Genomic DNA, 121,896 nt, shown 5'->3' on the forward strand with positions numbered 1-121,896 from the left:
CCACCACCTGAGGCCAAGAGGAGGCAAAGAAGGATTATATCTAGAGTCTCATAAGGAGCATGGCTCTGCCAATACCTTGACTTAAGACCTCTGGTTTCTAGAACAGTGAGACAATTTCTGTTGCTTTAAGCCTCCTGGTTTGTGGTACTTTATTATGGCAACTGTAGGAGACTAACAGAGTTTGGCAACTTTTTGTGATGGCAAGCTTTCTTGCCTGCTCCTCTTCTTCACGATTGATGAGGAAGACCTTTTTAAGCCAACTGCTATCCAGTCTCACACATATTTTCTGACATACAATTTCATTTGGGAGGACCAACTCTTTAAGGCTTGTGTCATGTATCACCATCAGGATATGGCTCTAGGGATGTTTTTGCTTATTATTCTGTATAGCTTTTTCTTGTGGGCTTGGGGAGATTTTTCCTCTCACCAAGAAAGGCAACAGGCTTGTCACTGAACTCTTTTTCTGATTTGTGGGAAATGGAGGAAAGTTGACAGTTTAGGACAGAGACCCAAACAACCATATCTTTCTATCACCAACTTAAATTTCCTTAGGTGCTGAGATATTCATCTACTGGCTAAGCCTTGAGGTAAAAGTTGATTTCCAGAAAAGCTTGAAAACACCAGACTGGATGCATCTGCCATTGGGTTACCTCTTCATACTTGACCAAACATGGCCTTTTCTTCTCCTAACCATTAGTCTAGGAAAAGGGTAAATGGTGAGATTCCATTTCTTTTTTTGAGGAAATTTTATACCTGGAAAATATATACATATAATGTCTGGAATTCAAAATGTACTTAACAAATTCTTGTGGATCAACTGAAGAAATTATAGGACATAAAAAGAGAGAAAATCAAGAGACTAATATTTATTGAATACTCAGATTGAAAGCATGTGGATGCGCTGGGTCATACCATCCTGTAAGGAGGGTTTTATTTTTGTGATGTGGAAATCTGTCAAGTGCCCAATTCTGGACACCATTTATCTTAATGTTTAGGATGAAGGCATAGAAAACATTAGAGCAAAACTGTAAATAGATTGGGACATGGAAATAGAGGAAATAATATCACAAAAAATCAGGAAAAAATCTTGTTGGCTTTGTACTTTATTTTGGTTTTGAGAAAACATGACCTCCAATCATTCAGATGCCATTTATTTACCAAGAACAGACAGGAGGCTCTGATTCAAGATGGCAGTGTAGGAGAATCCTGAACTTACACTCTGCCATGGCCCACTGAAGCTAAATACAGAACAATTTCTTCTGAAAGAAATCCCCAAACCAGCTGAGCGACTCCTATACATTGGGCCAATAAGAAAAAGACCTACATCAAAATGGGCAGTAGAGCAGTAAATGGTTACATTAAAAAACAAGGAAAATCTCAACTAAACAATCTAACTTTTTACCTCAAGGAATTAGAAAAAGAACAAATGAAATTCAGGTTAGGATAAGAAAGGAAGTAACAAAGATCACAGTGGAAGTAAATGACATAGACTTAAAAGATGATGGGGAAAAATGAAACTAAGAGTCTTTTTAAGATTAAAAAAAAAAAAATGACAAGCCTTTACCTAGACTCCCGAAGAAAAATAGAGAAGACTCAAATAAATACAATCAGAAATTAAAGAGGAAATGTTACAACCAATACCACAAGAATACAAAGAATCATAAGAGACTGCTATGAACAATTATATGCCAACAAATTGGACAACCTAGAAGAAATGGATAAATTCTTGGAAACATACCACCTACCAAGACTGAATCATGAAGAAAGAAAAAAATCTGAACAGACCAATTATCAGTAAAGAAATTTAATTGGTTATCAAAAACCGCCAAACAAGCAAAAGTCCAGGACCAAATGGCTTCATTGCTGAATTCTACCAAGCATTTGAAGAAAAATTAATACCAAGCCTTGTCAATCTTTGCCAAAAAATGGAAGGGGAGGGAACACTTCCCAACTCATTTTATGAAGTCAGCATTACCCTGATTCCAAAACCGGACAAGGACACCACACACATACACACACACACACACACACACACACAAAAAGGACACCTGGGTGGCTCAGTGGGTTAAGCCTCTGCCTTTGGCTCAGGTCATGATCTCGGGGTCTTGGGATTGAGTCCCGCATCGGGCTCTCTGCTTGGCAGGGAGCCTGCTTCCTCCTCTCTCTCTCTCTCTCTGCCTGCCTCTCTGCCTACTTGTGATCTCTGTCAAATAAATTAACAAAATCTTAAAAAAAAAAAAAAGTGGCGACCAATATCCCTAATAAAGGTGCAAAAGTTTTCAACAAAATATTAGCAAACCAAATCCAACAGTACATTAAAAGGATGATACATCATAATCAGGTGGGATTTATTCCAAGGATACAAGGAAGGCTCAACATTCATAGATCAATGTGATATAGCACGTTAACAAAATTTAAGATAAGACTCATATGATCATCTCAATAAGTGCAGAAAAAGCATTTGACAAAATTCAACATCCACTTATAAGAAAAACTCTCCACAAAGTAGCTATAAAGGGAATATCTCTCAACATAATAAAGCCCATAAATGACAAGCCCACAGCCAACATCATACTCAGTGGGAAAAGATCAGTAACAAGACAAGGATGACCATTCTCACCATTTTTATTCAAAATAGTACTGGAAGTTTAAGCCCAAGCAATTAGGCAATAAAAAGAAATAAAAGGCATCAAGATAAGAAAGGAAGAAGTAAAACCATCTCCATTTGTAGATGACACAATATTTTATTTGGAAAATCCTAAATACTCCACCAAAGAACTGTTAGAACTAATAAACATACTCAATATAGTTGCAGGATACAAAAACCCACACACAAAATCTGTTGGATTTTTATACCCTAATAATGAACTATCAGAACAAGAAATTAAGAAAACAATTCCATTTACAATTGCATCCAACAGAACGCAATACCTAGGAATAAATTTAACCAAGGAGGTGAAAGGCCTGTAAATGAAAACTGAGACATTGATGAAAGAAATTAAAGAAAATTCAAATAAATGGAAAGGTATTTCTTGCTTCATGAATTGGAAGAATTAATATTGTTAAAATGTCCACATTACTCAAAGTGGTCTACAGATTCAATGTAATCCCTATCAAAATTCAAATGACATTTTTCACAGCCATAGGACAAACAATCCCGAAACAGGGAAAGCAATTTTGAGAAAGTAAAACAAAGCTGGAGGCATCATGCTTCTTTTTTTGTTTTTTTAAAGATTTTATTTATTTATTTGACAGAGATCACAAGTAGGCAGAGGAGCAGGCAGAGAGAGAGAGAGGAGGAAGCAGGCTCCCTGCTGACCAGAGAGCCCAATGTGGGGCTCGATCCCAGGACCCTGAGATCATGACCAGAGCTGAAGGCAGAGGCTTTAACCCACTGAGCCACCCAGGTGTCCCAACATTATGCTTCTTGATTTTAAACTGTATTATAAAGGCATAGTATTGGCATAAAAACAGACAGATCAGTGGAATAGACTAGAGACCCAGAAAGAAACCAATCATATAAGGTCAATTAATTTATTTAAAAAAAAGCTAAGAATATACAATGGGGAAAGGACAGTCTCTTTATAAAATGGTGATGTGAAAACTGGACAGCCACATGGAAAAGAATCAAACAAAACCACTGTCTTAAACCATACACAAAAATTAACTCAAAAGGGAATAAAACCTTGAATGTAAGACATGAAACCCAAAAAATCATGGAAGAAAACATAGGTTGAAAGCTCCTTGACATTGTTATTGGCAATGATTTTTTGGATTTGACACCAAAACCAAAGGCAATGAAAGCAACAGTAAACAAATGGGGCTACATCAAACCAAAAAAACAACCTACCAAATGGCATTAGATATTTGCAAATCACAAACCTGATATGGGGTTAATATACAAAATACATCAAGAACAGGGGTGCCTGGGTGGTTTAGTTGGTTAAGCCTCCAATTCTTAATTTCGGCTCAGGTCATGATCTCAGGGTCGTGAGATGGAGCCGTGCATCAGGCTCTGTGCTAAGCGGAGCATGCTTAAGATTCTCTCCCTCTCCCTCTCCCTCTGATCCCTGCACTTATGCATTCTCTGTCTAAAATATACATACATATATACATACATAAAAAGATGTTCAACATCACTATCAGGGAAAGGAAAATGCAAACCACAATGAGATATCATCTTAAACCCGTTAGAGTGGCTATTATCAAAAAGACAATAGACAGCAAATGTTGGTGAGGATGTGCAGAAAAGGGAATCTTTGTGTACCGTTGGTGGGAATGTAAATTGGTGCAGGCACTATGGAAAACAGTTTGGATGTTCCTCAAAAAACTAAAAATAGAGCTGTCATATGGCCCAGCAATTCCACTTCTGGGTATTCACCTGAAGGAAAGAAAACCACTAACTAGAAAAGATATCTGCAGCCCCATGTTCATTGCAGCATTATTTATAATAGCCAAGACATGGAAGTAACCTAAGTGTCCATCAGTGGATGAATGAATAAAGAAAATGTGGTATACATACACAATGGAATATTATTTATCCACAAAAGAGGAAATCTTGCCATTTGCGACAACATAGATGGACTTTGAGGGTGTTATGTTAAGTGAAATAAGTCAGACAGAAAGACAAATACCATCTGATCTCATTTATATGTGGGATATAAAAATAAAAACAAAAAACTGAATGACTGAATGTATAGATACAAAGTGTTCAGATTGGTGGCTACCACAGGCAGGAGAGGGTAGGCAGAATGGGTGAAATCGGTCAAAAGGTATCAACCTTAGTTATAAAATAATTAAGTCCTGGGAATGTAGCATACATCATGTTGACTACAGCCAGACATTATGGTCATCTTTTTGCAATATATACAAATATTGAGTCATTATGTTGTACATCTGAAACTAATGTTATATGTCAATTATATCTCAAAGAAGAAAATAAAAGAAAAGAAAAGAGGGAAGTAAGTGCTGCTGCATTTTAAGAATGGCAGAGAGCTGGGGGGGGTCATCACACTTGCTCAATCCTAAGAACGAGATGGAAAGGGACAGATGCTAGACTCAAGTGTAGAACGAGAAATGAGCTGGCGTGAAGTCTTGTGTACACTGAATGGAAGAAGGAAACATGAACATCCTCAAAGGAGGATGAAAAAACTCACCATTAGGGATTGTGACAGTATTTTTGGAATACAGGTATATTTCATCAAACATTTAGAGTACCAACTATTATATTACTTAGGAAGAAAAAAATTAGTGGCTTAAAACAACATACATGTATTACCTTTAGTATATGTAGTCTGGGAATCTGGGTGCAGCTTAGCTGAGTCCCCTGGTTCAGGGTCTCTGATAATGTTACAGTTATCTTCAGGTTCAACTTGGGGTTGGGGGGAGGAATCTGTTCCCAGGGTCACTCACATGGTTATTAGCAGGATGCAGCTGCTCAAGTGCTGTTGGACTGAGGGATTCAGTTCTTTGCTGGCTATTGGCTGGACATTTTTCTCAGTTCCTTGCTATGTGGGCAGCTCACAGCATGGCGGCTGGTTTTCCTTGGAGCAAGCAAGCAAGCGAGGAAGAGAGGTCAAGCAAGTGAGGAGCCAGAATCTTTCTTGAAAGCCCATTACTTTTGCCATATTCTATGTGTTTGAAGGAAGTCGAGCCCACACTGAAGGTCAGGGAAATACACGAGGGTATAAACACCAAGAAGCAGAATATCTGGAGCTATCTTTGAAGCTGCCTACCACATGGGTCATAACGAGGGGCTGATTTTATCAAAAGCAGAAATGCTTGGTAAAGGTTTGTATTCCAACATTAAGGAGAATGTACATGTTTCTAACTTATGTCGAGAGTTAATGCTAAAAGGATGTGGTGAAGGGGGCAGCAGATTAAAAAATGAAAACCAAGGACCAAGAGAAGAGTGAGAAACCTATTACACAAAGATGGTACATGCCCATAAACTGGAATTTCTACTCAAGTTTTAAAGTATTCTCAAAAGTCCCAGGAGATAGGACCAGACAAATGGAATAGTTCACATGATAATCCACTGTTTAAAGACCACAGACTTCCAAGACCTTTGACTGACCCCACTCACCGGGAAATACTTGCAAAGGAGAGGAAGTAATACTTAATATCTGAATGTGCCATTGCAAGAAACTTGAGACAACTGGCAGACTCCTTTATATTTAAAATGAGCAAACTAATAAAAAATGTTAAAAATAAAATGAGCAAATTATATTTCCAACAACTTTGATTCCCTTAAGGGAGGAGTCCAGAAAGAAAGAAAAATCACAGTGTTGAGGGAAGAGTGTTAGAATAGGCTCTCTCTTCCCTAATCTAGGCAGGCTGGGATCGGGTCCCTGCCCATCTCTCAGGCCTCCTCTCCCATCACTCACTACACCTGGCGAGTCTTGCTGCAGCCATATGGGCCTCCCTGTCTGTCAGCAAAACACCAGCTCCTCCCCAAATCTCATTTCATCCAGGTCCCTGCTCAAATGTCATTTTCCAAGAAGGAGCTTCCCTGAGTGCTATCTACAATAGCACAGAACTGCCGCATACCCTTACTTTGCTTTTATTTTCTTTTTACCAGTTACCCCTTTCTGAAAGTACATCATGCCACCATTCACTGACTTTTGATTTCAGCTCAGGTCATGATCTTGGGATCATGGGATGGAGCCCCTAGTGGGGCTCTGGGCTCAGCATGGGTCTGGTTGTCCTTCTCCCTCTGCTCTTCCCCCATGTGAGCTCTCTCTCTCTCTCTCTCAAATTAATAAATAAAATCTTAAAATTTTTTTTTTTTACATTATGCCCTTTTTCCTTTGTTTATTGCCTGACTCCTCCACGGAGATCTAAGTTCTGTGAATAAATAATATTTATTTATTTATTTGAGAGAGAGGAGGAGGGGAAGGGGCAGTCGGAGAAGCACACACCCCACTGAGCAAGGAGCCCAAGGCAGGGCACTATCCCAGGGTGCAGGACTGGATCCCAGGACCCTGGCACCCAAGCCACCTGGTGTCCCCGAATTCAAAGTCATAACTCACAGCTCTCGAGGACCTGATGAAGCCATTGACTTTTATCAATAACGTCTGTAGAGTGAACTGAAAGAAGAAAAAATGAAGCCCATAAAAAAACGTGTCAGGAGAAGAGCATAAGAGAACTAGGGAGAAAAACGTGAGGAACAGACAATGACTATTTGCTAGAAATGTGCTAATACAAATTCAGGCACAATGTGGAATATTTATATTTGTGAATACGTAACTAATTTTTTTTAAATGTCAAAACTCAAAGGAGCTAATATACATTAAGAAAATATTTAAGACCCTATATAAGCATATATAATATTTAAGACAGTATATAAATCTGCCCGCACAGCGGCTCTCTTCCCCTCCACAAGCGCGCGAGAACTTTTATGGGTTCTAACCCAGGGCACGGAGTTCACCCGCCCTCCTTTATGAAATGTATTCTTGTCGCTATTTGGTTGGCTGTTCCTCCCAGGCGCCCCTTTATCACTGGCCAAGCTCTCAGTCCATCACTCCCAGACTCAAGCACTCCATTGGTCCGCTGCCTCAGAGAGCGGTGGCTGGTTGCGCTCAGGCAGAAGGAGTTCCCCGGTGACGTCAAAGGCTCTCCCCGCCCACATTCCAAAGCCTGGGCAGAGACTTCCCTCTGCCCAGCCTTTCGGAGCGGGACGGGGAGGAAAGCCAGACTTCTGATTGGATAGGGCGGGCGAGGTGAGTATCCGATTGGTTGCTTCCCTAGAAAGAGGTGGAGTCATAGCTGGGTCCTGGAGCCGAACTGAGGAGCCCTGGGGAGCCTCAAAGTTTGTGTCTGGAGCAGTAGCGGAGAGTGGGCTTATTGCGAAGGGATTTTTTGGGGATGAGAGCTGCTCTCCTGCGTTCCTTTTGGATGCGCGCCCTGCTTTAACCCCTGCAGCCTTCAGCCGGATCCCTGGACAGCCTGTCTCCCCCGGCACTTCTCAGACTTCGAGGACCCCGGACGGGAGCCCTGAGCACTCCTCCCTCGGGCAGAGCAGAGAACGGTTTTTCCTAAGTGCATAAGCTTCACGCACACGCGCACCCACGCACACACGCCCCGCGGAGCCGGACCTTACCCTCCGAGGCGGCTCTGCCCGCTCCCCTGCTGCCCTCAGCATCCTCGGCCCAGCGTACCTCGGACCAGCATGGAGGTGCTGGAGAGCGGGGAGCAGAGCGTCCTGCAGTGGGACCGCAAGCTGAGCGAGCTGTCAGAGCCCGGGGAAACCGAGGCTCTAATGTACCCTACGGTGAGGACTCGCGGGGCGGGCACCGGGCAGCTGGCGAGGGGGAAACACTGTCAATAAGGGAACTGCTGGGGACAGGGACGTGGGAAGTCTTTGGGAAGAGGCCGGCATGCCCAGAGGAGATCTAGGGAGAGGTGTGGTTTTTCGATCCGAAGAGATAACTGCGGGCCCCCGGCCCTTTGCAAGTTTCGGTAACAGCAGTGACAGTTCGTATTCCTTTGGCAATTTATAGTCTTTTCCCGAGTCTTTTTCACATCGCAGTGTCATTTGCTCTTGCTGTCAGTACTGTAAAGCCGAAGGGGGTCGTGGTGGAGAATAATGCGCCACTGTCGAGCTTGCTACTGACTTGGTGGGAAGGTTTTTAAAAAGCTAAACCAAGTGGCATTTTCTTTCTTTCGCTGTCAGACTCTTTCTCTCTCTTTACTTTTTGTTTATATTTCAGGAAGTACACGTGTGTGTGCGTGTGTGTGCGTTTGGGAAAGCCCGTTTGATACAAGGAGAGAGACTGCTTTATTTGGGCTCTTTAACTGTACAGCCAAGCAGTCTGCTTCCTCTCTCTTCAGGGGAAAGATCAGCAGAGTATGGAAAATCTGAGGCAGCTGCATATTGCAGAAAAGCTTTGGAGAAGGTGGGACGGCTCACCAGTTCTTTGTTCAGTCTTATGCCTCAGGGACCCCTTTGGGGATTGAAGTGTCACAGGAATTCTGCCCATTTGTTTTAAAAGTTTCAATTTCAAATCATAGGTATTACATTTGCGAAATGAAATTGTTTCCAACAGCCGACAATGTTAATATGATTTTATGTGAGATCTGTTTGGTTTTTGTTTCTTAGAAATGCAGAAGTTTGTAATGAGGAGAGAGAGAGTGAGAGACAGAGAGAGAGATCACTAATGAGAAAACGAGAAGCTTGGCTGTTTCCCCTTCATGATTTTTCTAAGGGGGTCAGTGCCAGGATATTTGAAACTTTGGCAAAATGGCCTGTAGGCTCCACCTCCCTCCTTGGCCTTTGCCTCTGGTTGACGTTATTTTGGGAAAAGGGATGAGGGCCTCCCTGTGATTCCCACCAAGGCACTTGTGATGACTGAGAATGGCTTGTGCGGGGTGGAGAGGGAGTGGTAGTTCATGCTGGGGCAAAAGCCAGATGTGTACTGGGATCTGGGCTTTGCTCACTGAGGCTTTCCCTGAGGAGACCACGTGGGCTGCATTTGCATTGAGGGCCCAGATGTGCTTCCTGTTGTCAGCACAGAGCTTAGAGCACCTTGGTCCTCAAATGTCTTCTGGTGATTGGGTGCTCCAGGTGTTTCTGCTGACACGGGATTTGTGTTGGGGGGTGGCGGCTCTTCTCTTTTGTACTTAAACATACTGTGAATATGTCTCATCCAGCAGCTGTCATGCCATAGCTTTGGGCCTGTCTTTCAGCTGGTGGCATGAATTAGGCGCGCGCAGCCATACAGGTTTCCTTTCAGCCTGTGACTTGCACTTGTGTGATCATGAACTAGGATTTCAGATGCTGCTACCTGTGACTATGACCTTTAAGTCCAGACAGAACCGTTTGTACTGGCTCTAGTTAAGATCTTTCTGCACCGTTACATTCCTTTTGGTATTAAAAGCTCAGTTTTTCAGTGTTGTTGTGATGAAGCAGTGATGTGTGATTATGTTTCTTCTACTTTTTTTTTTTTTTTTTTTTAACGACTTTTATGTCTGCCACTTAGGGATGTGTCTGTCCTCTGGGCAGTTCACTCTTGTAAAATGCCACTCATCATTGCTACAAGTCATTGCCAACACACTGTGTATATGAATTAGTGTTGAAAGAGGTATTGGATTTAGTCGTACAGACGACTGGATTATATTCCCTCTAAACTAAGGGGAGTTTGCCAGAGATGTGAACATAGATAACTTTCCCATCTGTTTCTTGAACTCTGTTGAGTATCCAGTTGCAGAGCTGGTTATTATTGCTATTAGTCCAAAATGTGGAATAGTCTGACCTCCAGGTCTAAATAGGGATTTAGTTACTGCATGCATGGTCGCTCATGCTCTGTTTTAGCAAAACCTGTCACCTGCTTGATTTTAAAAACAGAGAAGGTTCAAGTTGCCTGAACCTGGGACATACCATCTCTGGCAACTTCTGTGAACCTCAGGAGCAGTGTTTTTCTCATTTGGTTAGTTGTGAAGAAGTCTTCTTGGTTCAGAAGGACAAAGGTTTGGGTGGTGCGGGGCGGGGGGTGGGGGCGGGATAGGATAGAAGTCTACAAAATAATGAAGTGTGTGGATAGAATGAATATGCATTTGCTCATTAGATCCTGGGTTATGAGAGCTTTGGGCTTCCTTTTGGAGCTTAAAAAATAGTTTCTATACAGATGACAATATATTATTTTAAATCAGCGAGTAGTACTTTTACGAACACTGTTGTTTCTGGAGCATGTACGGGCTAAACGTGGGTTTAGAAAAGATGGCAGATCTAAAGATGAGGAGTGTGTGGTGTCTCTTTTTTGGTTTGAAATACTTGTGAGAAACCTGGTTCCTTCCCCCAAGCCTACCTGGATGTTGGGCGTTTCTAACATGTATGTCGTGTTCCTCTAAGATTCTGTGCAAATTACATTTCTGGGAATTTGTTGTGGGGTTCTGTAATTTAAAGAGCAAAACAGGCTATGCATTTTATCTACTTGTATATACACCGTTCATATTCAGAAGGATGCTCGAGAAATGGATAATTGTTTCTGGCAAGGGGACCTGGGGATTGGAGGTCAAGAGAGGGAGCAGGGGTGAGGGAGTTATTTACAAGCTATCCCTTGTATGCTGTTCTGACTTTGACTCCTGAATGTATTAAAAAAATGTAAAATTAAAGCTTAAAGGTGTCATGTAACACTGGACTGGAGGTAATCTTAGCCTGAGTCTCTTTAGGGGAAGAAGAGAGGATCTGATGCTCCATTAAAACTCAACACTTCCCAAGTCAGTGGAGGCCTTGGGGGAAGAGAGGAGGAAGCAGCAGCTCTGGGTGGAAAGGGTCTCTAAGGATGGAGGGTTAACCGTGAATTTGGTTCTGGTAAACTTTATGACCATGGCAACTTTCTTATATCTCAGTTTAACAATCTGGAAAATAGGGATTTTTTTTTTCAATTTTTGCAATGGTTTTAATCTTTGTAAAAAACCTCTGCAATAGGAACTCTGAAGTCTTTGCAAAGATAATGACAGACGTTCTGCTTGTCTTCAGTGCTATTCGTACAAATCCAGGACCGTGTAAGGTTATTTGGTGGCCCCGCACTATAATTTTATATCTAGTTGGTGTTCAAAGTGAAATGACCGGTTCCAGACAGTGGGAGGTAGAGAGTTAAGGGGATGTTCGACCCGCCTGGTGTCTGGATGTAAAGGTCATCTGACTTCCACCTCTGTCACTGCGTGCTGGGATGGAGCTAGCTAATCTCACAAGCTGCTGGTTTTCTCTTCCTCCTGGCTGGCCCAGCGACTCATGTGGCTCCAGAGGGATACTGAGGCTTTTCGGTTGATGTTCACCTTGGAGACAATTCCTGTTGTTGGACCTGGCCAGGTTCTGAGGGGGAACCTGGGGTCCTCCTGGCTTGAGAAGATCATTACTTGTCACCTGATCTCCACAAACGGAAGGATGAGTGATGGGTTCTCATGGAAGAATTGCAAAGCAGATAGACTTTGTCTCCAAAACCCTCACTTCACCTTTCTTGACCTTTGTTTTCATGTTTTCCTCCCTTCTTGGACCCCAAGTACTGGCTGTAATGGTATTCTCTTTCTAACTCCCCCTCTTTAATTTTGCTCTCATGAAAAATCTGATGAGCTTACACTGAATATTTAATTATTAGTGAGGCTTAACGTATGACCCCCTAAATGGGCATTTAGATTTAATAGTAATTATATCAGCTCAAAAGGGTGGATCTCTAAATGGAGAATTTAAGGCAATCCCTAGGTTGTAGGGAAGGAATATTTGGGAAGTGGAGGGAGTGCTCACTGTTCTTCTATTCTAGATATGGGGCCCTTATTCATAAGGCAGCCAGTTACCTATGTTGCTAATTTATCTATGATCTAAAGGATTTTCAGTGGCTTGGTGAAATTTCTTTGACCCATTATATTTTTGTCTCTAAACTTGTTCTCATGGTGATAACACAGGTTGGGGGCAGGTAGACTCAGGCACAGCTCTGAAAGGTGAGAGGGCAGGACTGAGCTTTGTACTTGCCCTCTTTCTTGAAAGACCCCCAGGTAAACGTTCTGTGGAAGCAGGGTGGTCTGATGTGAAGTTGCTCTTGCAGGAAACGAGGCATTGCCTCTAGATTAATTATTGAATTAAATTATAATGTATGCAGCTATAAGTAAGTGAAACGGATTCAGACTGCTTGTACAATAAGTAAATTATGTCATGTCATAAGAGGCCTAGGGGTATAACTCCTTGTTTGGCTGATTTGGCAACTCCTCTGTTTTTGTTTTTGTTTTTTTTTTAAAGATTTTAGTTACTTATTTGACAGAGAATGAGAGAGCACAAGCAGGGGGAGCGGGAGAGGGAGAAGCAGACTCTCCGTGGAGCAGGGAGCCCGATGCAGGGCTCGATCCCAGGACCCTGGGAACATGACCTGAGCCAATTACAGATGCTTAACTGACTGAGCCACCGAGGTGCCCCTCAGCAACTCCTCTAAATGCCATCCGTCCATCTATGTGCAGATTTCATTTTTGGGTTGGATGCCATCAGAAAACAGCTCTTTCCTACATGAGTTTCCGGTGTTGGATTCAAAATGACCTCCAGAGGAAAAAGAGAGCTTGATTCTTCCTGTAACCCTTTTTAGGAAGGAAGAAACCTTTTGCAGAAGCCCACCAACTGATTTCTCTTTGAGCTTCATCAGCAAGGATTGGGTCACTTGACCATTTTAAAACCAAGGGCTGGAAAGGAATTTACACTGCTCAGATTAGTCAAGCCGGGGTTGAGGAGCTCTTGTCGGGTCAGCCGGCGCGATTGTCCTGATCATTAGAAAAATAGTCCAAGTTGGCAGTCCTTTGTTTAATGTGTTTGTTGGACCAGTGGCTGTTTCCCTCACAGAGATGGGCTAGCCGATGGAAAATGTTTTAAAATCCACAATAATTAGCCTTGGAAACAAAAGATCAAACCAAGTCCGGTGCCACTTGCAAAGCTCTGAGAGTATTATTTAGCTGTGCCAGTAACACCCAGTGAAGGAAGATTAGACAGAACTGACCTCTGAAATGCACACAAAGGCTAGCAGAGAGGGTGTGCTGCGGTGTCCCAACCCACTAACAAGGAAATGTAGAATTCACTCTACTATCTGACCTATCTGTATCAAGGTCAAATATTGGGGCCGGAGGTAACTAACTAAGCCTGCAATCACGCTTATCATGCAAGACAAGAATGACTTGTTTCGTTCGAGGTCCACACAACCTCAGATCAGCAGGTGGAAAGCTGAATGTCAGTTTTCTTTTTTTTTTTTTTTTAAAGATTTTATTTATTTATTTGACAGAGAGAGATCACAGTTAGGAAGAGAGGCAGGCAGAGAGAGAGAGGAGGAAGCAGGCTCCCTGCTGAGCAGAGAGCCCGATGTGGGACTCGATCCCAGGACCCTGAGATCATGACCTGAGCCGAAGGCAGCGGCTTAACCCACTGAGCCACCCAGGCGCCCCCTGAATGTCAGTTTTCAAAGAAGCTGTTTCTTTCCGTTGCTTGTGGCCATTCAAGTATAGATAAGCCCGTGTGTACCTGTTGGCACCTTGAGCGGCCTGCCTCAGACTGGCATAGCTCTGACCTGTCTGCTCTCTTAGGACAAATGGCCCTAGGCCGTGGTGGGGCATTTAGTAGGGTTTGGGGCCTACAGCTGTAGGACATCTGAACTGTCCAGTTGAGGAATTTTATGAAAGAGGGGAGTGTTCATGTTCCCTGTTGGTGCAGAGTCGGGATTGAAAGAAAATGACGCGACCCATGATCTTTGGGTCAACCTTGAACCTATCCCTCTTCCTCCCTGCTCACCACATGTTCTCCCTCTCTTTCAAATGAAGTTCTAAGTGACCTTGATTTTTCCTGTAATCAAATCCTATAGGCACAAAGGAGGCATTAGCCTGTTTTATCTACCAAGAATCTGAAGCCTAGAGGAGTAAAGATTTGCTCAGCTGAAAGACAGGCTCCTTGAGGAGCGGGGACATGACTTTGGCTTTTCTGTAGTCCCATGATGCTTAACCAAGTGCAGAATGCTCAGAGAAGCACAGTTATTGCTTGATGCCTAATTAAGTGGAGTGGAGTGAGGCAGCCTTGGAGAATGGATGAGCTTGGTAGCCTTGACCTCTTTGGTTAATATATTTTTTTAAACTCTGAAATCTCATAAATGCTTCTGGAAATCTGAAAATTTAGTGTGAAAGCGACATGGGTCAATATCTTTTCTTGTTTAGTTTATAAAGAACAAGGTGGAAATGTGGGTGATTGTTGAACAGCCCCAGTCTTCATGGGAATGCAGGCCAGCGTGTGGAAAGGGGTGGGCTTTGGGGTCAGGCAGATTCCGTGTCAAGGGTCACTGGTTCTCCAGTGACCTTGGGCAGGTGACCTCACATGTCACTGCCTGGCCCATAATAGGTACTCTTCCCCGCCCCAGCCCGAACCCCTGTCTCCACTAAGTTAACCGTCTTCTCTCTGAGGAGGAGGCGCCCTGACCTCAGGAGTCTGACATCACTCAGGAATCACGGGGGCCTGTTATTAGTCTCACACATCCTCATTTCCTGCCCTCCCCAGCTTCTACCTTCTGCTGTAAACACAGGTCTCTGCCTTGACCACATGTTTGCCAGATGCTGTTGCCCCTTCTTGCTCATTTTTTTTTTTTCTCTCTTGCTTAGTGCCAGGTTTTCTCAAACAAGTAGTCAGGACCTACTGCCTGCATTTCCATCCTTTCTACTTACCTCTGTACCCTGTCAGTTCTGGTTCCCTCTGTTGCTAGAAGGTCCTCTGACTTCTCTCTGACCCCTACATCCAGTCTTTTCTCTGTCCTTACCTACTAGGCCTCGTGGAAGTAATTTCACAGCATTGACTACAAGGTCATCTCATAACTCATTCTTGCTTTGGCTTCCATGATGGTCTGCTGGGCTCAGCTTTTCCCTCTTCCCTGGGCTTCCTTGTCACCAGTTAAATATGAGTTTGATACTTGGCCTTCTGTTCTTTCTGTATGGTCCCCTGGGCTCCTCTGTCACCTTCAATACAGCTGGTTCTCAGATCTTTGTATCTGGTATTTGTCTCTTGACAGAAAGTGGGAGCTCTTTGGTATAACCCAAGATTCTTCTGGGCTCTCATTTGCTCTGGTAGAGCTCTAACTGGGTAATCCTTGAATCTTCATGAAGCATCCCTCTAAGAAGAGCAGGGGACACTTTGAACCCCCTTTTCACTGCACCTCTTGTATCTCAGGGAATGTTTACTGGCTCAGCTCTCCTGCAGTGTAGACCCATGAGAAGCTCACTGGGTTGCTTCTAGAGTCAGCGTCACCCCTCAGATGCAAGCTGTGTTTTTCATGGGCTTGTGCTTATTCTTCGGATTTGAGAAACACTTTGTGCTGTTCCAGGGTGGTGTCTAATTTTTTCTAAGACTGTATGGAAGGTCAATCAAAAATCAGACATACCTTCTTAGAAGTACCATATATTCCTCAGTTGTGTACTGCTCTGTCAAGCTCCCTTGCAACTGCCTCATGCTGAACTGCCTGCATCCAAATTGCTCTGTTCGGGAGTAATTTATTGAGCTTCACCTGTGCTGGCGTTACTAAAGAGCTTTGAGGGTTTTTTAAAGAATCGAGATGGGAGACTCTGAGCCATCCACATTCCTATGCCTGGTTCTGGTTAGAAGTTTCAATGGCGGTTCTTGGAAGAGAGTTTGTTGTTGGAGCATAAGTCATTTTGTTGTGTGAACTCGTTGTGTTGCAAATTACATGACATTCGGGGTCTCCCTTTATCCAGCTGTAAAACACTGCATTTGTATCACATGGCCCCAAAGGTTGTTTTTTAACCCCATCGTTCTGTTCTGGGTATCATGCTCCTACTTTTGAAAGGCTCTCAGCTTTGAAAAATGATTTCAAACACCCAACAAGGAGATTTAGTTGGTTGCCTGTATCATTGGGTCAACCCAGTTGGCAGATGTCATGTTGTCTCCTTCCCAGCTTAAGATCTTGCTTCGGTAAAACCCAGACAAAATAAAGAATGGAAAAACAGAGAGGCACAGAGGTAGGAAACATTTTTTTAACATCAGAAAAAAAGTTCTCTTCAGACTTCTTGGCAAATAAGAGGAGTCTGGGGAAAAAAAAAATCCACAAACAGTTTCCTAGTTGTCTGAGTGGAAAATCCTGGTTTTTAACATTTCATATCTTGGAAATGTCTGAATAGTTTTTGTTTAAAGGGAAATTCCTTTTGGCTGAGAAGGAGCCTGCAGGATTCAAACTGATAGGGTGATGTTTTTAGAAAACTTGGAGGAAATAAGGATTTGTGATGAAAGTGCTTTCTCACTGGCCAGTTGCTTTAAACAGAAATTCAAATCCAAGGTTACCAATCATAGCATTGTAAAGGTTGAACTGTTTAACTCCTTCCTTCCCGTGGCTTCCTGCCCATGCATCCTGGGGAAATGTCTTTCATAGCCGGTTCTTCCTCCAATCTGAGACACTTAATGAACTGCTTTTCTAAACCTGCGTATGTTCTAGGCAGGAGGATATACATTCTTGACTTTGTGGCTTTCCTAGCTGAGTGGGAGGGAAGCTATATAAACAAGTCATTAAATACCTGGGGAACATTTTGCATTACAGCTGTATTCAAAGTATTTCTGGAGCACAGAGGAATCACAATTCCAAACGAGATAGAGGTTGGGAACACGCCACAGAGCAGGTGATATTTACAGTGGGTTCTGACGTAAAAATAGGAGTTCTCTAGACAGTGGGAACAGCAAGTACAAGGTAGGAATGTGCAAAATGTTTTGGTTGATTCTAGAAATCCCAAACAGTTCTGTATACCTTGAGAGTACTCTGTGGGGGAGTGTTGGGAGATATGACAAGATAATGAAAGGTCTGCATATCTTGTTAACCATTTGGATGTCCTTTCATTTAGGATTTTATTTTTTATTTATTTGACAGAGACAGACAGACAGACACAGAGAGAACACAAGCAGGGAGAGCAGCAGAGGGAAAGGGAGAAGCAGGCTCTGCTGAGTAGGGAGCCCGATGTAGGACTTGATTCTAGGACCCTGGAATCATGACTTGAGCAGAAGGCAGACACTTAACCTTAGCCACCCAGGTGCCCCATTTGGATGTTCTTTTGTGGGCAGTGGAATGGGAGGCTGTTAGGGATTTTAACAAGAGAGGCACAGGAGCAAAAATATGTTTTAGAAAGGAAACCCTGGTGGATTACGACAGATGGATTGGAGGGTAAAATTAATGGTGGCAAGATGATCTGTGACTGGGTTTTTCACCCACGAGGTTGTACAAGACACTGTGAGGGCCTAGAACCTGCCAGAGAGGAGCACATCCATCAGGCAAGAGCTAGGAGCTAGATTGGGAGACTTGGTGGCCTTGGGGGACATGGAACACCTCCTGTTTCTGAAGTGGCAGACTAAGTTGGCCGTGCTTCCAGTGACCTGAAAGGGGAAATTAGAGGAGGAATGAGTTTGGTGGGTAAAATCATGAGTTCACTTTCAGACACAGTGAGTCTGACGTGTTCATGGGACATCCAGGCACTCTACTTCAAAGGGATTTGGGAACTTGGGTTTGGAGTTTGGAGAAAGATCTGGTCTGGAGGTGTAGACTGGGGATGTTGCAAATCTGGAGGGGATCGGTGAAGCCCCTAGCCCACAGAAGCTGGTCCAGGGAGGTTAGGTGAGAGTGAAGTGTGAGGGAAGGCCAAGGACAGAGCCCTCGGGGCCCTAGACGTGTTGGCCAGGGAAGAGGAATCTGCAGGTGGGACTCAGAAAGAACCGGCAGGAAAATGTGGACAAAATCCAGGAAAATCCCATCACGGGATCCAAAAGAAGAGAGTGTTGCTACAGACTGGTTGAGATAATGAAGGCTGAGTGTGCATTTCACCTGGTTTCCAGGACGGTGTGCGTGTCGGCTCAGCACAGTACCTGGGTCTCCGGGCCACAGTGGCCTCCCTGTGGTCTGAGCTTGTGACACTCTCCTTGGCAGGCCTAGCTTCCAGGCAGGAGCAGAAGGCAGACAGACCAGAACTAGGAGTAAAGAGGCACGGTGGGTAAGAGAAACAACACTGCCTCTTTCTTCCCTTTGTTTTTGTGCAAACCTGACAGCAATCCTTAATATTGGCCTTGGAGACTGTCAGGGTACCCATGCCCTTTCATGAGGGTACGTCCTTCATTCTTCTCTCCAGGCTGAGTCCATCTGTCCCTGGACGACCTTCTGGTTGGCGACCAGGAGTCTGTGCATGTGGCCCTTTGTGCATGTGCCATTTCTGGCCTTGGGGTGTGCAGAAGGTTGGCCTCTGGCCTCCGACACCCGTATAAGTTTGTTGGGGTTTGCCAAATACCTGTAAAGTTTGAACATTTCCCTTTATTTCTTCTGACTCTTCGCACAAAGAAAGTACTAGGTAGACCCGTTGGTGGCCAAAGATGGATTTGATCACAGATACATCAACAATATTCAGTAGGGAAAAAAAAAAAGCTAATTGAATTGGCTCCATTTTTATATGATATAATAGGGGTAGGTGAGGACAAATGGTGCTGTCGTAAGAGTGGGAGCCTGAGGGTTTTCCAGTGGAAGGAACCATTAAAATAAATGACGCAGTTTCAAAGCAAATGGCCAGCTACAAGGAATCCCTGGGTTTTAGGACCTGCAAAGGGGACTCCCAGGGCACACCCTGCGGCCCTCCCCTGGCTGCTGGCCTGTCCCCTAAATGCTGGGGCCAGCTTCTCCTTCGGTCTCTGCTGACCTGCTAGGGGCCCCAGCCCTCCGCGGGAGAGGAGAAACAGGCATGGGAGGGGGAGCCCTGCAGCCAGGACCGAGGGCCAAAGGAAGAGGGGGTGGGAAGGAAGGAGAGTCCTGCTTCCCCTGCTGCCCAGAGAGGAAGCCGGCAGCAGAGCAGACACCTGGGAGGATACACGAAGTTTGGGAACCGCCCCGAAAATTCAGCTGCAGGGTGGGTTTGAGCGGTCTCTTGGCTGACCGGGAACTGGATGATTTTTTTAATCCACTATTTCAGTAACAAAATGTCTTATGCCCTGGAAGCACCTATGTGTACAAATTAAAAAAAAAAAAAAAAAAAAAAAAGATTTAATTTTTTAGACTGGCTTTAGGTTCATAGTAAAATTGAGCAGAATGTGCAGTGAATTCCCAAACACTTCTGGATTCATAAGCTGGGGTTACCTGTGGCAGCTTTGGATTTTAACTTTGTGGTTTTGGGGGGTTTTTTTGAATTTTTTTTTTTGAAAATGTGTTGGCTAGTTGAATTTAAATAAAAAAATTAAAATTAGTCACAGACAAGGTTCCTTTTGTAGTCCAGCAAGAGGCCACAATGACCCATGAGGGCCTTAAATGGATGTGTGTGTGTGTGTGTTTGTTTTATTTTAATAAAAACTTACTCCAAACAATTTAAGAGCAGACCTTTGGATTTTAGTAGAATACAATGAAAAAGTTAAAATGCGGTATTTCTCCCACCCCCAGCTTTCCATTTACAAACAGTGTAGGCACTGGACGCTGTTCCTTGAAAAGTAGGGTGGGGGAAATACCGTATTTTTTTTTGTAACCAGAGTGCCCAAAGCCCATCTCTGTAACTGTGACTTTTAACTTTCTACCCTGAGATGGTATTCATTTCTGAGGCCTGGCCAGGAGTTGTTTTTCTGGTTCTGCTCTGGATTTGCAAGTTTTCTTTCCAGGGCTCTTGGCAGCCCATGACCCCCCATTTGGAAGCAGCTGGAAGGCCTGGCGCTCTGGTCCGAGGAGGCAGAGAAGGGGGACTGGACCCAGGTGGGCACAAACCTGCTGCCCTTGGGCTCCAGGGCACCGTGTTCTAACTGAAGGCACCCACCCGCCCCAGCGGCCTTGAACGTGGGCACTTTCTTATGTGATGCGCACGGAAAGCAGAAAAAGAGCAGCCAGAAAACCATTTGGTGTTTCAGCTGTGTTTACATATTCGGAACATGAGGTGGGTCGAAACCTAGTGTTTCCTTCTGATTTAAATACACACTTAGAGGGGCGCCTGGGTGGCTCAGTGGTTTGGGCTGCTGCCTTCGGCTCGGGTCATGATCTCAGGGTCCTGGGATCGAGCCCCGCGTCGGGCTCCCTGCTCCGCAGGAAGCCTGCTTCCCTCTCTCTCTCTCTCTCTCTCTGCCTGCCTCTCTGCCTACTTGTGATCTCTGTCTGTCAAATAAATAAATAAAATCTTTAAAAATAAATAAATAAATAAATAAATACACACTTAGAGGAGAAAGCGAAGTGGAGGCTGGCCCAGCTGAGAGGTGGGATGGTTGAGGAAGGGGGCGGGATGAATGTACCGCTTGCTTGTTGCTACCCTCCCTCTTTCTGCTGTGGGACTCTGCAGGTCCCAGTGTCTGCTGATGGCTCCACCCCTGGGGACCAGGGGCTCGGTAGACAAGGCAGGGATTTGGAGTCAGCACGAGGTTCATAGCCCTGATCACCGGCAAGCAATCATTTATTCATTGCTTCCAAGCTTTGTTGGACAGGCACTTGTGGACAGTGATGTTTTCTGCGGGGGCACCGAAGCCGTAGGAGAAGTGCTCACGGCTCACGGCCCACGGGCTCTGTCGGCAGCAGCCTCTGCTTGGGGGCACTCCTTGGGCACACTGGTTAGGAAGCTACCAGAACAGGGCTGAGCATACACAGGTACTCCGTAACATATTTGCTGCTTGAGTGGAATCCATGACTCCCGGCTTTGTCTGGTTCAGGCGCTCCCTCCTCCGGGTACCCTTCTGAAGCTGGTTCACAAGGCCATGAGCAAGGATGATGACACGATATGAATAATGCGTCTGTGCCCGCGCCTGGCATGTGGCCACTGCTTAGGAGAAAGTAGTTCCCTGGGCTCCATTTTTTTTTTCTTCAGTAACTTCAGGTATGCGGAGGAAGAAAACCCTTGCGGAGCTCTATCTAAACTTCAGAGGAGAAAAAACGCCAAAGCAAAATAAAGCCTCTCTAATGTGATCTAATTGTATGTATGGATGTATTTGTTATTTATTTACTTTCTCCAGTTTTACTGAGACGCAGTTGACCTCTGACATTGTATTATAAGTTTAAGGCGGGCAACGTAATGATGTGATGTGTGTCTATAGTCAACGTGATCACCACTGTAAGTTTCATTGACATCTGTCACCTCACATCATTATAAATTCTTTTTCTTGAGATGAGAGCTTTTAAAATCTACTCTCTTAGTCACTTTCAAATATATAACACAGCGTTATTAACTGTAGTCATCATCTTGTACGTCACATCCCCAGAACCTTTGTCTTACAACTGTTTAAGTTTGTACCTTCAACCCTCTCCACCCTAGTGTGGCCCAATTGATAGGGACTGACATTTGGGGGGAAAAAAACCTTGACTTTTTTTTTTTTTTTTAATGTTCCTACCTGAATCTTTTTAAGCTGAAGGCCTGGTATTGATTTGCATGGACTAAATTCACACTTGGATTTTTCAGGCACCTGCTTCTGCAGAACTGAAATTGTTTGTGGAGGTTTCACAGGGGGTGGGTTGGTGGCAGGTGTTAATATTTTTCAGAACACGAGAGGGAAGGCAAAAGGGGTCTGGACCATCCGCTGGCCCCTCAGCATCCCCTGAAGCAACTATTTCTGAGTGGATATTAAGATCATTTGCAGTGTTTTTCTCGTACGATAACATTTCTGGGGCAAATTGTGAGATGCTGAGGATCGATCAGCATGAGAGTGGGAAGAGAACAGTGAGCCTGGGGGAGCAGCCCCATGTGGGCCAGCTGGAGAACGGGGGAGAAGGCTGAAGGGCTCCCTGCTTGTTCCCCCCCAAGCCCCCAAATGCTGTTGCTAAGCTGCAGCAACTGGCATAGAAACTGACTGCATATGGCCTTTGACTTCAAAGTATTGATATAAGGACAGTGGAGCCAGAGAACCCACACTGAGCCCACCTTCTTGGGAAGCAGGTTCCAAGTCAGTCTTCTCTGCCTGACTTTTTATCTGGACTAACCAGCATCCTATCCAATAGAGGTTCCATAGAGATGCTGGCATGGGAATGGACCCACTCCGGTAATACCTTGTTATTATTTTGGCAGTTGCAGTGGGACTTTGGGAGGGACCTGCTAGAAACCTGTGCCTTAGTCTCTACCCTTTCTGGATGTCATATGTCTTTATTTTAAACAACAACAATAGCAATAACAGCAATACCCCCAAATTTCTGGTAATGGGGCTGAATGCCAACGGGAGAAAATCCTTAGCTATAGAGGCCAACAAATTTGAATGAGTTACTGGATGGTTCTACTCCATGGAGCTGCGTTCCTGCAAAGCAGCTGGCTGCTTGGGCGACTGGTGAGCCCTCCATTGTTTTTTTTTTTTATGAGATGCAGCTGACTTTCATGACGAGTTTGTCCTTTGGGATTTGCCAACCAAAAGAAAAATATCCTGGTAGGTAGATTTATTTTTCCTCCTTGCCCTTTTGAGAAACGGTTACCTGTGCCAAATTTGCTTCTCAAAAAAAAAAAAAAAAAAAAAAAAGAACAAGACCCAGAGTTTCAGAGTTGGAACTGTATATGTCCCTTAGTTTCAGAATACACTAAGTTAGACATTAGTTTAGCTTTATGAACCAAGAAATCCTGAGCGAGGCTTTCCAGGACCAGTGCGGTGGGTGAACAGTGCCAGTGAGTCCCAGGGTTGTCTCACATTTTCATTCTGCCTTCTTTAGCAGGTAGACCTTTGTCCTCCTGGGCATTGCCTCATGACTACAAGATGACTGCGTCACCTCCAGCATTACATCAGCTTCCCTGGCAGGAAGAAAGTAGGATGGCAAAGCAGAAGGGGGTAGTACCTGTGTTAGAAAAGCCAAGGCTTGCTATGAGGTCCCAGCAGGGTTTCGCTGGCTATCCTTTGCTGTCACAGAGTGTCCAGGAACATGAGTGGTTTAGCCGGGCGCCTTGCTACTCTGAACAGCATGGGCATTCCTGGTGGTGAGGTGGTGAGGACAGGATGAATATTAAGTGGCCAAGCAGCAGAGTCTGCCTCACTACAAAATAATGCTTTCCCAAACTTCCAGGATCGTAGATCTCATAAAGACCTTCAGTATGGCTGAGCACAACCCCTTCATGTCCCAGATAAGGGAACTGCTTTATTTCCTTTCTACTTCTCCGCTCAATGTGCCCCCAAACCCCCAAGTGTGCTTTCTGGCACCCCTGGGCCGAGCGGCTCATCCCAGATGTATAAACTGTGCCCAGAATGTGAGTGGGCTGTGAAGTCCCTTTCACCAGGGAGGAGAGAGGCAGGGACACAGGCGGTTTGTATATGGGAATCAAAAGGTCTGATTATGCTTTCTCAGGAAAAGCAGCTGGCCAACAGAAATTACTGGGGGCCTCTGAGTACAGAACCTGGAATCTAGCCTCCTGGAATGATTACAAAAAAATAGAAGCTCAGCCTTGCCCTTGAGGAGCGAAGCCTAGCAAGGCCTCCAGAACAATCAGCTTGTGGAAGACCAAGCAGAGACACAGGCTAACAAGATAATCCGGGGCAGATGGAGTAGCCAGGCCCAGAAGGCGTTTGGAGGACCTGACTGTGAGCAGGGATGTGTAAAGGCCTGTTATTTGGTGGAGAGCAGTGGTATCTAAAAACAGTGGTTTGGGAGTAAGCAACATTGCCTGGCTGGGGCCATTGGCTAATGGCTGCGTGAAGCCCGGTGTGTTTTCTTTAGAAGAGCGGCCTGAAGGCGACCCTGTTTACGGGTTCTTCATAGAGAGAGGATGAAGTTAGCCAGATTAATTAGAACGTGTGTGAAAGTCCACCAGCTCTGTAGCCGCTTTCCCTTTGATTTTTTTTTTTTTCTTTCCGGTGTCTGCTTCCTCCCTTCCCCCATCTGCTGGGACTGCCTGGGATCCCTGACATTTCTTTTCTGCCCTGACTTCTCCTTTACCTGGAATGTGAGTGCGCTGGGAAGAAGCTCACTTCTTTGGGGGGCCTGGCCTGTCTCCTCAGTGCTAGAACTGTGGGAGGGCATTCACCATCCTTGCCTTGGGGTCATGTAGCTGAGGAGGTGAAAATGAGGGAACCAGTGTTTCGGGCTCTCCTGCCCCCTGGTAGAGCAGGTGGCCAGTGTCTGGCATTGAGAGTCTCTAGGTGTCTTAGCTTGAGCTGCTGCCACAATATATCTTAGAGTGGGTGACTGAAACAATGGACATTTATTTTTCACAGTTTGGAGGCTGGAAAGTCCAGGATCAAGGGATTAGCAAATCCTTCCTCTGGCTTTCTTGGCTTTCTTTACACTGTGTCCTCACCCGGTGGAGAGAGAGATCTGTGGTTTCTTTTCCAGAGAACATTAACCCATCATGGGGGTCCCACCCTTATGACCACTCCCAGATACAATCACATTAGAGCTTAGGACATCAGCATATGGTGGTCTGTACTCAGGGTGTCCACTGCCAGCATCCTGTGTGCATGGCTGAGAACCATTGCTGTGCTGCTGTCCATCCCCCAGAATGTTCCAGGGAAGCCCGGCTCCCACTTGCTGCTGTGCACTCATGAGACCCTGACCACGGACAGGTGAGCTTACCCACTAGGCACTAAAGACAGCTTCACTACAAGTAGCACTGTTTGTCCCTTAAACCTAACCCTTTGGTATTGTCTTCTGGGGGAACAAACCCCTCCCTCCACTGCCTAGGGTTTTTTTGGAGAATGCATAAAAAATGAGTGGTTTACATCATATGCCAAAAAAAGAAAAAAAAAAATCTTACTACAGACATTTTGTAGTATTCTCAAGATACTGACTCAAAGCGGGCAAAGGTTGAAGCTGTCTTTTCTGACCATAAATGGAGGGCTCTGGCCCACATACTCGTTCATGACACCCAGTGCTAACACTAGCTCCCCCTCCCTTGTTCTCCCGAACTTCTCATCCTCCTGCATCACAGATTCTTCTCTACATCCATTTTGAATTGTATTTGACCTGATATTGTAGGTTTCCTTTGAGCCATTGAAATCGTTTTTGAAACATGGTAAACATGAAGACATTTTAGGAGCAGAGACCTTCCTAGAATTTGGGTTTAGTGGAGGGCTGGCTCACTCCTGACCTGGGTGCCGTGGGGAGTGGAGGCATCTTCTTCTTTCCCCCCCGGGCCTCTTCCTCCTGTCCCCCATCTCTCTTGTCCCAGTCCCGTGTCCTTTGCTGTCCTTTTTTCTTTCTCTCCTCTAGGCCCTTCCTTTCTTCTCTGACTGTGCTCGGACTCTGCCGCTGTTTCTGGAGCTTTGCTCGGTCCTGGCAGCAAGTGGACCCGAACTCAGGGTTTAGAAGCTCGTCTTAGATTCTCCTGTCTCCTTGCAAGGACCTGTGGGCTCTGGAGGTGGTCCCAGCAGTCCTGTGCGTTGTGGAGGGTCTTTTGGGAAGCGGGGATTGGAAACTGCAGAGTTGACTTTCCACGTGTATGGGGAGGTTAGGGAGCCAGGAGGGGTTATATTGTGGAGTAACTGAGCCAGTGTATAAAGAGGAGTAGCCAAGAGAAGAGCTGGTCAGTCTTACACGTCACTGAGCAGTTGTTCCTGGGAACGGTGGAAAACTTCTGCCCTATTTTGCCTTTCTTTTCTCCTCCCCCCACAATCCCCCACCCCTCCCCGTTGAAATACTGAGAACCTCCAGGCTGTGGCTCTCCCAGTTCTGGAGCAAACATAAGTGAGCCAGTTACGTATTTTAGGAGCCTGCTCCCTCGTTTGGGAAATTTGAATCTAGGTTTTCTATTTACATGTGTCTATAATGCTAGGGGGAAGCCCTGGACACCAGCAACCCCTCCTTCCCATTTCTCTGGTTGTATTTCTCCAGGCTTCAGGGTGTGGCCCTCTAGGCTGAGACCTTAACTAGGCCTCTGGTCCCTTCTGTGGCTGACCCCACCCTGGAGTAGGCTTCAGGCCAGATGAATACTCTGGAACTACAAGCCTCCACCTTTGACCACCCCTCTGCCTAGAGCAATGGTTTTTGATCTTGGGTACATGTTATAATTACCTGACAGCTTAAAATATTGATGCGTGGGTCCCAGCCCAAGAGATTCAGATCTGATTGGTTCTGGGGTGAGGTTTGGGCGGCAGGAAATTTTAACAGCTTTCCTAGTGATTCCAAAATGAAATGAAGGTTGAGAACTTCTGGCTTAGAGCTTTGCTACTCAAAGTGTGGTGGGACCTTGTCACTGACCCATTATCTCAGCCCCTACTCTAGACTTTCTGGGTGATTAACTGAAGATCTGCAACTCCTCAGGTGATCCCTGCACCTTACAGTTTGAGAACCATTGGCAAGGTGTCCTGCTGCCCTTCCCGTGAGGCTGACTGGAGCCTAGCCCTGCCACACTGCACCAAGTGCTAATGCCAGGTCAAGCCAGACAGAGCCCAAGACTTGGCCCCCTGTGAGCCCCTTTGGAGTCAGTTTCACATCGGGGTGCATGAGTCTGGGCGGCAATCCTATTCTGAAATTAAGGTCCAGTGGGACTAGCTTCAGCCTGTGCTGTGGGATCTCTTGGCCTCTTGGCTTGACCTCCTGGCACTTTGCCTAGCCTCCCTGGCGGAGTTTGCCCGGCGCTAACCCTGGGGTGGAACTAGGAGAATAAAACTAAAAACTCAAGTTTCAAGATAATGAGTAAAACACGCTAGAGCTGGGGTGACTGGACCAGAGAGGATGGGTGCCCGGCAGCCAAGGCGTTCTTCCCCCGGCTGTCCTGTCCTGCGGTCGACACCTGCTCTTGAACCCCGCGGTTCTCCCTTTGCAGCTCACACTTGACCCTAGCCTTTCTCAAAAGAGTATTCGAGACCAATATTCCCAGTTCCTCTGATTGTGCGCCAAAGGTACAAGTATTCTGAATTTCCTTTTTCCCACAGTAGCTTCGGTTGCTACTTGTATCGTGACTCTTCTGTTTCACTGTACAACTTCTGCGTTCTCAAGAACCTCTGAGACGCCACCAGCATCTCTGCCCTCATTTTGCTGCTCTTTCTAGGCCCTCACAGACAACTGGTCAACCAAAGGCTCGTGTCTCTGAGATTGTCCTCCTTGTCTCCATTCCACGCGTCTTTCTTGAGCAGCACTCTGGGCCCAGTACTGCAAGGAGCTGGGACGTGGGGAAGCCCAAGACTAGTGGGGACCCAGCACTTACCTCAGCTGCATCACCCCTGCTCCCCTCCTCAGTCAGCCTCATTGGTATCATTCCTCATCGTTTGGTGGGAATAGCAGTGGATTGGGTCATTCAGCTTCCTGTTCCCCAATGTCAAGGCCTGACCAGGGTCCTACATTCATTCATTGCCTATTCTCTGCTATTGGAAAACAATGTAACCTGACTTACTAACCCTCCTCACACAGCATCCGGGCTGACCATTCACACGTTTCTGGACCATCAGCCTTCATGTTGACTTGAGCGCAGGGCTCAGGCAGATGGAGAATGAAGCTGTCAGGGAGTGAAACTAGTGTGGGGGGGTCACGGGGAGCAGGAAGTACCGCAGAGACTGGGAGAACGTGGGACCTGTTCGCTGAAAGCAGCAGCCACTCAGCCCCACCAGGCTGACAGACAAGAATTTAGACCCAGAGTTGGCAAGTACCTGACTTTAAAAGAAGCTAGAAATATAGACTTGTGCGTGAATCTCTTGCTTTTAAAAAACTGCTCCCCTTTGTTCTGCCAATAAATTAAAACAAGAAACATGAAGTAGGTATCTTTTTTTTTTTTTTTTAAGATCTCACTGTCTTTATTAAGTGATTCATGAATTGGGCAACATTCCATCTAGCAAATAAAGAGATCCTCCCAAAGTAGATGTCTTTATAGGCCATTCAGAGATAAATTGTGGACTCTCCCCAAATCCACAGAAATCTAACGAGTGCTCCAGGCACATTGACTGTGCTGAGATTGTCCAGATCAAGGCACGGCTCTCCAGCGTCCTGGCTTATCTGCATTTCATAAAAAGAGTACTGTTTCTGCACCCATCTGAAATGTTGCTGGAATTAGAACCAGAAATGGTATCAGGACATTTTATTTGCTGTGACCTGACTACTTTTCAAGCTCATCTTTTCCATTGCTCAGTCTGCTTTAAAAGAGATTATTCTATTTGACCTTGATTTCAGTTTTTCTGTAAAGTGCTTTTAGATTACAAAAATGTGGTTAGAAGTTAGATAATTATCTTCTGGGTTTGTGGAGCTCAATAGTCTCTGATTTAATTTTATTTATCTTGGACTCATTTGCTTCATTTGTAAAGTGAAGTGATAATACCCATTGACTTCACAGGGTTGGTATGAGGATTAAATGAGATTTTTTTTTTTTTTTTTAATGTGGAGTCACTTTAGAAAATGTTAAGTGTGCTCCCTGATTCTGGAGTATTAAGTTCACATTAAAAGGCACTGCAGGATACTGCTTCAACATTTCTTTCTTTCTTTTTTTTTTTTTTAAAGATTTTATTTATTTATTCGATAGAGAGAGAGAGAGAGCTCACAAGTAGTAGGCAGAGGCAGGCAGAGAGAGAGGGAAGCAGGCTCCCTGCTGAGCAGAGAGCCCGATGCGGGGCTCCATCGAAGGACCCTGAGATCATGACCTGAGCTGAAGGCAGAGGCTTTAGCCCACTGAGCCACCCAGGCGCCCCTGCTTCAGTATTTCTTAAACAAAACACGACAAGGTTTATTGGTGTTGTTGCATATGATTGATCTGTTTGTTGTCTTCAACATGAAGTTAATATCCAAGCTTTTCTGATATTGCTACTAATTATCTGGTTAGATACCCAGTGGGCTTATACCAAGGTTCTTCTCATAGTCACTACTTGTCATTCCTTTTTCTGAAGTCCTGTAGGTATTATTTGTCCCTATAGTTTTATCTTGAAGTTGTTGCATCGCTATCTCGTGTGTGTGCTCTGGGTCTCTGAGCAAAAAGGGAGATGGTGCTCCTACAGCAGCTGCTGCCACCATAGCATTCTCCTTCTGGGTTGTCTGGACTGAGAAACCTAGCCAGGGTTTATTGCTAATCCTCTTCTTCTTTTTGTTAGATTTCGAGTAGACCTGTAGCCCCTTTCTATGCAGCCTTCTGCTGTGGATAGGAGGCATCCTGTTGCCTCCTTGTAAGGAGGAGAAGGAAACTGGCAAGGTTGAAGGAAGGCAGCTGGGCAGAGGTGATATACCAGTGTATAAGCAAATTCAGGGAGTGTCTTTAGACCCAAATTCTCCCTGCACCGCCCCCCAACACCTTGCTGAGGCCTTGGTTCTGAGACAATAAAAGCAAATTGTTCCAACCCCCACCTTAGTATCTTTTGCCCTTTGTGTTTGTTGTGTGTGTTGGTGTGCGCATATAAGAAGGCTGAGCACTGCAAGCTGCATAGCTTCTGGAATTCTTTTGTCTCACTCCCACTGATCAGGGCTCATGGCAAGCAGATGCATTCTTGCCTATCCCTATGCCTACATATTTGAATTACCTGAGGAGATTTTTAAAAAATACCAATGCCTGAGCCCCACTTCAAGACTAACTGAGTCAAATATTTTGAAGGTAGAGCATTGGAGTTTTTTAAAATAGTTCTCAGATCAGATTTGTATTTATATAAAAGTCTGCAGTTTGTTACATAACACATAAAAAATAAAATGAGGTGATGCATGATAGATTGGGGGATAGATTTGTGATAAGACAAGAATAATAAAATGTTAATGGTCAAATCTAGGAGGTAGGCATATAGTGTTCATTATAGAATTGTTTCAACTTTGCTCTGATTGACATTTTTCAAATTAAAATGTTGGAGGAAAAAAAAAACACCTCCCACACTTCAGATGACTAATTTGAGGTCAGTGCCACCCAAGGCCTAATGTTTGAGATGGGCAGAGAGCGACTGCCTCTGCTCTGTGCAAAAGAGTATTGGGTCACTAGGTCTGAGCACAGGCCTGGTGGCTGACTGGCCATTGTAATTTTAGGAAAGTTTCCCCAGGAAAGCCCCAGAGAGAAAGTAGTTGAGAGAGCAAACTGCTGGCTGATAAAATTTCCATGTTGAACCCAAGGCCGATTAATTGAAATTCGGAGTGCCTTTAACTCACATATTAGCAGAGGGGGAAAAAAAAAAGAAAAGAAAAGAGATGTTTTTGAAAGATGCTGATTCTTTTGTAGGAACATCTGGTTCTTCCATGTGGGAGCCGAATCATCTTGGAGCTGAGAAGCCGTTGAGGGTCATCTGGTCGTGCCTCCCACTCTGTGTCTTTCTCAATGGCCTGAGCTGAATTGCATTTGATCTGTGCAGCTGGGAAGAGTGATTCCAAGGTCCCTTTTTTGAGGGTGAAATCACTTTTAATTCTAGCACATGGATATAGTTTAAAACAGCTTTCCTCCGAGAAAAATAAAAGCTGTTTTGTGTAAGGCTTGACTGCCTCTCTCTTTTCCTGCTATTTTGCAACTGGGTGTTGAGGCCCCAGGAGGAGAGCCGTGCCTCCAGGAGAGTGTGCTGCCCGGGTTTTACTTCCCACTGAGTCCTGGGTCCTGGTCCTCCCTGAAATGTGCAGAATGAAGTCTCTTTCTCACTTCCCTGCTCCCCAGACTTCGTGCTGCCTTTAAGGAGTAACAGAAGCAAAGGCCCTCTGTCCTGCCTGTGGGGTTGGGGAACAAACAACAAAGACCCTTTAAGGGACGGGAGATGGGGCAGGAGTCCTGCAGATGTGAGCATACAGTGTGTCAGCGGCCCCCCTGGGAGCGGCAGCCAGCGTGTTGCAGAGGCCAGAGTGTGGGACTCGTTTGTGGGTTCCCAAAAAGAAATACCGTGTCGATTATGAGTCCCTCTCAGCCCCCTTCCCAGAGCCTCTGGGGCTCACAGAGAACTCAGTCTGTTCTCCTGGACTTTTTGAAGCTTTGATAGGGATTAAACTCCTGCCCTGTCTGTCTACATAACCAATGGCCGGGTCGAGCCTCATCTGTAACTTCTCTTTCAATTTCTACACCTATAAAATACAGAGAAATATTAGTCTCCCAGCCCTCCTCAGTTTATAAAATATAAATATAAATATAAATATAAATACTTCTTAGTTTATAAAATACGTTATTCTCACTTATCTCCTTTGAGTTGGACAATCTTCTAAAAGGGTTTGCCTGTCTCAGGGCGTGATGCCTAAATGTCTCTTCTCACTCTGTAACCTTTGCTCGAGCAACTTCTGTTGCTTCAGTTACCATATCTACGTTATGATAGGCCTATAATCTAGATCTTGAGCCTGGATCTCTCTCGAAGACCTGATTGTCCGGTTGCCAGCTTACCTCTCCCCCGGGCTATCTCAAAGATTTCTCAGTGAAATATGTCACACACTGAACTTGAGATGCTTCTCTCCCCCAGGCCGTGCCTAAAACCTGTTGCCCATCTCAGGGATGGATAAGGCCCTCATCACTCAGGCAGGTTCCTCCAAGCCATCCTTGTCATCCTTTCCTGAAGCCCCTGTATTCAGTCTGTCACGCCGCCTCCTGCAGATATTTCCTCCTAAATGCCTTGACTCGGTCACTTCTTCCCATCTCCTTGGCTGCCTCATTAGGACAAAGCGGCCCCCATCTTTTACCAGGACCTGCTGCATAACTGATCAGCCATTCTGCTCACATCTGTTTTGTCTTCTCCTTCCCATTATCCCCAGGTCTAGGAGAAATATTTTCAAAATGCAGATCTGCCCAGATCACTGTCATTTCTTAAGCCACTCAATGGCTTTATATTGTTAACGATTTAAAAAAAAAAATCCTAATAAGGCCTGCATCTCCCTTGGGGCTTGACCTCTGTACAACTTTTCCCTGGCATTCTGTGCTCCAGCCCGAAGAATTCCATTCCCTTTTTTAAGTGTTTAACATCTTTTTCTTCCAGCAACAGGGCCTTTACGCATACTGTTCCCGCTGTCTGGAACACTCTTCCCCTCTCCCTTTGCCCAGTTAACTGCTGTTTATCTGTTAGACTGAGCTTGAGTCTTATGGAAACTCTCCCTGCTCTTGGTGATCTGGTTGCCTTTATTTCAGAGGGATTATAACATTTTTATATTTTCTATTCATTATTTTGATTGATGGACATCTTCTCATCCATTAGTGTAAGTTCCAATAGAGCAAGGATCTGTTTGCTTCTTATCACCACTATACCTCAGTACCCAACATGCAGAAATATTTGTTCAGTGGATGAATTCAATGGGGGAGATAGGAATAGTCTTTTTATTGACTTTTTCTTTTTTTAATACAAGAGGATTTTTTTTAAGATTGGTACTTGGCATTTTACTTTTCTTTCTAATTATTTCTATTTCTATTATTTCTTCACTTTTATTTCTAATTTTATAATATGGGTATTTCTGCCTCTCAACAGTTTCTTCCCTCTCATGTCTCATTCCTAGTGGATTCTACCTTTGCTGCGGCAGAGTCAATGATGGGCAATCAGTGGTCTGGAAATGCTCTTCAGAACCTACAATGTCAACTCATAAAATGTTTTTAGATTGCTAGTAATCTTGTGAAAACTTGCATGGTTAACTGGTGGAGAACTAAACTGTGAATATGGGTAAGAGAGTCATTAATTAGAAGCTCTATATGGATCATTACCTAATGGAAGTGGGTTTCTCAGAGGAGCATTTTGAGACTGAATTGGAAAGCCATGGCTGACTTGAGACCCCTCTTGCCATTGTCCCTTTTCACCTGCATGGCATTATGAAAAATAACCTGTCTCTTACAATGTCCCGGATATACCATACTGAGTCTCTGGGCATAATAATGGACCTGGTGCCGATGGGCCCTACGCTCCTACTTTCTTGGCCCTAAGCATCTCCTGTTACCTTTGGCTGCTTACTCCCTCTGAGGACCACAGTAGACTAACTTGGCTCTCATCGTGCATTCTTCTGGCTTCCAAGGGACACGTGGATCTCCACTGTGTTCAAAGAGAATGGGCACCTGTGGGTCACTGTCTAGAAAACTGTGTTCTCTGTTCCTCATTCTGGTACTAAGCTAATTTGGTAAAAGCTTATCAACTTTGAGCACACACTCACTGTGAGCTTGTGGATTCAGAGAACTCCCAGGATCTCTACCCCTGAGGACTCAAGTCTTTCACACAAGGCAAGAAATGGGAATAGGGCTCCCTGTGACGAAGTCCACTGTTAGCTACAGAATTTCAAATCATTTTAGGCTTTCATATAGGTTATTTCTTTAACTTTCTGTGTGTGTGTGTGTGTGTGTGTGTGTGGTCATGTATTCTCATACATAAATATTTTTGCAAAGACGCCAAAGCCTCTATCCCTGTGTTGGCAACTGGGGACACTCCCCAAAGCAAATAGGCGGATTTTGTTGCCAGAGTGTGAATGTGGGGACTTGCCAGTGTGAAAACACTCCCTGTATTGGTCGATGCACAATGTATTGATTGAATGTATTAAAGGGTACGGTGTTTAATTCCCTTAGATAACTGTAGGTTCATAATCAGAAATCTGCCCTTATTCATTGTTTTCCTTGTTTAAAATCAAGAATAACTGTTACTGTTATTACAAAAAGAATGTTACCCCATTACAGAAATGAAAAAAGAGACATCTCTCAAAAACTCATTATAACCCCCTAAAATGGCTGTAAATTTCTGTTGCATTAGCAGTCAGACATTTTCTATGAGTCTTTCTTTTATATAGCTATAATTAATATTCCTCATAACTTTTGTGTCATATTTTTTAACATCCAGTGATATTTTTCTTATTTTAATATTTACCTATTACTTCTTTTTTTTTTTAAAAATCCAGCATAATTAACAGAGTGTCATATTAATTTCAGGTGTACAATATAGTAATTCAGCAATTCTATCCATTACTCAGTGCTCATCATGATAAATGCAGTCTTAATCCCCTTCAGCTGTTTCACCCATAGTCGCACCCCCTCCCCTTGCTTCTGGTGACCACCCGTTTGTTTTCTTTATTTCTTACCTATTACTTTTTAATGCTTATGTCGTCTTCATTATGCGTCTCTCTTGTATTTCTTTTTTTTTTTTATTTGACAGATGGAGATGACAAGTAGGCAGAGAGGCAGGCAGAGAGAGAGGTGGAAGCAGGCTCCCTGCTGAGCAAAAGCCCAACGCGGGGCTCAATCATGACCTGGGCGGAAGGCAGAGGCTTAACCCACTGAGCCACCCAGGCGCCCCTCTCTTGTGTTTCTTAACTAATATTCCAGTGTTGGAATTTTGGTGTCACCCCTTCTTTTTTCTCTTTTAAAAAGATTTGCTTAATTTTTAATTAATAATATTAGAAAGGTGAAAAGAGCCGGAGTACACATTATAAACAGCCCATGGGTTTTTGTGACTCTCCAGGGAAGTCCATGATTAAGGTCAGAAGAACACGAGGTCAGGGGCTTTGCCGTGGGCAGGGAGGCCCCCGGTTTCTGAATGCACAGCAGAAGGCTTTATGTTCTGTGCGCTCCCACACGTCAGAGCCTTGTCCCCGAGGGAGCGGGTTCGGGGTGCTACAGTGTCTGCAGTTCCCCTTCATGTCCCGTGTAAAAACTTCTCTGTCTTCTAAAACTCTTTTTTTTTTTTTAAAGATATATAACTCAAATTCCAGGAATACATGGGCAACTGTGGGCCTCTTTGTAGATTTCATTGTTTTCTTTTAAATTTGGGTGTTTCCGTGGTGCTGCTAACTGAATCCGGGGACTCCATTCCTACTGATGTTGGAAGCATGTCCTAGTCTAGGCTTGTACAAAATAGGGATGTTCCGGAGTATCCCCCACTGAAGTACACAGTTTTAAAGTAAGCACAGATATAGGTCGATGTATACCGTATAACAGATCTTCTGTATGCTGGAGAAATCGCTCGAGGAGAAATCTGTTCTTAGAACAAGGCACATGCTGTTGGTTCCAGACATTCTTGCTGGAGGATACAAAAGTGGTGTTTAACGGCTGCTGGCCCCACGCCCACTCTCTAGCCCTGAGGAATGCACTCTGTCTGGGCCGCACTCCCAGCCATCAAGGGCAGTTACTGCGGGGAGGGGAGAAGCCAGCCCTCAGGGTCCCGGCCAGCGAGAGCTTTTCTGGCCAAAAGAAGAAATCGGTTTTGACTTTCAGCTTCCCACCAGCCTCTACTCTGCTCCATGAACGGCCCCGCTTAGCGGCAGGAGGCTCAGTTTTCTTTCTTACGGTTTGTTTCTTTGCTGCAAGTGCTTTACCCTGAACATCAAGTTCAAGGACATTTATAGGAAGCTTTGGTAGAGAGGTGTCATCCTGTTCTCACCTTTACAGCCTGATAGATGGATCCATTCCAGTATCTGCGGTTTTCGGCACATGCCATCTCTCCGAAATTGCTTCTCTCTGTTTTACATAGGAGGAAGAGAGAAAAAAAAAAATCTAAAACAAAATAGTTGGTCTAGCCTTCGGGATTCTATTTGGCAGTTTAAGTGGGGATAGTGTTTTTTTGGTCCTTTCTCATATCAATAATAATATGATGATGATGAATTATCTTTCATAATTATTATGAATTGTCTCATTTAAGTCTTTAACTCCTTGAGTTAGGTATTATATTTGGCCCCATTTTACAGGTGAGGAGACTGAGGTTTGAGGAGGTTAGGGAGCTTGTTCTGCTCACCCATGGTAGGTGGTGTCTCTCCACAGGCAGCCCACAGCCAGAGCTCCATGCCCCCCCCTAACCCCCACATCCCCCGTCAGTGGCAGGAACTTACTGGATCAATGGAAATGTCCTGAGGCTAATGGAAGTTTCTTTTCTCAGGTTGGGGCTAATTTGTATTTTTTTTTCCCTTAAACTTTTTATTTCGAAAAATTTTAGACCTGCGAAAAATTGTAAAAATAGTGCAGTGAAGACATATATCCTCCAACTAAATTTACTAGTTGTTAACGTTTTACCATATTAGCTTATTTCCGTATGTGTGTATGTGTGTTGTTTTATTGCTCACCCTTTAAAAGTGAGACGTGATGACATTTCATCTTTAAGTACTTTAGCAGATGTTCTTTGAAGAACAAAGGCGTGCTCTGGAACAGCTTCCTATCACTCAGAACAATTAAACATGGATGCCCTACTGTTTTCTCATATGTCTGTGTTCAGATTACCCCAGTTGTCCCCCAAATGTCTTTTAGAGCTGGTTTCCTTTCCTATCTAGGGTCTGATGAAAGATCAAACATTGCTTTTACGATTTGTAATTCTTGATATCAGGCACATTCTCCTCTCGGACTGGGAACAGTTTGCTTTGGCTGGACTGGGAAGACCAGGGATTGTGCTGCAGGTCCAGACTTTCCTGTCCCTCCTGACTAAGCAGCCTCATGAATGTCCTTATTTGACATGTGTTGTTTAACTGGGCAGCATGTGGTCGGCTTTCTTCTTTCTTCCTCCTCTCTCTTCAGTGCTTTTTTTTTTTTTTTTTTTTTTAATTCTCTCTTCTCCTTCCTTTGTCTTTTCCCGTCATCTCCTTTGTCCCTATGATATGGGGACACCCCATATGATATATACAAGACTTGTTCTTATGCATCCTGATGACTTTGTGCTTCAACTTGGAAATTGATGGTGAAGCAGGTGGGAGTTGCCAAACTAAATTCACTTATGGGTTGGGACAGAGATCAGGCAATGAGATTAAGGGGGTATATGGGAATGGGGGAGGGGTACTGACTTAGCTGTGGACCTTATTGGAGGAGGGTGGGATGGCTCCGTGTGAGGCTAAGAGGGTGGCTCGAAGGGTGGCCAGCTCTGGTCCAAGGAAGCATCAGCTGTGGGGAAAGGATGGGGTTCACCAAGATGGGGTGGAAATGGCACTAGGGCATAGTAGGAAGACGAGACTTTGAAATCAAGCAGGCAGGTTAAAATTGCAAGTCTTTACTGACTGGCTGTATGATTTTGATAAGATTATTTAATGTTGGTTTGTTTGGTTTTCGTTTTATGTTTTAAGGTATTAATTTATTTTTACTTGAGTGTAGTTATAAGAATTATTTAACTTTTTAAGTCTCCTGTTCTTGGGCGCCTGGGTGGCTCAGTGGGTTAAGCCGCTGCCTTCGGCTCAGGTCATGATCTCAGGGTCCTGGGATCGAGTCCCGCATCGGGCTCTCTGCTCAGCAGGGAGCCTGCTTCCTCCTCTCTCTCTCTGCCTGCCTCTATGCCTACTTGTGATCTCTCTCTGTCAAATAAATAAATAAAAATCTTTAAAAAAAAAAAAAAAAAAGTCTCCTGTTCTTCACCTCCAAATGGGAAGAGTAGTATCTACCTGCAGTGTTGTGTTGAGGCGTAACACATGTTAAAGCAAGAATCCTTCATTTCAATATAGTTGGTGATCAGCCAACAGTAGCCATTAGGAATTCACGTGGTATTGCACCCAAAGGATGGGGTACTACAGTGCAAGGAATCGCGGGTAGGTGAGGGCGGTCAGTGCGTGCAGGTGGCCAGTGTGAGGCTGAGCTGTCAGGGGAAGAAGGTTCTTTGGAGTGGAGTTCAGGCAGGCTTCCTGTTACTGGGAACTTGTAGGCAGCAAACACTGGTCAGAAGCCAAACTCCAGTTAGAAGCCATGGCGTTTGGGATCTAGAAGAGAATCCAAGTGCCAGAACCAAACTGTCCCATCAGGTTCAAGTGAATAGCAAGGGTGTCCTGCTGCAGAGTTAAGCAGAGAGCCTCTCTTGTCTGAGATTAGCATTGGGTCAGAACCAGGGGTAGGGAGTGGAGCCACTCTGGAGGCAAGCTGGGACTCAAACCAAGTCTGGCATTTATTCTGTTTTAGATCTGCTATTAGTGCGAGGACATTATTATATTAAAAAAGTATCCTTTCTGGACACTTGGCCTGAAGTTAGATTAATTGTCACTAGGTAGGCGATGACACCTTGATTATGAGTTCAGAGCCCCGAACCGCTGGGTTGACCTACATTCACTCCCCTTCTGACTTAGCTTGAGTTTCTGTAATGAAACACATAGACCGGATGGCTTAAACAACAGAAACTCGTTTCTCCCCATTGGATGGGGGGAGATGGGGAGGGTGGGGGGACAAAGAGAGAGGGAGTGGGGGAGAAGGAAAAGGATGGGGAGAGAGTGAGAAAGAAGGAGAGAGGGAGGGAGTAAGAAATCAAGAGGGAGGGAGGGAGGAAAAGAGAGGGAGATGGATGTGGGGGGAGGGGGGGGAGGGTGAGAGAGATCTAGTGCAGGGGAAGAGAGAGAGAGTGCAAGCAGGAAGGAAGCACCGGTGAGTGGTGCTCCCTGGTCTCTTCTTATCAGGGCCCTCATCTCATCAGGAGGATCAAACCCTCCTGATCTCTTAACCTAATCACTTGCCAAAGGCCCCACCTCCAGATAGATACCATCACGTTGATGGCCCGGGCTTCCGGGCTTCCGCAGGTGAATTTTAGGGGGATACAGATATTCAGTCCGTGACAGCCTCCTTCCATGCTCCCATTCCCGGATGCTTCAGAGTCTGTATGTAGGGAGAGGTGCCACCTGGAGAAGAGCTCGGCTCGCACGTAGCCTCGGGAAGCAGGACAACGCTGCTGAACCACAGTTCTTGCAGCTTGTCAATAAAACCGTTTTCAGGGGAGCTCTAGCTAACTCTCAGATTGCAAAGGTGCTTCCCTTTTGCCTCCAATTTTTCTTTTTATAACTTGCTGATTTTTATTCTTTTTTACTCCAGAGGCATGAAGCTGAGGCACAGTATGTTACCGCTGATTCTTTGTGAAATCTCCACGCTGAACTTCCTGTAGTTAGAAGTGAGACGCTCTCCCTCTTCTTTTGTTCCAAGCTTTCCCCTCTCTGTCTGAGCCAGGACTAGAATTAACATGTGCCTTTTAAATATTCACATTCAACACCAAGGACACACCCCTTCTCTCTCTTGAGCACTGAGTTATCAATGAATTTCCAGTTTTCTTTGTTGACTAAGTTTGCTTTTCTTTTTATCTGCTTTCTGAAAGAGCATCAGATTACAACCTATTAGGACTTTTTTTTTAAGTATTGAAAATATTTTAAGTATTGAAATAAGATAGATGATGAAAATAACACATTTTGCAAATTATAAGGTAATATACATTAGGATATTAATGTAAGAAGATGCAGCTAGCCCTGTGTTTTCACTTTCTGGAAGAATTTCATGGCTGTCCCTTTCTTGGGTCTGTGTCCTCTTTGGCTCCTTTGCCTTGGTTGGCTGGCTCCTCTCCCAGCCTCAGCTTCCAGAGTCCCCGATCCCATCAGTGAATGTCATGTGCCTTCCCTGGAGACCAGTGGTTCTCAACATCTGCTCCATGGACCGCAGCAGCGTCTGACAACTGGTTAGAAATGCATATTTCTTGGCGCCATCCCAGACCTACTGAATTAGAAACTCCAGCAGTGAGCCCCAGGCATCTGGGTCTTAATAGATCCTCCAGGTGATGGAGGGTCTTACCAGACCCTCCAGTGATACAAGTTTGCAGTGGACTGAATGAATATTCATGTCTGCCCAAATTTCATATGTGAAAGTTCTAACCCCCAATGTAATGGTATTTGGAGGTAGAGCCTTCCCGAGGTGAATAAGATCTAGCATCCATGTAGGGGCTCCTGGGTGGCACAGTGGGTTGAGCATCTGACCCTTGGTTTCTGCTCCTGTCATGAACTCAGGGTCATGAGGTTGACTGGGTGTCCAGCTCCGTGCTCTGCCTGGAGTCTGCTTGAGATTCTCTCTCCCTTTCCCTCTGCCCCTTCTGCTTCTCTCTAAAATGGATAAATAAATCTTGAAAAAAGATAGAGCACCCATATAAAAGAGACCCCAAAGAGATCTCTGGTCCCTTCTGCCATGTAAGAATGCAGTAAGAAGTTGCAGTCTGTGACCAATGGGGCTCTCACCACTCCATGAACCTGCCCGCACCTTGATCTTGGACTTCTCAGCCTCTGGAAAGTAAGTTTCTGTCATTGGTTAAGCCAGCCAGTCGGCCATATTCTGGTATAGTGACCTAGTATAGTGACCTGAAGGTATAACTGCAGAATTTCTGTCCGGGGCTAGGCAAGTAGAGTCAGTGGACCTATATCCCAATTGCTGATTTTGGCATAACTAATAGCATTTCAGTTTGCTCCTCCTCAGATACAGAATTGGACAGGGTTGGGGGAGTGAGACTTTAGAGGTCTCATCCTGGTCATTTCACTTGACCGTGGAAGAGAGCTTGAGGCCTGGGCTTAAATCTCTGCAGAGAGTGCATCGTTCAGGTGGGAACCCAGGGCTTCCTCTTCTGGGCTCCTTGCTTCTGACATGGGCCACACTCCTTCTCTAAAGACTGTTTAATCAACGCTTTCTGAGGACATGATTCTTCCTAAGGTGTTCCAAGAAAATATTTCAGAAGAACCACTCGAAGTGGCCTAGTCACCTGTGGGTTCTCCTAATATTTTAAAATTAATAATATTCTAATATTTCATGTGTGGACTCCAAAGTCTCAGAATCAAGTAGCTTTTGTCATTGATTCAGTTTAATTAATCTAGAAGAGAAACCCCAATTGCTTACACCAGCACAATTCCACAGATTTCAGTCTTTTATGGCTTTGGTTCTCCTGTCAAGATTATAAATGTATTTGTGTGCTGTGTGTGTATATACGACGTGTGTTGGGAGAGAGGGAAGAGTATGGAGCTGCTGCTTCTTCTTTTTCTTTTGAAGGTTTTTAATGTATCCATTTGAGAGAGATAGAGCAGGTGATAGCAAAGCTCGGGAGAAGGCCAGATGGAGAGGGAGAAGCAGCTCCCTGTACAGCAGGGAGCCCAACGTGGGGCTCAATCCCAGGACCCTGGGTTCATGACCAAAGCTGAAGGCGGATGCTTAACCAACTGAACCACCCAGGCACCCTTCATAGCTCCTATTTATAGGGAAACTGTGAGTTATCTCAAGAGAATGTGCTTGCTGGAGTCAGCCACAGCCTGAGCTGTTGTGGGGCACCGGGCACCGCAGTGTCCCCTGACCCACCTCTGGTTTTGGAGGCCATTGCTTTTCCAGTGTCTTCACAAAGACCATTCCCCTATCGCTCTTTTTTCCACTAGTGGATAATCTCTGAGGTGGAACTTGATTTTACTTACTCCTGGTTTGTGAGTCTCTGTCACTGGAAAGAAAGGGTAGCCTTGGAAGAAGGGAAAGCAGGTTGTCCAGATAATTCGGTGTCCAACTCCTTTGCGTATCAAGGTTATCCCCTCCTCCCCTCTACTGCAATGATCTGGTTTTTCTGGATGGTTTAGAATTCCTGTATTTGTTGAGTTGTAGCCCCAGGTGCTCCAGTGTTTGCGTGGAGTGGTGGGAAGAATAAACATCAGAGGAAAACATTCCCCTGTTGACAAACATTGATGGCTTTGGTTGTGACGAGTGCTTTGGGAGCCCAGGTAGACAGACTTGCTGGTAGGTTAAGTGAGGATTTCTTTAAGGTGGTAAATTTAAAGGGGATAACGGGATGTTTAGACTTTCTAGAGATCTGTTTCTGCTGAAAGCAGATTGTGTTAAGTTCTTCCTTGGTGTTGCTATCATTCCTCTATATTTATTTTTTCTTTTGTTCTTCAACAGATAAGCCACATGCAGCAAAAATAGGCTTAAAACAAAACCCTACCAAAACTAAGAGGGGAATGACCATTTCTATTTTAAGGTTTTTCAAAACAAATCTAGTAACACCTGAAGACAATTATCCCTGGATCAGAAATTTAGGGAGGAGGATTTCAAAGAATCTAGGGAAAAAATTTAGATAGGCTCTATGACAAGGAATCAACTGTAAATATAGTTGATGAGGGTGCCTGGGTGGCTCAGTGGGTTAAAGCCTCTGCCTTCAGCTCTCAGGTCATGATCCCAGGGTCCTGGGATCAAGCCTCACGTTGGGCTCTCTGCTCCCCGAGGAGCCTGCTTCCTCCTCTCTCTCTGCCTGCCTCGCTGCCTACTTGTGATCTCTGTCTGTCAAATAAATAAATAAAAATCTTAAAAAATATATATATAGTTGATGAAGTTGGAAGAAAGTTTAAATTCAACCTATAAAAAAACAGAAACAATAATGCAAAAGAATGTATCCAGAAGATAGAAGCGTTGGTGTCCATTGGAGGACAAATATAAAAGTTGCATGGACTTTTAAAAACCAGTGTTAAGGAGGCACCTGGATGGCTCAGTTGGTTGGGCGTCCAACTCTTGGTTTTGGCTCAAGTTGTGATCTCGGGGTCATGGGATGGGGCCGCACGTAGGGCTCTGTGCTCCATGTGGAGTCTGCTCGTCCCTCTCCCTCTGCTCTTCTCTCTCTCTCTCAAATAAGTAAATACAATCTTTAAAAAAAACAGTATAAGGATTTTAAAATGAAGCATATATTACAAGAAAACTAGAGAGGAGTGAGTACAGTATAGATTTTTGAAAAGGAAAATCTTGACACTAATGTCTGGGAAGCATCTCTAGCTGATTATGGAACAGAACCTCTGTGAAAAGGAAGAGAGCGGTGTTGGCCTTGCGGTAGGGTGGGGCGGCTAAGAGGTAGTCAAGAGAATGTAGATTCTAGCTTAATATCGAAGAGGAGAGGAGTCTTTGGTTATCTCTGTTCATCCTTCTTATTAGCAAATTAGAAGATGACATAGGCCGTGTGCTTCTCCAGGCTTTTGTTGGGGTAGGAGGTTCTGGCGTGGGAAGGGGAGGGAAAGTGGGGTCTGGTGTCAAGGAGCGGATAGAGGGCTGAAGACCCAAGGGACTCAAAGCAGGAAGGGACTGCTCATCGGTCAGAACCCATATGCAGAATCACCCTGGAAGTAGGGCACACAGGCCAGTGTGAGAGCAAGGAAACACGAGAGTGATGGGGATGGCGAGCATGGAAGGAGTGCGGATTCATTTATTGGTGAAGTATTTATGGAGCACTTTCTTGGTGCCAGCTACTGTATTCTGGGTGCTGGAGATACAGCAGGGAATCAAGCAGACAAGGGTCCAGCCTTCCTGGAGTGTCGTGCTGCTGAGGGAGGGAGAAAGCAAACGCATCTGTAATTTCTCAGGAGGTGATAGTGTTATGGGGAACAGAACAGGTGGGGTGGCTCGTTGACCTGGGGTTGCCAGGGAAGGCCTCTCTGATATTGTGGCATTTGAGCCTACAGGCAGCCCTCAACCCAGGGAAGGTGGGGAAGGTGGTTCTGGAAGGAGTCTGCTGGGCCTGGGGGAGGCCTGCGGAGGCCCCGTGAGCCAGGAGATGAGGGGAAATGATGCTGGAGAAGATGCGGGGTGAAGGCCCACAGAGGAGAGCCTGGGAGCCAGTGGTTCATCCAGGTGAGTGCCGAGACCTGAGAATTAAAAACTCCGAGTCCATGCTGACAGGCTTCAAGTAAGTTCCAAGGTCCAGACCACAGCCATCCAGCGAACGTGGTGAAGGAGGCGGCTCTTAGTTGAGCACGTGACCGCTTAGCTGCTCGGCGGGGGTCCGTGTGGTCTTGATCTTCAGAAAGGCTGTAGGCAGTGACCCTGCATTGAGACGGGTTTAAATTTTAAAAACCTCCAACGTCCCTTATCATGTGAACATTTTGGTTCTTCCCCCTTGGGGAGCAAGAGTCTCCTGACTTCGGCCTGGATTTTCGGTGGGATGGCACATGGGGAAGGAAGGGGGTCATGGGGAGGAGCAGGGAGGGCTGGGTATGTGGAAAAGCCGTCTGAGTCCGGAGGAAAGCACCCAGAGAAGTGAGGGGGTCTGGCCTCGGGGGATGGGAGGCTGGCACCGGGGAGTCTGAGGAGGGTGTCCTCCTAAGATCAAGCAACAGAGACCTGGCAGATGTGTTGGCCGGGAGCAGTTGGGGGAAACAGTGAAGGATGAGCCTGAGAACTTCTAGGGACAGAGTGTAGGGACTGCAGTCAAGGTGGGACTCATGAGGTGTGCCCCTGGGCAAGATAAGGAAAATCATCAGGGCTCCAGGGACCAGCTCACCAGAGAGCAAGACCCCTGCTGTAGAAATGGAGTGGAGGGGTGGCGTGACAGAGGAGTGACTCTGGAACACCACAGCCAGAGGTGAGGCCTAGCAGCATCCGTAGAACCATCTGAATGTTCCGTTACAGCCAAGGGGGGAAGAAGGGACCTCCTCCAGAGAAGGCGAAGTAGGAAAGGCCTGAGAGGACCCCCCGCCCTCACCACCACCAGCTCTGGGACCCTTGGGTGGAGGAAGTGACAGCTGACCCAACCAGAGAGTATCAGACTCTGCTTCGCTTTGGCAAAAAATGGTGATGTTCTTTCCCCAGTTTTGATTCAGGTGACTGAACGCACTTTCCCCCAAACCATTGCCTGTTTATATGTTGGCCAGATCTCAGGCCATCAGAGGAATTAATTTAAATAGAAACAATTGAGAGCAGTTGAAATTTTTAAATTCTCATCTCTCTCTTCTGGTTTATAAATAATTTGGAAGAAGGAAATGAATTTCAGGGAGAGCATAAAGATTTAATTTGAAAATACAAGTTTCTTACAAAAACAGTCGGCGTACTTTGTAAGGCTACATTTCTCTTTTAAATACAAGTCAAACAATAGTTTACTATTAAATTTAAAATAATTGATAAATAAGATTATATTTATTTGTTTGTGTAAATAAAACCCATGTTTGACTTCAGTAGTGGTAGTGTTATGGGAGACTTTTCACAAATATGGGCAATTAGCCGGTTGCATTTCTGTGAATTTCAGAAAGTTCCGCTCTGTCTGCTTTGGGTTCAGAGACCACTGCTTCGATAATTGGATAACAAGCATTTAATCCTAACCATCTTATATTTTTGCTGCTTTGTCTCTTTCCCTCAGTCTCGGAAAGGGTTTGGCCAAAGTCAATAAAGTTCCAACTTCTGGGGCAGAGTTGCAGTTGGCACAGCTGCATCTTTTTCTCTCTCCACCCTGTGTATGTACGTGTGTGTGTATTTATTTATTTTTGCATTTATTTATAGTCACTGTATTTTGAGCCTGTGCTCTCATGAGAAGTCTATGTTATGAGCCCAGCACTTACTATTACGTCAAGGCTATGTTGCATCATGGAAAATGTGTGAGCTGCGAAATCACACAGATGCTGGTTTAAATTCTGTCTCCAGCACATTCAGACCACGTGACTGTGTCAAGTTACTTAACCTCTCCGAGCCTCGGTTTACTGCTCTATAAAATGGGTCTGATTGTACTCAACTCATGGGGTGGTTGTGAAAATTCAAAGTATAGTGCGTATAAAGCACCCAGTAAAGGATTTCTGTCAGTGGAAGTTACTGCTGTTCTGTGGTTTTGCTAGAGGACTATAGTGGGGATACAAAGTAATGGGAATTATAAAAATTAGGACCCTGCGATGTGGATAAGTAGACTTCTGTGACAGGCAAGGGAGTGGAAGTGAAAGTTAGGAAAGGTGAGGATTTTATCATTCTATTTTCTATTGCACTAGTAAGCACAGTAATAAAATTACTTTAAATTTTCTAAATATTGTGTCCACTTCCCTCCCTTAGTGTAAAGGATGAAATTTACCAAATGATAATTTCATTCGGTCTTTAGGATTTGATTTTTCATCATGATTTCACTTGCCCTACTTTGTAGAGTATTTGGGAAATTATTGTTCTGGTTTTCTGTCTCCAAGGAATTGAATGCCATTTGGACATATGATTATCTCTTCTCTTTCAGAAAGTTTTGGGGAATGGTGTATGACTTTTTGCTGCATGACAAATTAGTGACTCAAAGCGTACAACCATTTATTTAGCCCACAATTCTGTGAACCAACCATTTGGACTTGGCTCACATGGGTCGTTCTTGTGCTGATGTCAGCTGAGCTCACTCATATGAGTCTGTAGTGAGGTGCTGCTCAACTTGTAGCTCCTGAGGGTGGCTGGTGATCAGACGGAGTAGAACAGGAAGGGAATGGTGGGGGTACAGGACCTGGGGTCTTTCCTCCCATAGGCTAGCCCAGGCTTATTCACGTGGCAGCTCACTTCCGTGGGGGAGATTGGGAGTGTCGAAGACTCTTAGGTCACGTTCTGCCCAGCTTCAGAACTTGGACAAAGTCACTTCCTCCATAATCTGTTGGCCAAAACAACTCAAAAAGCTATTCTAGAAACAACAAGGAGAGAAATAGAGACCACTTCTTAATGTCAGGGATTGCACACTATGGAGACCATTTTTGCATCTCTCCCCAGGTAAGGACTCTGATCTTCACTAGGAAGTCAATTGTAGTCCTTGGAGTCAAGGTTCTTTCTCTTAGGCTTCAATTTTCATCTTTTTTGTTTTTGTTATTTTTTCATGGTTTGATCTTTTCTTTTTTTTTTTTTTTTTAAGATTTTGTTTATTTATTTGGCAGAGAGAAAGAGAGAGAGCATGCACTAGCCAGTGGAGAAGCAGAAGGAGAAGCAGCTCCTAGAGCAGGGAGCCCAATGTGAGGCTCGATCCAGGAACCTTGTGGTCATGTCCTGAACCAAAGGCAGATGCTTAACTGACTGAGCCACCTAGGTGCCCCATGAATTGATATTTGCAAGACTGAAAAGAGATACTTGAGTTATTATTTCCCTTATATTTCCATCAGAGCTCAAGTTTGTATGGTGTGGGCACTGGAGATTGACCTTGACCCTCTAGGACTTTCCTTGGGTTTCGTCTGTGACCAGATCCACTCACCCAAATCTAGGCACTGGGCTGGCAGAGTAGGGACAGTCAGTTGGATGACCTGGTTGGAGGAGCTCAAGGGGTCCTGACTTATGAGAAACTTACTCATTGTCCCTTGATGTGGAAGGTATGACATTCGGAAAAAGAGACTCCCCACTTAATTAACTGGATGTCTTCGAACATTTAGACATTGCATTGCCGCAAATGCTAGGCAGATAAGGTGGTTCCTTAAATAAAGATGTTTTGAACTCTTTAATCCATCTGATGATCTCAAGTGACTGGGTTTAAGTAGCTAAGGATTTCTTTTCTGATTATTTTGAGGGAATAGAAATCCCAGTCATCTTCCACAGACATCAGAGATCTTAGTGGTTTGTCTACAAGTCCCAAACTTAATGGGATCCCTTTTTTAAATATGAATGCTCTTCTAACTTGTGTTAGTTCATAAAGTCTGTTAGCCATAGCCTTGACCCATATGCCTTGGGTAACAGGAACTTCTGGAATTGTCTTCTGGCCTATGAGTATTAAACTGAACCATATTCCCGCTGACCCCAGGGAACTGCATGGTCAGGGAAGAAAAGAAAGATCTGAGAGCTGCCTGCTTCTCAGCGACCACAGAAGTTAACCGTAGTGATGGCCTGGATTTAGGAGAAAATTGGCAAGTTATTGGTTTGGTTTATAGCTCCTTAAGACGGCAGTGGGTCAGGCCTACTACAGAGCGTGCCAAACATGATGCTTTCCCTTTCTGGAAGGAAATGCTGTATTATGATCATTATTCCACCCTGTGTTACAGCAAAAATTAGTAAGAGCTCATCTGAAATGTGTTGACTTATGGATCCGTTATTACTTTGGCAGAGGAAAGAGGTAAAGGTCATTGCATTGATCATTCTCCTTTTATACCCAGTCTGTCTTTCTCCAGGCATGTTCTTCTTTTTCTTTTTTTAAGATTTTATTTATTGACCAGAGAGAGAGAGAGAGAGAGAGAGCGCACAGAGGGAGAGAGAGAAGGAAATAGATTTAAAAAAATGCACAAAGTAAGTGATAAATGCAGTAGGAGGAGGCTATGTTCAGGCTCTGGTGCCCTTGGGGGGCATAGCAACCTGACTCCCAGGGGGATGTGGGAAGAGGCCAGATTATGAGGTGGGGAGGAGGGGGAACTCCAGATGCCAGGCCCTGGGTCCAAAGGCCAGGAGGAGTGATGAGCGCTGCATGTTGGGGGAAATCCATGTCGTTAAGTCTGGCTAGACCAGAGCAGGGGCCCAGCGAGGGCACAGGCAGGAAGAAAAGAAGACAAACATTCTGAGAATTTGAATGTACACCAGTGGAAAGCTAGATTAAATTCACACACACTGCTTTTAGAAAGGCCTCCGTTTTATAAAAGGAAACCTGTTCTCCTCTAAAAGCAGCTCTTCAACAACCGGGTTCATTGAATTTTGCTACTTTCCTGCCAGTGACAGATCCCTTTTCCTAGAAAAAAAGATGACTAGGTTCCGCCAGCCCCCCCGGGGAAGTGTTCGTTCACCTTTTGAATGGTTCGACTTCTCAAGGGAGGCGGTGTGCTCTCCGTACTGACATAACATTTAGAACCTGGATAGTGAGATACGGATTAAAATAATCGTTGCTGTGATTTTGTGCTGTTTCCGTATGGCATTTCTGGGCCTTGGATCCCCTAGAGCTACTCGGCGTGGCACGCAGATAGATCGTCAAGGCCCCAGAGATGGAAACTACAGAGGGAAGTGACATTCTGAGAACAGGAAGGAGCTCCCTTTTGATCTGATTGTTTATAATTGAAAATGTTCAGTTATATTGAAATTGGATGCTTCTGGTTACATCTCTGCGCTTCCTACCATGGCTGCTTTTTTATTTCATTTCCACTTATTTCCAAGCAGGGAACAACTGGTTCACCATGGCCATCTACCATTCATGTCCAAATGTAGGGTAAAGAGGAGGAGGACCGCTGTCTCTGTCAGTGGGCTGTCAGAGGAATGCTGCCCTTTAGAGTGTATTTGGTGTCAAAGAAGAACCAAGGCGTGGGGATCAGGGTGGGGAAGCTCCAGCATCCCAGACGCTGGCTCACTGCCGTTTTACAGCAGGGACCTGCGGAGCAGGGTTTCCTGAGTCTGGATTCCTCGTGACTCAGGGTGTTGAATGACTAAGTATGCCTGTGTTTAGGCAATGTCTGCACTTTTCTTTCTACTCCTTTGTAGGTTGAGCAATGGTCACGGTTTGCCTGGGACTGAGGAGTTTCCCCAGATGCAGGGCTTGGAATGCTAAAACCAGGGACGTTTGGGCAAGCTGGGGCAGCTGGTCAACCTCCCTCTGGCCCCCTGCCTGACTCGGCTGCCTCCGCTCACTGCCACACAGAAAGCAGTGAGCGTCCCAAGCACCTTTGTGCAGCATTCCAGGGGATAGAGCTAGGGAGCTGGGCAAAACAGAACCAGGTGTGTTTTGAAACAGAGGTGCTGCTGAAGTAGTTCGGACTGCAGTTTCATTGCTTGTCTTTATAGAGGGTGACACCACCCACGGTGTCCTGATTGTTTCCTTGCATTGCTTTTCCTTTTGCTGAACATTTATGGAAATTGCAGGTGGGGGCCACGGCAGGCCCCGTGGGTGGGCCCAAGATGAGCTCTCCCACCCAGCTCTACTCCTGTTTCTCCTGGGTGCTTTCAGCTGTCCCCACCAGGAGACCAGTTGTCATTGTAATCTGTGGATTGTGTTCCTGGGATTAGTTCGCTAGTCTTTCCCCCTACCCCTGAGGAAAATAATATACAATTGGAGCAAATTAAGTAATCCTCTACTCTTGTCCCCAGAAGCTGTTCAATGCTACAGGCCATTTCCTAATTTTAGTTGTCATTTTAGCTATCCCTCATGCATCAGGACAATACATGCAACCTGTATCTCAAATCAAAGGGCAGAATTCCCAGTATGCTCGTGGAACTGCAGAATCCCAGACAGAAGCCCATGCCAGGGGCCTCTTAAGATTTTGATCTTTCCGTTAAGAGTGACTGGATTTTTTGCTCCTTATGATTCATCAAGAAAGTTCCATCTACCCTTCCATGTTTGCTGCTCACAAACCCCTGCTTTTTTTTCTTGCTGGCGAAGTGACAGGACTGTGTGATGTGACTGGGCTGTGTGAAAACCCAGGATCATAGCGAGCGTTGGGCAATTGCCTAGAAACCATCATGGAAACAGGATTAGGTAAAGCATTTTTTTCTGTACCACAGCTGCTTTCTGATTTAAGATGTGACGTTACAAACAGCTCAATGTATATACCCCCTCATGGCCTTAAAACACAGGTAAGTGAAAAAAGGATTTCCCAACAGAGATAAAATGATTTTTCCATTGTCACATTTCCAGGTGCTCACCACCAGCCCACATCTCCCCCTCCTCCACAACCTCACTCGTACCTCCCTTTCTGGGGGGTCATGTGTTGGGGATTGTTGGCTCTGGTAGGAGAACATTAACATAAACCAACAGCAGCTCTCACACGTGATTATTCTTCCAACAGCCCCTCTAGCTCAGCCAGCCTGAAGTGTGTGCAGAGAAGTTAGAGGCTTTTGCTGTGATTTAGTCATGAAGAAGGAATGTGTGATGTAGAGTAGCAAATAATCAGCCAAGCGATAAGCAGGTCTTCAACGAAACACCACCGATGGCCAATCCCACTTGGAATAAGTTGCATTGAGTTCGATCGAAATCTTTAACTCTGAACCCTGCTGTCTCCCAGGAAATGAGTCGGGATGGAGTCAAGGGACACAGAGGAGTGTACGTGGAAAGGACTTACGAGATGACTGGCATATTCCTAGACTCCTGGAATAAGATAATGGGTAGATAACTGGTTTGAACACTGGTTTGGGGTCAAAGGAGAAAAAGGAATCAGGAAAACCCGAGAGTCAATAAGTCAGCAAATATTTATTGAGCTCCTCCTATCTGGCCCTTCCAGGTTGGGGGGTGGGGGTGAGGTGGCTACAGACAATGAGCCTAACAGGCTCTATATTCTAGGGAGGGGGCAGGGGTCAGGCAATACAAGCTGGACCAGATGAATAAATAAGATAATTTAAGATAATGGCAAATGCCATGAAGGTGATGAAACAGGGTCCGTGACTGCCGTCAGGGAGGCACAGGCACTCCCTTTCTGGGCTGATATTTGAGGTGAGGGACTGAGAATCTGAGGCTTTGGAGCAGGGTCCTATCAGCCCTGAGGAAGCAGGGCAGGAGGCTGAGTATAGGGTAGAGTTAGAAATCAGAACTCGAAGAGAAACTTCGATGTTGCTGGACCCCAAGTCCCATCCGTGTTAGGAAGATCTTTTTCAAGTTTCTCAGAAAAGTGAATCAAACCTCACCAGTCCCTCAGATGGTTTTAATTACGCTTGGAAGTGTTGCCTCATATTGGATTAGTCACAGAATTGACAAGAAGGACTTTCGTATTTTTCTCACTGACTTTAATGGGGGGAATTATTTTGCACTTAGAATTTTATTTTTAAGCCATGAAAATAACATGAGTGAAGTCGGAGAAATAAAAACAAATCTTCTCTAATTCTGCTAACTTAGAGGCACTATTACCTACTTTGTATATTCCCTCTCAGTCTTTTTTTTGTAATATATGATTTTAGATCGTTAATATGTGACTCTTTAAATGCATAGCAGGCGGTTTCCCCCACCTCCTCAAATTTATATTCTGTGCTCACAAATTCTAATGACTAAATATAGTCTGTTCTTGTGTTGGGGGAAGTTACGCTCTATAAAGCTGCTGTGAACACTGAGTCAATGGGTACTAAATCATTGCTCGTAGGGGAAATGTAGGGTTAGGTTCCTATGAGCCTCTGGTCCCAATATTTTCATTAAGCGATAATGCATACCTTGTTTTAGGTGTGTTTCTGTATAAAGACACCTTATTTAATATATTTTAAAAATTCATTAGCATTGAACTCAAGCCAACAGCACTGTAACTCATGCCTGAACGAAGCTTACCTAAAACATAGTTTTTCCATAGGGCACATCATGGCGTTCTTGTGCTTAGAAACACAAGCCAACACATCAGCCCTGCCTTTGGGGGACATTTTCAATAGCAAAATCACCAAGAAAGAAAACAAAAATGTGAAAAATGTGGCATTAAATAGTCCATGGAAAGGATGTTTGCTTCTAGAATGAGAGCTGGAACAAAAAGACAGAGCTTCAAGCTCAGCTGAGAATGTGCACTTGGGTAAACCCAGATTGTTGTCGCTCTGCGCATATACGCAAATGACTATGAAAGTGCCACAAGTATTGATTTGGGGGTTACAAATAAATGTGGGCCAGTAGGCGGATCTGCAAATAGGAAATCTGCCTATAATGAGGATTGGCTGTGTATGCTATTGTACCGACTGGCTTTGCCATGATTAACTGAACCGTAAATGACTCACTGTGGAAAGGCACCAACACACGTCTCTGGTGTTGGTGGAGTCTTCATAATCCTTCCCCGCTCTCCACCCTAAACAAATTCAATCCTGAAAAAAGCCCTGCTGGGGAGTAGCTCAGATGCATACAGTAGGACATAGCCCTCTGAGTCTTAGTGGGGGATAAGGGAAATAATCCCACCTTCCATTTATCAGGGCTTTCACATTTGCGAAGTTCTTTGATGTGGTCTATGTCATTTGATCGTGACAATGCCCCACTGAGGGAGATGGAATCGTTACCTTCATTTACCCAGAAAAAAAAACCAAACGTGGGTTGATGGTCAGCATACCTGACCTTACCTGTCTTTCTGAAATGACTATCAGGTATTTTGCCTTCAGCAGAGGCCCAGAGAGTGAGTCTGGTTCCTTTCAGTGAACGCTGCCTGCTTTGTGAGACTCGATACCCTCGCTGGAAAACACAGTGGCAGCCACATGGCCCACAAATGCAAGACACCATCCACCCACATGTTTACGATGGAGGGTCAAGGGGCATGTTGGAAAGAATGTAGTTTTTACAGTCAGAGAAACGGATTTTGATTTCCTGACTCTCCCCCTTCCTCAGCTGTGCAACTTTGGCCAAGTTACAGACCCCCTCTGAGCTCGCATGTTTTCACTGGTGAAATGGGGATAATGATATCACGTAATCCACACGTTCGCTGTGAAGATTTAACAAAGTAATATATGTAGCCACTCTCCTCATTATGCCTCTGATGATGAGAATTATGTTGACAAGGAGATAGATCCTTAGAGAAAATCCATAAGTAATCTTGACAGTGACCTTTGCTTCTTGGCAACTCTGCCTGGAGATCACCACCCTCAACCAGCACCATTATCAAATAAAGAGTATACGTTGGCTTCTACATCAATAAGTGCCTAAGCCCATGTCACTATTTAATTTTTTGTAACATATCTCTCCCCTAGGATAAGAAATACAAATGTTTCAAAATAACCCTTAAGGAAGTCTTCCTTAGATTTTTTTCCCTCATCTTGCCTGGGATGTTGATAAGCTTTATGTGTCATGTTGGCTGTTGAATGAAGTGATAGAAGAGGCCTGCCAATATCCAGACCCAGGTAAAGCAAGTCGTGTGAGGAAAGGTTAGTGCACTGTTTTGTTTATAGGGAAAGTGAAATATAAAGAGGTGACTTTAATTTCCCCAAACTAGAGAAGGTGTTCCCAAGCTCTCAATCTTTGAGTCCACTTCACTAGGATTGGCCAGGGTGTGTGTGTGGGGAGGGGCAGTCTAAAAAGAGTCCCTTTATTTTGATAATTTTACCATTACATGAGAATATGTAGGCCCTTCATAAAGTGTTTTGAGGTCTAGTTTACACCTGTACAGTGTAGGTGGAATGTTTTTGGCATTATTTTTTTTAAATTTCTGTGTGACATTAGCACAAGATGGAACTCAACTACTGGAGTACTCTCATAAGGTCACCATGATGGTCACAGTGGTAGGGGTGATGGGGTCAGCAATCTGGATGTTAAAATGGCTGTCTAAGTGGCTATTTTTTCCTGAACTTTGATAGTAGGTATCTCCTTGAGGGAAAACATTTGTTTTTGCTGGCTTGGCCTTTGAGATTACCCTGGGACCAGTGATCTTTGGACAGTGATGTGAGCTATTGACTAATTTCCCAACTAGATAGAGGGCACCTTCGTGTATAACTTGTTCAAATTTTTTTCTCATTCTTGTGTGAATGTCCCATTATATTTCTGATGATTCATACACAGCGATGCTCAAGCCTGGGACAGAGTTAACAAAGCTGACATGGGCAGTTTCCAGGGATCATGCTGATTTTCATTGTCATCATTAGAATGCACGTGAATGGCCACTTCCTCATCATGTTTGTAGGTCGCAGAACAAAGACAACAAAATGCATTTGATATACCTTCTGGGAACTGCAGTCCAAGACAGACACGTGGCTGGTAGATGGCCAGCTTGCTTTCATGAAGTTATTTTTCAGTAATACACTAATATTCATGCCTCTGGATTCCATAGGGGAATTCAAACTAAGGAATTCTTGTGTTGAGCCCAGCACACATTAGAATAGTCAAGAGAACCCTCTTAGAGGTATTTACCTCTACTGATTCATGTTGCCCTAAGGCAAGTCAGTATTCTGTTTCCTTCTTTTACTAACAATGGGCACCTATGAGTAGACAGTTTAATAGTGAGAAGCCTACTATGGAACTTAGACACTGAAATCCTATTACATTGGTTTCGCCCACTTCTATAGTGCCTATTTTTAGGAGATAGAGAAGCTGAGGGTAAGTTTTGGTCGCCATTATGCTGCTTTTCTGACTACTAGCAAGGCAAAGCTTAGGCACTAACTGAGAAAAATAATTTGACTGTGGATTGAGTTTTGGCATAATGTGGTACCAGCTTCAATTGTGGACTACTAAACATATTTTAGGCAGTCCTAGTAGGCCTCGAGCTGTATGACAGCATTTCCGTATCTCCAGAATTCAGCACAGTTGCCTGAGACAGTGAATTCTGAACATATTTTAGCTGAGTCAAAGCTGAAGAGGTCAGAGAAAAGGGTAAGACATAGGAGCAAAGAGACGCAAAGACAGCAAGTGACGCTCAAGTGTTATCTTGTGAGGTCCCCGGTGTGAGGCCTAGGAGAGGAATTGTTGAAGTCAGATGGGTGGTACCTGGTTATCCGTGGAGCCAGAAACCAGAACAGGAGGGCCTGGGAGGGAAGCTGCCGAGTGGAATGGCCCCAGAGCTAGTTAAGGTGCCAACTCAAATGCAAGTCAGGCCAGAGGGAAGCTGGCACAGTTGTAAACCTCCCGCAAAGATAGGGCCGGGGAGGGAAGCGGATGTAGAGATGAATATTCCAGAAGCTACACTAGCCAACCCAGGCTGTGACTAGCCTTTAGTTAACATAGAACAAGAAATAGGTCCTAAGTAAATGTGTCTATTTTTTTTTTTTTAATTTCAAAAAATTTTTCTCCTTCCATCTCTTGGTTTTCTTGTAAAAGTTTCTGTAAAAGAAAAAAGTCAACTTTGCCTTGGCCAGGAAAAAGAGACTTATCCAAACCTAGATCTGTGGTCTGAGAGGCCAGGTATGAAGTCATAGCCGCCATCTTGGCCTGACTTCCCAGAAGGAGCGAACAAGGGAGGTGAAGCAAAGCATCAGGTTCAAGAAACAGGGGTGGAGCGCGTTGGACAAGTCAGGGGCAGGGCCACCCTCTTCAGTTTGAGGCTGACTACAAGGTTAACAGAGTCTCCAATCCCCACATTTATCCTCAGGGTTGACGTTTCCTCCACAAAAACATCTTCAGAGATGTGGACAAGAAGATTGTGGGTGAGGGAGTGGACAGACACATAGCCAGTGAGTGGGTGTAGTAGTTTTCTATTGCTACATAACAAATTACCACACACTTACTTACTTAGAACAACACCACGTATCCTTCATGGTTTCCCTCGGTCAGGAGTCCGGGTGCAATTTCGCTGGGTCCCCTGCTGACAGAATTCAGTTTTTTACATGTGTAGGACTCTTGGTGGCCTGCTTCTTCCAGGCCGGTAGGAAAATCTCTTTTGGATTTCTAGAACTTCTCTGAAAAAGCTTGCCTGATGAGGTCAGACCCACTCAGGAGAACCTCTGCTTTGATGACCTCAAAGTCAGCTGAATTGGGATCTTAATTATATCTGCAAAATTGCCTTCCCTGAAGTGCCGTCATAGTCTCATGTCATACAGGCCACACTCAGGGGAAGGGGATCTTAAAGGGGTGTGTACCAGGGAGCAGGAATCTTGGGGTCATCTTAGAATTCAGCCTCCCACGGTGGCTGAGAGATAGCGAGTGGCCAGTGCTGGTCTGTTCTCTCCGTGTAGCAGACTGTAATTTTGGAAGGGGATGTGGGGCAAGAGCAAGGACAAAAGATATTACTTTTCGGGATTTATGACTGGTGGCTCTAATTCATGAAGAACAGAGATCATTACTAAATACAATCTAAGGATAAAAGCTCCCATAGTTGGGAGATGTTCTGGGTCCACCCTGGTCAGGGGATGGTGAATAAAAGGGAGTTCATTTTCAGCGTTTGGGATTCTGTGGCATACAGAGCTCTCCATTGAAACTGGTTTTGAAAACAAACTCTTCCTGTTCACTTGTAGTAGGTAGCCATACTCGTTGGCAAAAGGCCCAGTGGTGGGGCCTGATTGTCATCAAAATGGAGGACAAAATTGAAGAGATTTCTGTGTGTTTAACATTTAAAGTGCCAGAGCGGGGAGGGGTGGAGGAGACCCAGTTGGGATATTATGTCCTTACACAGTGATCCGGTAAGCCTGGGTCTACCAATGGGTTATTTTTATTTTTATTTTTATTTTATTTTATTTTTAATCAGGAATGAAATAGAGAAAATCTGCCTTCTGGGCAGACCATGCTTGTCCTTAGTCAGCTCTCTTCACTGTTCTTTGTTCCCTGAGGACTATTTAATCCAGGTCTCGCTTAATTTGATTAAATGGAGTCTGTTTTTAAAAACAAATGCTTACCCCCCCATTATAAACTCATAGATTTTCAGTGTAGAAAATATAACTAGGAACAAACAACCCACATCTGTTGTGTCATATTACCAGTTACACATCTGTTACTAAGCAGAAACTTGTCAACATTTTGTCAGATATCTCCCTAGACGTTAAAGCATTTGTAGATAATTCTCTACAACTGAAAAGTAAAGGGAATTCAGTTGTAATATGTTTGCTCTTTGAGATATATACACATACGTATTTTTTAATGTTTTAATGGATTCACAAACAGCTTTCTGCAATAGCGTTTTGAGTATCTACTTACTTAGATCGCTTACTTACCTTCATTTCTGGAAACAAACTCACATTTCAGATAGATGATAAATACCAAGTCAGGGTTATCTGCCTTTGATCAGTACATCCTTCTTGGAGGTTGTGATCGTGTTGTTTTCACCCAGTGCTGCGTGTGGTTGCTGGAGGGCTGGCTGCTGGCAAAGGCAAAACTTGGGCTTGATGTTTACTTTTCCCCTAGTCCATCCCCAAGGTTACTCATAAAGTTTTTAAATACATCTTCTGTGAGCAAGAAGCCCTAATAAACAAACCACTTTGTTGAGACGGGAGTATTAGCACTGGCACAATTTACTAATTTTACTGCACCGTCGCAGACATCACGAGCCAGCGAGGTGCCCGGCGGCACCTCCGTTCCACACCCAGACTCTGTGTGCAGCTTTGTGAGCGGCTGTTTTCCTTCCCCTCGCCCTTCTCGGGGGGGCTGCTGGTGGCACAAATCTGTTTAAACAAAGGGAAGCCAACGATCAGACTTTAGAAGAGAGATTTCGCCTACTAGAAAACTGAGCTTTGCCAATGTTGAGAGTATGAGGATTCTTGAGGAGAGAGACCCTCAGATGTCGGTAGTTGGTTGAGTGGTAGAGGGAAAAGAATTCAGTGACCCAGACGGCCATCAAGAGAACTTTCTGACCCCATGCCGCGTTTCCTGTGAATAATGAAAACAGACGCACGGAAGACCCTGGAGGAACATAGCCATCCTTCGTGATCTGCCTGAGTCTGCGTATCACAAGTTCTCTTCTTCGGGTTTTCGAAATCTGTGGTGGATTTTGGATTGTCATCAGGAGGGGGAGTGAGAAGCTTTTGTGTTCAGGGGCCCTGGGGTATGCAGGACAGTTCCAATCAATGGAGAATCTTTTTTTTAACCTAAAATAACCACAGGGTCTGGTTGAAACTTCTAACCACTTCACAGTGTTTGGTTTCTTCAAAGGAATGGAGCAGAAAACATGATAGGACAGCCGTGAATTCTTCTGGGGCTTCCTAGGAATTGTCTAGTCCTTTCTCTGTCCCCCATTTCTCAGGGTGGTTCTGCACTGCTGAGGCTGGAAGGAGGCAGTGGGGGCCCACGGAAAAGCAGTCCAGCCCTCTTTAGCTTCGATTAGTTCTCTCCGTCTATACTTGGCCTGCCAAAGTTGAGTCATTTTTTCTGATAAAATCCTGTCTGGTTGTTTGTCTCCTAGGCCAGCTGTTCAAAGGCAGGAATTAGCCAAGGACCATCCAGCTGTTAGCACAGTCATCCTCAAGGGTACGAATTCTTTGCCAAAAGAGCCGCAGAAAAGGCTGGAGAGAAGGAGTTGCAGGGAACACTGACTCAGGCTTAAGATTTGTTTTTGGGCTGTTTTATTCCCCTCAGTGAGGGGGAAGTGGAGGCCGCCTACCTCATAACCGATCTCAGAATGTCCAGAGCTGCAGGAGGCCTTGGAGACCAGCTGGTTTTACTCTTTTATTTTGTATTCTAAGAAAAGAGGCCCGGAGAGGTTAAATGACTTTGCCTGAAGTTACAGAGCCAGGTTGTGACAGAGCTAGTTCTAAACCCAGACCTTTTAATTCCAAATTGAGCTTCCCTTTTACCGCCCCAGCAGTTGCCCTTTTGGCTTCTTATTTTATTTATTAAGGAATCTTTGCTGGCTTTCTTTCCAAAACATTCCCTGCCCCCATGAAAGCATTGTACCCTTATTACATTCAGACCTTCTGTCATCTCTGAGCCCGTCTGGCTTCAGACCTAAGGGAAAAGCACCTTTTATGACCAGAGAGCAAATGCTCCCTGTTTGTGACTCAGTAAGCAAGCATCCACCCCTGTTAAATAATGAAAAAAAACTGTAGAAGCGTTGCCCTACGTTGTCTTTGGGGAGGAAAATGAAGCTGTTCAGGCTTTCACATGTGTTTGCACGTTGTTTCCCAGAGGGACAGCAAAATATCTTCAGTTTGCTTACTCTGATAAATGGAGATCGTTACATTCCATTCATGGTCTTTCTTAGAGAATTCAGGCTCCCTTTTTTTCACCATCATTATTAGACAGTCTCCAAGCCTTCCGAGGTCAAATGAAGAGGAGAGGCAGGATGGTAGCTATTTGACGGAGCATCAGCCTGGTGGCCAAAGCCCATATCTTTCGGAGCACCTGGGGTCCATTTCCAGAGCAAGACTTGAGAACCTAAAAATATCCATCTCGGGGAAGCTTTGGCTCAGTGCTGTTGACAGTCAGGGGGAGATGTCTTTGAACACGTCCAGGACATTTTTTCACAGCCAACTTGTCCTATTTTTCTCGCTTTCTGCTGGTTCTGTCATGGCTTCTCAGTAGCCTCCTGGGTGATCTCTTTCTTCTCTCGTTGGTTTACTTTGAGTTTTCTGGGCCTTTCTTGTCCGTGCCCCACCAAGTGAACACTTGATAATCCAGCTTGTCTGTGACCAGTTCCCTCATAGAAAGTTGAGTGAGGAGTTTCCATGAAAATTTGGGGCATGAAATGAAAGAGCACTGAAGAAACATGGATGTCATCGTGATTCTCCATAATCGTGGTCTGTAGAGGACTATCTGGGTTTAAGACTGGAGATGTGGGCCTGGTTTTCAAAAAGGGAAGAAGATTTATCAATTAGGAATTGATGTAGTGGACACGGAGCCCCTTAGTAAGTGAAAGAACAAACTAGAATCTAATATGAGATCACCAGGAATAAATGAGCCTTGCAATCTGTGTTAGTAGACTGATAGATCAAAGAAATGCTTAATAATTTGTCCCAATTTCAAAGTTTGAAATAAAAAGTTTATAGTCATGATAACAATGAAACCGCATTTATTGAGTTCTTATTAGAGAGAGAAACTGTTCTAAGTGAATAAACATCAAGCCTGATATCTCTTAACTTTAGCTTCTTCATTTAAAATAATGGAGCTTAGTGCCCCTGGGTGGCTCCTTTGGCAAAGGCTCTGACTCTTGATTTTGGGTCAGGTCTTGATCTCTGGGTCGTGGGATCGAACCCTGCATGGGACTCCATGCTCATTTCATAGTCTGTTTCTCCCTCTCCCTCTGCTCCTCCCCTGCTCATTGCTCTCTCTCCCTCTCTCTCTCAAAATAAACAGATCTTAAAAAAAAAAAAAATGGAGCTCCTCTTTCTAATCTCTCTCCAATCTCACGAGTTATCAGAGAGCTAACTAATCGGTGGTTCTTTACTCCTCATAGTCCCAAGATTTCTGTCCTGACCAAGGTGTTGGACTCTTGGATTCTAATAGCATTTGGAGATAGAAGGGGATTCATTACCTCAGCTGGTTGGGTTTCATAAGAGGAAGGAACATGCAGGTGCAGATGTCCAACAGGTACCACGTTCCCCATATTTGCAATTGTTAACTGGCCAGTCAAGGAGGTAAGAAATAACTATGTGGCTGACTGTAGCTTTCATGTTCATAACCCTTTCATGGTTCTCAGCCAGTTTTTATTTGCCATAGCCCCATATTATATTGGAATCAGACTGTCCATGAATTTTTTTTATCTTTGTGACAATTTTGAAAGGCAGATTGCATTTTCCCTCACTTCAGCTGAAGTAGAAAGCATGAGTTAATAGTTCAAGGTGACTACTAAAAATTACAGAACTGATCTAGAATGTATGTGTTCCGACTCCTGGCTCGAGGGGATGGACCCCTCCTTCACGTGGTTAAGTCTCCGGTGTGTTTCCTTAGGCCAGTATTGCAGGGAGGTGGAGCATGCTTGTGAGATCTGACAGAGCAAAAGTCTAAGTGGCTTTAAGCCAGAACTTGCCTGGGTTTCCTAGTTTGGCAACCTATGGGATTCCTGTTGCTCTTATCTGGGGGTGAAGTGGTACCTCCTGGCAGTGAGTCACTCCCTGTGCATTTGAACAAGAAGGCAGATAGTATCTTGTACTCTTGAAGCACTTTCCCTTTCTCCTAGTGTGGCATTCTAGGGAGGAGATGATCTTGGTAATCTGATTTGACATATCTGGCTCAGAAATACATAGGGTTTGGTTTTTTTTGGTTTGTTTGTTTTGTTTTTTTCATGAAAACTTTATGGCTCCTTTAGTTTTTCACACCTGACATCCTTGGCATTGGATCTTAGCTTGAGACAGAATTGTCCCATTGCAAAACATATGTCCTATCCAAAAAATTCCATGAAGAAAGTCTGTGGGACTCTTCGGTCATTTGGCCATCCTTAATGATAGTCACCATCTTTCTGGTTACAGAATCAAGAGTGTAAAGATTTCACATACTGCTCTGAACTTCAGTTTTCTCAAATTAAAATGACCAGGTAGGCCCTGATGATTTCCACTATTTCTTCAAGCTTCATCCACCTATGATCAGAAATTTTTTCTGGAATGGCAAATTACCAGATTTTAGTAGGTTTAGGGTAGGACCCAAAGAGAATAGAAACAATGAATATTTTATGCCTTTCTCGAAGTCGAAGGCCCTGAGGGAATGCCCTGGGTGTTTCTTGGTGAAGACTGGAAGGTGTATGGTGGGGCAAAGAGATGGTGTTGTTTTCTGCTTCGAGTGGAGGACACCTGAGGGGAGGAGGAGTTGTCTGTGGAGGAGGCAGGAGACATAGTCGGAAGAGACGGGCCAAAACAAGCCTCCCAGCTGGCTTGTATAATGAGAACATAAAAGGGTAAAAACTGCAAATTGAAGGTAAGGCACAGAAGGAGGATATCAACAAGGGACAAAACATCAATTAGGAAAAAACTTTGGAGAATCTGGGAGATGGTGAATAAGAAATTTAAATCTACTTTAACTCTATGGGGAGTTTGGACTTAGATGGCATTATGTTGGGCCTTTTAAGTGTGGGAAGGTTAAAAGTAAACCTGTTGGCTTTGGCGTGTGGTATGGGTCAGGCAGAAAGCCCCGCCGGGTCAGCAGTGCTCGCACTGGCCATGCGGAGGCAGAATCTGGACTTAGGGACTGAGTGAGGGAAGAAATGGCTGTCAAGGTGGCTCCCGCTCACGTCCCAGCTCTCGGCAGCTCCGCTGTGGATGGAGAGAACAAAATGGCAGATTCTGTACTGCCTGCACCTTGGATGGTTGGCTTGATCATGATTTTGAGTTTGTCTTTGGGGAGATTCAACTGTCTGTTGTGACAGAAGAGAAGGGAGAAGGACTCCAGGGGATGGTTTGAGTTTCTTAAATCAAAGAGGACTCCTCCATCTGATATGGATTATGTGTTATTTCTGGAACAGCTCCGCCTGCTCTAAAAGGATCCCGAGGCACCCCTCCCACAATCTGAGGGGATGTCCTGGTCTCGGGCCCAAAAAAATTACAATTCCAAAAGCGTTTGGCAATCAGGAATCTGGTTACTGAGTTCTGGTTGTGTTTGTGTGCAGGGAGCAGCAGGCAAAGCTGAAACTAAACGGGAACAGAACTGGCAGCCAGGAATCCTGACCTACTCCCCCATTCTCCACAGTCCCCATCCCTACCTGGTAGATAATTCTGGATCTTGTTGAGATCAGATACAATAATGGTGTGGAAGTGTTTTGTCCTGTGTAAAGCACTGTGCATTCAACATGGCGTATTATTATTAATAATTATATTTTCTTACAACTTTTCTTCCTGTTGAGACTGGTTAGATACTGTAAAGCCAGAGAAGGAGAAGCCTTCTACCAGCCTAAGGCTGGTTTGGGTTCCAGCAGAACTAAGAAGCACATTTGGAGACATTTGCAGGTATATATATAAATGAACCAAGAACTGGGCAGGTTGAATTTCTTTGGACTAGTTAATTCTGCAGTCAAATGCTCTACCACTGAGCTATACCCCCTGGACTAGTTAATTCTGAATCTGACCTCTCCTTTGCCACCCACCAGAAGTCACCCATGGGGTGTTTCTCCCTTCCTCTCATTAGCTGATTTGCTTGTATACAATAAAATAATGAAGTTTTTCACCTCAACCGTTAAGCAAGAAGACCTGCTACAGGCCGTCAAGATTGGATTGCATTTGGAGAAAATGCATCATTACTTGTCTTAATGATGAAAAATTATGTCATTTAAAAGGGATTAGTATTGGTGCATCTCCCTGGAAACAAATATCACATAAAAGTTAATGTTTCTATAATAAATAAATTAGGGGTGACTCTTTTTTACAAAAAATAGAACATACCCTACCAGTGGATGTTTAGTAGGGTTCTTTACATAGACATCCCCCAATGCCTTTAAAATTGGACTGACCTATTTCACATACCTTTTATTTTTTACAAAGAGAGGCACATCTGGGTACTACAAACCAACGGCTGGGTGTTTTGGCTCTTTAAGAAACAATTTCTGCTCCTGCTTGTGAAATTTCAGTGAAGCATATATCACTTTACAAAAAATACACTCCCCCCCCCGCAAAAAAAACCCCTTCAAACTGCGTAATAAGGAATTCTAAAGCTCAACCCCACATTTCTTTATTTAGAGAAATGTGTATTATACCTTAATATTGGTACCAACAAAAAACTGAGCGCCCTTGAAGTTTCACTGTATTAGGGTTTGATTTGTATTTTATTTTCTTGGGATTTTTGACAGAAAAGCCAGTTTTCTCTTCTACTAGGCATCAGGCTGTATCCTGTTTGCAGGTCAAGATCCACGCAGGTCTAAGGACACGGTCCTTGAAGCTGTCCCCGGGAGAGTGGCAGGGGAGGCCAGCTCTCTTTCCCGCCTTCCTCCCTCCCCCTCCTTCCTCTTCCCTGCTGCCCCCACCCTCCTTTTTTTCTCCTCCTTCTCTCCCTCCTGTCCAGTACTGGCCAACTGTGTGTTTTGCTGGAGGGAAACCTTGGTTTCTAAAGTGAATTTGAGCTGTGCCCTCAGAATTATTTCTCGGCATTTCTTTGAGGCTCTGGGGGTTGTCAGCTTGCCTCTACCACGTCCCCTATGTCTGTCCAAGGCTCCAAGTCTTTGAAGCATTCGGCGCTCCCGGCAAGCTCCTAGCTGCAATTTTTCACTAAAAACCCTTCTTCCCCTGCCTGAGAGTGAGCCTTGAGCCAGATGCGGTCAGCCAAGGCAGCCCTGTTCCAGGCAGGAGGCCTGGAGAATAAAATCTTTGTTGAGCACATCCATTGGAGCCCGGGGCAGGCCTTGCCCCTCACTCTCCCCTCCACCCCCACCCGCACCTCTTGAGGGAGTTGCCAGGTGCTGTTGCCTCGCTGGGTTCCTCCTGTGCCTCCTCAGTTTCACGGCCCTAGACCGGGTAACACGGGGCGAACTGGCCCAAGAAGCAGAAAGAGGGCATTTCCCTCCTTTTCCTAAGTTTTGGAAAGCTTTTGCATTTTGTATTGCCTGTAACATTTTAGAAAATTATAGGGTATTAGAGCAGAATGTGTTGATAGCCATGACCTTTAACTATTTGTGTGTGTTACTATTACCTGTGCTGGGAGGTTTGTGTGTGTGTTGGGGGGGGGGGTCGATTTTATTTATTTATTTGTCATAGAGAGAGACAGAGCATAGGCAGGCAGAGTGGCAGCAGAGGCCGAGGGAGAAGCGGCTCCCTGCAGAGCAAGGAGCCCAATGCGGGACTCAATCCCTGGATGCTGGGATCATGACCTGAGCCGAAGGCAGCCGCCCAACCAACTGAGCCACCCAGGCATCCCTGCTGGGAGTTTTTTAACCAGAGATCCATGGAGTCCTCCTCTCCTGTCCTTGGACAGGCTGGAGGGGGCGGGGAGCCACCAGGAATCTGCATCTGTAGGTCTGGTTCTGTAGGAAGCTTTCATTTGAGTCTCAAAAGGGTACAGAGATCAGAAGAGGGGAGAAACCACTGAAATCAAATCCAAAGTCCAGTTGTTCACGCTCCCCGCCCCATAAGCACACACACACACACACACACACTCACACTCACACTCAGTTTCCAGACAAGGAAACTGAATCCAGAAGAGAGGGTGTGATGGCCAGAGAAGCCCAGGCAGGGACTGGTTGCTTGTGTTAGCTTGAAGCCAGAAGATGCCGTCCAGCCCACCTCGGGAGGGCACCACGGCTTTGAACATGCTCTCTGAGCTCCTTGCTCCAGAGGGGCCCAGGATATCCATTTCAGGTAACCGTATGGCATCTCAGGACCATGATCTCTTTATAAGATGATCCTCATTCACCCTCTAAATAGGGGCCGGTAGAGTCCCTTGCTCAGGGTAGCCACTCACTGTATCGGTTGGAAGGAGCAAAACTTTGTGGCGAGCAGAAGTACAAGGATGACAGCTCTATGCAACCAGTTGTTTGAGCTCAAAAATGATGAATCCGTTGTGTTCCTTCTCCTCCCTTTTTCTCATCCCCATGACCTCAGTTCTTGGGGCAATTGTCAGCGGCGGCAGGCCGCCCAGATTGTAAACCACTCTTGTGTGCTCCTTTGACAGCTGGTTAATGACCTACAAACACAATGTCAGTGCTTCAGATTTTTTTTTTTTTAATAAAGTAAATGATGCATGTCCAGTTAAGTATTTCTCTTAATTGATCTGATCTGTACTCATGGATATATGTTTTAAACATTTGATAGCGCTTCTTTCTTGAATATAGGGAGGCCTAGGTTTCGATGGAGATTTGTTCACAGTTTGGCTGGGATATTGTAGAATGATAATAAATTGAGACAAGAGATAGTTGGGGAGCGCATGTGATCAGTGCTCTGTACTGGGCTCAGAGGGAGCTGGCTGAAAATGTTCACTTCTTGATTATGGAGTTTATAAGGCCCAAGGGTAAAAGGTTTAAGTAACTTGGCAATGAAAGGGACACCAAAGAAGAGTAAAAATATGTCTGATTAAGAGATACATATTCCCAAGGGTTGAAGCTGGTCAGGGAAATAAGAGGCCTATTGTAAGCTATGTCTGTCTAGGATAACTTGTAAAAGAAATAGATTCTTCTTCTCCTTCTTTTTGTTTTTTTTCTTTTGTTTTTTTTTTTGTTTTTTTTTTTTTTTAGGTAGTTTCCTAATGGATAGGAAAATGAAAGGATATTCTAGAAAGAACACTGTGAAAAACCAGTGTGCAAGTACAGATGCCAACATGTAATTGTTTTCATCTTTATAGTTTTTTTTTTCTTTTTCCCTAAAGAACTTTTTAAAAAATTTGATTGCTATGCCAGCGAAGTGTTGGGGGTATCACATGCATTATTTAACTCAATCCTTACAACGGGAAGCTGCTACTGTTGTTCTGTTTACATTACAGAGAAACAGACTGAAATTTAGGGACCTGAGCTCCTCTTGCACTGAGGCCCATATAGCTAGGAGCCAGGATCCAAACTCAGAGCAGTCTGGTTCTGGAGCTGTATCACCCAAGGTCATAAGGGCACGAGTAGCATTGGAGTAAAAGTATCAGGCTTTAGAATCAAGGGAGGCAAGACTTTACGGGACAGCTGAGGCCGGACTGGAGGATATTAAATGTTGGGTATTAGATCAGGAGAAGATGAGACCTTGACTAGGTTCTCCACCCTCCCAAGATTTTATTTATTTATTTTATAGAGAGAGATACAGTGAGAGAGGGATCACAAGCAGGGGTAGTGGGAGAGGAAGAATCAGGCTTCCTGCCAAGCGGGGAGCCTGATGCAGAGCTCGATCCCAGGACCCTGGGATCATGACCTGAGCCGAAGGCAAATGCTTAATGACTGAGCCACTTGGGTGCCCCATTGACTCAGGTTCTTAAAGCAGGTTGCCAAGGGCCTTCTTCACTGAGGTGGGCGAGGAACACTCCTCTCGTGAGGCAGGAGTTCAGCCCCGTCAGGCAGTTTCTTCCAACCCAGAGATTCAGTGATGGAACCGGGAACCCTTGGGCAGAACTGTGCACTGAGGGCAAGGGCCTGTCCATTATCATTACTGCTGGCGTCCCATAGAAGTGATGTTGGAGCCTCCCCGTCTAGAAACCCCCGCACGTTTCTATACGGAGTTCGGAAGACTCTGTTTGTGGTGGACGAGTGGACGGGCTGTCTGTGAAATCTACATGAATGTCTTGAAATTCCAGCCCCTGCGACAGGTCGGCTTTGGAGACAGACTATAGTGAGGCCATGTTCCGTAGTGGAAACTATGTGCGTGGACTTCGAAACCTGTGACCCCAACCCTGGGCAATGCACCTGACTTCCCCGAACCCCCATTTTCTCACTGGTGAATGGACATGTGTCTGCCTGATAGGAGAGCTCCTCGCTCACTTTCTGGGAGTCTAATAGGTGAAGCGCTTCTCCCCCAGATGGCCTGGCACCTGGTCCCATCCAGGTCCTCATCGCTGATCGGTGGCAGCTTCCTGGTGTTATGCCCGATGGAACTTCTCCTTGCATTTGGATCGTGAAGCTCCAGCACCTCTTTCTGGAAGAAATACTGGGGGCAAGTTTGGTCAGTTTGAAATAAGAGGACCTCAGTTCAAGGCCTCGCTCAAGCAGTAGGCGACTGAGGACTTGTGGGCACTCATTGAGGGGAGAGCTATGAAAATACCTTGTAAATCCAGACAGCTTGACCAGAGTCTTAGGCAGAATGGTAAATGCTATTATGCCGTGCAAACAAACATTTCATAACCCTCAGATTCACATACGCAGTCCTTTGCTCAAGTGTTTGCAGGATCCAGGAAGGCTCCCTGTTTGGGGAGGTTCACTTCGCTCCAAGACCATATACCCCCTCTCACCCGCTGCCAGGAATGATGGGCCGGTTCTGGCCTCGTCCTTGTACCAGCAGGGGGATGGTGACCTGTCTGCTGAGCCCCTGAGCCCCCAGCTGCCATGGAGGTCCAGCAGGAACTGATCAGCTGGGCTGAGTCACACAACCCGGCTGGGACAAGTTGGGACGATATCTTTTCAATCACAGATATTCCCCTGGGACCTACTCAGTGCTCATCACCTTACCAAGTTCCTAGGTGCGGGTGGCAGTCAGGTTTGGCTGGTCCTTCTCCCAACGAGGTTCTTTTCCCAGAGGGGAGGTTAGCATATTGCCTTCAGGAATGACTGCAAGTTCTTCAGGACTGTCTATCATTTAGGGCTACATTGTTTGGCAACGTAGCAATTACTACAAAACCCAAAGTAGAGGGAGTTCAGGGACGGTTAGCAGCGTTTGAGAAGGTTTATTATTGGTTATCCAGGGGATGTTCACGAAAACATTCATTACTGCTGCTCAGGAGAAGGAAAACGGTGTCCGCTGAGTAGCCCAACCTGGCAGCTTCCGTGGGAAAGCAGGGCAGTCAAAGAGAGCCTTGGCTCAGGGTAGAACAGGATTCCAGAGGTGTAGTAGGGTCAGCACAGCTGGCCAGAGTGGACATTGTCACTCAGGGGAGCGAATTGTGGCTGGGAAATACAGGGACTATGAGTTCGGCTCTTGAGTTTGCATTTTAATGTTGTGTTACTTATTTCTCTTTCTGCTCCCTGAATGTTGGCCTCTGAAAGAACTCTGTCAGATACTTGCAGAATATTCATCATCAGGCAACCACGAAATTTGTCTTTTGGGACATGCTGAGGGAGTTGGACCCTGACTTCGAGTGATCTTACAGTCTGGAAACCTGGCTCTTAACCTTAGCCTTGCAGATATTCTGCTCCTTGCTCAGCAGAGCATGTCTGTGGACTAGCAGCATTAACAGGGAACTGGTTAGACATGCAGACCCCCAGGTCCACTGGACTTGCGAGTCACCATCTGTGTCTTAAGGGGATTCATGGGAACATCAGAGTATGAGAAGCACTGGCCTAAATGGCAAGCCCAGGAAAGTCACGGCTTTTCTGTTGTCTTCCTTATTATTTCGTATCCCCAATACCTAGTTCAGGTGTAACACATGGTGGCTCAATAAGCCATGAGTCTTCCTCTGACTTGCTTATAGCTCAGGCTCTAGGGACATTGTAAGTTTCTAGGGAACTAATTGTAAAGTGGGTTGTGTGGGGGTGGGGGTGGTGAGTAGGGTTGGGGTCACCCTTCGGAGGTTGAAAAATTGAAGTGAACATTAGAACCACAGGTGGTGGGGGTGGTTTTCATACGGATGCTTTTGAACAACTCAAAACCTCCGAAGGTGGGTCAGAGGATTTGTAATTTTTTTTTTAATTTCCCATTATTTCCAAGAATGTTTATTATAGTACCACATATGATAATGAGATATTTAGATATCTCTCAAGAAGAAACAGATTAAGGGGTGTCTGGGTGGCTCAGTCAGTTAAGCATCTGCCTTCAGCTCAGGTCGTGATCCCAGGATCCTGGGATCGAGTCCTGAGTTGCCAGGTGTGGTCCTTGCTCAGTTGGGAGCCTGCTTCTCCCTCTGCCTGCTGCTCCTTCTACTTGTACTCTCTCTCTCTGTGTCGAATAAAGAAATAGAGAGACACACTGAGAGAGGGAACAAAGCAGGCGGAGTGGGAGAGGAAGAAGCAGGCTTCCCCCAGAGCAGGGAGCCTCATGTAGGGCTCGATCCCAGGACCCTGGAATCATGACCTGCGCCGAAGGCAGATGCTTAAGGACTGCGCCACTCAGGCACCCCAATAAATGATATCTTTAAAAAAAGAAGAAATAGGTAAATACAATGGAATACAAATTAGAAGTTCAGATGAATGAAATAGAGCTGCGTGTATAAACATGAATGAATCTAAAAAATGTGTTTGGAGAGAATAAAGGTGCAGAAGGATGTGTGAGGAATGGTACTATTTATTTAAAGTTTAAAGTGTTCTTATGTATGTAGTGGAAATACGCATATGTCTGAGGAATGTAAAGACCTGAGTGGGGATGATAACCAAGTTCAGGGTGTTGGTTAACTTTGGGAGGGAGGAAGGGAAATGGGTGGAAGCTTTAATAGTCCCTTCATGTTGTATTTCTTTAAAAAAGAAAGAGTAAAGAAAAAAACGTTGCAGCAGGAAACATGGAAAAATAAGATTTTCCCCAAAGGAATGGATACGCACTTATTCGTGGTACTGTTTTCGATAATTTTTCTGAATGTCTTAAATATTTCATTATAAAATGACTAAAACAAAGTCTCCTGGTGATTTTGATGCAGGCAGTAGACTTTTGGGAATTCTTGCCTGAGATGCTTCTAGGGGCTTTTCAGTTCTAAATGTGTTTGTGTGCAGAGAATTCATCCCCAAGTGCCTCTCTTATTCTTGTAGATGGCTGATATCTGTCAGGCTGTGCTCAAGCCTGTGGCTTTCCTGTATTCTGTCCCAGTGAGATGCAGCCACTTATGTTGGTGATGTTGGCAAAACTTGACTCTGAGGACCTCGCCTACGAGGGCCTCTTCTGTGTTGTCTCCTTCTCTCCTTTATTAAAGGAGAAGTTGTATCCTAGAACTACCATAATCTTAGAGCTCTAACCTCCTTCCTTCCCATCCCCAAGGTGTGTTCATTTTCAGAGCACCTTCCCTGACCTTCAGTCGTAGGGCTTAGTATGCCTGTGGATCTCAAGAGCTTTCTTTGCCTACCCTGGGCATCACCTTTTGCAGTCAGTTCTCCAGTTGTTGTATCTGCTTTTGTAACTTCCTTTCTATACCAGAAGTGTCCCTAAAATTTAATCAATGAAGATGACACTGTTAGTCTGTGACTCAGGAAACTTAAGAAAGATGAAATGGTTCTAGCAGCTGGTGCCAAAGGGGACTTTCGTATTTAATTTAATTTTGTTGTTATTATTTTGTATTAATTATTTTTATTAACATATAATGTATTATTTGCCCCAGGGGTACAGGTCTGTGAATCATGAGGCTTACACACTTCACAGCACTCACCATATCACATTGCTGTTATTATTTTTAATGTAGTCGGTAGTGGTAGTTCTAAACCAAGGATGAATCCCTCCTCCATTCCCCCAGCCCAGGGACATTTGGCAATCTAGAGGCATTTCCAGTTTCCAAAACTAGGGAAGTGCTACTAGCATTGAGTAGGCACTAAACGAACCCCCCCCCCCACCACCACCACCACATAACAAAGAATTATCTGGTCCAAAATGTCCATAGTGCTGAGATTGAAAAAACCCTGTTCTGCATACCTTCATAACATGAACATCCCCCTATCCATGAGGGAGAGTGGTTGGGGCTGTACCTATGGGACTGTGGAACAGGGGATCCAGGGGTCCCTGTCAATGTGTGTGTAGACCATTCCTGTATCATGTTCACTGCATGGTGTGGGCTAGAGACTCAGTGGTGTTGGGCTCCGTGGAGACTCAGTGGAGATGGAGGATGAGAAGAGATTAAGGAAAAACTGCAGAGGAACAGAGTCTCAGTGGTGGGGAGAGCAGAGGGAAGCAGCCTCTGATGCCTTTGAACTTGGCACCTTGCTATAAATAGTACCCTCATGCTATAGACATACAGGATAGTGTGTTTGAAAATATTCCCAATGAAAATGTGGTAGATAGTTCCAGTGATGGCTTCTAGTGATCTGCACTGACCTTCACCCACACTTGTCTGCTGTGATTTTGCCGTTCCTCTCATCAGGAGGTGGAGTCCATTTTCCCAGCCCATGCCTCTGGGCTGGCCTTGTCACTTGCCTTGACCAAAAAATGTGGAGGGAGTGTTGATGTGCGACTTCTGAGGCCATTCAGCTTTGGTATTCCTCCCTGTTAGCGCCTTTCTGGCATCCTGGGAAGAATGTCAGCCTGCCACAGTCTCTGAAGGAAGGATCCAGGCATTTGGCTGGCCCGGCCCCACGTAGCTCCCAGCCAACCTTCCAGCTCAAGGAGCTCACATGAGATGAGCTTGTGTGCCTAGCCAGTTCACAGGGTCGTGCGGAATAATAAATTGTAGTTATTCGAAGCCTCTAAACTTTGGGGTAGTTTGCTCCCCAGCCACAGGTGACTGGACGTTGTATGTAAGTGACTTCATCAGAAGCAGCAGATGACGGATCTGCCCGAGGATGTTGGGTAACTCTCAGGTCATGGTTAAGACTTCCTCCTCTTTTGTGTCTCGTAGCACTTCTCAGAACTCCTGGATGAGTTTTCCCAGAACGTGCTGGGTCAGCTCCTGAATGACCCTTTCCTCTCAGAGAAGAGCGTGTCCATGGAGGTGGAGCCGAGCCCGACATCCCCCGCGCCTCTCATCCAGGCCGAGCACAGCTACTCCCTGTGTGAGGAGCCTCGGGCCCAGTCACCGTTCACCCACGTTACCTCGGGCGACAGCGTCAATGACGGTAAATCCAGAGCAAGAGCTGCACCGGGGACCATGGCTCTGAGCTCCTCGGGGGTGCGGAGTGAGTGTTACACTCTTGTCGGCCCCCACTTTAGCCCCATACGTGCTCCACGTAAAGCCTGGGGCTGGGGCTGTGGGGAAACGCAAAGGGGTGGGGGGCACATTTCTCTACCCCTGGCCGGGTGGTCTGGGAACTTGCTGTCACTGAGTGGTAGTCGTTGCTTTCTTTGACCCTGTAGATGGGGCAGCAGGGCATCCTTTTGCAAATCAGGTGGGCTTCTCTGGTTGATAATTCCAGGAAGCCCGTCGTTTTAAGAGGTCATGTCATTTTTTTTTTTCCATGTCATTTTTCAGAAGAATTTTTCTGACCGCTCGTCTCCTCAGATCCTTCTTGGGCACCCTGTCAATCCACATTCAGTCCGGTCCCTTGACCACATGCATATGAGATTTTGGTGAGCGTTCCCAGGGCACTGAGCCTTCTGGGTGACACTTTCTTGCCCATTGCCAGTGCCATCTGTATGATATTTGTTCAAGAACGAGTTTTCTTGGCTTTAGAGTGTTAAGCTGTTTGCCCATTTGTCTGGAAAGTGACTGTTCCATGGCTGAACTCCTATATCACATATGATCAGTGCCTTAAAGTGTAGCCATTCATTCACCTAGTGGTTCTTGAGTTCACGGGTGAGACAATGAAGGAAATAGAAAGAAAAAAAATGTACACCTTGCTCTCCTAGAACCTATCCTCTCGGGAACATGAGAAATGTATACAACCAACAATAAAATTGTTGAACGTATGCTAAGGGTGGGGTGAAGGTGATGTATTCTGCAGCCAGACCTCACTTTAAGATCTATGTCAGGGACTAGTTAGAGGCAGGCTACTTCATGTGGTCAAACCCTACATTTCTTGTGCATAAAAGTAGGACAAGTCAGCGTCGACTCCATGTCTTGTTGTGAAGATTAAACATGAGACTCTGCACCAGCGCCTAACCCGGGACCTAACTCATAGTAAGATATTGTTCTTAGCTGCTGTTGCAATCCTATTATTCCAAACCAGGAGCTGTAAGAGGCCGGCAGGACCTTAGGTGATCAGGAAATTTTGGGGGAGGATTTCTCAACTTCCCAGGCCGTGTGCTCCAATGACGTATGATAGTGGGTTCCTACCCGTTGAACTTACTGGGGGATTATTTTCTTTTTGTTTGTTTATTCTTCATATGTCTGTTAGACTCTGCGAATGCGCTTGAGATTATAATCTTTAAGAGCGCAGGGACAAACTACAAATCTAATGCAGCTGGTTTCTGGGATTAATGAGTGGAAATATTTCTCTGGTAGTTAGGGTACTCATAAAGTCAGGACTCCAAGGAGTTAGATGGGATGAAGGTATTAAAAGATTCATGAAGAATATTCACTTCTGTTCAGATTCATTCCCTATTACAAAATCTCAAACAGTCCTCCATTGTTCTGCAGAATGAAGCCAACCTTTGAGTGTGGCTTTTGAGGTCCTTTGTGGGCTGGGCTCATCCTCCCTCCCTCCCCCACCTTGTCCCATAGCTCCCCGTCTGTGTGGCTCTGGCAGTGACTTCTCCACGCCACGCCGGACACTGCCTTCCCTACTCGGAGTTTCCATTGCCTTCTCTCGCCCTCTCGTCAGCCCCACTAGTCATATTCCCACTGATCCCTCAAGACTCAACCCGATGTCCTCCAGACTCTCCCCCCGGACGTTGTCAGCCTTTATGTTTTCATAGCACCTTTTTTGTTTGTTTATTTCATTTTTTCCATTTTTGTAGAGACTGTCACACTTGCCCTTATATTTCAGCCATTATTTATTTTTCTGTTCTCTATTTGGAGCTGGCTGTGAGCAGGTGTGATTATGTGTTCCTGGTACTTGCTTGGCACTCGGAAGGTATCCGATGAGCAGTTACTTCATTGAATTAATTGTGCAGTCAGTTGTTAAGGGAGAAGGTGCGGAAGAGGAAGCGCATTCCTCATCTTGGTGATGACGTCAGGGAAGACACCTGCTCTCTTCTTCCATGCATTGCTAGGTCTCTAATGATGCCGGTACACTGGGCTGGGTGCATTTGATCCGGTGGTATTTCTTGGCTTCTAGCAGCTGTCTTGTGTAGAAGCAAACACTGGAAGAAAAAGTAGATATTTTATAAATGCTTTATGATTCACTCTTCAGATTCACGTCATAGCGATCTGTCGAGTAACTACTTTGTACTTCACCTGCCAGGGACTGTCCTAAGCATTGAGGGTAAAAGAGCAAACACAGTGAACAAAGATCTCTGCCCTAGTAGAGTTTACGCTCTAGGAGATGAGGGTGGAGTAGAAAATGAGAAAAGGAACGAAGTAAAATATATGGTTTATTAGATGGTGATGAGCGATATACAGAAAAATAAACTGGGAAGAGGGGTAGGGCATTGCTAGAGGAGGTGGGCAGGTGTCTTAGTCCGTTTAGTCAGCTTTAACAAAAATCCCAAAAGACTAGATAGCTTATAAACAACAGAAATTGCTTCCTTACAGTTCTAGAGGCTGGACGTCCCAGATTAGGGTGCCAGCAGGTTTGGGTGAGAGCCCTCTCCGGTCACAGACTTCCTGTGCTTTCCTTCCATGGTGAAAGGGACAAGGGAGCTCACTAGGGTCTCTTTAATAAGGGCACGGTTTCCATTTGTGTGGGCTCCATCATGACTTAAGCACTTTCAAAAGGCCCTCCACATGATACCATCACATGGGACATTAGGGTTTCAACAGAAGCATCCGCGGGGAGCACGAACATTCACACCATAACAGGGGAGGGGGAACTGAAATCTTAAATAGGCGAGACAGAGCCTTCTTGGAAGGTAAGGTCCGAGCAAAGATCAGCAGGAGATGAGAGAAAGAACTAGACGTGTCAGGAAGAGGCTTCCAGGCAGAGGACACAGCAAGAACAGAGGGCAGAGGCCGTGTGACTTGAGTCCTAACCACAAAGCCACACTTATAGTGAGACCATTAGTGTCTGTGGGGTTGTCAGCCCCTCGGTGGCCTGGCTGTTCTAGAATATGCAGGCTAGAGAAGGCCTCGATGATCATGATCGAGGCAGACTGACTTACCCCTTTCCCCTCAGTTTGTTGAACACCTGCTGTGTGTCAAACACCGACCTACAGACTTAAAGGACACAGCAGTGAAGTTTAGATCCTATCGCTAAGTAACTCAGGGTCTAGTGAAAATGCCACGTGCCCCATGTGCTTTACCAGACAGAATATAAGCAACATCCCAAGGGGAAATGAAACTGGAGGAGCTCAGGACAGAGGGAGCACATGCGCAAGGAAGGTCATACGAAAGGTTGCTTGAATGAGGCAGAGCTTCCGGGGCCTGGATGCGTTGAGGAGCGTTGAAACAGTGGGAGTGACTGGATGGAAACAGAGGGAGGCCTGAGGGCTAGGACATTGATTCTTCTGAAGCAAGATCTCTAGCGAAATGACTGCAAATAAGCAGGTTTCCTTCTCTTCTATGATGAAATGATTTCTTTCTTTGTATTTTAATTGTGATTGATAGAAATGCAACGTAGGGGAACTCCCTGTAGGAGTGCCGTCTATGCCAATAGTGTTGGGGAAAAAGAATCAGGGAATCTTTTCTAGGAAGTCTTTATCATTAGGCCAAAGCACACACCTTTCAGTGCCCTCACCTCCTGCCTTGTTCTATTTATAGATCCTGAGCTGCAATGGACCTGTGCTAGTAATTTGCTGAGAACAGTTAATAGTGAGTCAAATATATTTTGCAAAGGGTTTCTGACCCACCGTTCATGTTCAAATATTGGTATTTCTCTGAGTTAGAGCCCCCTTTCTCAGCCAGCAAAAGCCCTTGTATCAGTAGGGAATAGTGAACAAGGAGAGTAACTATTTGGATTGCGAAATCACAGTTAAACACCGTACATGAGTAGACGGGGAACTTGCCCGGGAAAGCTTTGTCTAGGTCTTAGCTTCCAGTATTTTCCTGAGTTTTATGTGAAGGGGCGAATGTTTGGGAACAGCATTGTTTTATTCATTTGAACCCCAGTTTGCATCTGCCGCGAGGGAGGAGCAATCCCAAGGACCCCCCCCAACACCTTGTACCACGTGTTCTGTCCTTCTCCCTGTTGGAGAAGGGCGGTAGCTGTTTAAGGCAGTGAATCACGAGCCAGCCTTTAAAAAATTGCTGTTCACATTAAATTTAATACTCTTTTTCTCTTGCACTGGGAAAACAGCATAAGCAGAACGAGGAGTCCTTGTTTCTAGCGACGGATAGTGAGGCCGTCATTTCATTACACCTGGGAAAGCCAGTGATTCAGAGCTCCTTCTTCAGTTTTCCTGAGATGAACTGGAATTCTTCTATAGCTGCCTCTAAACGTAAAAGAAAGTGATACACAATCTGAGTACCCTGTCCTGGTTCATTGGGATTTTTCTCCCTCTTTCTCCCCTTTACCCTCTCTTCTTCGGTCTCCCACTTCTTCCTCCTTCTTTGTCCTTCCTCGTTTTCTCCATGCTTATTCTCTCTTCTCCCCCGTCCCTCCCTCCTTGAACCCCAGGCCAGTTCCATGGGGCATATGTGGTGAGTGCTATTCTTCTTGTTAACTTATCATGGACCCAGATGGACTGTAGATCCCTAAAATTGTATATAACATTTGGGGCTCTATCTACTTTTGTCAGTTTTTCTTCTGAGAGCATTTAGACCTTTTTTTTAGATCCTCAAAAGAGTCTGTGACACACACACACACACACACACACACACACACCCCTGCCGCCTGCCAAGAGGTTGAGAAACACTGATCTAAGATTACATAGGAATCATCTATCCTCAGGACCGAATTTGACGATAGACTTCTCTGAAACGCTAGAGCTAAAGAACTTCATGTGGGCTTGCCAACCGCAACTGCCAGCCCTTAGAATGTGGGCTTGGCCTTCAAAACCACCAGAAAGACATCCTGCATTGAGCTCATTCATTTCTCCCCATGATTAAGGCTGTTAACCACATGCCAGGCAGGGTTTTGTGTTCTACAAAAACAGAGAGAGAAGAAGAGAGAGAGAGAAGGTTAAACATCCAAGTAAAATGTCTGTGGATATTTTTATACTCTGATTGAAAGGGGAAAAAAAAGCGTATATTTGAATGACCAAGTCTTGTGCCTTACCATGTGGAAGGCGTCGTCATGAGTTATGCTATTTTAGTCGTCTTCCTTTGTAATTAAGTCTGGATGCTAGGTGCTCATTTGCTTTGTTCTTCAATTTCAGTCTTCTTCCTAAAGAAAAAGCTTAGTAGTGCTGGAGGAAGTCTGTTTAGAGAGAACTAGACATGGCCACTATCCTCCCAGATGACATAAGAACAAAATTAGAATGCACATAAAATACCAACAGACTCAGCAAAAAAAAAAAAAAAAATACATGTACTGAAGTGATCGAATACAATATTTCTACCACGCACAAGCCGAGGGGGCTTTATTTGGGGTGGAATAAGGAACTGTAACTGTGGCTGTTCCAGGTTCTAGAAAGGGTGGGGCTAGGGACACAATAATTATCTTCCTTCCGATTAAGCCAGTTGGGCTTTTCACGCTAGCCAGGGCAAGGGATGGCTGAGTAGGAAGGCTTAGTGTGGAGACCCTGAAGTTATGGAGCTGTTTTCACAGGTGGGAATGAAAACTCTAGTGTGTGAGCTAAAGAGGAGCAGTGCTGCTGGTAATTGTGAAGCCTGGTGGAAGCCGAGACTTGGGGTTTGGGGGAAAACAGATTTTTAGGAAAGCAGGATGGTGTTTTGGGGAAGAGTAGAAGAAAATGATGTCACGTGGCGGATGAGGCCACAGCATGGAAGGTGTGCCTGGACACGGGTCCGGGAGGAGGAAAGGGGAGGTATGTAACATGGATGGCAGAGAAGTAATGGGGTTTGGACTAATTGGGCTGAAACCCATGGCCCGATTAGCACACGATCTTGTATGCAGGATAAAGGGGAGAGATGAGTCATAAGTGACGGGTTTGCAGCGTGCAGTGTTGAAGACATCTTGATGTTGCAATGTTCCAAGGAGGTGGGGCCTCAAAGAAAGTCACAGAAACACACCAAACAAGCTGTATCTTCATTACATTTTGTTCGAGCTACTGACGAGAACATCAGTCAATCAGAGCCATCATACTGCGTGTGGATTCAGGGGTCAGAAAGGAAGTTGTGTTGCTGATCTCCCCACAGAGGGGAACTAGGTTCTCTCACATGGGCAGGCTGAGACTCAGGTAGGGTTGGACAAGCAGAGGAGCCTTTGTCCTCTCGGAGTCCAGCCCCTGGGCTTATGACAGAAGCTCTTTTGCTATTTACCACCCTTCTTGGTGATGGTGATCTTGTATCTTGGTGATGCTTTCTTTTCCTAATAGGCAGGAAGAATAATGAGGCTTCCCTTTCAAAAAGAAAAGAAAGAATGAATGAATGAGTGACTTCTTTGCCTAATCCCTGCAATGCTAGAATAGCAACAGAAAACAATGTGGACATTCATCTAGCAATTGAGATGACTTTGGATATTCACACATGAGAGTCATGACTTTACTTAGGGAAAAGAAGTGTACAGGAGAGGTTGTTTTGTGTCTTAAATATTTTGAAGTCAACCATGCCTTCCACAGGTATTTATTTATATCATACTCTAAGCATGGTGTCTGAGAGGAGGACCAGAGCTGCTCAATGCCGAACGCCTGCTCATCTCTAGAGTCAAACTGTCTAAATTTGAACTTGGACCCTGCCACTTACTAATGGGGTGAGCTTAGGCATGTTGCTCAACTCTCGTGTCACTTTCCTGATCTGTAAAATGAAAATAATGATACTAGTACATGCCTCATACTGCTGTGGTGGGGCTTCCATGAATTAACGTGTATTAAATATTTACAACAGGGCCTGGCAGTTAGTAACCACCAAATAAATATTATTACCTTTAAGCAGGTAACTGCATAATTAAACATATACCGCGCCAGCTGGCTGCTGTAGGAATGACGGCAGTAAGGGAAAGGGGTTCTCCATCCGCAGGCACAGAAGGGACACGGAGTTAGGGAAGTGCTCGAGAGAAATCGTGCTGATCCCAGAGGTCCATCTGATACATGAAAGCACTGAGAACAGTGCCTGGCACCTAGTGAACACCGAAAACATTGGTCTTAGCCTGGGAATCTACCTCAGGAACACTGGGATCTGAATTCTATACAAACCAAGGTGAAGATAGCAAGAACCAATATTGCATTTTTTGTAGTGGCTAATTATGGGCTCCAAACACTTTAATTGACTACACCCAATTTTGCTGGAGATTAAAATCACTGATTGGCAATATATTAGAGGGGCAAAGAGAAGAGGGTGAGAATCCCAGGTCTGCCCCATACCAACTGGGTGACTTGGGGTGAGTCACTTAATCTCTTCAGTTCCTTGTCTAGCAAGTATGTGTAATTAGATGCGCCTGCCTTACCTGGCTGCTCTTAGGATTACATTAAAATATGTAAAGCTCTTAGACCAATACTTACACACATAGTAAACACTCACAGAGGAGTGTTTGCTATTTTTACTGTTTTCACTACTTCATCCAATCACTCATGACTGAAGGTTGTTTCAGGGTCAAGGCTCTCAGGGAGAGGGCCATGGACAGACAGGCCTCTACCTTTCATTCCAACATGTGGTGGGCTGCTGTTTAATAGGATTCCGACACATTCAACTCAATGCTTGCCCTTCTCCCAGCCTCCAGAACCCAGCCTTAGCATTTCTTCCTTTAAGAGCTTTTTGCATCAAAAATCCGTCAAGGCTTCCTGGGGGGATTCTACCAAACATTTAAAGAAGAACTAATTCCTATTCTCCTGAAACTGTTCCAAAAAATAGAAATGGAAGGAAAACTTCCAAACTCATTTTATGAGGCCAGCAACACCTTGATCCCAAAACCAGACAAGGATCCCATCAAAAAAGAGAGCTATAGACCAATATCCTTGATGAACACAGATGCGAAAATTCTCACCAAAATACTAGCCAATAGGATTCAAACAGTACATTAAAAGGATTATTCACTACGACCAAGTGGGATTTATTCCAGGGCTGCAAGGTTGGTTCATCATCCGCAAATCAGTCAATGTGATACAACACATCAATAAAAGAAAGAACAAGAACCATATGATACTCTCAATAGATGCTGAAAAAGCATTTGACAAAGTACAGCATCCCTTCCTGATCAAAACTCTTCAAAGTGTAGGGATAGAGGGCACATACTTCAATATCATCAAAGCCATCTATGAAAAACCCACCGCAAATATCACTCTCAATGGAGAAAAACTGAAAGCTTTTCCACTAAGGTCAGGAACACGGCAGGGATGTCCATTATCACCACTGCTATTCAACATAGTACTAGAAGTCCTAGCCTCAGCAATCAGACAACAAAAGGAAATTAAAGGCATCCAAATTGGCAAAGAAGAAGTCAAATTATCACTCTTCGCAGATGATATGATACTATATGTGGAAAACCCAAAGGACTCCACTCCAAAACTGCTAGAACTTGTACAGGAATTCAGCAAAGTGTCAGGATATAAAATCAATGCACAGAAATCAGTTGCATTTCTCTACACCAACAACAAGACAGAAGAAAGAGAACTTAAGGAGTCAATCCCATTTACAATTGCACCCAAAACCATAAGATACCTAGGAATAAACCTAACCAAAGAGGCACAGAATCTATACTCATAAAACTATAAAGTACTCATGAAAGTAATTGAGGAAGACACAAAGAAATGGAAAAATGTTCCATGCTCCTGGATTGGAAGAATAAATATTGTGAAAATGTCTATGCTACCTAAAGCAATCTACACATTTAATGCAATTCCTATCAAAGTACCATCCATCTTTTTCAAAGAAATGGAACAAGTAATTCTAAAATTTATATGGAACCAGAAAAGACCTCGAATAGCCAAAGGGATATTGAAAAAGAAAGCCAACATTGGTGGCATCACAATTCCGGACTTCAAGCTCTATTACAAAGCTGTCATCATCAAGACAGCATGGTACTGGCACAAAAACAGACACATAGATCAATGGAACAGAATAGAGAGCCCAGAAATAGACCCTCAACTCTATGGTCAACTAATCTTCGACAAAGCAGGAAAGAATGTCCAATGGAAAAAAGACAGCCTCTTCAATAAATGGTGTTGGGAAAATTGGACAGCCACATGCAGAAAAATGAAATTGGACCATTTCCTTACACCACACACGAAAATAGACTCAAAATGGATGAAGGACCTCAATGTGCGAAAGGAATCCTTCAAAATCCTTGAGGAGAACACAGGCAGCAACCTCTTCGACCTCAGCCACAGCAACATCTTCCTAGGAACATCTCCAAAGGCAAGGGAAGCAAGGGCAAAAATGAACTATTGGGATTTCATCAAGATCAAAAGCTTTTGCACAGCAAAGGAAACAGTTAACAAAATCAAAAGACAACTGACAGAATGGGAGAAGATATTTGCAAATGACATATCAGATAAAGGACTAGTGTCCAAAATCTATAAAGAACTTAGCAAACTCAACACCCAAAGAACAAATAATCCAATCAAGAAATGGGCAGAGGACATGAACAGACATTTCTGCAAAGAAGACATCCAGATGGCCAACAGACGCATGAAAAAGTGCTCCATATCACTCGGCATCAGGGAAATACAAATCAAAACCACAATGAGATATCACCTCACACCAGTCAGAATGGCTAAAATCAACAAGTCAGGAAATGACAGATGCTGGCAAGGATGCAGAGAAAGGGGAACCCTCCTACACTGTTGGTGGGAATACAAGCTGGTGCAGCCACTCTGGAAAACAGCATGGAGGTTCCTCAAAATGTTGAAAATAGAACTGCCCTATGACCCAGCAATTGCACTACTGGGTATTTACTCTAAAGATACAAACGTAGTGATCCAAAGGGGCATGTGCACCTGAATGTTTATAGCAGCAATGTCCACAATAGCCAAACTATGAAAGAACCTAGATGTCCATCAACAGATGAATGGATCAAGAAGATGTGGTATATATACACAATGGAATACTATGCAGCCATCAAAAGAAATGAAATCTTGCCATTTGCGACAACATGGATGGAACTAGAGCCTATCATGCTTAGCGAAATAAGTCAAGCAGAGAAAGACAACTATCATATGATCTCCCTGATATGAGGAAGTGGTGATGCAACATGGGGGCTTAAGTGGGTAGGAGAAGAATCAATGAAACAAGATGGGATTGGGAGGAAGACAAACCATAAGTGACTCTTAATCTCACAAAACAAACTGAGGGTTGCTGGGGGGAGGGGGGTTGGGAGAAGAGGGGTGGGGTTATGGACATTGGGGAGGGTATGTGCTTTGGTGAGTGCTGTGAAGTGTGTAAACCTGGTGATTCACAGACCTGTACCCCTGGGGATAAAAATATATGTTTATAAAAAATAAAAAATTAAAAAATAAAAACCCTCCGTAAGATTCCCATTGGGGGAGCAAATAAGTTTATTTGTTATGTCAATAAACTATGACACTAAAGCCTTAAAAAAAAAAATCCGTCAAGATTTCCCAACTCCTTTGAAAATGTCAAAGAGCAAACACGGTTATCAAACTCTGAGGGATTTAGATGAGGCAGGCTTGACAGAATTTCCTTTTCACGTTAGCCCTGTTCTATAAATAGCCAGTGGATATTTCGACGTATATATCCTATAAGGGATATCGGCCCCATTGGATTTCGCTTTTTAAGAATACACACACACACACACACACACACACACACACACACACACTGTATATACACATGTGTGTATATGTATATAAACATAAAATAGGTAACATATTTGTAAAGATACTGCCCACTCCTGATTCAGAGTTTGATCTTTTTTCTTCCCCCTCTTCCTGAGGAATGAGGGTCTGTTCAATACGGTTGTTTATACAATACATATGGAAATGATTGAGAATGGGCAATAGGGTATTGCCTCCACATTGGTTTCCCTCCCGTGTCTTTTCTAGCCCCTCTGGGCACCCTGCTGTGGGAATAGTCTCAGAGTCTAGCGCCATTTCTCACAGGGGCGCCATTTTGTCCTTGGATGGGGAGGACTTGTTCACCACCAGGAGACAGTGGCTTGTTTTTATTTCCTTGCTGATAGCTAAGTTGTGATGCTGAGGAAACGTGCCAGTTGAGCTTGACCTTTGACAGGACGCTATTTATAAATAAAATCGGATGATATGGGGGTTGTTATTATTTCCCGCAGTATGCGCTACTGACCTTAGTTATTGGGTAATGTTTTCCTTCCAAAGTGAAACTTAAAAGCAATGTAAACACAATTTAAGGGGGAAAAAAATGTTTTTTTTCCACTCAATATCTGAGCTTCAGGTTTTAGAAATTAGGGAGTGTAGAGTGTATTGACTCTTGTTTTTGTAGTTTAGCCAATAACTCGAACATCTAAGGATAATTCCAGTTCTAAGCCATGGTGGCTCTACTGATCTTTTTGCCCGTAAAGTCAAACTACAAGAATAAGATCATGTGGAAAATTGTAATATGTGTTCTGCTCACTTCCTTTCACTCTGCCCTTTGTTCACACCCTGCCTCATAGGTTACATTTGTCATTTTGTGTTCTCTGATTTTATATTTATTTTTAGGGAGAAACAGAGAACAAGCCAACACTTTGTAGTTTAGGATGAACTTCTCTCTAATGTCAACTGCCAATGAAACGCTGTTCTCACCAAACTTCATACTGGCTGACTTTGTTCTGTATGCAGTCATTTATTTTATGATGGGACTGGTAGGTAGATCTAATCAGTCACTCTACAAATTTATTGGTATGGTTCACAAATGATGGTTTAGAAGAATTATGGCAAGTAAGTGCAGCTCTTTTGTTGCAATGGGTTCTGATGTAATGGATTTAATTTCTTGTATACACATTCAGCTAGATTGTATAAGCCAGCTAGGTCACTGTGTAACAAACCACCCCAAGACTCTAGCTTCAGCCACAGTCATTTGTTATTATAGCTCATATATCTGTGCCTTGGCTGGAGTTCAGCTGCTTTAGCTAGAAGACAGTCGAGTGATTTTCCTAGGTTCAACCAGATTCTCTCACATGTTGAATTGAGTGAATGTTGAGTTGGCTGGGAATTAGCTTATCTTGATCAGGCTCCCTTGTGGGCCAAACGCTATTTTATGTGTCTGTCCTCCTTCTCCTGGGGTCAGTAGATTGTCCTGGCACATACTTTAATTAGGATGTCAAAAGCACAAGTGTGTAAGTCCAGTTGTGCAAGTGCATTTTAAGACTTACTTATGTTAGGAAGCCAACATCCCTTTGGCCAAAGCAAGTCATGTGGCCAGACCGAGGTGGGGATTAGTCCACAGTGGGAAGGCACTGCAAAACTACATGGCAGTGGTCATGGATAGAGAGGTGAGTATAGACCTGAGGCCAGTTATGCAATGTATAACAAACGTGAAGGTACTTATTGACTCTTGTTGAGTCAAGGGATTTTGAGTGGGCCCCCCTTGAGCCACTGGGGCCTCTATCTAATAATTACCATCATAAGGTGTCATAAAACAGAGCAGGCAGAGAAAGCAGGCCATATCCAAATATGATTATCCAGGAACAGTATATCCTGGTACAGGAAATCTGGGAAATCATATAAAATCTAAAGGGGGAAAAAAAGTCATTCATGTTCTGGATTATTCTTTAGAGATATTTTTACCATTTTGATATGCTTCCTTTCAGTTCTTCATTAATAATATATAAAGGTGTATGTAGATTTTTTCTTAATATTTTATAATAAATCTTTCTTTGCCTTGTTATTAAAAAGACTTGGCATGTGTAATATTATTATCCACATAAATGTTTCATGTGTGGATGCATCATAATTTGCTCACCTTGCCCTTGGTCTTTACTGTTTTGGTTCTTTTTAGTGTTTTGTGATTAAAATAATGCTACAATAAGCATATCTGTGCACAAATCTTTATTTATATTTTTAGTTGTTTCTTGGATGGAAGGACTACTGGTTGGAAATGCAGAAATCTGGGACGGTCACTATTTTACCATGCAATCTGGATCTGTGTGTCCACTTCCTCATTAGAAAATGATGTATTTGAGCTCGATGGCCTTAACCTTCTTTCTAATTCAAACATCATCTTCAAGTTAGAGTAATAAATTACTTTATTGAAGTGGAAGCACAAAGGCAACACCGGTGTTTTGTCCTCAACAAAGCTCACGGGAAGAGAGGCCACTTGCCTGGGCTTCTCACTTGGAAGAGTTCAGTGTCTTTGAGAGAGGAGGTTTTGCTTCGTAGTTCAAGTATCATTGTTTGTCCTTCAGTCTCCATTCCTGATATAGCAATGATTTTATACATATATATAAATATACATATATTTATATATGAATATAAATTATATATAATATCTATAAATTATATGTATAAATATTATAGATAATATATATAAATGTCCTGCGAGCCTATTTTAAAATTACATATAATTTTAAAATAGGCTCGCAGGACATTGAGCATTAAGAATATCAACTATCGGGACATCTGGGTGGCTCAGTTGGTTAAGCAGCTGCCTTCGGCTTAGGTCATGATCCCAGCGTCCTGGGATCGAGTCCTACATCGTGCTCCTTGCTCGGCAGGGAGCCTGCTTCTCCCTCTGCCTCTGTCTACCACTCTGTCTGCCTGTGCTCTCTCTCTCTCTCTCTCTCTAACAAAAAAAAAAAAAAAAAAAAAAGAATATCAACTATCTTGTCCCATGTTTGAGGATGACTTAGCTACACAGGAAGAACTGATTGCATTACCTGTCTTTATTTTGTCTTATAGTTCTGTATTGCTTTTTGGTTTTATTTTTGCCTTTTCTCCCTGCCCTGTGAAGTAAGTTTCATTATAGTAGTCATAAGTGCACAGCCTGAGGATCTGGCCTTATCTCACAATTTCCTGGTGGGACCTTTTCTCAGCGATGGCTCCTTACTGTTAATTTTAATATACGCTGAGGATGCATTGCATCTCGCTATCTCCCTTCCAGTCTCTGGCAGGGATAAATGCCGCTCGTGTGGACAGGCTGTAAGTGTTGACTTCACAAAGGAAAAGGCATCCACATGTCATTGCCGAATAGAGAAAGTGGAATCTGTGTCCTCTGTCTCTCCAGCTCTTGCCCAGATCTGTCTGTCCTGAGTGAGTCTTCCTCGCTGGTGACAGAATTTTCTGGTTCTTAAGCTCATTTTGGAAGAGGCGTTAGAATCTTCTTTTGGCTCTTCATCCAGTTGCTTCTCTAAGTTGTGCAGGGAGCCCATGTGGCCAGCAGAATTGTGTGTCAAGTCCAGCGTGGTCTCTCTCCTCTGGCCGCCATCAAAAGACCCTTTCTTTCCTCCCCCTCCCCCTCGGCCAGGACGCGGTGAGCCCCCTGCGAGTGATGGAAGTTCTCCCATCACACCATAGCATTCAGCAGCTTTTTAGAACCAGTTCCAAAAGGAAAACATCTTCTGCCCACACAAGTCTTGCCCATCTTTACTTTGCCTCAGGAAATACAGGGCTGGGATAATGAATCAAGTCAGATACAAACTCGATTTAGGGGGGCACATCATTCTCCTTTGTACATGTGCATCTAATGTTTTCTTGAGTTTCAAGAAAGTTGCTTAGGAAGTCCGATTTTAATAATTGTGAACTTTTCATTTTTCGCTTCTGTGCCCACTCTTTTCCCATGTCTAGCAGTTCTTAAACGATTTTCACAAACCTTTCCTTAAGAAAGCTTGAGTTCCCACTGAGTCCAATTCTTGAGTGTAGAATTATTTCCTAATGGGAACAACTTTGCTCTTCTGTATAGTAATCATTCACTAACTGTGTGTGTGTGTGTGTGTGTGTGTGTGTGTGTGTGTGTGTTTAAACATTTTCATGAAGCAAGGAATGTGTCTTTGCTTTATTTTTGCCTCATTTTAGTAAACATGGTTTCAGGTGAGGAATGCTGACTTTGGGAATTTCTGACTTGTTTTTTCTTGTTCTGCACCTGTTTGCAATCCCCTTGTCTTGTCTTTTCTGCCCGTCTCCCTCCTTTTCCAGGGCTGTGCTTGGCTAGTGGCTCAGAAGTAATTTGGTAAGAAACAGGTGAACATGAGCTCCTAGAAGAATGCATGTTGACTGTAGAGGTGCTTCTGTCTTATTCCTTTGTCCTGATCTCTAGGCCTGTGATCACCATGAAAGCCAGTAGCAAGCCAAGATCCACGCTTGTCAAGATCCAGCTCTTTCCTCTAGATATTTGGTCCATTTCAGTAAAGGCAGAAGTTTGTTACAAACTCTGAAGTTTCACAGAGGGTTAAGTTAAAGTTCTGGAGGTCTAGGTCTGGCTTGAGGCATAACTGGGATTGTAGGGAAACCAGAGGACAACAATAGGGGGTGAGAAGAAGAAAACAAGTAACTGTCCACTGGGAGAAGAACAGAGCCCACCTCACCATGGTCCCCAGCCCTCTCTCCTGAGACTCTGGTTACACACCATTTGTTTCTTAATTTTAAATGTACTTACTGAGGCACCTACATGGCTCAGTTGGTTAAGTATCCAACTCGTGATTTCAGCTCGGGTCCTGGTGTCAGTGTCCTGAGATCAAGCGCCATGTCGGGCTCTGTGTTCAGCGGGAAATCCACTTGAGAGTGTCTCTCCTCCCTCTGCCCCTCCCCTCCCCAAGCTCTCTCTCGAATAAACAAATAAATAAATCTTTTAAAAATGTGCTTATTTACTTTTAAATAGATAACACAGTCACTCAATTTGAAAACCAAAAAGTACACAACATCACACATGGAGATTCTTCCTCCTGTCCTGTTTCCCGTCCACCCAGCCTCCTTCCAACCCTGACCAGGAAGGCAGGTTTCTTTGACGTGGATCCTTGAGGTTCCCTTTAGGCGTACTTCCACGCCAACGAATGCAAGTGTAGATTCTTCCTTGGCCATTCATTTCGTTGTCCATTTATCTCCTCTCTCACATCCTCACTTTATTTGCTCGTATTCTACTCTCCGTGACCTATGGTTGGAGCTCTTTTCTGAGGAGCAGGGTCAGTGGTCACTTGTTTTACTTATGTCTGATACCCCCGACCAGATTCATACATGTGCTTGTCTTCTCCCCACAGATGAAGTGGAAAGTGAGAAATGGTACCTGTCTACAGACTTTCCATCAACCACCATCAAGACAGAGCCGATTACGGAGGAGCCGCCCCCAGGACTTGTTCCCTCCGTCACTCTGACCATCACAGCCATCTCCACCCCTTTTGAGAAGGAGGAACCCCCGCTGGAAATGAATACTGGGGTATGCTCACTTTCCTTCCCTACACACACATTGGATCAAAAGACATGGATCCTCATTCTCCAATAAGGCATTTAACCATTTTTGGAGCTAGGGGTTCTAGATGCTTCAGGTTCTAGATGTTTTGGGGGATCTAGAGGCTGCATATGTGTGTATGTATATATCAAGGCTGTGTTGATTTGGGATCGGCATTGATTATGCCACTTCCTTTAAAGGCATTGTTCAGAAAACTGGTAGCAAGTCTGCTTTCATTTTTCCGATGACTGCTGTTAATAAATTAAGATAAATAGACCGATATCCATGGTTTAAAAAAAACAGAAAAAACAAAAAACCAAACTCCTCATGGGATTGATTTTTAGGCCAGTGGAAAGAGAGGGATTAAATGATGATGCAATCCTTGGCTTGTATGCCGGCGCTGAGGGAAGTGTTGTTTCCTGTGTTATGTTTTCCTCTCCTTGTGCAATGTGGAGTTGCTCTGACCCAACTTGGGGATCTCCCACCTGCCAGCTTTTATTGTATTACACGTGGAAAACATACTAAATTGGGCATTTCTTTCTTGTTGGATTCCATGCCTACATGCCTACCCCATCTTCTCTCCAGGCATTTCCAGTGTCCAGTGGTGGGCCAGAATCATACGTGGACATCTTCTTCCAGATGTTGAAAGCCAGTCCTGAGTTTCCTAGAGTTCAAAGCCAAAGGTTTATAAACAATGGCTCCACTGATGTTAAGTCAGAACTTCTCTGAGCAAAGCATCCTATCTACCTGTGCCTTTTTAGGAAGAGGTCACACAGAAGCAGTAGAAAGCTTTCATGCACACTTGTTCTTAGCGCTCTCTACAACCCCTCTGGGAAAAGTGGGAGGCTGTGGACAGAGCCCCACTACAGCGGCGCTCTAGAATTCCTTTCTCATGGGCGGCCTGGTTCTGTTCATTGCACTGGGCTTCGAGAGTGCCTCTCAGTCTTCTCGAACCATGAGATGTCAGTTCGGTTGATTTTTTAGTGTGTAATTAAGCAAGGCCAGGGTCTTGGCCTCACTCCACGCATAGGCCAGAGACCTTTTCTTCCTTCTGTAGCGAGTGTTCATGGTTCGACACTCTCAATCCCGAGGAAGCCTGGAGGGGATCACAGACTGTTCGGTTCAGGCAGCTCCTGCTGTAGGACAAACTATTGGAGGCCTGTGGCCCTTTTCAAAGTTGCCAGACTATTTTATGGCATTTATATTATGATAAAAACAAAGAGAAGGCCTGGTTTTTTAACTTCGGAATCCCGAGCGCTCGGTCTACTGAAGAGCCAGGTTAGGCGGTGAGAGAAAGTCTAAGAAGGAAGCCGCCTGCCTGTCAGAGAAAGATCCTGCTTGCGCTCAGCCCGGAGAAATGGGGCTGCCCAGAGAGGGAGACACATGGTTGGATGACAAGCCGCTCCCCTGGTGTCCCTCTAGGTTTGTTCCTGGTTTTTAAAAACTGTTTGAAATTCCTCCTCTAGGTTGATTCCTCGTGCCAGACCATTATACCTAAGATCAAGCTGGAGCCCCATGAAGTGGATCAGTTCCTCAACTTCTCTCCGAAAGAAGGTCCGTCTGCTCTTCCTGGCTTCCTTGGGGTCCCGGATGGCGGGGTGCAGAGAAAGGGGGTGTGGGAGAGAGTGCTGGCGTTCACATGTAGCACAGGCATCGCCTGCTCTCTGAAATAGCTCTGCTCTCAAAAACCTTGGTTCTAAATACAAATGTTGAAAGCTAAATTTTAATTTCCCCTCTGTGTCACATGGTTAAATCTTTTATCTAAATATTTGTATATGCTTAAGGCTTTTATGCTAAGTCTTGTATTTTACTTTTACTCCTAGCAGAGGTGTTTTTTCCCCAAACTTTTATGGTCAACTATGACTTGGGTGCTGGTGAACAAGGCAAGTGTTGCCTTTCTGGGTGTGAATGTATGAATCAAGCCCCATTCTCTGTTCTGCGGGCCTGCGCAGTAGAGGCCAATAGACAAATAGCCACAAAGGCACCTGGCCTGTTTAAAGCAACTCAGTTTAAACCCTTTGTCAAGTGAATCCATGATTTGATCATTCACTGTTCTTAAATGCTGACTTTGGAGGACAGTAGTTGCAAGGAGCCTCTTTCCTAGTTACAAATTAGTTCATGCATTCCAATGTCGTATTCTAAGCTGTCATACTTTTCGCTTTTTCTTTATTTGCATCAGTTTCTTTCTGACTTCTCCCTCTTGTTCTCAGATGAAGCCCATACTGGGGAATCCTGAACACTGACCACCCCCCCACCCCCCCCACCCCACCCCTCACCAACAAGTGTCATAAAGTCTAAGGAGGCTTTTTTGGCCTTTTTAAAAATGGAGATACCCCTGCGTGGGCCCTGTGCTTTAAATTTTGTGCCTCCAGACCTACCGTCATCTTTTTATTGATGTCTTCTGGACGAGGTTAGGACAGTTCGTTAGTGTGGTCGACAAACAAGAAAGTCATGTTTGCGTTTGTCATAGAAAATGTGTAGGTGTTACAAATGAGCAGCTCTCCTGAAAGCATAACGCCCTTCATTCTGCTAGGAACTCAGGATTTTATCTGTGACAGTTTAATCAGGGCTGGTATTTGCCTTTGTTATCAGTAAGAAACGATTACATTTTTGAAATTAACAATATCGACTACAACCCATTTAGAAACAATATATCTTTCCACGGAGTATTCTCCATTAGTGTTTTCCGCTTACTTACTGTTCTAAAGTAATTCCTTTCTTTTTCATGAAGACAATTCAATACATCTTGCTCTTTTAGTTTATGTTACCATATGCTTCAGAAAGTGTCCTAACTGTAACAATGATGGTCCAGGCTTCAGACTCAGGGATCACTAGAGAAGAAACATTTCAAGAGTAACGTAAGTGGCAGGCAGTCCTTCCTCATTATCCTAGATAAACAGAGAGGAGGAAATTCAATATCTTAGAAGCAGTGGAGCTTCTAGGCAAAGTAGCTTGCTGTCCCCAGACCTTTCAAGTAATCTGAGACTGGTATTTCAAGTGATATTTAGAAATCTGATACCGAGGCACCTAGAGCCAGGTCAGAAGCTCTTAATAAGCAGGAACAAGGAAATTTGAGTTTCTCTCACTTTTCCTGATGTGCCAGTTCTGTTTTTTTTTTGTAGAGCACCTTCTGCTTGGAAAAGAAAAAAATATTAAAATAATTTGGACTGTGCTAAGGGAGAGGGGCAAGTAAGCTCTAGGTGCAGTTGGCTAGTTCTGAATGTAACAGCATGGGGTGGCAGACAGCAGGAGCCCCTGATAGGTTTTGCTCTTGGGTTTTGTTGTGGTGGTGGTGGTTTTTCCCACCATTGTTAAAAGATAAACTGAGGCATATTAACATTTTTAGGAGTTTATTGGAGAAAAAGTGTATTCAAATTGGTAGCGCCAAACCACAAGGTGTTGGGAGTCTTCCACCATTGGGCACTCAGGAGAGACTTTGTTACTTTGTTGGAAGCAAAGTCAGGAGATCCTTGAGTGGCTGTTGTTTAAAGCCTAGTTGGTTCTCTGTGACTGGTTGCCCTTGGGTTTCAATTTGGTAACCTTGATGTGTCTACAGGCATCGATCTTGGTTTGTTCACATAGACCACAGCATGAAAGACACCTCGGTCCAATGGCCTCTTTGTTGAAGCCATTGGACACCTTGGTTGACACTCTCAGGACTCTGTTCTGGGTGGGAGGGGACGGGGGGTGGGGAAGCATATTAAAGGCCCCTGGGACCGTTGACAGTGATGTTGGCATTAGAGATGCAAGGATTATTTTAGAATATTCCTTAGCTTTCGAAGTGCCCACAGACTGTACAAAGCCCAGGGGGCTCTTTGGCAAGACTTTGTCAGAGAAAAGGGGAAGGATCTAGTGAAGGTACTATGTTAGAAAAAGAGAGGAAGGCGCAGAGAAAGAGCTGTGTGCTGTGAACAGCAGGGAGGGCGGGGCAGGAGGGATGACCGGGAGGCACAGGACTGGCTCTGGGTGGGATCTGGTGGGTCACTTGTGTCTCAGAAGGCCCTTCCCACCTCAGGTGGTCTCTGGTTACAGGAGAAAAGAGGAGGCTGAAGCCTTTCCATGACCCCAAGCTCTCCTCCGGCCGAGCTGCCCCTTTGGTACTAAAGGGCTCAGTTGTCTTGGGGGCCCCGAAGCAGTGTGGGGTGAAAAGCTTACCCAAGGTTATGCCCCTTGGCTCAGAAACAGTGGCTGCCTCTCAAGGTGCTTCGGCTTAGCAGGAATAGAAAGGAGACCAGAAAAAGGAGAGCTCTTTTGTCCATAAGTTTGAACTCAGAGTGGATTGTGCCTTCTGGAGCCCATCCCCGCTGCCCTGGAGATGTGTGACTGATGACACCGACTGTGGCTCACACGTTCCAGCAGACAGCCTGTCAGTGACTCCCTGAGGGGAGGCGAAGGGACTGTGGAGCAGCAAGGCTCCCCCAGCATGCACGCGCGTGCACACACAGACACACACAGACAGACACACGCGCCCCTTTTCCAGTGCCTCCCTACCTAGCTACAGATGGATTTAGGATTTTCTGAAGGAAGAATGTCAGGCGTCTTGCCTGGGGGCCCTGCCATGCACATTCCTTCAGAAACAAATGAGCTTTTCTCAAAGCAGCCTTTGGGAATGCTCTTGGACTCCAGGTTTTGCTAATTTTTTTTTTTTTTTTAAGCACCTGATCCATTAACATGGTTCACAAGTCAAAGGATATAAATGATAAGAAGCAAATACAGTGAGAAGTTATGCGCCCTGCCACGGTTTACCCTAATTTCCCCCAGCCCCCAAGAGGTCATAATTTTATTGATTTCTTATGTATTTACCATGTTTCTTTATGCAGAGACGAACAAATAGGAGTCTGTATTCACCTGCTCGCCTCTTTCATACAAAAGGAGGGCTCCTTTATATACCGTTCTGCACCTTGATGTTATCCCCTCCCCCCTAACAAAATACACTGGAGATCTTCCCCTATCCGCACACGCAGAATCTCCATCCCTTTGTTCAGCTGACCCGCGTTGGGCTGTGTGGACGTGCAGCCGATTGACCACCTCCGGGTCCTACTTCGTTGCTGTCTGATGGATGAAACCCGCTTTCTTTCCCTCAGCCTCCGTGGAGCACCTGCACTTACCCCCCACCCCTCCCAGCAGCCACAGCAGCGACTCAGAGGGCAGCCTGAGCCCCAACCCCCGCCTGCACCCCTTCGGCCTGCCGCAGACCCACAGCCCTGCCAGAGCCGTGGCGCGGGCCCCCTCGGCCCTGTCCAGCTCCCCTCTCCTCACGGCCCCTCACGTGAGTATTTCGCCGGCAGCTCTTACCCTTTGGTCCCTTGGAGCTTCGCTGGGAGTGGGTGTCCTTCAAGGCCACTTGACACTTGTTCTTGTAAGGAACTCTTAGGTTTAGTTGCTAAAGCAGGGTGATAGCCACCTTGAAGAACACTTTTTAGACCTGCCTATTGGGGCGCCTGGGTGGCTTAGTGGGTTAAGCCACTGCCTTCGGCTCAGGTCATGATCTCAGGGTCCTGGGATCGAGTCCCGCATCGGGCTCTCTGCTCAGCAGGGAGCCTGCTTCTCTCCCTCCCTCTCTCTCTCTCTCTCTCTCTCTCTCTGCCTACTTGTGGTCTCTGTCAAATAAATAAAATCTTTAAAAAAAAAAAAAAAAAAAAAAAAAGACCTGCCTATTGATCTCGCCATGCTAACACCATCCTCTGCCCTTTCCCGGTGCACATGCCCGTTACCGCTTGTTTGTTTCATTGGACGCAGCCAGAGCAGAAGGGGTCACACTGTTGTGTTGTCTTCCTCCTCAAAATCACATCCCAGATACTTACCATCACTTTTGGTAATACTGTGGCCTATGATAGGAAATAACTTGTTTTTCAAATAAGCAGTCTTTGATGAACCTAAAACTTTGTCCGAGATGAAATGTTTTGTTGCTGAAAGCTCAAAAGTGTAGTTTAACCCTTTCTTGCCTGTGGTACGACTCCCAACCCAGAGACTTGTGTTCGAAAGCACGAGTCATCATTCATCCCTAATGTGTATAAGGGCGCCGTGTCCCCGATAAAAATAGAGACAGAGCATTAACATTTTGCTATTCTGAAGAATTCATTGATTTCTACGAAATCTGAAGAATGATAAAATTCTTATCAACCATATTGAATTTATATCACATAGAGAACATTTGAATGAGATGAGATATTTAAAAATTTTGTAAGAATCATCTCTCAGTTAATATAATTTTGACGGTGTAAAGTCAGGGTGCCCCACGGAGTTCTGGATCTGTGGCCGTGTTAGGAAGTCCTCCCGGTGTCACAGCCCTACAGTGTCTTGTTTGCGCTTCTTAATTAGCTCTTGGTATCAAACCCCAGTACTTCTACTGTATACTGGGCACCTTGACCTTTTGCTGTTTCAACAACTCCCTATCCATTCTAGACAGGACAGCATCTTCAAGTGCTTTTCAGAATACTGCCTTTTGCTTGGAAAGCCCTCCTCTCTCTGTGTAAATCATCCCCTTCCTTTTAACCCAATGTCAGTCTCCTCTCCTACCCTTAAGCCTTTCCTTATCACTCACACTCATGTGTCTCTATCCCCAGATTCTGAATGCACCTTGAGTTGTATTACAGCATTCCGTGTGTATTAATTCAGTCTCAGTCTTGATCACAAGCTATGATTTGAGAGATGCCTTTTCTTTGGAGTGTTCCATGACCTTGAATATGGGGCTCAGACGTTGTTGGCGCTCAGCTTCATCATTCTATGATGGGCTAAATGAGATGAACTATTGTCCCGGGTCTTCACTGCTGATGGACAGTCTGGGACTGTCCGAAGCCAGAGACTTCCATGAGATGTGCCTGCAGGTGGATTTCTGGGAGCCCTGGCCCCTTAGCTTTTAGTGGGGGACAAGAAGTGACCCCTGGTATGTGGAGAGCATCTTGCAAAATTGTGTTTTCAGGAGAACAAGGACACTCTTTCACCAAGAGCTCCAAGTGAATCCCCCGTCACTCCCAGGCCGTGAAATCTCGAGATGTGGGAAATGAATCCTGTAATGTTTCACCCACTAGGGTACCTTCTGGGAATTGATGGGTGGAGGTTTCTTCACCCTTTCCCTTGAATGATAATCCTTGGTTGTGTTCTCCATCTTTGCTTCCACTTCAGACTACTCATCTCTCACCTGAAGCATATGAGCACCCTTTCCTCTCAGAATTTTGCAAGTTTCTTTTTTTTAAGATTTTATTGATTTATTTGACACGAGAGAGAGAGATCACAAGTAGGCAGAGAGGCAGGCAGAGAGAGAGGAGGAAGCAGGCTCCCTGCTGAGCAGAGAGCCCGATGCGGGGCTGGATCCCAGGACCCTGAGATCATGACCTGAGCCGAAGGCAGAGGCTTAACCCACTGAGCCACCCAGGTGCCCCTGAATTGTGCGTGTTTCTTGAGTGTTGCCCACTTGTTCCGCTTTGACCCTTTTTCTGCCCCTTAATCTGCACAGAAACTGCAAGGGTCAGGTCCACTGGTCCTGACAGAAGAGGAGAAGAGGACCCTGATCGCGGAGGGCTATCCCATCCCCACCAAATTGCCTCTAACAAAATCAGAGGAGAAGGCTTTGAAGAAGATTCGGAGGAAAATCAAGAACAAGGTAAGCCCTTTAAATCGAGGTGCTTTTGTGATCAGAGACCATGACAAGAATTAAGCCTGGGTCCCCCCAATCCCCCTCTTCCCAGTGGCCACCACTGGCCCATCTCATGGAGGGAGGACAAGGGGGACAAGGCTCAGTCTTGCCCTTCCCCTCAGTGGGGAGCAGGAGCACAGTCCCCACGGACCCCCGTGTTCCTCCAGTCCTTCCACCCGTCCTCTGTGTCACTGGGTCCCAGACTGGGTGCGCCTGTTCCTTGGTGCCCATGGGGATCCATTCCGGGCTAAGAGGAAAACATTAGAACGCCCATTAATATTTTTTACATCAGCCTTTTACATTTCTGTTTTATGATGTACATAGTATTTCCTTCTTGTGGGCATGTGTATCATTTATAAATAATATGGGTGTTTAAATTTTTTTTACTAGGTTTTTGATTAAAAAAAAAAAAAAAATCCTGTAATCTGCCATCCTGTGCCTGGATTTAGTAGTCTCCTAGCCCTAGGTCCCTACAGGCCAAATCAGGACTGGTGAGTTCAGGGGGCATGGCTAGGGTACAGATAGGCCAGAAGGCAAGAAGAGACAGAGAAAGAAAGAAAAAGAGAGTTCAGTTAGCACTCTTCGTCCCTGTGCAGAACCAGGAAGGGGGTTATGTCTGACCAAGCCCAACTGCCTTGGTGTACATGTTCTAGTTGAGCCAACTGAGGCCCATGGAGTTGAAGTCATTTACTGAAGATGACATAGATGGTTTGTGACCCACATGTTCTGTTCTGACTCAGGCCTGCCAGGCTTCCCATGAGGGGCCCACTTTGGTGGGAACTAGTGACCACACAGGCTGGTTGAAACCAGGGAGGTCAGAAGAGATGAGTCACAGATGAGCCAGCAGGTTATCTCAATGAAGAACGGCCACAGAAATGAGCAGGACTCTGGGGATTTCTGTGCAGAACAGACTCCTCTCTTCCATTTACACACAACTGACTTCCGGAGCCGCAGGAAGTTAATCCTTTCTTCTCCCCTTCTGTGTCAGATTTCTGCCCAGGAAAGTAGGAGAAAGAAGAAAGAATACATGGACAGCTTGGAGAAAAAGTAAGCCTCCTGCCGAAACTGGGTGTGTTACTGGGTGATCTGCCTAGGAAAATGGGAGTGTGCCAAGCTTCTGTTTTCAGGGAAAGTGGATAAAGTTCATTCTGGCCACCATCAAAGCCGGTTGGTCCATCCCCTAGGTCTTGCCTGCCACCTAGTGGATTTGAGAGGGGGAGGCTTTACAAGGACGGCCTTAAGTTCAAAGATGCGCTCAATCTTAGCAGGCGTTGGTACCACAGCATTTCTAACCAGAGTAAATCCTCGAAGGCTTCCTTGCAAACAAGTGCAAATATTAACACTCATTCCCGTTCCTGGAACTCTCCTCAGAGGAGAGGCACTGTTTCCGCCGAAAGGAGCAGTGCTAATTCATCCCTCACGCCCCAGAGAAGGCGCGTGGGCCGTGCAGCCAGTGCCGCCGGCGTTCCTTACTTTCCGTCCGCTGTCATTCATGCTTCGAGCTAGCTACTACCCACAAAAACACTCGAAGGCACCCTTTGTTCTTCTGAGTAGTCCAGAATATCAGGAGGGCTGTCGAAAAACATGAATGAGACGCAATTTTGTATTAGCCTTAGAAATACAGTTCTCCGCTTGACCAACAAATATGGTCTAAGATGGAAATGAGGCCTCTGACCCGGAAATGAGGCCCCTGACCCGGAAATGAGGCCCCCGACCCGGAAGTGAATCTTCCTGTGTGTCTGAGGAGAAGAGTAGATTCTGGCTGGTTCTTGACATTCCTACTGGAAGTTAGTGTCTCTACATTCCTAGGTTAGGTGTTGGTAATTGAGTATGAAGTAGTCCTATGCTGTTCCATTATTTTCTGTAGGCTTCAGGGTCAAGATGGTCTTTAATGCCTCTGGGAGGCATGTTCCTGCAGCTGGATTCCTTGTCTTGAGGCCTTGTGTTTTTCTCCAACCCCCTTGTCTATCCCTATCAGTCCTTCTGGCCAAGACTACAGCCAGCAGCATCCAGGCTCCTGTAGATGAGGGAGATGAGTGATGGACATTGAGAGCAATAGGGATGAAATAAAAGAAATCAAGGTTGGAACACCCTAGGACTTTACAGTTTGTACCATCCTTATTCATTTTCTTGTTCTGAGGCACGTGTTACTCATCTCTCTCTCTCTCTCTCTTTTTCTTTTGTCTTCTTACCTTTCTTCCCAACTGAGGTTGGCTAGGCTCTCTCCCTCACTTCCCTAGAGTAGCTGAAGCCCAGTCCTCCTTCTCCAAACCCCACCTGCATTTGCTCAACTGATACAACTAATTGTCTTCTCTCTTGCTCCTCTGTAGGGTGGAGTCTTGTTCAACTGAGAACTTGGAGCTTCGGAAGAAGGTAGAGGTTCTGGAGAACACCAATAGGTGAGTGTAGCTAGCGTGAAGAGCTGTTGAAACTGCCTAATGGAAAGTGGGGGGGTGGGGGGCGGGCAGATCCAGGACCAGAGTAGGAGGAAGGTATGAAGGCACTCGGGATGACCATATTCCACACACGCACTCTTGTATACACACACACTCTCTCTCTCTCTCTCTCTCTCTCTTTACTTTTCCTAAAATACATGGCAGGAAGCTTGGAGGAGAATAAGGATGGTAAGTTTGTTTCTCCTGAAAAAGACATTCAGCTTTAGAGGTGGACGGGAGGGACTGGCCTCTTCATTGTCACCCAGTCTTAGTACCAGATGGTGTTTATTCGTGAAAGGAAAAGAGGACACCAGGTTTGTTTTTTTTTAAGTTACAGTGTATAAAAATTAATGACATTTCAAACCCATTTAAAAAAAACATCTGTAGGACAGAGTGAGTTAACAGGCTCTTCTAGTCCTTTCTTGTCAGGTGTTGTTTTTAGCGCATCACAGATGTCAACTCCTTAACCTTCCAGCAACCCTATGAGGTGGTCCTATTAATATCCCCATTATATAGAGGAGATCACTGAGACTCAGACGGTTAGGTGATATGCCCAAAGTCACACAGAAAATAATGGAGTTGCATTTGAATGCAGGCAACTTGGCTCTGGAGCCTAAATGTAGGAGAAGTGTATTGAGTGCTGTCCTGGGTCATATGCAAGAGAAAGGGGTTGAGGTATAGGATTAAGAAAAAGGGGTTAAGGTATAGGGTTAAGAGTTGGGGAGTTTAATCTAGAATGTGTGTATGTGTACGCAGTGCCTACTACACTTTAAAAATTAAAATATTTGTTAGGGGATCCTGTTGCCCTTAGTTGTTACAGATCTGACAATGCAAGCCGAGAAAAATAGCCTTTTAGGTAAGAAGAATATTACTTAATCATTTCAAGGCTTAGCATTAATGCCTAATAATGATTTTGCAATCGTTAAGGGATCAGGTTAAATCTATTTGCCTGTCATTTGATAACACTAAATTTGGCTCCCGTCTTCATGGTGCGATGCTTAGGCAGCAGGCTTTTCTACTCCTAAGCTTAAACTACCATCAGTGGGAACATCGGACATTGTAACCCACTGGACTTCCCTCTGCGTTTCTGGGAACGTCTGTGCTCAAACAGCAGGTCGAGGGCAGTTGCCTCAGGTGCTCCACAGAGGATGGCAGAAGTAAATAAACACCCCCGGCTCCAGGTGCTCTCGCCTTGATCCCCTGCGGCAAAGGGGACGGTTTCCGTTACCGCTTTAGGGTTCTGTTTTCATGGTTCCCTGTGGTCAAGTAGTCTCCTGAGGCTTTGCCCCTTCTTACCTCCAACTTCACTCCTGCCGTAGTAGATCTCCGGGCCCTGAACCCCTACCAGAGTCTGTGTCCACCTGTTAGCGTCCTGAACGCCCGTCCTAGCACTTACAATGCACCATGTTCACGAGTGGGACAAATTCACATTATGAACTGGTGAAAGAGGAAGAAGAATGTATCCAAGATAATCCTGGAGTTTGATCCAGGTTCGTCCTTGTCGAATGACTCCAGGTGCCAGGTCTTCTCGCAGCCACACGGGGGCAGCAGAGGTGCAGTACGGGCTCCGCTTTGGGGAGCGGGGTGCTTGGGATGAGAAGTGCTCTGCTGCCCGCTTCTCCTAGAAAGGGCCTCTCCAGGATGACCTTACTGTATCGTATTTTTTTAAAAAAAGATTTTATTTATTAATTTGAGAGAGAGAGAGCGTACACGGGCAGGGAGGGAGGGAGTGGGAGAAGCTGATTCCCCGCTGAGAAGGGAGCCATACCTGGGGCTGGATCCCAGGACCCTGAGATCACCACCTGGGCCAAAGGTATATGCTTAAAAGACTGAGCTACCCAGACACCCCCATATTTTTTAAACTTAAAAAGACAGCCCGGTGGGGCGCCTGGGTGGCTCAGTGCCTTCAGCTCAGATCATGATCTCAGAGTCCTGGGATCGAGCCCCGCATCGGGCTCTCTGCTCGTCAGGGAGCCTGCTTCTTCCTCTCTCTCCCTGCCTGCCTCTCTGCCTACTTGTGATCTCTGTCTGTCAAATAAATAAATAAAATCTTAAAAAAAAAAAAAAAAAAAGACAACCCAGGTGCTTGGGCGGCTTTTTCGGTTGAATGTCTGCCTTGAGGCTTGGGTCATGCTCCCCGGGTTCTGGGATCAAATGCTGTGTAGGGCTCCCTGCTCAATGGGGACTCTGCTTCTCCCTCTGCACACCCCCCACCACTTGTGCGCACACTCTCTCTCTCTCTCTATCTCTGTATCTCAAAAAAAAAACAACTTACACATGTAATATATTCCTCATCACAGAAAAAAATCAGAAACTACAGTTCAAAAAGAAAAAATTACAATCTTTTCACCCAGAGATATTTATATTTTGTAATATTTTATACGTGCGTATTTATACATATACACATCCTCTTTCATTAAGAGCTTTTCCCATTTAACAGAACACAGTGGGCATATTTTCATATCAGTGTATTTCCTCAGAGTCCTTATTTCTGTCAGAAGCTGATAAAGAGCCATCGTGTGAGGAACACTGACATAAGGTACATCTGATTCTGTGTAACACAATCTGTGTTTTGCCAATTACTTTTATCCTTTTAAATAATGGCCATGGCGATTTCAATAATATTAGTTATTCTGGAACAGGAGTTACGGGAACATATGGTATATTTGAGCGTGGGGTCAGCCTATCTCATGTTCTTCCCTGTGAGTCAATGATGAGTTTCTTCTTTTCTTCTTCATGGACTGTGTGGAAATTCTTCCCAGCATTTAGCCTATTGGAACCCCCACTGAAGAAACAACGTGCCCCAGGCCTGCTCTGTCTCTTGGCGGCCCTGTATGTGTTCTCTGCCTTCAAAACTCAACCTTGCGGGCAGACAACCCTTCTTTTGTGGCTGACAGTTGACTGACCTGTAGTCTTCCCACAGATAATCTTATCAGGGGACTCCTGGGGTTATAATTTCTAAGTAATTTTTAATGTGTTTTAGCTGAGAGGTCAAAACATGAGCGCAGGGCTGTTCTCATTGAGACAAGGAAAGTGGGTCTGCATCCCTTTGGCGTCTTGCCCTCCTCAAGGGCCTCGCCTTGCTCTGAGGACACGGCACTAACCACAGTGACTCTGTTGTAACCTTGGCAGTCTCCTGCCATCCACCTGTCCCGAAGAGGTGGTGGTTTGGGCATGTGGCAAGGGAGACTTTTGGTCCCTTTGCTCACACAACATTGCGTCAGTGACACGGTGTTTGAACTAAGTACAGGGCTGGGCCTAATGAACACACACCTGTGTTTGTGTTCCTGGCCCTGTTTCTTGGATTATCATCCTTTGGAGGTAGCTGGATAGACACAGAAGAGCCAGGCGTGAACCGGATCCCACATCTCTGGAGTGGGCTGGGGGATCGCGGGCGCCATGATGTCATGGGACCTGACATGGTGGGGAAAGTGAGTGGCTATTTCCTTGTTGACCACATTAAAGGAAGATGATTTTTTCATTTTCCCACTTCCGTGTTACACCCCAAGAGGGACTTTTCCATCTCTCTGGATAAAAATGAGCGCTCCAATTCAGAGTCAATCCTGAATCTTTTGGTTAATGCTGGACTTAGCAATGGCCACCTGGTAGAGTACATTGTTGGTTTCTAGGTGTAAAGACCCTTTTCTCTGAGCTCAGGAAGTTGGAAGGGGATGAGGACGGGAGAGAAAATGAAGAAATGCTCTTAACACTTCTGCAGCCTTACCCGGAGCCTCTCGGAGCAGAGCCAAGCCGTGCGAAAGCACCTTCACACTTGCACTGCTGAGGCGAGCCACTAATTGCGTGCCATCAGGAGATGTGTGAGATGAGAGAGAGACAGCTTCCCAGGGGGCCTGTCTTCCTGCGCTCAATCAGGAAATACATTTTCACTTACAAGGTCTGGGTGAGGCCCGCGCGTGTGTGTGTGTGTGTGTGTGTGTGTGTGTGTGTGGCTGCTGGACGATCATGCTGGCTTTCCCATGTCCATCCCTCACCCCTCTAAGCTGCAGGTCCTCTGGACGGCTCTACCCTCATCCCATTCCAGAGGACTCCTGTGCAGGTGACCCACACCGCTCAGCCCAGCAGTTTCCCATGTCGGCGGTTCTGTTGGCCCTCTGGTTCCATATTGTGTCCCTTGCCTCTGTCAGGCTGTGAGCCACAGGCCCTCTCCTCCTGCCCCGATGTGTGGAGCCATGCGTGGGAGCTTAGGCCTGAATTCCAAGTTAGCACAGACTACCTAATTTGACTTCATTTTTTGGAGGGGGACCTGAGGCACCGTGAGGTTCAGGTCATCCAAATCTCTAGAGGTAGAACGGTAGACCTCAGCCACACTCAAGTTTTAAATTGATACAGATCTTCATTTTTCTTCTGCTGTGCCCCTTTCTCTTTCAAGGACCACTGCCTTCGCCCAGCACAGGGCTAACTTAAACCCGAATAGGAGGGCCTTGCTTTGGACTTGTGTTTTCGGGGACCCTGCTCTGGCTCACCTCTAGCCACACGTCCGTCCATGGGAAGATAGTCAGCAGGCCCAAGGCAATGTTTGCATGTGGAGTTCTTAGTCTACCCCCTCAGTCCTCACCCTGGTAACCTGGGATTCTGGAATTCCCTGCCCCAGGGGCCTTGGGTCATCTCCAGGGCCTGCGTGGGTCTCTACCCCAAGTTTTCTTCTCCGAAGGGTAGACCAAGCCACCAGGGGGCCATCCCCGAAGCTGGGGCATCAGGAGTTTGAACCCGGCTGCTGTGTGCCTGGAATCCTGCATGGGGTATCATGTCCTCTCAGCTCTAACCCTCTCTGTCTACCTCCACTTGTCTTGTTCTCGGAAGCTACACATGGTTCCTGATACAGCTCTTTCCAACTATGTGCACTGGGCTCTCGCCGTGTTCCACCTCTCCTCATTTGTCTACTTGGCCCCTATGCCTGTGCCCATTTGCATGACGCACTGTCACCCTCTTCCCCAGGCTCCCCTGTTCTCTGTAGATTGACCGTCACTGCCAGTCCCCATGCTGCCCTACTCGGGGAGGCCACTGGAGTACTGATGAATGATGTGACTTACCACTGTACAGACCTTCACCTTGCTTTAATTCACTTTCATTTCTCTGGTATCTGTGACTTCTGGTTGTGGGAAGAGTATAAGCTTTCTAATATTTCAAACCTCCCTTTGGGTACCAGACAGAGTTCCCCAGAGAGACTGGAAGGCATGTCAGTATAAGTCTGTGGCAAAGTCAGCCATTCCACAGCCCCAGAGAACATTCTAGAGCTCTCTTGTTCCTGGTCCTGCACAAGTAGGTAATGGAATATCTCACGAGTATCCTCTGGTCCCAGCACAGCGAACCCTTTGTGATACAGCGATTACACAGAAAGAGGAAGGAAAAAATGCATCCTTGTTTTTTTTCCTATTGAGGCCAAAGCCCCATGAACAGCCCTCAAAGCTTAAGTAAAAGATCATACGTAAATATTATGCAAAGGTTAGGGTTTTAGCGCCCTGTGACTGTTATTTATTTGCATATGTCACGCTTCAGTATTTAGAATTCTTGGAGATGGTTCGTGAGTCTCCTTACATCTCGTTATGCAGCGTGTGGAACTTTAAATCATGGTCCACTGTACCCTAGCTCCTCGCCGTCTCCACCCCAGGACTTGGAAGTAGATGGTTTAGCTTTTGAACACCCTCCTCCTAACCCTCAGAAATTCTGAGACAATTATTCTAAAAGACCAGGGTGGGCATGGGGTTGGGGAAGGATTCAGGTGGGATTTTTTTTTTTTTTTTTCCCGGAAGGACACGGGTGCTTGGCTCTTCTGTCATAAAGCGACCTGATATGCAGCCATATATAATTATTGTGCTTGGGTGCACCCGCTGAGTGGCACTTAGACTTTTCAGTTGTAACCCTTTTGCATTTTCTGTAGCAACCCAGGCATCCCATGGGAACCTCTACCCCACACGCGTAACTTCACAACTGGATGCTTATTTACGATGCGTGATAGCCCGCAATCCTGTGTGTTCCAACTGATTGTTTCATTAAAAAATTCACAATTTGGGGCACCTGGGTGGCTCAGTGGGTTAAAGCCTCTGCCTTCGGCTCAGGTCATGATCCCAGAGTCCTGGGATCGAGCCCCGCATCAGGCTCTCTGCTCAGCAGGGAGCCTGCTTCCTCCTCTCCCTCTCTGCCTGCCTCTCTGCCTACTTGTGATCTCTCTCTTTCCATCAAAGAAATAAATAAAATCTTTAAAAAAAAAATTCACCACTGACAACCTGAGTGTTTCCACAACCCACTAATGGTTCATGATGGCGAATTTGGAAAACAACACTGCTCTGATAGTTCTGGAAGGAGGGAAAAGAAGTTCCCGCATCTCTGTAGGAGGCTGACTTTTCCAGAGAGTGGTTCGTGTGCCTACACTCACGGGTGTGTTAGAAGATGTGTTGGAAAATACATCTATCAAGAGTTCCTGGCATAGCACGTTATCAGGAACCCCCAGTTTACTCTTTTTCCCTGGTTCTGGTTTGTTACTCTAGGGGGCAATCAGTAGCTGAATGTTTCAAGTACAAAAGGCAGTAATAACTATATGACCATTTCCTCTTTCTCTCTCTCTCTCTCTCTCGTCCTCTCTGTGTCTCATAAATAAAGGAAACATTTTAACATAATTTTAACATAATTTTTATGTTTAACATTTAAACATAATTTAGAATACTAGATTAAGTGAAAGACAAAACCACGAGGCTGTTGATGTATTCCCAGTTGTGATAAGAGTATGTCTCGCCCTCCTGGCGACTTCTGAACGCTTTGTCCGATTTCCCTTCATCCTGCTCCCAAGATACAGGGTGACGATTTATTTTGGGTGAGGCCGGCTGCTGCCTCGGACTGCTCTTTTACAAGGAGCTGCGTGAGGACAGTCACTAAGTTTATTTTTACATCTCATCACAGGACAAAATCCGCATTTTCAATCAAGAGTTGGACACTCCAATTTAACAAGTTGTGAAAAAATCTCTTGGCCCAGATAAATGTTTGCTACGAGTACTCCTTTCTCTAAATTGAGACCTTGCTCCCGGAAGCCCAAGAATTCATTAAGCCATAATTAGCCATGGTCACTGATGATTTAAAATATAGTAATAAAGGAAAAGTTTATTCTGGGCTGTGCATGCACTGTTGGGTCTGTCCTATGGTTGGGTTTTTATAGCTTTAGTTTTAAAAATAACTCTTCCATTTCCCCTGATGGCTGCCTTTCCTTCAGCCAGCCCTTCGTGCAAGCAGGGTGACGGCCGTCATCCACACTTCCGATGTCACAGGCCATGGCATCTGTCCCAGGGGCATCAGGAAGAATCCCACATCATCTCAGATCCGTGCTTCAGTTAGGAGGCCCCAAGCTTCCCTATAAAGGGCTGGCTGCTTCTGTCACCCATGGAAAGGGGTAGCAGGCACTCTGGAAGGGTGTCTTTGCTTCAAGAAACCAAGAGTACTCCAGGAAGGGGAATTCTCTCCTTCTTTTATTAGCTGAGGAGGTCAAAGGGATTCACTTTGACTGGCTACCTAAAACAGGACTGAGATAACTTGATTAAAACTATGCAGTAGTGGTACCAAGATCTAAACTCAGCCAATCCTCTGTTCCAGTGCAGATGCTCCAATTCTAAAGCCATCCCGTCCATTCTTGCAGTGTCTCAAGGAGGGACAGGTCTTGTAGTTTCCTTTTTCCTAATCAGGGCCCAGGTTTGACTTCCAGACACCTGACGTAGGTCAAGGAGCACCCTTGATTCTTTAACCTCTCACTTGGCATTTCATCTTTGGTATAGCCTGAGATGTGCCACAGGACAAACAATGTCATGTCATTGTTTTTATTTGTATCGTTGTCATAGAAACCTTGTTAGTATGGGTCTCTGATTTTTATTGTGGCTCTGCCATCTGTGGCTTGACCCCTGTTGATAGTAACCTTTTCTTTTCTTTTTTTCTTTTAGAGAGCGAGCTTGAGAGTGAGTGTATGTGGGGAAGAGCAGAGGGAGAGGCAGAGAGAGAAAATCTTAAGCAGGCTTCATGCCCAGAAGGAGTCTGATGGGCTCAATCTGATGTCCCTGAGATCATGACCTGAGTTGAAATCAAGAATCAGACTCTTAACCAACTGAGCCACCCAGGTGCCCCTACAGTAACCTTGTCTTTTCTAAGGATGGACGTATCTCTTCATTGGGCTATTGTTGATATGACATTAATGTCACTGGGTTTAAGAAAAATCTACCTAACTGAGAGGTATTTTGGTTCTTGATTTTATTAGGTTATCAACAAGGGTATGTGTCGTAGCACATTGGAAAGTCCATGAACTACAAAATCAGCTTTTACATATGAGGGCTTCAACTTAGGAATTCCATGTCTTTGAGACAGTTCTTTGGTATCTCTCAGTATATGGGGTTCCTAGAACTCAGTCAGCGGGTGCTCCCTTTTAGTTTCCTTTCCTTATGACAAAGATAAGTGTTTCTGCTGTAGGAATGAATATATATGAGTTTCTCAGACTTGATTGGATCCTTGGAATCTCTTTAGATTTGGGGATGGATGACCTCCATCACTTTCCTTGGGTGAAATCACTCTGAGTTGCTGACTGATGGGCTTCAGAATGTCATCATTTCCACCATCAGCTCAGTTTACTTCCACTGATCCGAGCAGGAGAAGCAGCAGCAAGAAATAGCACATGATCGATCGTTGTTGCTTTCCACCAACATCTCAAGCTTAAAAAAAAAAAAAAAAAAATCTGTTTTAAAACTACACGTTTGCTCATCTCAAAGAGAAGGATTATAGACTGTTAGAAATCAGGGACCATTAAACAACTATTTTCATTTGCAGTGGATTCAGAATGTAATTATCTTGAGTTTGGAGATGATGCGCTGCTGAATGCCAAGTAAACTTCCACCCAACTGGAAAACATCTAGCCTTCCCTGCCCACCCAGCCAGACTTGGATGGTCCTTCTTCCACACTTGTAGCACTTTGCCTCTGTCCTTAGGGGTCCCAGCTTGAGGCAAGAACATCTTACCACCGGTAGCCATGCTTAGGCAGGTCTGGTCTGTGAAGGGTCTGCTTTCAGGCGCCACAATGGAGCGTCTTCAGTCTAGGGCAGGGGGTAGTGATCGCAACCAGAAATTTGAAGGGAGGAGTGATTCCAAGTAATTGATGGATTTGGTTTTCGCAGGAAAGAAGTGTGGGATGATTGTGGGTGAATAAGATTGGTTGGTAAAATAGGGAATTGGTTTCACTTTAAAATCACCTTAAGACTTTGGAGCAAAAGGCAGTGTTTTTGGAAACATCTGGAAAGCTGCACAGACCACAGCTGAACTTGAGTACCTCAGGCTGCCAGCTCAGGCAACAGGGGTGCCCCGTGGGAGTTGAGGTGCTTGGCCCCCCCACCAAGGCAGCCATTGCTTCAAGATGGCTCCTCAGAAGCAAATGAGGAAACCGTAGTCTAGCGGGCAACAAACACATGACTCAGTACCACAGAAGGAGGCCAGAATATGAGAGAAAAGTGTTGTGCCCTATGGCCAAATGCAGGTCTTGGAATTCCAACATACAGCAGGGGGAACCCCGGGGAAAGCTTTGGCGCCAGCACCACTGAGGTAGTCAAGAAAATGGAAGCTACTGCCTGCCACATCCTGGCGCTGGGAGAACGAATGCTCCCCCAGGAAGTGGGTGTGCATTAGGTCACTTAGCACCCTGTTTGGGAAGGGCAGCTATGCCAGCACCTAAGAATAGGGGGCTCATCCAGAGTGCTGGGAGGAGAGGAAAAAGGCGTGAGGAGAAAAACTTGCTGCATTATCTGATCATTTCATTGCAAGCTCTTTTTTTCCCTTTTTCCTCAGCTTTCTAGAGGTATAATTGACAAAATTGTTAGATATTCAAAATAGACATGATTTGAAATACGCATACTTTGTGAAAGTGTTCCTGACATCGAGTTAATTAATGCATCCTTCACCTCACATGTTTACCGTTTTTTGTTTTGCATTTCCTAGTGAGTACATTTTAGTTTCACTCTCTTTGCAAATTTCCGTCATCCAATACAGTGCGACAGAGTACACTTATTCTGTTGTACGTTAAATCCTCTTACGGCTTTTACCAACCTCTCCCTATGCCTCCCATCCCCCACCCCTTGGCAACTGCTTTTCTACCGTGCTTCTGAGTTCAACTTAAAAAAAAAAAGAAGATTTTTCTTTAAAGGTTCCATATATAAGTGATACCATATGGTGTTTTTCTTTCTCTGTTTGGCTTATTTCACTTAGCGTAATGCCCTCCAGGTTCATCATCTGTATTGTCACAAATGACAGGCTCTCTGTATGAGGAATTTAATATAATCACACTATCAGAATTTCTTAGCCTTGAGTAACATATAGATACTTTTTATCTATCTATCCAGCTATCTAGCTATTTATTTATTTATTTATTTATTTATTATTAACATATAATGTATTATTAGCCCCTGGGGTACAGGTCTGTGAATCATCAGGCTTACACAATTCACAGCACTCACCATAGCACATACCCTCCCCAGTGTCCATGACCCAACCACCCTCCCCTTAACCCCCTCCCCCCAGCAACCCTCAGTTTGTTTTGTGAGATTTAAGAGTCTCTTATGGTTTGTCTCCCTCCCTGATCCCATCTTGTTTCATTTTTTTCCCTCCCTCCCCCCACACCCCCTGCCCTGCCTGTCGACTTCCTCATATCAGGGAGATCATATGATAATTGTCTTTCTCTGATTGACTTATTTTGCTCAGCATAATACTCTCTAGCTCCATCATTGTCATTGCAAATGGCAAGATTTCATTTCTTTTCATGACTGCATAGTATTCCATTGTATATGTATACATCTTCTTTATCCATTCATCTGCTGAAGGACATCTAGGTTCTTTCCATCGTTTGGCTATTGTGGACGTTGCTGCTATAAACATTCCTGTGCACATGCCCCTTTGGATCGCTACATTTGTATCTTTAGGGTAAATACCCAGTAGTGCTATTGCTGGGTCGTATGATAGCTCTATTTTCAACTTTTTGAGGAACAGAACACTTAAAGAACATGTTGCCTGAATATACAGAAACCAGGTCCAAATGGTTTGATTATACTTCTAGGTTAACAATGAACAACAACAACAAAATGTACCATAAGGTACTAAAAAGACGTCCATGTTAATAGAATTTAAATTAATCGTACTGATTCATGGGATGAATGATTTTGTTTTGCTTAAATTAAATTCATCAGGACCACACAGCATTGTTTGTTGTTGTTGTTGTTGTTGTTTTGGTTTTTGGGGTTTTGTGTGTGTGTGTGTGCTGTGCACTGCCCTAGTTCTGCCCCAGATCTTAGCCAGCTAGCTGCTATGGCCACCCTGTCCCTGCTTGGCTTAACCCTGGGAGAAACTCATGTCATTGGTGCTTGTCAGGGTGGAGGCTGCAAACTCTGAGAAGACTAGCCTGTCCTTCTAGTACTTGAAGGCTCTTCAGGAGGTAGATTGTGTCTAGAGGCAGGTTCCCCGGGAGAGCCCAGAATTCTGCAAACAAGTGATTTGCTGATGTTTCCAAATGAGCTTGTCTGGCTTTCTGATGTGACATCACAGCATGAATTTGTTGAAAATTTCTGAGACTCGAGAAAAAGCATCTGCTTATAAAATGGTTCCACTTTGCCATGTGCGCGGGGCTTGGGGAAGGAGTGAAGCGAAGAGAAGCTTCAGCTCTCGGCTGCTCACACGGGTTGATCCCAGAGGCACTGATTCAGGAGGCTGTGTTGTAAGATCCTTTTCTGCGGCTTGCAGTGTTCAGAATTTGCAAAGAATGTCACCATCTGCTCTCTCTGTGACCTGATGTCACACAGACCAGAATATAGGATTCTCATCCCAAACCTTCCCTTTTAAGGGTATGCACAGTTGTCCAATTTTAGGGAGAGAACAACTCTTTTTTGCTTCTGCTCCCTGTCTCTTCCTGGAGAAGGAGCAGAGTCTGTGTGGAGGGGATGGTTCCCAAGAGCCCTGGCTCTGAGCATGCGTCTGGTCGGGCAGACTTCTTTGCTCTGTCGTAGTCTGGCTTTGTTTCTGACCGTAGAGATGCTGTGAGCCTGCAAGGACCATAGGTGTGAGGTGCCCCTGGCTGCTTGCCTCCCTGTCATTCTTGGTTTTCCTCTCTTCCTCCTCAAGTTTGCCATCTGAGTGACCATGGCTCACGGATCCTGCCGCCATTTCCAGTGACAGCCACCACCTCTGGCCACTCCTTCAGGTCTCTGTGTTTCTCCTTCCTTATGTCCTCTTCAGGGTTTCCCTTCTCGTAGATAAATGAGATCCGCTGGTACCACCATCACCCACCCAGCTAATTGTTCTTTTTGTTTTTTTTGTTTTGTCTCGGGGACTGTTAGACAAGTCCAAGCATTGTAGGGGATAACTCGGGGCATTCAGCTCTTACACAAAACAGCGCAAGAACTGGACAGGCTGCCAAAGTGAGGGGCACATTCCAAACTCTGGGGAGTCCTGCCGCACGGAGGCTCAAAGGCACTGGGGTCCGTAGTATCTCCCTTCGAACAAGACTTTCCCTTGACACTGCATTCAAATTGAGATGCGAAGCTCTGGCAGCTTCCCTGGAGCCTGGGGACAGAGGTCGCCGGAAAGCACTCTCCTCTGTCTTAGACTCTTCATGCTTTGGTTTGCTGTGTTTGCAGAACTCTCCTGCAGCAACTACAAAAACTTCAGACTTTGGTGATGGGCAAGGTTTCGCGCACCTGCAAGTTGGCGGGCACACAGACGGGCACATGCCTCATGGTGAGTTTCCCAAAGGGACAGCGCCACAAGCGCCCTGCCCCCCCGCCCTCAGTCACCAGTCTATCCCCAACTTGCCACATCCACGTCCACGTGGGGTTGGAGGAGCTGTGTGGCTCACTCTGATGTTCCCCGGGGTTGACCAGTTGGCCCAGTCCAGCCTGGGGAAGGGGAGTCTGAGTCCCTGCACTTCCCTAGCTGTTGCCGGGCTTGAGGTTTGCTCTGGGCTCGTTTACTGACAGCTCCCGGTGCTCCCTCTTCCCCCTGCAGGTGGTCGTGCTATGCTTTGCTGTCGCATTCGGCAGCTTTCTTCAGGGCTACGGGCCCTATCCTTCCGCCACCAAGATGGCTCTGCCCAGCCAGCATTCTCTGCAGGAGCCGTATACAGCCTCTGTCGGTAAGATGGCACTAGACAACTTATAAAGTGTCTTGTTTCATTTGTCTGGAGCTTTCTGGAAGCTCATCTTTCTGAGGGAGGTCTTATGAGAAAGTCTTATCTTTAAAAACTGGTAGACGCGTAGCTTCTCTCTTGAAGGGAGGGAAGAAGACACAGCGGGTCTGGTGCCCAGGCATCTGGCTCCCTTCTTGTGCCCCTCCTGCCTCAGCCTGAGGCTCCACTGGGAATTCTCTAGAGCAGAGTATGGCAGAATACAGTTTGCAGATTCTTGCTCTAGGCAAATTCTGAGGTCTCCTTTTTGAGCTCTGATAAGGGGGAGGGAGGTAGATTTGGCGGGGTGGGGGGAGTAGTAGGTGGAGGGGGGACATTAAGCTTTCCCTGACATTTTAAAGGACTTCCCTGGGTTTCTACTTCTATTCATTGGAATTGTATGTTGCCATAGTTAAGAGTTCGTGAAATGAATCGGTCTGTCTTACAACACATTATGACTAAGATTTAGAGAATTTAGAGACTCAGGTGTTAGAAGTGTGATAACCTCACCTAGTTCAATGATCCCTTTTAGGTATGTAGGAAATAATGAAGTAGCCTGTGGGGATCATAACATATACACAGATACCTGCACACACTAATAAGAGCAAGTGTGGAATTGGGTGCTAGATTGGCAGCAGGCTCAGTCTTGCTGTTCTGAAACGTCTCTGATCTTCCCCGGGTGGTTATCTCTCTGCCAGGTTTATGACAGAAATGCTAGCATTTCAACCACATAATTTCAGTGATCTCTTGGGAAATTCTTTTTTTTTTACCCCTAAGGGAATGTATCTGTAAATTTAAATGGAAGCCAATGAGAGCAGAGTTTCTGTGTTGTAGAAAATTGCTACAGAGCCATCCAGCTCTGCAACTCTCCTATAAAACAAAGAAACTGTCTCTGTCATTTGATTTATGGCTTTGGCTTTGGGGCTTCTCTCTGGTTTCCAGATGAAAATGCAGTTTTCTGCCCTCGTGCCTTCTCTCCATGCAAGATCAACTCATTGGAAATGTTTCTTGTTTTAGCTGGGCTGGACATCTCCAAGTATTTGACTCCCATTCTTCATGACTTGTTCCCCTCAGATGGTTATGGGTGGGCAAGGAGGGGAGTTTTATTTTCAAAGCAGTGGGGATGGCGGTTTGCTTCATGTCTATTTGCTTTCTGTTGTTCTTGCAGCACTGGATAATTGATATAATGTTTCACTGCACAAAACTCTGAAACCCTGAAGCCTTTATGGAAAGCCAGCGCCAACAGGCACCCTCCATTCTGGGCAAAAGAACCCACAAGTTGTCATCTGTTTCTGGCCCTGGGATAGGATAAACCCTGTGGTCTTTCCCTAACACCTATTCCTTTGCTCTGTCCTCAGTGAGATCCAGAAATCTGCTGATCTACGAGGAACATTCCCCGCTGGAAGAGCCGTCCAGCCCAGCCTCAGCTGGGGAGCTTGGGCACTGGGACCGAGGATCCTCTCTGCTTAGGGCATCAGGCCTGGAGACCAGGCCTGATGTGGATCTTCCCCATTTCATTATCTCCAATGAGACCAGTCTGGAGAAATCCATGCTGTTGGAGCTACAGCAACACTTGTGAGTCAAGTACACATAGATCTGGCTCCCCTGAGGCGCGCATGATGGGTTGTGGGTTGGCAACCTGGAATGTGGGGTGTCGACTTTCCCATGGGCCCAGTCCAGGTCTTGTGCTCTTTCAGGACCTCTCTCCGGGACCTGGGACTCTGGAGAGGCTACTACTTGCCAACAGCTGCCCTTAACAGAGATGGGGTTGTGGGGGGAGTGTGGTGGTAGAGGACCTAGGATGAGCTGCCCTTGTGTCTGCTTTGTCACTGGGGAGCTGGCCATGGTGGCTTGACTCCCTCCTTCCTCCCCTCAGAACCTCATATAGAAAAAATACAGCCCAGCCGAAGCGGCGCGCTTACCATGCAGACGCAGCCTCAGGACCTTTCCCTCCCTTCCTCCCACTAGAGATGTGTGTATGTTCTGCTCGATGTCAGCATAGAGTTTTATGATTTATATACAAATAAAGGTGTATTAATTTTAATTATAGATTTATATTGAGGGACATGATTTAAGAGGCACTTTGCACAGATGGGTTTCCATATGGAAAATAACACTGGGCTCCAATTCTCCGTATGTTGTTTCTTTTAGGACATTAGGGGGGAAAGTCTTTTGGGAAACTTAAAGGCATAAAGGATGGTCAAATAGTGTTATTGTGCTGGGGGAGGTTCCTGAAAATGCCAGACAGCACAGGAAGGAGGGTCTGCGTCCACACTCCTGGTTATGTGTGGCCTGGTTGGTGATCTAGCTGAACTAACCCCTGTGCTTCCCAGAAATGATGCTCTTCCAATGCAAGGGCTCCCACTTGAAGATTCAACTGCAAATTCTGCAGCTTTTCCCCCTAAAGCTGTGGGAAAGGTTCATAATTACATGTACTTGTGTATGTTTACATGATACATGCATATTGAATGTTTACTGCACCTACTCTCGTAAGTACTATGCAAATGTGATCTATAAATCCTTTTAAATACTTTAAGAGGCTAGGTGTTATGATTTCCATTACAGAGAAACTTGTAGAGGTGCCATTGGGAGCTATGGAACACTCCACTGCTTGGTTACGTGGCTCATGCCCCAAGTCCTCTCCCCTCTCGGCTCCACTATTCGGGGCCCCATTAAAACTCTCACTTGTTCTAGGATGTCTCCCTGACACCAAAGCCCTCCTCTGAGAGCCTAGAGACTTTCTAGACTGTTATATAATTTAATAACATGTTTATTTTCTATTATATGTTTAGTGTTATTTCAACTTAATTTTTTTAATTTATCTGAAATTCTAAACCAGGGATCAGACTTTTTTCCTTTTATTCTTTGCTTTCCAGAGTGTAGCATAGGGTTACTCGTCCTCTGATGATATATTTGCTTAAAGCAATGTATAACAAATCAGCATCAAACCATGCTTATCCTCTGGGTTGGGATGTCTCCTTTTGGGTAGGGATAAAGGAAGGAATGTGAACGAGCCGATGGGCTGGTAGCGGGAGACCCTACAGAGAATTTCTAGTAGGAACAGAGGATTTCTAGTAGGTGGGCAAAGAATGAGAACCCGCTTGGGGCTGCCCTCAAAGTTGACGAAGTTGCCATCATGTAATGATTATATCATACTCCCAAGCACGAGAATTGTAGTTGTCAGTCAGCTAAGACTCTTCCCTTTTGGTATCTTTCCAGGGCCAACGCCAAACTGGAGGGGAACGAGACACTAAAAGTTGTAGAACTCGACAGAAGAGTGAATGCCACTTTCTAAAGAGGCTGTCCACCTCCCTCTTTCTCTTCACTCTGCTTTCCTGTCCCCAAACCACCTTGGTCATAAGCTTTTCCTTTTTTGCCTTTGATCTGGATGAAGACATGGGCAAGCCATCATGGCTTTGGATGGGAGGACAGCCTGGGATTCCCACCTGTGGTGAGAGAGCACCTTCCCTCCGTCCCATGCCCCCCCGAAGGAGGGAGCCCGGCACCCCTCCCTCCCTCCTGTTTACCGCCATAGGAAATTGTTCTAGGGTTGGGGCTGGAACAAGCAGGCCCGTTTCTACCAATAGTGCCAAAAAGATACTGCCTGATTTTCACTATGGGATGTGACCATCTCTTTTGGAGAAGAGATGACTCTTGTTCATGTGAGACCCCAGACTCTAGCCTTGAAAATTCCAGGATGCCTGTTGGGATCTGGCAAAGCTCTGACTGACGTCCTGCCTTCCTCAGCCTTGGTCTCTGGTGTGTCTGCACCCCGACAGCCCCGGAAGTTCCAGCGCCTTCAGTGAGCACCCCAGCCACTCTGCCCCATCAGAGCCCTCGCAGATCGTCCTCTCCGCACTGGAGCGAGGGCTCTCCTGTCCCCATTCTCAGGCCGCAAGTGCAATGCCTGAAAGAATCAGGCTTTTCTACTCCAGGCGAACCTGCCCCGTCTTGTTGCTTGTAGGGCATCCCCACAACTGGCGTCCCCGCATACCCCTAGGCCTGCCTCCCCGGCTTCTCCTCCCCATTTGTAAATAGTATTTATTAGCTCGCTGAGGCTTCCCTGCTAGCAACCACACTGAAAAGATCCAATGTCTCCCTCCAAACTGGTCTTTGCAGCTAGCTAGGAGGGCACCCGAGCTCTGGGATTCCCCAATCCTCCAGATGGTGTTTTTTGATTTTTGTTTTTTCCCGTGTTTTTCTGCTTCTTCTTCCTCTTCCTCCTTCTTCCACTGGAGGCCTCTAATTATAATCGGGAAATCCCCTTAAGCTTGTGTCCTCCTGCAGAATGAAGTCAGAGGGAAAGATGGAGTAATGCCTTAATCAGGTCTGTGGCTCTGTGGTCAGAGGCTTTTTCTGTCCTGTTCCCATAAGAGAAGGGAGTCCTTGTCCTTGACAACCGGCGTTTCAGACAACCTTGCTGGCTTGCCTTTCCATGCCTGCTCCTAGCGCCTCCCACTCCCAACCCCCACCACCCACTTCTGCTTTACCCTCCTCTTCTGCCTCAACACAAGGGGTGGGCCTGAGGCCTGGGGTCGGAGTAGGTGACATTTGTGTATCCATAGTCTTACCTTTTATAGTCAGGTTTGGCTACTTTGCAGCTTACCCAAAGAGATACAACCTAAACCCCCCCGACCTACTTTTTTTTTGTCTGTTTGTTTAATGATTAAACGTAACTTTTGTAGTTGAAAAAATTCTTTCCTCTTTCATACAAATAAGAAATGGAAATTGCCTTTTTATTGTATAATGTAGAAGATCCCCTTTAAGTGTTTTTCTCTAGCTTGGGAGAGATTTTGCTTAAGAAATCTGCTTGCATTTTGTATTTTATTTTTAGTAGTAGCTGAAGGACCTTTAGCTTTAACTCCTCTCTCTGTCTGTCTCTGTCTCTCTCTCTTTGCGGTCTACACTGTCATTGAAACCTGCACTTACAAGGGATTAAGCCCATGCCGGGCCTTCCATTCCATATTGGATGCAGGACTTGCTGTCATTAGCATTTTTCCATCGTAGCTCATAAGCAGATCCCTGTTCTGTCTGCCTACGTACATCTGGGGCTCCCTGTGAGTGATTCCTCTCTCTCTCTCTCTCTCTCTCTCTGCTGTGGTGGAAAGTTCCGGACCAGGAGATGTCAAGGGTGTCTTCTCAGCCATGTGTAAAGCTGGATTGGGGCTGCTGTCCACAGTCTCAGGGTCCCCTGCATTGGCAAGGGAGAGCAGAGGCTGTGTGAGCTGTGGAGGAAGAGGGCTTACTAATGTGCCTCCTCCCCTTGCTTCTCTGCTCTCCATTCCCTCCTTCCCTTCTGGCTCTAGATCTTCCCGGGCCTGGCTGGCGTCAGGTAGTCATGGGCCACTGCTGACCCATCCCTCTCTTTAAAATGCCTTGTAATTATCAGGCGAGGGCACCGATGGGGGCCTAAAAAGGTAAGAAGAAGGAACTCAAGTAGTATTCGGTCAACGAGAAAGGAAAGGCCTAATATTGGGGGCAGAAGTGTGAGCATGGGTCAGCCGAATGACCTGCTGCGGTGGAACCAGATCAGGTTTTGAAGCCTCCTGGATTAGCCAGCGTGGGAAACCCGCTCTCCTGACTGAGGCAGGAGAAGAGACAGGCCAGCAAATGTCCGGTACCTCCCCTTAGTACCTTGAGGATTTTATTTTCTCCCTAGCTACCCTTGCTTGTCATTCCCCTCTCCAGACCTCCACACAGCAGGCCGTTTCCTCTGGGAAGCTGTTCTTCCAGAACTGAAGCTGTATGTGGAAACAGGAGACATCGGCCTGGGAGCTTCAATGGCCACGTTAAAGGGGGTTCCAAGAACCAACCTTGCCGCTGTTTTGAGCACAGCCTTTGCCCTCCACTCCCTACTTGGACACGTCAAGGGAACGAAACACTTATCCCTTCAGGAGGATGCCAGGGGGTCGAGAAGACACAAAAGAGTTGGATAATGCCAAGTGATGAAGGGATGTGTGCTCCTTTGCTGTTCTGGGGTTAAGCCCCGGTATCGGTGGTTTTGCTCCCCGCGGAGAGCAGTCCCATACCCCTGTCGGTAATGCCTGGTTAACCCTGAAGATTTCAAAGAGAGGCAGACGTTGGCTTCCGAACTTGAATTTTGAAATCTGTGAGACTGTTAGCATCCCCATAAACCATAAATAATAAATAGGCAACTCATAAGTACATTAATTCTGGTTTTCATCAGGTAAACAGCGTTTCCTCTTCCTTCTCCTTGATTCCCCTGGTGTAGGAGATGTCTTGCAGACATTCCGAGAACAAGCGCTTGCTCACTGGCTGAGCCCCGAGTGACCCAGGCACCCCCCAGCTTGGCCCTTTCCACAGCTCTTAACTCTGCTTAGAAAAGGATACTGGAGATGAAAGGCCTCGGTGCCCGTTTAAGAAAGAATTCCTGTGAAGTGTTAGGACTCTGGAGCCTTGGTCACGTAAGGAGAGTGTTATGTAAAAATCTGACAGCTGAACTAGGTTGCTGCTTTTGGTGGGGCGGGGAGAGATTTGACATCACTTAGGCAAAATGAGATCACCTTTTTGTTAATAAAAATGATTTTGATTTGGAGAACTAATCTGTGGGTTGTGAGAGCAGCTTTTAGCTCAACTTAGTTACAAACCAACTATCATTCCCATGTTTTTTTCCTTCCTCTCAATCTCTCCGTTTAGCCTGAATGCCAAAAGAGGGCGTGAATGTCAGATGCCCATAGAAGGGGGGAGTGTTGAAGTGATTCAGCTTCATGACAGCAGTGAGACCCTGTCCAGAATTTTGGTCACATGTGTGTCATTAAAATTTTTCAACACTTCATGGCTTCTTTATTCCACGGCCTCAGACCAAGAAAACCACAAAGCAAGCATCAGAGGCCTCTTGGGGCCAGCTCTCGAGCACTCATCCTATGGGGCACGTCCTCAAGCCTGACCACCAAATGGAGACATCCCACTCTAGATGGAGGAAATGGACCCTCCATGCTGGTCTTGCTCACGTGGGGGAGACTGGAGATGAAGGAGGAGGTTTTTGGCCTCCCCCTGGTCTGCATGAGTCATAACTTGGGTTCCGTCGAATGCAACCTTTGCAAAACCTTTATTAAAGACCCCGGTTCTCCTGCTCGAAGTGCTGACAGGACCTCTGAAACCATTAGCAGGTAGCGCTCTCGTGAGAGCCATTTCATTGGAATGTTGAGACAATTAGGGGACACGTGATAGTGTGAGCCCCTCTGGGAGGCCAGTTATAGAAGCCAGTGGGAGGCTGTGAAGGAGCCAGAGATGGATTTCAGGTTTCCCTGTCAGTCAGTCCATCAGTCTGTCAGTCCATCAGTCCATCAGTCAGTCCTCAGGCTCTTCAGTTTTATGGAGGCAGAGTTCTGCATGGAGCCCTAGGGATTGTTGGGGAGTCAGGGGTCTGAGGAGGTTTCATTAATCAATAGCTATTCAAAGACAAAAGCACTAGGCCTCTCTCTCTCTCTGACACATGCACAAATGTCCCCCTTGTCTCCAGCACATATCTGCCTTAAATGTGCCTTATATACATCCGCCAGGATGACTGAAGGCTCCTTGGTCCCTGGGAGATGTTACGGATAGCCTTGTGGTATTAGGCTGAAGCAAGTGTGGGCAAAGAGCCTTTTTCCAGGGGCTCAAAAGTGGTTTCCTAAAAATGAACCACGATCGGATTTGCACATCAGGAGAAAAGAAATGCGGTTTTGTCCATCAGGAAAATCCCATTTTGTAGAGCTGCAGTCACATCAAAAACCGGCCAGCCTGGATTAAAGTTATCATCAATCCTCACAGCAGAACATTTTCTCAAGTTCCTTGGCCCTTTCGAGGATTAATGTTCTGCCTCTCTGTGGCCAAAGAGCCCATGCTTAGCACAGGAAAAATCTAGGTGTTGTTTCAAGTTGTCACTTTGGGCATCGTAATTCAGGAATGCTTTATTTTTGTCTTGGTTTGGAGAAGGAAGAGAAATACTGTTTCTTGAGCACCTTCTAAGTACTGGGTACTGTGCTTAATACATCGAGGCTTTCCATTTTATAGAGAAAACAGGGCAGCTCGTTACCAGGAGACAGGTAGACCTCTAAGAGATGTGGAAAGTACAGTATGTGGATTCGGTTGGGCAGATTCCTCTCTGGGAACCTGTAAGGTTGTCCGGTCCCTGTGCTGGGGCCACTGTGTGAGCATTCAGCTCTTTGCTTTCTGCTGGAGGTACTCACCCGACGCGCATGTCCTGTCTTGTTCATCTAGTCGCCTGTGAATTCCAACTAGCAGGCTTTCCATCCTGGAAAAGAAAACCCAGGGATTTTCCCTCCGTTCCTCTGCTGTCCTTTGCTTACCGGCTAAGTGAGAACATAAACTTTCTCCACCACGGACCCATGGCCTGCCCTGCTTAGAGCCTCGCCCTTGCAGAGAAAATGCTTTAGGAGTCTATGGAAAGCACCAGTACACCTTGGCGAATCGTGAGGGACCCTACGGAAACAATGCTAAGCAGACTCTAGACTGTATCTCCCGTGAGCTTTAATGGCCATGCGGACAGGCTGAACTTTCTACTCTCTCTTGTAATAGTTCTGTAGGCCAGCAGTGTTTAAGTCTGAACAGATTGTGAGTCTGTTATCTGTCATATTGTGCTGTTGTTGTTTTTTTTTTTTTTAATGGCTTTTTAGTCTTTATCATAGCTAAGTAAATACCAAGAATTAAAAAAAGCTTTGTAGGATACTTGTACTTAGTGGGGGGGGGGGGGGGGAATGAACTGAAAAATTGTTACGCTTTTGTATTTCCATTTCTTGCGAATAAAAATATTTTTTTCTTAATTAGTAACACGTTGTCCTGTCTTTCAAACTCTGCTCATCTGGTTTTGAAAGCATTTTGCTTTTCGAAGGAGCGTGGCTTTCATCTATGTGTGCCTAACCATTCTTTTCTGATTATCTAGCTGACAGAAGAGCCTCCAACGGCAATTTGTCTGATATGTAGGACTGAAATCCAAGCCTCCATTGGAGGAATATGGAGACATGGAGTTGTTTTCTCAGTCAGCCCCAGGAAGAAAAACAGCGTTCTCTGGAGATTTTTACCGCCTGACTGCTGAGTTCACTGTCTACTACAACTGTGCACTAACTAGATTACATAATTCTTCCGATTTGATACTGCTATCCCCATCTTGGGATGCTGGGAATGATGGTCTGGGCTGGAGCCAGGAGAGAAGGCTTTTTCTTCAGATGGACAGTCACAGGGAACGCCTAGCCCAGCGTGGTGCTCCAGAAATTCTAATGAAATGGTTGATAAAGGTCAACACACTCAAGCAGAATCATCATGATTCCATTGCAGTTTCAGCGTTCAAATTTAATTTTCTCCACTCAGAGAGAGTGGGGCTTCATTTAGCCTCAAAAAGAGTAGCCAGGATGTTAAGAGATGAAGGCCATGGACTGCGCTTACCTACAAAAGTACCTTTTTTTTTTTTTTTTTTTTTTTAAAGCAGCGTGACTATCCCTGCTTTGGGCCAAAGGGTACATTAGTGTCCTGCTGCCTTTCCCCTCTGAGCACCTTGACCTTCTCTTCTATTTACACACAAGGGGCCTTTCCCTGTAAAAGCTCTAAGTAACACATTTTCCCTCTTTTCTTCTTATATTGGGAGCCGATTGTGGAAGCCCCCCTTTTGACATGCTGATATCTGCCCAGTGATGAGTGGAGGGGGCTAATACTCATTGATTTGAGAACATTCTGTATTAATCGTGCCTTTATATTTTTCTGTGAGACCTGTAGAGGGTGGTGGTTCTCATTCCCAGGAAAAGAGGTAAATCAGAGAGCAGATGTCAAAAGGCCCAGTCCTGTGCTTAGGTTCCAGGCTAAAAAACATACCCCAGTCTCTGAAAATGGGAGCCACCAAGGCAAGGAAACAGTGGTAAATACAGTGGGGGAAAGAAACCGGGTGGATACAGGAGAGAAACGTTAATGGATTTTTGCACAGTTTTATCAACTTGCTAGCTGTGAGGGAAAAGAAGATATTTACTGAGCACCTATTCTGCACCAGGTGATCTTTATGTATTATCTGTGATCTTTATTTCCTCTAAAACCTTTATGAAGGTTATATAATTTCCCCCTTTCATAGTTGAGAAAGCTGAATGTAAAAAGGGTAAGGAACATACTCTAAGTCATACAGATGAGAGAAGTGAGCCTTGCTCTTCTCTAACTCGGAGTACAGAGTCTTCGAACTATGCTGTGCTGTGCTTTAGAGCTTGGAGATTTTTACTTGTCAAAATACAGGAGTTAGCCTATGTCAGACTACAGACCTTCAGCTTGTGCATAAATATTTCTGGTT

At 45.3% G+C, this 121,896-nt stretch overlaps 1 protein-coding gene across 2 annotated transcripts; it reads left to right on the forward strand.

Annotated features, from left to right (window-relative positions):
* Nucleotides 1–7,746: 7,746 nt before the first annotated feature.
* CREB3L2 (cAMP responsive element binding protein 3 like 2) lies at nucleotides 7,747–120,319 on the forward strand. Of its 2 annotated transcripts, none has more exons than XM_032306124.1 (12): nucleotides 7,747–8,272; nucleotides 71,876–72,152; nucleotides 88,170–88,345; nucleotides 89,824–89,911; nucleotides 93,442–93,626; nucleotides 95,814–95,960; nucleotides 96,982–97,040; nucleotides 98,324–98,392; nucleotides 111,085–111,184; nucleotides 111,452–111,578; nucleotides 112,967–113,183; nucleotides 114,828–120,319. In XM_032306124.1, exons 1-12 carry the CDS (start codon nucleotides 8,171–8,173, stop codon nucleotides 114,901–114,903), a joined length of 1,623 nt encoding a protein of 540 aa, XP_032162015.1. In that variant the 5' UTR covers nucleotides 7,747–8,170; the 3' UTR covers nucleotides 114,904–120,319. The 2 variants fall into 2 exon arrangements, with proteins under 2 accessions (XP_032162015.1, XP_032162016.1); XM_032306125.1 differs by having other exon boundaries at nucleotides 7,748–8,272; nucleotides 71,876–72,092.
* The last annotated feature ends 1,577 nt before the right edge of the window (nucleotides 120,320–121,896 follow it).

Source organism: Mustela erminea, chromosome 11, assembly GCF_009829155.1.
Source record: "Mustela erminea isolate mMusErm1 chromosome 11, mMusErm1.Pri, whole genome shotgun sequence".
Lineage (NCBI taxonomy): Eukaryota > Metazoa > Chordata > Mammalia > Carnivora > Mustelidae > Mustela > Mustela erminea.

Excerpts from the sequence above, each read along its gene's own strand:
- CREB3L2 (XM_032306124.1), top strand. The coding sequence starts at position 8,171 with ATGGAGGTGCTGGAGAGCGGGGAGCAGAGCGTCCTGCAGTGGGACCGC. Across the intron at positions 72,153-88,169 it reads GAGCTCCTCGGGGGTGCGGA|ATGAAGTGGAAAGTGAGAAA; the intron begins GTGAGTGTTACA and ends TTCTCCCCACAG. Across the intron at positions 97,041-98,323 it reads ATGGACAGCTTGGAGAAAAA|GGTGGAGTCTTGTTCAACTG; the intron begins GTAAGCCTCCTG and ends GCTCCTCTGTAG.